Below are 137,638 nucleotides of genomic sequence, written 5' to 3'. Positions count from 1 at the left end.
ACTTTTCTTCCCCTGCCTGCTGTAAATAATCATTGTCCCCTGGGATTCTTTCTTGTTTGTTTTTTGGGTTTTTTCTTCTCCCTTTGTTTCCTTCATAGGCTTGACATTCCCTTCAGAATTCAGTCAAAACCGTGCAGCATAGAATATTAGAACTTCTACCATCTGAGCCCATTCTATGTTGAACTGAGTTCTGATTGTCTTTCCAGCTTTATCTCAGCCAACCCATGGTACAGAAAGTGACTACCTTGTAACCTAATGGGAACTTTCACAAAGTTTTGGGCTTTTTATATCTGTGTCTTTTCATGCCATTCCCTCAGCACAGGGACTTCAGAACTTCTGCAGCCCCCTGGTTCTAAGGATGGAGAAAGTTATCTATGTTAGGCCAACGAGATCACAACACCCTGACCACAGTGACTGGCTCAGGGAGAGGCAGGTGACTAACGGGAGGCCGGTTAGGGCCCAGAAAATTTGATTCCGGGACTTTGAGCCTTCAGGGAAGATGACTTCCTCTTCCAGTCTGCCTGTTAGGACAATTTGAGTCTTATGCTGTGGGAGCCACTATGAAGAGCCTGAGAGTGGAGTCCCCCCAGGAGAAGCAAACTGAGAGCTGGACCTGGGCAGTATCATTTGAGCCCAGGATCAAGCTATCACTGAACCTAGAGCTACTTCTAGACCTCTTCAGCTAACATGATCCGATAAGTTCTCTTTGTGTATAAACCAGTCTGATTTAATATTCTATAGAAGCCTAGAGACTGATAATGTGCTCAACAAATATTTGTCAAATGAGTGGAAACCATAAAATGGATAGAATAACTATCTCAGAGGGCTGGTCTGAGAAGTAAATGATTTACCAATCATTTACTTTTGCTAGGCCAAGCACAGTGCCTAGCAAAAAGCAGGTACATGAACGTTCATTACGTTTCTATGCCTCCAGCACTCTCCCTGTCACCACACAGCCACACAACATAGCTCAGAAACTGCTACCTGAACTTGATTATAAGTTCTAAGAAAACTCATATTCACAAAAATTTGACTTCTTCAGTCCTAGGTTTTTCCCCGTAAGTCTTTTCCTTCTATTAAAGACCACAAGTTAATATTTATTTATGTTTTTAAAGATCACAACTGTAAACATATTCATTTGTATAGCATCTGCTATAGTTTGAATATTTGTCCCCTTCAAAACTCATGTTGAACTTTAATCCCCAATGTGGCAGTATTGAGAGGTGAGGCCTTAATTTATTTTTTTTTAAATAAAGATAAAGTCTTGCTATGTTGTCCAGGCTAGTTTCAAACTCCCGGACTCAAGGGATCCTCTACCTCGGCCTCTCCAGTAGCTGTCCTACAGGCAAGACCCACTGTACCCAGCTTGGTGGGGCCTTTAAAAAGTTCTTGGGTCATAAGGGCAGAGCCCTTATGAATGGATTAATGAATTATGTGTTAACGGATTAATGGATTATCATGAGAGTGGGATTGGTGGTTTTATAAGAAAACGAAGAGACACCTAAGCGAGCAAGCATAACGCCCTTACCATGTGATGCCCTGTGCCACCGTGGGACTCTGCAGAGACCTCCCAGCAGCAAGAAGGCCCTCACCAGAAGTGTCCCCTCAGCCTTGCACTTCTCAGCCTCCATAACTGTGAGAAATCATTCCTTGTCTTTATAAATTCCCCATATTCAAATTTTCTGCTACAAGCAACAGAAAATGGACTAAGATAGCATCTTGCAAGGCTTCACTTACTATACATGCAAAAGCAAAATATTTAAAGTAAAAGATTGTTAGATCTGACTTCATAAATATTTAAAATTTCTGTATGTCAAAACAAGTCATTAAAAATGTAAAATAGGTTAAACTTGGAAATGTGTATAAACCAAGAATATCATAAAATTTTACAAATCACTAAGGACAAACACCATAATGAAAAAGAATGTATGTTGAGTATAGTCACTTTACAAAAGAATACCTACAAATGATCGTTAATTATATCTTTGATGTTCAATGGCATAGTCGAAGTCATGTGCATTAAGCCAATAAAATATAATCTTTTTTATCATCTTGGCAAGCTGGGGAAAGAAACAGAGAAAGATGCACATCTATGCTGTACTGGTTGAACTGTACGTTGTTAGGATGGGAATTTACAATTTGTATAAAAACCTTCAAAAATGTTTTAATCTTTGACTCAACAATTTCACTTCCAAAAATTAATATTTAGAAATTAATCATAGAAATGCACAAAAAGTTGTAACGATGATTTTATTTAATATTTTTTATAATGATAAAAAATTTTAAAGTGGGATAATAATATCTATCATCTATGTATTGAATTCTCACTTATTGGGTTTATTATGTGTCAATTACTGCATTTTCACATACATTGTCTCATTTATTCTTCATTTTATCAATTAAAAAATGAATTTAGAGATATTAAATATTCTGATCAAGATCATAAATCTACTAAATGGCAGATTCAGAATTTAAACCCAGTGATATTTTTTTCCAAAGCCTATGATCTGAATTACTATTTTTAGATTTTCTTGTCAAAATTTTTATCTAGCCATAGGATGATATATATGATACAGCTATTACAAGTAGTATGAAGAAATACATAACATAGGAAAATGTGTATGATAATGTGTTAATTGAAAAAATTATAAGATTAGAAAGCTTCATCTACAGAATGATTCTTTTAAGACAAAGTATGAGTCTCTGTTGAAAGAAAAAGATCTGTAATTAAGCATCCTCAAAAGAGAGTTATCTTAAGGTGGTAAAGTTATATCTTGGAAATATTTTTCTACTTTGTATACTTTTGTATTTTCTTAATGCACAGACTAATTCATAGTAGAAACTATTAATGTATTATTTTTGCAGCCAACAAGTTATCAAAACACTTCAACATGGCCAAAAGACTTTTTTCTTCTTGCGAAACTGGAAAAGTCAAAAGCCTCTTAAAAAAAAAAAAATTTTGAAATTTCTTTCCATTGGGTGCTCAAAAAAGTTTTTACAAGTCAATTCCAGGACTCATGACTATAATCCTGGCACTTTGGTAAGCCGAGGTGGTAGGATCATTTGAGGCCAGGAGATCAAGACCAGCCTGGGCAACACAGCAAGACCCCATCTCTACTAAAAATAAAAATAAAAAAAATTACCTGGGTGTAGTGATGCATATCTGTAGTCCAGCTATTCAGGAGGCTAAGGTAGAAGGATCCCTTGAGCCCCAGAGGTTGAGGCTGCAGTGAGCCGAGATCACGCCACTGCACATCAGCCTAGATGACAGAGTGTGCAGCAGGATAATTAAGGAATCAGAGAGATCGAGGGGTTGAGGAGGAATTATTTAATTATTTAGGTGCACAGACCCAGTCGGATTAACATCCAAACGACTGAGCCCCGAACAAAGAGTTAAGCCACCTTTTAAGCATTTTGTGGGGCAGGGGGAGATTTGTGCAGTGGGAAGCATATTACAGAAGTGAGAAACAAAGACAGTTATTCGATTAAGACATGCATTACATTATTTCTTACTTTTTAAGGAACAACATGTTTTATGACTTGAGATTATCTGTTTAGTGACCTTGCAGCTGCACAGCTAGAAGAGCAGTCTTCACAATGTCTGGGAAAGGGAGAGATAAGGCTCACTAGCCACAGAAAAACAGGCAGTCAATTTTTAAAGGACTTCAGCTCTTTCTCTTCCTCATGGGAAATTGGTTTTTCTTACATACAGCTGAGTTTTTGCTTAAACATTTTAAAATTTCTTTTAATTCCTGTTCCAAGTGAGATCCTGTCTCAAAAAAGTAAAAGATAAAAAATTTAATTTTTTAAAATTAAAAATAACATTTTTACAAATTGTATAAAGCTAAAGACTAAAACAATAATTTAGTGAGTTTAAAAGTAAAAGATAAACCAATGGAAAATAGAAAAACTCAGAGTGGATTAAAGAAAATTCTGTGGCCATCCCATTTTAAATGCTTCTCTACTCTTTATTCCAGTTTTGTGGCACTTTTACCTAAAGGAATAGCAGAGACACTTTTGTGTTATGCAGAGCTGAAGCCTCTCCCATTGACCTGCTCTCACAGGTATTTTATAAATACAGCAACACAGAAATAATTGTTTAAAATGTATTTATTTTTTATGTTTTGGGACAGAGTTTCACTCTTGTTGCCCAGGTTGGAGTGCAATGATGTGATCTCAGATCCACCTCCTGTGTTCAAGCGATTGTCCTGCCTCAGCCTCACGAGTAGCTGGGACCACGGGTGTATGCCAGCACGCCCGGCTAATTTTTTTGTATTTTTAATAGAGACAAGGTTTCACCATATTGGCCAGGCTGGTCTCGAACTTCTGACGTCAGGTGATCCACCCGCCTTGGCCTCCCAAAGTGCTGGGATTATAGGCATGAGCCACTGCATCTGGCCTGGTCTACATAATTTCATTACAGCATAAACCACTTTTAATTGAACCTTGTGTTCAGAGTATAGCCTTACTTAATCTTCCCCATAGCTTTAAGAGGTAGGTATAACTATGCCCATTTCATAAATAAGACCACTGATTCTCAGAGAGATTAAATAACTTGACAACTTTCTTAGATAGTAAGAGGTTAATTCTTTTTCATTTCAAAGCCCAGGATCTTTCCACTTTGTCTCACAGCATAACAAAATCAAAGGCTATGCATGTGCTCCCCAAAGAAAACTTAGGGTAAATATCCTGTCTGTGACTCAAGATATATTTTACAAGTGGCTAAGAGAAAAACAATCTTTAGACTGTTTGAAAATGAGTAGCATGGCTTTTAATATAGTGCTGGGGAGGATTTTTGCTTTAAAAGTAAAATTAAAGGTGAAATGATAATGAATATATAAATATCATTATAAAGGGTAATATTGTCTTATTTTTGGCTCTTTCAAAAGCAGACCAAGCAAAAACAAGGATTTTTAGTATAAGGATTTATCTGGGAGGTGATCCCAGAAAGTGTGATGAAGTGAAGCAAGGAAGGATGAAATGTCAATGCATTAATCAGTGGGTCACTGCTGTTGGGAGACCGGGGCTCAATTTCTCTGAGTAGCATCTAAGAGTTGACGGAACTGATGTAGAACACAGTGCAGAATTGCCCTTTCAATGGGTGAGGAGGCTGGAGTGTTTTTGTTCACCAAATCCCATCTACCATGAATTGATGGTTGTTTCTGGGACATTATGTCTCTGGCACTTCCAGCCTGCCCTACAAGTAGGCTGAGCACACTCCTGAGACCTGAAACCGTCCTTAGGTGGAGAGACACAGGGGCTTGAAGTAAGATGCCACTGCGTATAAAAAAAATTTTCTGCGAAGCTGTAGGTGACCTTGAGAATGGACTGAGGGAATCTAGGCAGGATATCAGCAGAATATGCCACAGGGATCAATAATAAGTAAATGCGTGTTTGTGTGTGTATGTGTGTGCAGCTTGAGTAGAATAAAATGCAATTTCATAAGTAGTTTCAAAAAGAGTAAAATGCAGAGAAAACTATGTTCTCTTACTGTTATAGACCCTCCTACCACTTGATGGCAGCATACCAAAGTTTAGGTGTTTGAAACTAAAAAATCAATCAATAAAAAATAATAATTACTTGATATGATGACAAATATTGACAATAGCTGCAAAACAACTTTCCCCAAATGTGCCCTTTTCCAGTTGATGGTGAAGCTACTGTTACTATATTGTGGGTTTTCAGAACGATTCTTTCAACACGTCGCTTCTCCTTCAAATCCTGCCCATCTTGACACCTATTCTAGATTCACGAAATCATTACTACAGAGCAGTGAAGCGCTTGAATTAATGCCTAAACCACTTTCTTACTTTGTCTATCTCTTTACTTTTCACTGCTACTGGGCCTGATTTGTCTCTTTTATATTGGCATTCCTTACAGAAACAGGAAGATCCTTTTTAAAAAACAAATTTTTAAAGAGAAGAGCTGTTTTCCTAATTCAAATGTTGACAAAAAGGATTATTAATGCTGATAACTATAACCATTCTTCTGTATTCACTTCTTCTACTATAGTCACATGTCTTCTTAAGCTAGTTAAAATGATTTATTTTAAAACCCTATGAACGAAATTTAATTGAAAGTTAATGTCAAATACCATTATTATCTTGAACTAAATGTAAAATTAAATATTGATAAATTTTCATTAATTCTAGAATGATTGATATTCTGTCAAAGTCCTCCTGTAATTCCTTTGATTTCCCCCAACTGATTTGGTTGTAACTATGTGGGCTCTTTTCTTCTTCTAGCTTCTTAAATGCTGGTATTCTCCAGGGTTCTCCCTTCAGATTTCCATCTTCCCACAACTTATTCTCTTTTCCTATGTAATCTCACCCATATCCAAAATTTAAGTTATCACCTACTTATTGATAATTCCTGGATTAATGTTTCTCACTCTGATCTATCTCTGAAACTCCAGTTTCATTTTGTGATTGCTACCAAACATCTCCACTGGGAGTCCCACAGGCACTGCAAATTCATCATGTCTACATGTTAATTTATATTCCTTCCCAAATTTGCTCCATCTCTGAAGGGAGAAGAGAGATCAGACTGTTACTGTGTCTATGTAGAAAGGGAAGACATAAGAAATTTCATTTTGACCTGTACCCTGAACAATTGCTTTGCCCTAAGATGTTGTTAATTTGTACCTTTGCCCCAGCCACTTTGCCCCAACTTTGAGCTCACAAGAGCATGTGTTGTATGGAATCAAGGTTTAAGGGATCTAGGGCTGTGCAGGACGTGCCTTATTAACAAAATGTTTACAAACAGTATGCTTGATAACAGTCACTGCTATTCTCTAGTCTCAATAAACCAGGGGCACAATGCACTGCGAAAAGCCACGGGGACCTCTGCCTTGGAAAGGCAGGTATTTTCCAAGGTTTCTCCCCATGTGATAGTTTGAAATATGGCTTCGTGGGATGAGAAAGACTTGACCGTCCCCCAGCCCGACACCCATAAAGAGTCTGTGCTGAGATGGATTAGTAAAAGAGAAAAGCCTCTTGCAGTTGAGATAGAGGAAGGCCACTGTCTCCTGCCTGCCCCTGGAAACTGAATGTCTCGGTATAAAATGTAATAATAGTACATTGGATACCTATTGCTTTGTTTACCCAACATCCTATTGTTACCGGTGGGTCTTTGTTCTTACAGCTCCCAAGATCGGGTGGGCCACTCCCAAGATGGCGGCAAGCCTTTTGTTCTCTGACCTGGGGTTCTTGGCCTCATGGATTCTAAGGAATTGAACCTTGAGCCACGCGGTGAGTGTTAACAGCTCTATTAGAAGCTGTGGGTCATGGAAGAGAACCATGGGATTCCAGCCACTAGTGTTCAGCTCCATTAGGATGAACCTGGGCACTTAGCTGCGCAGGAGCAATGGCAAGACTAGCCCAGTTGGGAGGGGCAATGGGTGCCTCACTGGATCAGAAACGCACTGGACACCCTGCCAGATCCAGAGGGGTAAAAGTCAGTGGTGGGTCTGCGACGATGGCGATCAGCAGTGGTGGATGGCGAGCGAAAGCTCAGCTGGAGCTGGAACAAACACAGATCAGAAGAGTGCGCAGTTGCAAGATTTAATAGAGTGAAAACAGAGCTCCCATACAACGGGAGGGGACCCAAAGGGGGTTGGTTGCCTCTTCCTGCTGGAATTCCTGGGTTTGTATCCAGATCATCATCCCTCCCCCCCGTGCTCTCAGGTGATAGATGATTTGACTATTTCTTTACCTCCTGCTTTTAGCCTAATTGGTATTTTAGTGAGCCCTCTTTACTACCTGATGGGTCGGGTGTGAGCTGAGTTACAAGCCCTGTGTTTAAAAGTGGGTGTGGTCACCTTCCACAGCTAGGCTTAGGAATTCTTAGTCGGCCAGGAAATCCAGGTAGTCCTGTCTCTCACTATCTTCTGAGAATTGTTTCTCACATTAAACTTTTGTGGTAGATTAAATGATTGGTGCCACCCTTCCCACTTCCCTGCCTCCCACTCTTGACAATAGCTTCACTGTGGGCAGAAGGTATTTCTTTCCCCTTGACTTAGTGTCCAGTCATGTGACTTTCGTTGACCAATGGCTTGGTCAGGCAGTAGCAGCAGAGTTAGGATGGCTCTGAGTCTAAACTTCAGAGGCTCTTATGTTCCCTGCCTAGCTTAGGGGCCCAGGAGGAGTGTGATCTGGGTTCGTAAGACCCACTATTCCACTAGAATGGAGTACAGCCACTCTAGTCATCACTGCCTGGCAGAGCTGCCCAAGTCCACCGTCAGATCCGTGAAAATGAATGATAGTGGTGTTAAACCACTAGTTGGGGCACTTTGATGTAGAACTTTGTAGTGATAATAACCTAACCAATATACCTCCCACCCAGGCCCACTCCCAGTCATAGGGTTCCCACATGATTTACCAGGTTCTTCTTATATGATCAAATCCTCTTTCCTGTCATCAGTTAGTCCAGAGGCTGAATGGGCCCCTGGGAGCTCTTCTTAGCGTTCTGTACTTGGAGGGGGAGCATTGGGCACTCTTTCTTGTGGCAGAAAGTCTGAAGTGTGAGACCTGGGAATTATTAGCCTTGTTAGCCACCCTGTGGGGAAAGCAGATTTGCAGTGAGAAAGAAGACAAGTCAGGAGGCAGAGGGTGACACCTAGGGGCTTTTTAGAGTCCCTAGCTGCAGTTATTCCACACTTCGGCTTGAACCTCCATGACCTGTCTCTGCTTCTCCATGGCTGTTAATCACATTTTGCTTATTTTATTCCCCGTTTTTTTCTGTTGTAATGTTTCTGAAGAACAGGACAGGGTCTTATTCACGTTTGTATTTCCCGAAGTACTCGATCAAGTGTCTTACGTGTTATAGACACTCAATAAATACTTGTGAAATTAAAGTGATTAGAGCTGCCCAAATCCCTGAGTTAGAGCTAGATCCTCCTCCTTTGTCTGAAGAAGTCCATATGTACTCTAAGCTACCTAATTTATACTGGAGGTTCATTTTTCAATCTTTTCCCGTAATTTGACTAAAACTAAATCTGTAAGTTGAAATTGGATGAATGACCCAGTAAGCTAGTTTTTTAAAGTTCAAAGTATTTGTTGTTGAAGAACCAATGGGTTGAATTTTATCATCCTTTAGCTTAAGGTCTATTTTAGCTCAAGATTCCATAGTTTTGTGGTATATGCTATGGTATATACAGTTAACTACTTTTCCAGTCATAAACACAAAAATGTTCTGGTAACCCTCTTAAGGATCGTTACTCGAAAAATTGCTTTGGTTCTGAGTTGCTTAGCTAAAAAGAAAAAGAAATGCCTTGGTTTATTTTTCCTGATGTCTTTACATAGGAATTATCTGGGCTCAATCCTAGAACTTCTTTCTTTTTCTATCTATAGTCTATATCTAATTTCTTGGTAATCCCATTAATGCTTGTGGCTTTAAATTTCATCTATATGTAGATGACACTCAAATTTCTATATCCAGCTTGGTCTTTCCTCTGAATTCCAGGTTCATATGACCCAACCAATTTAACATCTCTATCTGGATAACAGGCATTTCAAACTGTTTTTTGTTTTTTTTTTTACTTTAAGTTCCAGGATACATGTGCAGAATGTGCAGGTTCGTTACATGGGTATAGATTTGCCGTGGTGGTTTGCTGCAACTATCAACCTCTCATCTAGATTTTAAGCCCTGCATGCATTAGCTACTTGTCCTAATGCTCTCCCTCCCCTTGCCCCCCACCTTCTGACAGGCCCCGGTGTATGTTGTTCTGCTCCCTGTGTCCATGTGTTATTATTATACAACTCCTACTTATGAGTGAGAACATGCAGTGTTTGGTTTTCTGTTATTGTGTTAGTTAGCTGAAAATGATGGCTTCCAGATCCAACCATGTCCCCGCAAAGGACATGATCTCATTCTCTTCTATGTTTGCACATTCTGCACATGTATCCTGGAACTTAAAGTTAAAAAAAAAAAAAAAAGTTTGAAACGCCTGTTATCCAGATAGAGATGTTGAATCAGTTGGGTCACATGAACCTGGAATTCAGAGAACAGACCAAGCTGGATATAGAAATTTGAGTGTCATCTGCATATAGATGGAATTTAAAGTCACAAAGTATTACATGGTGTATATGTACCACATTTTCTTTATCCAGTCTATCACTGATGGGCATTTGGCTTGGTTCCATGTTTTGCTATTATAAATAGTGCTGCAATAAACATACATATGTGCACGTATCTTTATAGTAGAATGATTTATATTCCTATGGGTATTTACCCAGTAATGAGATGCTGGGTCAAATGGTATTTCTGGTTCTAGATCCTTGAGGAATCACCACACTGTCTTCCACAATGGTTGAACTAATTGACATTCTCACCAACAGTGTAAAAGCATTCCTATTTCTCCACAGCCTCACCAGCATCTATTGTTTCTTGACTTTTTAATGATTGCCATTCTGACTGGTGTGAGATGGTATCTCATTGTGGGTTTTTTTTTTTTTTTTTTTTTTTTTGTGAGATGGTATCTCATTGTTTTTTTTTTTTTTTTTTAATTTATTTATTATTATTATACTTTAAGTTGTAGGGTACATGTGCATAACGTGCAGGTTTGTTACATATGTATACTTGTGCCATGTTGCTATGCTGCACCCATCAACTTGTCATTTACATCAGGTATAACTCCCAATGCAATCCCTCCCCCCTCCCCCCTCCCCATGATAGGCCCCGGTGTGTGATGTTCCCCTTCCTGAGTCCGAGTGATCTCATTGTTCAGTTCCCACCTATGAGTGAGAACATGCGGTGTTTGGTTTTCTGTTCTTGTGATAGTTTGCTAAGAATGATGGATTCCAGCTGCATCCAAGTCCCTACAAAAGACTCATTGTGGTTTTGATTTGCATTTCTCTACTGATCAGTGATGATGTGCTTTTTTTCATGTTTTTTGGCCACATAAATGTCTTCTTTTGAGAAATGTCTGTTCATATGCTTTGACCACTTTTTGAGGGGGTTGTTTTTTTCTTGTAAATTTGTTTAAGTTCGTTGTAGATTCTGGATATTAGACCTTTGTCAGATGGGTAGCTTGCAAAAATTTTCTCCCATTCTGTAGGTTGCCTGTTCACTCTGATGCTAGTTTCTTTTGCCGTGCAGAAGATCTTTAGTTTAATTAGATCTCATTTTTCAATTTTGGCTTTTGTTGCAATTGCTTTTGGTGTTTTCATCATGAAGTCTTTACCCATGCCTATGTCCTGAAAGGTATTGCCTAGGTTTTCTTCTAGGGTTTTTATGATTTCAGGTTTTATATTTTAAGTCTTTAATCCATTTTGAGATAATTTTTGTATAAGATGTAAGGAAGGGGTCCAGTTTCAATTTTCTGCATATGGCTAGCCAGTTTTCCCAGCATCATTTATTCAATAGGGAATCCTTTCCACATTGCTTATTTTTTCACATTTGTCGAAGATCAGGTGGTTGTAGATGTGTGGTGTTGTTTCTGAGGTCTCTGTTCTGTTCCATTGGTCTATATGTCTGTTTTTGTAGCAGTAGCATGCTGTTTTGGTTACTGTAGCCTTGTAGTATAGTTTGAAGTCAGGTAGTGTGATGCCTCCAGCTTTGTTCTTTTTGCTTAGGATTGTCTTGGCTATATGGGCTCTTTTTTGGTTCCATACGAAATTTAAAGTAGTTTTTTTCTAATTCTGCAAAGAATGTCAATGGTAGTTTGATGAGAATAGCATTTAATCTATATATTACTTTGGGCAGTATGGTTATTTTCATGATATTGGTTCTTCCTATCCATGAGGATGGAATGTTTTTCCATTTGTTTGTGTCCTCTCTGATTTCCTTGAGCAGTGGTTTGCAGTTCTCCTTGAAGAGGTCCTTCATATCCCTTTTAAGCTACATTCCTAGGTATTTTATTACCTTTGCAGCACTTGTGAATGGGACTTCATTTATGATTTGGCTCTCGGCTTGTCTATTGTCGGTGTGTAGGAATGCTTGTGATTTTGATTGATTTTGTATCCTGAGACTGCTGAAGTTGGTTATCAGCTTAAGGAGTTTTTGGGCAGAGACGATGGGGTTTTCTAAATATACAAATATGTCATCTGCAAAGAGACAATTTGACTTCCTCTCTTCCTATTTGAATACCTTTATTTGTTTCTCTTGCCTGATTTCCCTGGCCAGAACTTCCAATACTATGTTGAATAGGAGTGGTAAGAGAGGGCATCTTTGTCTTGTACTGGTTTCTAAGGGAATGATTCCAGGTTTACTCATTCAGTATGGTATTGGCTATGGGTTGTCATAAATAGCTCTTATTACTTTGAGGTATTCCATCAATACCTAGTTTATTGAGAGTTTCTAACATGAAGGGATGTTGAATTTTATCAAAGGCCTTTTCTGCATCTATTGAGATAATCATATGGTTCTTTTCATTGGTTCTGTTTATGTGATGGATTAAATTTATTGATTTGTGTATATTGAACCAACCTAGCATCCCAGGGATGAAGCCAGCTTCATCGTGGTGGATAAGCTTTTTGATGTGCTGCTGGATTCAGTTTGCCAGTATTTAATTGAGGATTTTCGCATTGATGTTCATTAGGGATATTGGCCTGAGGTTTTCTTTTTTTTATTGTATCTCTGCCAGGTTTTGGTATCAGGATGATGCTGGCCTCATAAAGTAAGTTGGAGAGGAGTTCCTCCTTTTCAATTGTCTGGAACAGATTCAGAAGGAATGGTAGCAGCTCCTCTTTGTGCCTCTGGTAGAATTTGGCTGTGAATCCATCTGGTCCTGGACTTTTTTTGATTGCTAGCCTATTAGTTACTGCCTCAATTTTAGAACTTGTTGTTGGTCTATCCTAGGATTTAGCTTCTTCCTGGTTTAGTCTTTGGAGGTGTATGTGTCCAGGAACGTATCCATTTCTTCTAGATTTTCTAGTTTATTTGCATAGAGGTGTTTATAGTATTCTCTGATAGTAGTTTGTATTTCTGAGGGATCAGTGGTGATATCCCCTTTATCATTTTTTATTGTGTCTATTTGACTCTTCTTTCTTTTCTTCTTTATTACTCTGGCTAGCAGTCTATTTTGTTAATTTTTCAAAAAAAAAAACAGCTCCTGGATTCGATTTTTTGAAGGGTTTTTCATGTTTCTATCTCCTTCAGTTCTGCTCTGATCTTAGTTATTTCCTGTCTTCTGCTAGCTTTTGAATTTGTTTGCTCTTGCTTCTCTAGTTCTTTTAATTGTGATGTTAGGGTGATGATTTGAGATCTTTCCAGCTTTGTGATGTGGGCATTTAGTCCTGTAAATTTCCCTCTAAACACTGGTTTAGCTGTGTTCCAGAGATTCTGGTACATTGTCTCTCTGTTCTCACTGGGTTCGAAGAACTTCTTAATTTCTACCTTAATTTTGTTATTTACCCAGGAGTCATTCAGGAGCAGGTTGTTCAGTTTCCATGTAGTGTGAGTTTCTTAATCCTGAGTTCTAATTTGATTGCACTGTGGTCTGAGAGACTATTTATTATGATTTCAGTTCTTTTGCCTTGCTGAGGAGTGTTTTACTTCCAATTACGTGGTCTATTTTAGAATAAGTGTCATGTGGCACTGAGAAGAATGTATATTCTGTGGATTTGGGATGGAGAGTTCTTTAGATGTCTATTAGGTCCACTTGCTCTGGAGCTGAGTTCAACTCCTGAATATCCTTGTTACTTCTTTGTCTTGTCGATCTGGCTAATATTGACAGTGGGGTGTTAAAGTCTCCCAGTATTATTGTGTGGGAGTCTAAGTCGTTCTGTAAGTCTCTGAGAACTTGCTTTATGAATCTGGGTGCTCCTATATTGGGTGCATATATATTTAGGATAGTTAGCTCTTCTTGTTGTATTGATCCCTTTACCATTATGTAATGCCCTTCTTTGTCTTTTTTGATATTTGTTAGTTTAAAGTCTGTTTTATTAGAAACTAGGATTGCAAGTCCTGCTTTTTTTTTTTTTTTTTGAGACAGAGTCTCGCTGTGTCTCCCAGACTGGAGTGCAGTGGCGCGATCACAGCTCACTGCAAGCTCCACCTCCCGGGTTCACGCCATTCTCCTGCCTCAGCCTCCTGAGTAGCTGGGACTACAGACGCCCGCCACCACGCCCAGTTAATTTTTTGTGTTTTTAGTAGAGATGGGGTTTCACCGTGTTAGCCAGGATGGTCTCGATCTCCTGACCTCGTGATCCACCCGCCTCGGCCTCCCAAAGTGCTGGGATTACAGGCGTGAGCCACCACGTCCGGCCAAGTCCTGCTTTTTTTTTTTTTTTTTTTTTTTTCTTTCCATTTGCTTGGTAAATATTCCTCTGTCCCTTTATTTTGAGCCTATGTGTCTTTGCATGTGAGATGGGTCTCCTGAATACAGCACACTGATGGCTCTTGACTCTTTATCCAATTTACCAGTCTGTGTCTTTTAAGTGGGTCATTTAGCCCATTTACATTTAAGGTTAATATTGTTATGTGTGAATCTGATCCTGTCATCGTGATGCTAGCTGGTTATTTAGCAAATTAGTTGATGCAGTTTCTTTATAGTGTCATTGGTCTTTATATTTTAGTATGTTTTTGCAGTGGCTGGAACTGGTTTTTTTCTTTTCATATTCAGTGCTTCCTTCAGGAGCTCTTGTAGGCAGGCCTGGTGTTGATGAAGTTCCTTAGCATTTGCTTGTCTGGAAATGATTTTATTTCCCCTTTACTTATGAAGCTTAGTTTGGCTGGATATGAAATTCTGGGTTAAAAATTCTTTTCTTTTAGAATGTTGAATATTGGCTCCCACTCTCTCCTGACTTGTAGAGTTTCTGCTGAGAGATCTGCTGTGTCTGATGGGCTTCCCTTTGTAAGTGACCTGGCCTTTCTCTCTGGCTGCCCTTAACATTTTTTCCTTCATTTTGACCTTGGAGAATCCGATGATTATGTGTCTTGGGGTTGATCTTCTCATGGAGCATCTTAGTGGTGGTGTCTGTACTTCCTGAATGTGAATGTTGGCTTGTCTTGCTAGGTTGGGGAAGTTCTCCTGGATAACATCCTGAAATGTGTTTTCCAACTTGGTTCCATTTTCCCTGTCTCTTTCAGGTACTCCAATCAGTCATGGGTTTGGTCTTCTTACATAGTCCCATATTGTTTGGAGGCTTTGTTCATTCCCTTTCATTCTTTTTTCTCTAATCGTGTCTGCATGCCTTATTTCAGCAAGGTGGTCTTCGAACTCCGATATCCTTTCTTCCACTTGATTGATTCGGCTATTGATACTTGTGTATGCTTCATTAAGTTCTCATGCTGTGTTTTTCAGCTCCATCACATCATTTATGTTCCTCTCTAAACTGGTTATACTATTTAGCAGCTCCTGTGGCCTTTTATCAAGGTTCTTAGCTTCTTTACATTGGGTTAGAACATGCTCCTTTAGCTCAGCAGAGTTTGTTATTATCCACCTTCTAAAGCCTATATCTGTCAATTCATCCATCTCATGCTCTGTTCAGTTCTGCACCCTTACTGAAAAGGCATTGTGATCACTTGGAAGATAAGAGGCATTCTGGCTTTTGGAATATTCAGTGTTTTTGCACAGGTTTTTCCTCATCTTCATGGATTTGTCTACCTTTGATCTTTGAAGCTGATGACCTTTGGATGGGGTTTTTGTGGGGGTATCTTTTTTTGTTGATATTGTTATTGTTGTTGTTTTCTGTTTGTTAGATTTTCTTCTGACAGCAGGTCCCTCTTCTGTAGGTCTGCTGCAGTTTGCTGGAGGTCCACTCCAGACTCTGTTCTCCTGGGTATCACCAGAGGAGACAGTAGAACAGCAAAGATTGCTCCCTGTTCCTTCCTCTGGAAGCTTTGTCCCAGAGGGGCAATGGCCTGATGCCAGCCAGAGCTCTCCTGTATGAGGTGTCTGTCGACCCCCGTTGGGAGGTCTCTCTGAGTCAGGAGGCACAGGGGTCAGGGATTCACTTGAGGAGGCAGTCTGTCCCTTAGCAAAGCTGGTGCTCTGTGCTGGGAGAATCCCCTTTGTCAGGATCCGCCACTCTCTTCAGAGCCAGCAGACAGGAAAGATGAAGTCCGCTGAACCTGCGACTGCAGCTGCCCCCTCCTGCCAGGTGTTCTGTCCCAGGGAGAAGATGAGAGTTCTGTCTACAAGTCCCTGACTGGAGCTGCTGTATTTCCTGCAAAGATGCCCTGCCCAGTGAGGAGGAATCTAGAGAAGCAGTCTGGCCACAGTCACAGTGGCGGCTGCCCCTCCACGCACCAACTGATCATCCCAAGGCAGACTCCAGACTGTTGTACTGGCAGTGAGAATTTAAAGCCAGTGGTTCTTAGCTTGCTGGGCTCCATGGGAGTGCGACCTGCTGAGCAAGACCGATTGGCTCCCAGCCCCCTTCCCAGGGGAGTGGATGGTTCTCCTGTCTCACTGGCATTCCACGTGCTGCTGGAATATGAACAAACTCCTGCGGCTCAGTTCCTGCTCAAACAGCTGCCCGGTTTTGTGCCTGAAATCCAGGGCCCTGATGGTGTAGGCTCAGGAGGGAATCTCCTGATTTGTGGATTGCAAAAAATCCTTGGGAAAAGTGTAGTACCCCGGGTAGGTAGCACAGTCCCTTACTGCTTCACTTGGCTGGGGGAGGGAGGTCCCTCAGCTCCATGCACTTCCCAGGTAAAGCGACACCCCACCCTGCTTCTGTACTCTCTCCATGGGTGGCACGCACTGCATAACCAGTCCCAGTGAGATGAACTGGGTACCTCAGTTGGTAATGCAGAAATCACCTGCCTTCTGCATTGGTCTTATTGGTCTTGCTGGGAGCTGCAGACCAGAGCTGTTTCTATTTGGCCATCTTGCACCCCCACCCCCTGACCCCCTATTTCGAACTTAACATGTTCCAAAACAAATTCTTCATTTCCTTCCCCATTCCTCTGCAAAATATATTCCTTTTAAAGTTTTACCCATCTCAGTTAATGGCCACTTTACCCACCCTTTCTAGTTACTTTTGCCAGAATCTGTAGAATAAAATTGTTTTCACTTCCTGGCTTAGAACCCTTCAACAGCTTCCCATCTCAACCATCAAAAGAGCTTCCCTACACGACTGTCCACTATTCTTCACTGCAGTTACATGTCTGAACCTCATTTCCTTCTTTTTTCATCTGCTACTGTTCTCCTCTTGCTCTTGCCACACCGGCCTCCTTACTGATCCTTGAATGTAGCCCTGGGACTCTTTTTCTTACTCCTTGCCATCCCCTGTCTGTTTGAAATGCTCTTGTCCAAATTAACTCAGTGGCCTTCTTCCTTGCTTCTATTAGATCTTTGCTCAAATATTATATTTCAGAGTGACCTTCTCTGAGCATATGAAACTTGCTGTCTACCTTTCCCACTTAATTTTCTCCAAATCACCATCTAATACTGTATTTTACTTTCTCTCTTCTCAGACTAGAATGAAAGCTCCATGGGGACCAAACTTTTGTCTGTTTTGTTTACCCCTTTATCCTCAGTGCTAGAATAATTATTGGAACATAGTACACACTCAAGAAATATTTTCTGAGGCTGGGCGCGGTGGCTCATAACCGTAATCCCAGCACTTTTGGAGGCCAAGATGGGTGGATCAACTGAGGTCAGGAGTTTGAGACCAGCCTGGCCAACATGGTGAAACCCTGTCTCTACTAAAAATACAAAACTGGCTGGACATCATGGTGGGGGCCTGTAATCCCAGCTACCTGGGAGGCTGAGACAGGAGAATAGCTTGAACCCAGGAAGCTGAGGTTGCAGTGAGCCAAGATTGTGCCACTGCACTCCATCCTGGGCAACAGAGCAAGACTCCATCTCAAAAAAAAAAAAAAAAAAAAAGAAATATTTTTTGAGTGAATGAATGTTGTAAAGTGATGTAGGACAGGTGAGCCCCCAAACTGGGGCTTAACCCAGGAGCGTTCTTGGTTTCACCCAGGAGGGAATTCAAGGGTAAGCTGGAGGTGTTCACTAGAAACTTGTATTGAAGTAGCAGTGTACAGCAGCATCAGAGATACTGCTCCTTGTGGAGCAGGGCTACTCCATAGGCAATGTGCCCAGTGGCCATTTTGAACTTATATTTATACCAATTTTAATTATATGCAAATTAAGGGGAAGATTATGCAGAAATTTTTAGGAAAAGGGTGGCAACTTCACAGTCATCAGGTTGTTGCCATGAAAAGGGGTGGTAACTTCCAGGTGTAGCCATGGCAATGTTAAACTGACATGGCATGCTGGTATGCATGTCTTGTGGAAAGCTACTTTGCTTTGGCCCTGTTTTAGCTAGTCCTCAATTTGGTCTGGTGTCCAAGTCCTGCCTCTGGAATGAAGTACCATCTCCTACCTCAAAAGTAGATAAGTATTGATAAGGTTTGAATTTGTATCCCAACCTAAATCTCATGTCAAATTGGAGGAGGGGCCTGGTGGGAGAGGATTGGATCATGGGGCAAATTTTCCCTTTGGTGTTCTCCTGATAGTGAGTGAGTTCTCAGAAGATCTAATTGTTTAAAAGTGTGTGGCACTTTCCGCTGCTCTCCCTCTCTCCTGCCACCATGTGAAAAAGGTGCTTGTTCCCCTTCATCTTTCATCATGATTGTAAGTTTCCTGAGGCCTCCTAGTCATGCTTCCTGTTAAGCCTGCAGAACTGTGAGTCAATTAAACCTCTTTTCTTCATAAATTACCCAGTCTCAGGTAGTTCTTTATAACAGCGTGAGAACAAACTAATACAAGTATATAAGTCAGAACGAAGATGGATGGACCAAAATGATAAAGAATAATTCTCTTGCTGTGTGCAGTGGTGTGTGCTTGTGGTCTCTACTTGGGAGGCTGAGGCTGGAGGATCCCTTGAGGCCCGGAGTTTGAGGCTGCAGCAAGCTATGATAGTGCCTGTGATAGATGCTATGTAAACATTCTTATTTAATAGCCATATGCTTCTTTTAATGTGTATCAGAAAAAATAAAACAGCATATCACAAATGTAAGTTTCTGGATATGACTTATTAGGATAGGGCTAAAGCAGGTAGAGCTGTAGTAATCTGTACAACTCATTAATTACAGGAGAGGACTCAGACCTGCCCATGATTGTCATAAACCTGCAGGGACTGAATTTTCTCCTATAACTGTTCATAAGAATATATAACTTGGATGATGCTATTCACTAGGATGTTTTTAAATTTTTAATATTTATTTATTTATTTTTAAAAAATACAGACAAGGTTTCACCATGTTGCCCAGGCTGGTCTCAAATTCCTGGACTCAAGCAATCCATCCACCTTGACCTCCGAACATGTTGGGATTACAGGCATGAGCCACCGCGCCCAGCCTGGTATGTTCTTATGTACTGAATTTTTTATTCCTGCATTACTTTCAGCACTAAATTGAAATATGACTTTAAGAAGCTGACAATTGTTGAGTGCTGAAGTATTAAAATGATTGCCTTGAAAGCACAATCTAGTCACTGTTGTATGCTCCAGCAAAAAACAAAAACAGAAAATACCTGAGAATGCACTTGAAGTTTGGAGAGAAGTGTTTAAATGGTGCTTTTCAAATTGCCAGTTGAATTGTAAAACCACTGAAGACCACTGGCTTCCATGCAGACGGATCCACACTCTTTCATTTGAATAGATAGCACCCTAAATCTCTCTGGAGAAAATCCTCATGTTTTAGGATTTTTTGTATGAATAGATTTGCAAACTAGACTATCTTATTGATATCTTTGTTAATTTAGACAACTTAAAATCACTTTTACAATGCACACTTACATTATATGTGAAGGGTGAGTGAATGAGAAGATCTGCAAAACAGAATGATGGGTGTGCACCTTGATCATGTGAACTGTATTCTTTTTTGTTCCCCCTTTTTTTTTTAGAGACAAGGTCTTGCTCTGTCACCTAGGCTGGAGTGCAGTGGCATGATCATAGCTCACTGCAGCCTTTATCTCCTGGGTTCAAGCAATACTCCTGCCTCAGCCTCCTGAGTAGTTAAGACTACAGGTGTGTGCCACCATGCCCAGCTAGCAGAGCTCTATTCTTTATCTGAAAAATTCTCTGAAAGTATTTAGGACATTATGAAAGACTTCATAAGATTTTGTTCTTATTGATTGGCAAGATTGAATCAATAAAACTTTATCTTATCACCAGCTATTGTTTATAGCAATTGATACCAATTTTCCATCCAAACAATAATACTAATAAATAATAAAAATGTGTCACTGTTAACAATAATTATCATCATTGCATTTCTGATATGGCCTTTTTTACTTAGAGTCACTGAGGCTCTAGGTCAATTTTGAAGCAGACAGAACAAGCAGGAAGGGGAAGTTAATGAGATAAAATCCTTCTCTCCCCTTCTACTCATAGTTGAATTTGCCTAAATGAAATCTGTACCTCAGTAGGCCAGTCAATAATTCCCTGCAACTCTCTCATATTCTAGAATTGACTGGAAAGAGTCCTCTATTTACATTCCTTTCTTTGAAGTTTTTCTTGTCTTTAATGTATTCAGTATTTTAAAAATTATTTACAAATTATCACATATAATATACTCATCCTAAAAAATAGGAAGTTATGGAAAAGCAAAAGGAAGAAAAAAATCATAATTCCATAATCCATAGAAAACCACTATTGATAGTTTGGTGTATTTTTTTCTACATATAGTTTTTGTTTGGCTTATAAAGTTGAGCTTCAGTGCAGTGGTCTTCCAAATGTTTTCCTTGAGTCTTCTTAAAAGAAGATTTTTAAACTATGTACTCCCTTGCATATTTTACAACTAAAAAAATATATATATTTATATATTATATGAAATATAGTATATTAAAAAATATATTATTTATATATTACTCTCACTCTGTCACCAGGCTGGAGCGCTATGGTGCGATCTCAGCTCACTGCAACCTCTGAATCCCTGGTTCAAGAGATTCTGCCTCAGCCTCCCGAGAGCTGGGACTACAGACATGCGCCACCACGCCCGGTTAATTTTTGTATTTTTAGTAGAAATGGAGTTTCACCATGTTGGCCAGGATGGTCTTGATCTTCTGACCTTGTGATCTGCCCGCCTCGGCCTCCCAAAGTGCTGGGATTACAGGGGTGAGCGCCCAGCCCAAAATATTTTTAAAGCTCTAAATAAACTTACTTTCTTTTAAATATAATAGAGTGATTGAACATTTCAAAGATGAAAAAACTAAGACTAGGCTGTTATAGAAACAGATATGCCATGATATGATTTGATAAAATAGCTTTTTACTGTCTTATTGAATAAAGTTAACCAAATCTGAAAGAAATCAAGTAAAATTTTACATATAAATTTTATCCAATGTTTTAAAAAAAAAAAGTAATGGTTCATCAAAAATCCCATTTATGGCCTGGCATGGTGGTGGCTCACTCCTGTAATCCCAGCACTTTGGGAGGCCAAGGCGGACGGATCACAAAGTCAGGAGATCGAGACCATCCTGGCTAACACGGTGAAACCCGTCTCTACTAAAAATATAAAAAATTAGCTGGGCATGGTGGCACACGCCTGTAGTCCCAGCTACTCAGGAGGCTGAGGCAGGAGAATCGCTTGAACCCAGGAGGTGGAGTTTGCAGTGAGCCAAGATCGCACCACTGCACTCCAGCCTAGGAGACAGAGAGAAAAAAAAAATCCCATTTATGTTCAAGAGGATAGCCATAAGTCTCCCATATTCCTTCTGATATCCTATATTCAGAGTTCCAAAATGGGCCCAAATATCCCTGATTTGGCTAAAATTCAGAGTATCCCAGCATGGGCTGAAATAGAAGTATTTTAGTAAGCTTCACATATAGCTATATGACAGGAAAAGGCTTAAAGTCTTAGATGTTTAAAATGCCCTGCTTAATTATCCAAGAAGGCCTCCCTAAAACCAGTATTTCCATTTATCCATTTGTTTGATATTCTGGAGCTATTGACACCCAAGGCAATGCACTAAATGAGATTTGAGATGGAGGGATACTATTCACTATGAATCTAGAGAATGACTACTGTGAACCCAGGAAAGAGCACATATAGAATTTGAGAATCTGGAAACTGACCTCCTTAAAGGTGCACATGTAGTCTCCAAGAGCTAGAGTTGTATGTTGAAGGTTTTGAATTTACCTTCACTTACTGGCGTTGTAAAGTCTCTAAGAAGCTCTTAGGAAATAAGTCAACATTGGCTTTTAATACACACCTCACAGGAAGTGGTGATGATTCAATCTGTAGCACTCTTTCCAACAAAGCTGAATGAGCCATGAGGTGCTTGACACTGAGAAGAACAGAGCAGCTGCTGCAGATACCATCCTTTGGATGAGTCAAAAGATGAATGTGGCTGGGTGTGGTGACTCACACCTGTAATCCCAGCACCTTGGGAGGCCAAAGTGAGCAGATCACTTGAGGTCAGGAGTTTGAGACCAGCCTGGCCAACATGGTGAAACTCCATCTCTACAAAAAATACAGAAATTAGCCAGGTGTGGTGGCAGGTGGGTGTAGTCCCAGCTACTTGAGAGCTGAGGGAGGAAGATCACTTGAACCCGGGAGGCAGAGGTTGCAGTAAGCCAAGATCATGCCACTGCACTCCAGCCTGGGCCACAGAGCAAGACCCTGTCTCAAAGAAAAAAAAAAGAGAAATGTAATCCCCAGTGCTGGAGGTTAGGCCTAGTGGGAGGTGTTTGGATCATGTGGGCGGATCCTGCATGAATGGCTTAGTGCCATCCTCTTGGTGATGAGTGAGTTCTCATTCAGAGTTCAGGTAAGATCTGGTTGTTTAAAGTGTGTGGCACCTCCTCCTGGTCCTCTTGCTTCTGCTCTCTCCATGTGATCCACCTGCTCCTGCTTTGCCTTCTGCCATAATTGTAAACTTCCTGAGGCCTCACCAGAAGCCAAGCAGATGTTGGTGCCGTGCTTGTACCGGCTACAGAACTGTGAACCAATTAAGCCGCTTTTCGTTATAAATTACCAAGTCTCAGTTATTCCTGTATGGTAACACAAGAACAGTCTAATACACTCCTAGAATAAAACATAGGGAAAAACCTCTTTGACACTGGTCTAGGTAAAGATTTTTTTTTAGATATGACACTGAAAACACAAGCAACAAAAGCCAAAATAAATAAGTGGGACTATATCAAACTAAAAAGCTCAGCAAAGAAAACAACCAACAAAATAAAAAGACAATCTACAGAAGGGAAAAAAAAATTTGCAAATCATTTATCCGATAAAAGGCTAATATCCAAAATACATAAGGAACTCAAATGACTCAATAGCAAAAACAAAAACAATAAAGCTCAGAAAATCTGATTTAAAAATCAGCTCTTGGGCCGAGCGTGGTGGCTCACGCCTGTAATCCCAGCACTTTGGGAGGCTGAGATGGGCAGATCACTTGAGGTCAGGAGTTTGAGACCAGCCTGGCCAATATGGTGAAACCCTATCTCTACAACAAATACTAAAAACCAGACTGGGCACAGTGTCTCACACCTGTAATCCTAGCACTTTGGGAGGCCGAGGCAGTGGGATCACCTGAGGTCAGGAGTTCGAGACCAGCCTGGCCAACATGGTGAAACCATGTCTCTACTAAATACAAAAAAAAATTACCAAGGCATGGTGGTGCATGCCTGTAATCCCAGTTACTTGGGAGGCTGAGGCAGGAGAATCACTTGAATCGGGGAGACAGAAGTTGCAGTGAGCCGAGATTGCACCATTGCACTCCAGCCTGGGCAACAGAGCAAAACTCTGTCTCAAAATAAAATAAAATAAAATAAAATAAAATAAAATAAAATAAAATAAAACAAAATAAAACAAAAATCGCTCTTGATTTTCAATAGCCTCCTAACTGGGCTCTTCATCTTCAATCAATTCTCCGCACAGTGTTGGAGTCATGTGTTGCTTAATGACTGGGATACATTCTAAGAAATGTGTCGTCAGGTGATTCTGGACCTGAATAGATTTTTTTTTTTCAAGGAAGACGGACAAATGGCCATTAGGTACACGAAAAGGTACTCAACATTACTAACCATCAGATAAATACAAATCAAAACTACAGTGAGCTGGGCGTGGTGGCTCATGCCCCTAATCCCAGCACTTTGGGATGCCAAGACCGGCAGATCGTTTGAGTTCAGGAGTTCGAGACTAGTTTGGGCAACATGGTGAGAACCCGTCTCTACCAAAACTGCAAAAAAACTAGCTGAGTGTGATGGCATGTGCCTGTGGTGCCAGCTACTCAGGAAGCTGAAATGGGAGGATCACCTGAGCCCAGGAGGTGGAGGTTGCAGTGAGCTGTAATCACGCCACTGCACTCCAGCCTGGGTGACAGAGCAAGACTCTGTCTCAAAACAAAAACAAAAACAACAACATAAACCAAAAGACAAAACTACAATTAGATACCACCTCCCACCTTTTGGGGTACCTGGTATAAAAACACAAGATATAAGTATTGGTGAGGGTACAGAGAAAGGGCAGCCTTGTACACTGCTGTTGGGAATGTAAACTGGTACAGTTATCATGGAAAATGGTGGGAAATAAAAACAATTTTATTTAAAAAATTAAAATAGACCTACCTTAGGATACAGCAATCCCTTTTCTGGATCTATAGCCCCCCACAGAATGAAATCAGCACCATGGGAGATACCTGCATTCCCATGTTCATGAAGCGTTAGTCCAAATAGCGCAAACATGGAAATAACCTAAGTGCCTATCAATGGATTAGTTGGTAAAGAAACTGTGGGCTATACAGGAATATCATGCAGCCATAAAAAAAGAAGGAAATTCTGTCATTGTGGTAACATAGATGCAACTTGAGGGCGTTATGCTAACTGAAATTAGTCAGACAGAGAAAGACAAATGCTGTGTGATCTCACATACATGTAGAATCTAAAATAGTTGAACCCATAAAAACAGAAGATAGAATGGTGGTTACCAAGATTAGAGGGTGGTGGTGGGAAAAGAAGTCATTGGTCAAAGGGCATAAACTTGCAGTTATAAGATGAATAAGTTCAGGAGATCTAATATACAGTATAGTGATCATAGTTAACAATACTGAATTATACAGCATACTTGAAATTTGCTTAAATGTTCTCTCTGCAAAATAAAGAGTAACTAAATAGGATGAGAGATGTGTTAACTAACCTGATTGTATAATAATTTCACAAAATATGTGTGTATCAAATCATCACGTTGTTTACCATCAAATTGTAGAATTTTATTCATCAATTATACTTCAACAAAGCTGGAAAACTAAAAAAAGAAACAGGTGTATAATTAATAACAATGCTGGTTGCAAATTAAAACTAAGCACCGTATTTTTGGTGTCAAAATGTTTGACGTTTTTAAGAAAACATGTATAAGTGTTCTGCCTCTTGGATGAGACAATTTTAAATTAAGCTGTAAAAAAAAAAAAAAAAGTACTGACAAAACAGTTCACTTTCAGTAATCTGGGTTTTCCCAAGTAGTTACACGAGAGCCAGTCATTTCGAATTGGACAGTTTGAGTGCCTCTTCAAGAGTCTGAAATGTAGGTCAGGGCTCTGCTGACATTTCCATTGACCTCAGAGCTGAAAATCTAAAGTGATCACTGACAGTCAGGCAGTGAGGAAAGAAGACATGACACAGCCAACAAGGGTGGCAGCCTGGCTCTGAAGTGGAATTATGTCCTTCAAACAGGTTGAAAGGTAAATAGGCAGCGATCATTCAAATACTTAAAGACAGATATATTTCCTTTTGAAAATACATGGGCCAAGTTGTTTTCTCTTGCAAGTTTTCATGATATTCCATGCAGTGGTTACTGATGAAGAGGGAATCTATAATATTATATGGCATCACATCACTTTAAATAATAATTATTGTATATTTCCATCAGTTAACTTCTAACTAGGAACATTTTTAGGGCTTCTGCTTCTTCTGTGAAGAGAAGAATTACGATTGCTAACAAATTATGAAAGGGATCCCTATATTTCTGAGCCGGGGGACCCCAGTTTTTTTTAATGTTACTAGATATTTTATGCGATTTGATGAGCTGTGCATTGCGTTCTCTTGTTGTTTTACAGAAAAAGCTCAGGTTTTATTAAACAGATAAAATAACTGAATAATGTTGATTGTTGAGTAAATGAGTTAATTAATGTAACTGATTAATTGAATAATGTAACTCTAGTTGTCAACACAACAGTATTATTAGGAATTTCTATAATGTGTTCCTTTCGAGTTCTCTACAGATGAAAGCTTTTTTCCTCTTTTTTGGGGGGTGGGGGAACAAGGTCTCACTCTGTTGCCCAGGCCAGAGTGCAATAGTGTGATCATGGTTCACTGCAACCTTCACCTCCTGGGTAGCTGGGATGACAGTCACATGCCACCATGCTGGGCTAATTTTTAAATTTTTAGTAGGGACGGGGTTTCACCATGTTGCCCAGCCTGATCTCGAACTCCTGGGCTCAAGCAATCCACTGACCTCTGCCTCCCAAAGTGCTGGGATTACAGGCATGAACCACGACGCCTCCCCAGATGAAAGGCTTTTTACAGTCTAACTGGTGATAGCACATATTGCTTAATCTCACTTCACTTTTCTTCATTTTGAATCCATTTTCTCTGGGAATTCTGAAATTTTTGGCTCTTCCCAGGTTTAGCTCATCAAAGACTAGTATTTCTGGAGTGTGATAAGTACATAACTTTGGCAGGCAGAAGAATTCATCACCAGAAGTTAGCTCAGCCCAGGCACGGTGGTTCGTGCCTGTAATCCTAGCACTTTGGGAGGCTGAGTTGGGAGGACCGCTTGAGCCCAGGAGTTTGAGGTTATAGTGAGCTATGATAATGCCACTGCACTCCAGCCTGGGCTACAGAGCCCAGCCCTTGTCTCTAAAAAAGTTTAAAACATAAAATAAATAAAGAAGTTAACTCAGAGGAGGAGGTTTCTGATGATAAAGGCTAGATTAGGAGGAATTGTAATGAATCAAATGCCCTACTGAGTTAATTCATAGTCACTTTTGAAGAGTATAAAATTCCATTTGTTTGCTTTACTTCTCCATCTCTTGTTATATCTCCTAAATATACCAGTAACATTTCTTTGCTCTGTTTCCTTTCTTCCTTCCTTCCTTCCTTCCTCCCTCCCTTCCTTCCTTCTTCCTTCCTTCCTAATAAAAGGTTCCCATCAAATACAATAACTCTTAGGGAAAAATGTAATGCTTTTTATTATTTTACTAAAATACTACAATTTAAACATTTTTCATATTTTTTTCCAGAGGATAACGTCTTTTCCTGCTTCCAGACATGAATCAGGTCACTATTCAATGGGATGCTGTAATAGCCCTTTACATACTCTTCAGTTGGTGTCATGGAGGTATGGTGTTTTGTGTATCTACTGCTGTCTTTCATTCAACAAATGGAATATTGAGTGATTATTATTTTCTTAGTGTTATGTTAGAATCTCTGAAGAATACAAATATTTTTAGACCGGAAAAAATGTGTGCATAAAAATTACACAGAATGAAATAAAAATGGCCCAATCGTCCAAATGCAGGATTTCTTTCTCAAATTTCCCTTCTGAACAGCCCTCTTACTCACATGTGAATACTTCCACAAAGGAGCTTATTAGTTTGAGTTGGCATTTTCTATCTTCAAACTATTATAACTGTTATATAATAACCTGTCAAACATTTGAATGTAATTCTATTTCACAAACCACTTATCGATAGTTACTATGTGCTAGGCATAGTAACTATGTAACACATAGTAACTGTGTGGGCCATTGGCAAGAGTATGGTTTTATTCATTATATTCAAACTTTACTGAAAAAAGTAGGCTTTATCTAAAAAAGAACAAAAGATTGGTTGAGTAGCTAGAGAATGGGGTTCAGATTCTACAGTGCCCAGTGTTATTTCTAATCTTACCTTTGAAAAATACTGTAGCTTCATAATCTCTCAGTTCTCTAAAGTAGGAGAGCTAATTATATTTGCTCTTTAGACACTTAGAGAAGCTTCCAAGCTAACTCTAGTCTTGTGCCATGGTGCTGAACATCAACAAAAGCGTAACAGAGGCTGGACGAGGTGGCTAATGCCTGTAATCCCAGCACTTTGGGAGGCTGAGGTGGGTGGATCACCTGAGGTCAGGAATTTGAGATCAGTGTGAACAACATGGTGAAACCCCATATTAGCGGGGCGTGGTGGTGCTCACTTATAATCCCAGCTACTCCAGAGGCTGAGGCAGGAGAGTCGCTTGAACCTGGAAGGTGGATGTTTCAGTGAGCCGGCATTGCGACACTGCACCCCAGCCTGGGTGACAGAGCGGGACTGTCTCAAAAAAAAAAAAAGCCTAACAGACTAGTTTATGAAAGATACATCTAGTCCTAAAACAGTTTTCAATGGAATCATTTAATTAATAGAAATAATAAATTTAAAATGCAATAGTATGTTCTTCTGAATCTCTTGTTTTAATGTTTTACATGTAATTTATTATTTTTCCATTTATTTCTAGGAATTACAAATATAAACTGCTCTGGCCACATTTGGGTAGAACCAGCCACAATTTTTAAGATGGGTATGAATATCTCTATATATTGCCAAGCAGCAATTAAGAACTGCCAACCAAGGCAACTTCATTTTTATAAAAATGGCATCAAAGAAAGATTTGAAATCACAAGGATTAATAAAACAACAGCTCGGCTTTGGTATAAAAACTTTCTGGAACCACACGCTTCCATGTACTGCACTGCTGAATGTCCCAATCATTTTCAAGAGACACTGATATGTGGAAAAGACATTTCTTCTGGATGTAAGTGTTGGGGCACATTCAAAATGCAAACAAAAGCTAGTCTAACAATTACCTGGTCATTACCACACTAGTCTAAAAATAGGGACAAAATGATATAGTTCAGTTTTTAGATTAGTTTCATACAGGAGCTGCAAACTCAAATGTCTCCAGGGCCAGATCGGTGAACTATATGAATTGTAGAAGCTGATAGGAGCTATGCAGAGAAGAAAGTACACAGGTGGTCTCCTGGGGGGAGCCACTGCCCAGATCCAGTAATCACAGGGGCCCAGTATTCCTACATCTTTTGGCTCTTCAAAGGAAGGCAGAAATATAAAATTTTAATGTGTACTCTCTAAATTTTAAAATGTTGCCAATACATTCAAAAAACATTTTTTCACCTCTACCCTGAATGAACACTGCATATGTGAGGGCCAGCACGCTTAGATTTAAAATGTTGCTTTTTTAATCTTCTTGTTTTATTTTTCTAAACTAATATAATTAACCTTGAAGCAGATCCCATTGAGAAATTTTGAGGCCAAGGTTTAGGGGGAGTTGCAAAACTAGTTTTGTGCTCCCACTGTACTCCTAGTTTTGCGACCTTGGGCAAGTTGCTTAAGCCTCAATTCCTCGCCTGTAAAAGGAGGCTAATTTTACAGGCTGTGTTATGCACCTGATTTCAATAATTTATTTGGAAGCATATGATAAAATTTAAAGTACATCAGTACCCAAATCCTTAAAAATACATCCTTTTGATAAAACATAGGGAGAGTCTTCTACAATCCTCTGTTCCTAATCTCACTATTCCAATTTACAATCACTGTGTTTGTTACTGTAACTATTAATTTTTTTCTTTTTCTTAAAACCCACCTTGAAGGGAATAATTATTAATTTATTTAAAAGCTTAGTCAAGTTAATCTTAAAAATATATGTTAAATTCAATCTGTGCTCTGAGTGTCCTGGAAGTGTTTAAATCACTATAGTGATATGGGCTGGTTTATATAATTATATACCTAGTTTTGGTTCTACTATTATGAAGGGGGTAAATCAATAAGTTCAGCACTGTTTTAACTCAGATATTCATTCTCTATGGCACTTGAACTCATTTTCAGTAAAAAAATAAAGGAGTTTGTGTCTTTGCCATGTTCCCTTCCTCCATACTTTTGAGAATCAAACCTCAGTTCTTGCTGCTTCTTCACGTTTACAACTTAGCTGGGGGCAGACCCATATCACCACTACCACCTGACCCCATTGTGGCTGCTTGGAAAATAAGAGGCTTCCTTGCTCTATAATGAAGCCATTGTCCTACTTAACTCTGAGCAGCTGATCTTGCATGCTTTTCAAGAGAAGGAACTATAGAAAGTTGTAGAGGTGAGTTGAGGAAGGAAAGTCATAGGTTTTGGAGTCAAAGAATAAACCTACCTTAAACTAATGCCTTAAAGCTGCTAAACTTGCCCTAAATTGTGGCAATTAAACCACAGGCAGACATCTGATGTATGAAATCTCCTTAGCTTGTCCACATCCTCAGGAAACATAACCAAACCTCAATGCTTAAATACTTTACTATTTATCCTTTGGGGGTGGGAGTGGGGTAGAGAGACCATACAATTTCTTTGGAGGGCAAATAAGCAACTTTCACAGTTACAGGAAAAGGTTAGTTATTAATTTAAGCCAGAGGGAAAAAAGGAAGCAAAATAAACATTGTCTCTGTTAAAAAAACAAAATTTCAGCAAATTTAGTTTTTAGATCTGATAGGTTTTTGTTTGTGATTCATGAATCGGCAGCATCTCATTCTATAAGATTAATCTGAGTATCCTGGAGGTGTTTAAGTTACTATAGTGATATGGACTGGCTTGTATAATTATGTACTTAGTTTTGGTTCTACTATTTGTTTCTACTATTATAACAGAACAGATGGTTTTTGTAAGGTAGGAACAAGAAATGACATTTTTATAAAACCTACCAGATTGGTTAACATGGTTACTTTGGGTTATTTTCCTTGTATGATTAAAGCGGAGGGGGTTTCCTTATCATCCCCACTCAGGTTGACTGGGCTCTTTCTACGTGGTTGCTTTGAATTTTCTGTTTTCAGGAAAAACTAGTCTGTGGGAGTTTTACCTGCTTCCTTAAAGTTTCAGCTTGATTATATGTCACTTAACAGGAGTGACTTTGTTTTGATTTGGTATGTGGGGGCCTAGTGCAGGAGCTCAGTCCAAAACAATGGCCTCCTATACATTTTCTTTAACACCACCTTCCGTGTGTTGCAGTTTGTATCACTGATTACTCCCAAGAGCCCTCTCAGTGTTGGCTGAGGGGCCTCTGTCTCCAAACCTAACACCAGGCAATGTAGAAGGTAAGAGAATGGACTTTGTTCCTCTTCCAGGACAGTCTAATAGAAATACATTCTCTGCTGATGGCTGCTTAGAAAGAACATCACTCTTTCCACTTATTTAACTTGTGAGTTGTAACTCCTTACATAGGCCTCTGGTTATGAGTGTAAAAATGTAACTGCCAGGTGAGAATTTACTCAAACCCCTGGATTCAAGCTGAATGTCTTCTTGAGCTCTACATTCTTAGCAAACAAAACTTCCTATTTAAGTAGGTCAAAAAAAGGTTTTTGAGGGTTTTGCGGCATTCTAGAAATCACATTGCTTTCACTGGACAACTTTGATCACAGGATATTTGTCATGTGAGATTTACTATGTCAACTTATCATCATTGCTTTGAACAAAATGATTATATGTATTTTTTTAGACTAGAGACAAATTGTAAAAGACAAGATAAATGAGTCATTGCTTTCCTTGAAAAGCTATCCAAATATATTTTAAAGTGCTGTGCTTTAATGTATAATTTGTGAAATATAAACCATATTATCACAATTTCCATTTTTAGCCACAATCCTAAAAACTTCTTAGATTCTTATCTAAGATTAAATGCACACATATTATGGGAAATTTGTTGTAATCAGACCATACCAATCATCGGATAAAATACAAGATGTCTTTATTCATTTAAAAATATCAAATTAAACCGTGCACAAATAGTCACGTTTCCACTTAATCATTTGTTTAAAATTTTAAGTGTCTTTGACTTTTTAAATTTTAACTTTCTTTGGCCTTCATTTACAATGATGAAAGCACATTTGTTTTTCAATAAAAGCCTCTGAATATTTGTTTCTAGCATTGCCATTAAGTGTGATTACAGAACAATTAGGCTGGCCTGTGCCCTGCTTGAGTAAGAAATTGTAGAGTGATCTTTGCCAGAAGCATTGCATCTCTCTCCACTTTAATCCTTCTCGTTATTATCTTAATTGAGACAATCAATTCATGGAATAAACTTTATTGAGTGGTTACTATGCACCAAAAATGTGTTAAATGCTAGAAGTACAAAGAAGAAGAAATCACAGGCTGCTTTCAAGAAGCTCTCAGTAGAAAAGGATCCTTGGCTAGACTCTGAATTAACAAAAAACCTGGCCTGTGATTCCGGAGTATCCCAATAATAGGGGAAGGGTGGGATTGGCAGGAAAGAACAAAAACATAAGTCCCCTTTTGTACACCTCAGGGTGTTCTCTAGTATCTAGTTGTATAGCCAGGTTTTGTTCTTGGATATTGAATAACCTGGCAGTGAGGCCTAACAACAACTTGATGTTATTTTCATAACCATACTCACAGGCCCATCTTAAATTGCTTCATATTAACAAATACTTATTTGCGTGTGTGTGTGTATAGTCATCTTTTTGATCTTTTGCAAAGTTAATTAACTACCAGACATTTGTAACCCCAAGAATTCACTTCACGTAGGATGCTGTGGTGTAACACAGCCCAAACGATCTGATGGCCAAATCAATGACACTCTCTATCTGAAACCAGAGGGAAAAGTAACTTCAGCACCAATCATTGTAATCAATGAGGGATCACAACTGAATCTCCAAAATGATTTAAATTTATGTTTCCACACCTACTTCATTTAAGGCTCAATTAAAACAAAGATTTATTTTACCCTACTTGGAACCCAGTTACCATTGTAACTCAATGCTACAAGTCACCAAAACGTTGTGAAGTACTTTTTAGTGTGTTCTTAGTCTTTGAAAATAGCTTTTTTGAAAAGGATATTAGACCTTCGATATATGAAAAGAGTTTTTTAATTGTAAAATCAAATTGCATTCAATATAGAGAGTTTTTAAAATGTAGACCAGCAAAAAAGAAATACCTATCATTCCCATAATCCTATAACTTTACTAGTAACCATAATCCCTCTTTAATAATTTGGAATATGTCTTTGAAATTTCAGACCCTCTGTTTCTCAATCTCTCGCTTAAATGAAACCACTAATTGAACCATTTTGCAACCTGCTTTTTTCACTTTGCCATATGATCATTACTTCATTAAATATACTTTTAATTCCTTCCAAAGGCCAAGTACTTAAATTGTCTTCTACAACATTGCTTTTGGATGTGTTTAGGACTGGATTGTAGTTTATTTAACCTTACTTTGGAAAATTGAGCTTGTTTACAATTTTTTCATTGTTATGAACAATACTTTAAGGGCACGTCCTTTAAGCCAAATATTTTATATATCTATGAACATTTCATTAAGGATGCATTCTTAGATGTATAATTGCTGAGTTGCAAAATATTACACCTGCTTTTACAGATTGTGGTATGTAAAGTGCTCTCTATAAAGGCTGTACCAACTTGTACTTCCACCAGAAGCATGTTAGAGGACTTCCATGAGTCCACTCCAACACTGTGTACTGTCATTTTTCAAAATCCTTGCTAATTTGATAGGTTTAAAGACATCTAGTACTGCCTTGATTTGCAGTGAGAATAAAATTTTTAATATATTTGTTTATTACTTTACAAGCAAAATTTTTGGTAAGCAATTTGCAGGTGAAGTGAAAGCAATATGTACTTAAGATAAATCTTTGGATGGAACTTCAGATGCCTAAATGTCTGTATTTTTATTCTTTATGAGCCTCTATCCTTCCACTTGTCTTGTCATTCTCTGAGCAGTCAAGTGTCCCAGCAGTATTTCACATGTAGGGATGAACTAAGAGAGCCACACCTGAAAAGTGAATATTTAATAAACACTCAATATTTCTACATTTTAAAAAATCTTAATCTTATTCACTATTGAATGATATAACTGAAAATTTTGGGTGTCATTCGATAGTTGTTGGAGTTTCATAGGCGTTAGAGGCCCTAAAAAGTCAATGTCATCAGAACTCTCTCACCTTTTCCTGTCTGCTAGGTATTGTTTTCCCCTGTGTTGGCTTCGTTCTTACATAGACTAAAGACTGTGAAAAAGCCTGTTTCACAATGACAGCAAGATGGCCACCAGCAACTTACAGCTCACATGCTACTCAGAGATAGCAGTTTCAGGAGCACAGAGTGTGCTTCTTTTACAATGGTTTAGAAAAAGTGCCTTGGAGAATTCTGATTGGTTCATTATGAGTCATATGTTCATTCCCAAGGGAAATTCTCGTATTAGTCAGCCTACCTCAAAGGCACACTTCTGTGGAGAGCTTCTTGATTGACAGGCCTTGGGGTTGGGGTGGGGGTGAGATTGTAGTGAGGGGCTGGAGGGGATGTCAGTTCTCAAGAGGGAAAGATGCTAGCCAACGAAAAATAAAAATGTTCCCCATAATATGGCCACCTGGAGAAAGAGCTGGGCAGGAATAGGGGTGGGATGAGTTGAGTGGAGTGACAGGAAAAGAGCCTTGAAATAGAATTGTGTGAATACCAAACTTTCAAAAAACCTTGTTGTGGTGGTGGTAAAATACATAACATAAAATGTACCATTTTTACCATGGTTAAGTATACAGTTCAGTGGCACTAAGTACATTTACACTGTTGTACAACCATCACCACCATTTATCTCCAGAACCCTCTTATTGCAAGCTGAAACTCTGTATCCTTTAAACAAATATCCACTTCCTTCTCCTCTAAGCCACAGCAACTGCCATTCTACTTTCTACGAGCTTGACTATTCCGGATACCTTGTGTAAGGGGAATCGTGCAATATTTGTCCTTTAGGGTCTGGCTTACTTCGCTTAATATAATGTCTTCAAGTTTCATCTACATGGTAGCATGTGTTAAAGTTTCCTTCTTTTTTAAGGCTGAATAATATTTTATTGCATGTATGAACACTAAACTTTAAAAATGAGTAGTGGAAAATGTGCAAGAGAAGAAGATAGTCTGCCAGAGTAGTAGAAGAAAACTACAAAGAACCCATTTGCAAGAGCCAGAAGCAAAGAGGTTTCTTTTCTTGTTTTTGAGACAAGGTCTCACTGTGTCACCCAATCTGGAGTGCAGTGTGTTGATCATAGCTTACTGCAGCCTCAAACTCCTAAGCTCCAGGGATCCCTCCAGTCTCAGCCCCCCAGTTAGCTGAGACTACTGGGTGAGCCACCACACGCACCTTTAAAACAGACAGCTTTCAAGGAGGGAGTGAGCAAAATATGAAATGCTGCAGAGATTTTCTGTGGACTTTTATTTTAATTACAAAATAGATGAAAAGGAACAAATAGCCTTCTTCCTTATAAAAAATTTTCAGTGACAAATGACAAGAGATGGGGTCTGTTGAAGAGAAAGTCATCGAAGACCTTAGCAACAATGGTGGAATTGTGGAAGCTGAATCCTGATTGTTTTGGGTTCAAAAGCATATGGGAAATGAAGAATAATAGGCTCTTTAAAAGTGTTTAGCTGTTAAGAAAAAGAGAAAGATACAGGAGTAGCTGGGGGAGACTGAATTTAGAATAATATAGTCAAGTATAGGAAGAAGAGGAATGGATACTTGATGGTAAAGTGGGTTGCAAGGTAAGGTAGTAGGGATGGAATGAGGAGCAGGGAGGTGCTGAGTGCTAATTGACCTGATTTTCAAATAAAATTGTCAGTTTCTCAACTGACTACTTTATAGAGAACTTCATATTTCTTATGGCAGCTCCTAAGTGATATGTTTTGTTGCAGATCCGCCAGATGTTCCTGATGAGGTAACCTGTGTCATTTATGAATATTCAGGCAACATGACTTGCACCTGGAATGCTGGGAAGCTCACCTACGTAGACACAAAATACGTGGTGCATGTGAAGAGGTAGGTCCCTTCCTCACGGCTTCATATAAGCGGTTCCACCCTGGTTCAGCCAGAGCTCTGCCTCCACCAGAGATCCAAGAAATCACCCTCAAACATTAAATATGTACCCTGATTTATCCCTAATTTCCTACTTATGATCAGTGAACCTACCAATGCCGTTTTCGGGCCATTAATATTTTCACTCTGGCAGGAAAGTATTCTATGATCTTTCAACCCTTTTTATTCATTTGTAGGTAATTGGTAGCAGGGGCCTAATGGTGGTATAGCCCAGCACAGTTTTAAATCATTGCTTAGGATGGGCACAGTGGCTCACACCTGTAATCCCAACACTTTGGGAGGCCGAGGTGGGCGAATAACCTGAGGTCAAGAGTTTGAGACCAGCCTGGCCAACATGGTGAAACCTGGTTTCTACTAAAAATACAAAAATTAGCCTGGCATTGTGGCGGGCACCTGTAATTCCAGCTGCTCGGGAGGCTGAGGCAGGAGAATAGCTTGAACCTGGGAGGCAGAAGTTGCAGTGAGCCAAGACTGTGCCACTGCACTCCAGCCTGGGTGACAGAACAAGACTCCATCTCAAAAAATTAAATAAATAAAATAAAATAAAATAAAATAAAATAAAATAAAATAAATTATTGCTTAAATACCTGCTCTATTCTTCTTCTAGGGTTTCAACAACTTAATTTCCCCGAATTGCTATGATTTTTAATCTTTAAATGGGCCTAAAAATAAAACCTAAATACACAAGTTTGTTCTAATTCATTATGTAGAATTTGGCTTTTAAAGTGTGTATAATCATGCCACATTACCACTAAATTCATGGAAGCTATTAATTGTTAATCCTGACCCTCAAATCTTAAATTCAGTGTCTGTATAGCTGATCAACTTTCCTGTTTGTCTCATACTAAGGGGGTTTTCAGGACAAAGAATTTTCAGTTTTAAAACCTGGAAAGTTGTGGGCAAACCAGGACAAGTTGCTCACCTTATTCGTGTTTCTTGTTTTGTTTAGTTTATTAAAAAATTAAATTCCAGGCCAGGCACAATAGCTCATGCCTGTAATCCCAGCACTTTGGGAGACTAAGGCTGGTGGATCACCTGAAGTCAGGAGTTTGAGACCAGCCTGGCCAACATGGCGAAACTCCATCTCTACTAAAAATACAAAAATTAGCTGGGCATGGTGGTAGGTGCCTGTAATCCCAGTTACTCAGGAGGCTGAGGCAGGGAGAATTGCTTGAACCCAGGAGGCAGAGGTTGCAGTGAGCTGAGATCATGCCACTGCACTCCAGCCTGGGCAAAAGAGCGAGACTCTGTCTCAAAAATAGTAATAAATAAAATAATTTAAAATGCCAGCTGGGCGCGGTGGCTCATGCCTGTAATCCCAGCACTTTGGGAGGCTGAGGCGGGTGGATCACCTGAGATCAGGAATTCAAGACCAGCCTGACTAACATGGTGAAACACTGTCTCTGCTAAAAATGCAAAAATTAGCCGGGTGTGGTGGCACACACTTGTAATCCCAGCTACTCGGGAGGCTGAAACAGGAGAATCGCTTGAACCCGGGAGGTGGAGTTTGCAGTGACCCTAGATCGCGCCATTGCACTCCAGCCTGGGCAACAAGAGGGAAACTCCATCTCAAAATAAAATAAAATAAAATAAAATAAAATGCCTTCTGTGGTGTTTTTGAAGTACACTTTTTTTTCTGTCAGTAATTCTTAAACATTTCACAAACTATGTTTTAAAGCATTTATTGGACCCTTACTGTTTGCCAAGCACTGGGCCAAGAGCTTTATAAATGCTGCCTAATTTAATACCTGTACAACCATGTGAAGCACTGGGATCCTACAAATGCTTGTGTCCTCCTAAAATTCATATGTTGAAACAAACCCCCAATGCAAGAGTAACAGGAGTTGGGGCCTTTGAAGTGAGATTAGTTCATGAGGGTGAAGCCCTCATGGATGGAATTATTGCCCTTCCATAAGAGGCCTGAAAGAGAGCTTCTTTGCCCTTCTACCCTGTGAGGACACAGCCAGAAGGTGCTATCTATAAAGCAGAGAGTGAGCCCTCACCAGACACTGAATCTGCTGATGCCTTGATCTTGGACTTCCAAGCCTCCACAACTGTAAACAATAAATTTCTGTTGTTTATAAATTACCTAGTCTAAGGAATTTGTATAGCAGCTGAAAGAGACTAAGACAGATGCATGCAATTATTTTTCCCATTTGTATAGACAAGGGAACTGAGACTTAGTGAGGTCAGGTATGTATCCAGGACCACACAGTTGCAGAGAAGGAGAGGTGGAATTTGAACAGAGGTTGCCTGACTGTCTTCTTAACTTATTTTCTGCCGAAGGCATGTGGAGGTCCAGATCGCGGGGCATCTTTAAAATATTCTGTTCAGTTCTCATCATTATGGAACGGAATAACCTTCTTTTTAAAAAAGTAATCTTTTTATTTATTTATAGGGTGTTTGTTTTCTGTTTGTTTGTTTGTTTTGTTTTTGTTTTTTGAGTCAGGGTCTCTGTTACCCAGGCTGGAGTGCAGTGGTGCAATCTTAGCTCACTGTAACCTCTGCCTCCTGGGTTCAAACAATTCTCCCAGTCACCAAACCTGGTCTGTATTGAAGAGAATAACCTAATCTTGCTCTCTCTCTCTCTCCACCTGTTGGATACTCAGAATAATTTTGATTAAGTGAAACGTAAAAAGAAATACCTCTTCATTCAAGAAAGTGCATGTAGCAACTAGACAGATTTAATGAACACATTACTAGACCTGGAGTTACCAGCTGCATGCCATGGGCAAGAGGCATACACCTTTCATTCTGAACAGGAGTTAAACAGAGGCATATTCCAGTACCGAAGAGATGATGAAAACTCTGATATCAGGGATGAGTAGAGTTGGTGGATCAGATGCAATATGCTAAGTACTGTGCTCTGTACTTCATGTGCATGACATCTTCAATTCTCAACCTTGTGAGGGAACGATTGTTATTGTTCCCATCTTACAGATGGCTTGGGGAGCTCACATTACCTCTCCAAAGTCACTTGACTAAGAAGTAAAGGAGCAGGGATTTTCACAGGGATCTCTCTGGCTAAACCACTGGAGACTAAACCTCTACCCCTTGCCTGTAGGGTAAAGTAGGAAAGCCACCAGAGCGAGACAACTAGAGTCTCATTGCTAAGTCAACTTTAGGAATTTGAAGGTGAGGGCAGTATGGCAGCACCCTTGCACTTCAAGCTCACAGAAAAACCAGGCAGTGCCAGACTGACAGAGAGCCTAGTATCTTGAGGATATTCACTATCTCCCCGAACCTGGAAGGATCTCCTGAACTGCTGATCCGGGTTGTTTGGTTAATTCATTCTTCCTTTGTTTTTAATATAACACTTTATTAAGTGTAGTTCATCTACCATACAATTCTCCTTATTTAAAGTATATCATTCCTTGAGTTTTAGCACCCATCACTACAATCAATATTGAACATTTTCATCATGCCCAAAAAATCACATCCACCCATCACTACAATCAATATTAAACATTTTCATCACGCCAAAAAAAACACATCCATTAGCAGTTACTTCCTATTTCCCCTCAATCTTCCCAGTCCATGGCAACCACTATCTGCTTTCTGTCTCTGTGGATTTGCCTACACTGGACACTTCATATAAAAGGAATCATATAACATGTGGTCTTTTGTGACTGGCTTCTTTCATTTAGCATAATGTTTTCAAGGTTATCTATGGTGTAACATGTATCAGTACTTTATTCCTTTCTTTTTTTCTTTTTTTTTTTTTTTGAGATGAAGTCTTACTCTGTTGCCCAGGCTGGAGTGCAATGGTGTGATCTCGGCTCACTACAACCTCTGCCTCCTGGGTTTAAGTGATTCTCCTGTCTCAGCCTCCTGAGTAGCCGGGATTATAGGTGCACACCACCACTCTCGACTAATTTTTTTTGTATTTTAGTACAGACGGGATTTCACCATGTTGCCCAGACTGGTATGGAACTCCTGAGCTTAGGCAACCCTCCCGCCTTGGCCTCCCTTAAGTGCTAGGATTACAGGCGTGAGTCACCGCGCCTGGCCCTTTATTCCTTTTTTAAATAATGTTCTATTATTTGGAACACATTTTATTTATTTATTCCTTGGTTGATGAACTTTTTGGTTGTTTCCACTTTTCGACTATTATAAATTATGCTTCTATTAATATTTGTGTACAAGTTTTGTGTAGACATATTTTTATTTCTCTTGGGCATATATTTAGGAATAGAATTCCTGGGTCTCTTGGTAACTCTATGTTTAATCTTTTGTTCAACTGCTATAATGTTTTCCAAAGCAGTCACACATTTTACATTCCCACCAACAGTGTATAAGGGTTCCAGTATTTCCACATTCTTGCCAACCTTTGTTTTTATCTTGGTTATTGCCACCCTAGTGGGTGCGGGCTAATTCTTTCAAGCCTGACTTACCTGCATTCTGAGGTTCCTGATAGTAAAACTGCATTGCAAATTCCGGATAGATGAATCACAATTTGAAAAAATATATTTGTTTGATACAATTTTAAACTTGCTAACCCCCACCTAATTTCCTATTTAGTATCATAAAAATATTTTCTGAATATTTTATAAAACTATGTATTATATATTTCTTTTAAAATCCTTTAATGCATTCAAAATTATATATGTTTAAATTTATTTACACATGACGTTTGAGGAACACATTCACTTTATAAAGTAAGGAATATTTGTAGTAGTTATGAGTACTAAGATTGTTCTCAGTACTCAAAAAGTCACTCTGAAAGTATTAAGAATAAGTTTACTAAAGAGAATGCTTTCAGAAATATTCATTGCAAAGAGCATGAGCTTTAGAGTTTTAGATTTAATTTCCAGTTCTGAAACTTATCAGTCAGGTGTCTTTTATGATACAAATATCAGAAAACTCAAGTGCAGGCCAGGCACAGTGGCGCTTACTTGTAATCCTAGCACTTTGGGAGCCTGAGGCAGATGGATCACTTGAGGTCAAGAGTTCAAGACCAGCCTGGCCAATATGGTGAAACCCCATCTCTACTAAAAATACAAAAATTAGCAGAGCATGGTGGCATATGCCTGTAATCCCAGCTACTCAGGAGGCTAAGGCAGGAGAATCTCTTGAACCTGGGAGGTGAAGGTTGCAGTGAGCCAAGTTCATGCCATTGCACTCCAGCCTGGGCTACAGAGTGAGACTCCATCTCAAAACAAACAAAAAGAAACAAAAACAAAAAAACTACTCAAGTCCAGTCACTTAAATAGACATGGCCTTATTTATATCAGGTCACAATTACATGTAATAACAGGTGGCATGATAATTCAGTAATACCCCAGGGATCTAGGCTCTTTTCCTCTTTCTACTCTGCGATATGCAGCGTGTTGACCTTAATCTTCAGATGCTGTATCTCCAGGCTTCTCATCCAAGTTCCAGGCAGGAAAAGTGGTAAAGAGCAAAGGAGTTCCTCCTGTGGACTTCCACCTACATTGAGTTGACCACAACGGTGTCACATGTCTACTCTGTCTGGATGGGAACCTGGCAGAAGGGCATTGTAAATGGAATTTGGTACCGTCATCCAACAGTATTAGCCATAGTTGCTAGCTGTGTAATCTTAGAAAAGTTATTTAGCCTCGCTGAGCCTTAGCCTCCTGTGAAATGAAGATAATTAATACCACAAAGCTTATAAAAAAGCAAATTATAGGAAGTGACTTGCATATAGGAAACACTTACAATTAAGTACAACACAAAATGGTGTCTTAGTCCATTCAGGTGACTATAACAAAATACCTAGACTGGGTAGTTTGTAAACAACAGAAATTTATTGCTCACAGTTCTGGAGGCTAGGAAGTCCCAGATCAAGTGTCAACAGATTTTGAGGGTCTGTTCCTCTTAGATGGTGACTTCTATATGTTCTCACATAGTAGAAGGGGCCAGGCAGCTCCCTTCAACCTCTTTTATAGGGACATTAAATTGATTCATGAAGGTAGAGCCCTCATGACTTACCCACTTTCTAAAGGCCCTACCTCTTAGTACTATTACATTGGGGTTTAAGTTTCAACATGCAAATTTTGAGGGTACACTAATATTCAGACTTTAGCAAAGGATATTATAATATTATGGCCCAAGGGAAACCTGACTGATTTGATTGAGGGAAATATTAATGTAAAGCCATAAAAATTATTATTTATAGGATATTATAGATAATTTTATTCATATATTTTTAAGTAATACAATAATTTTGGAAAAATCTAGAAAGAGATGTTGCATGTGCTCTAATAAGAAAGACTTATCTTTTATATGTCAATAGTACATTTATTCATTCAAACTAGAATATAGGCTTAATGTGGGCAAGGATTTTTGTTTGATTTGTTCATTGCTGTATTGATTGAGCCTAGAATGGGGCCTGACACATAGTAAATGCTCAATAAATATTTGTTGAGTAATTATTCTAGTTGATAACTAGAAATAGACATTTCCTGCATCTCCCTCTCATTGTCTAGTTAAGTAATAATATAAGGTCATATATATTTTAAGAATTATTTCTCCCACCTTCTTTCTTAAAATCCAACAATAAACTATAGCCAAACTCTGATAAACCTAACCAAGTTCTGAATTGATGGAGGCCAGATTAATGGCATTTTATTACATTTTAAAGAGGACATAAAAGATATAAAAGGTTAGCATAAAAAGGACGTTCTCCTCTAGTAAAGTCAAAGGACTAACTTCCATAAATATAGACAGGTCAGAAAAGGAAACAGATACCTATTTATCTAATGATTAATTACAAACAAACTAATGAGTTGAAAAAAATTAGAGAAGAGGGCTGGGTGCAGTGGCTCATGCCTGTAATCCCAGCACTTTGGGAGGCTGAGGTAGGTGGATCACTTGAGCTCAGGAGTTTGAGACCAGCCTGGGCAACATGGTGAAAAATACAAAAAATACAAAAATTTCTACAAAAAGATAAAAAATTAGCCAGGTGTGGTGGCGGGTGCCTGGAGTCCAAACTACTTGGGAGGATGGCTTGAATCCAGGAGGCAGAGGTTGCAGTGAGCCACTGTATTCCAGTCTGGTTGGCTTAGCCAGACCCTGTCTCAAAAAAAAAACCCAAAAAAACAAAAAAAGAGACAGAGAGAGAGAGAGAGAGAGAAAGAAAGAAAGAAAGAAAGAAAGAAAGAAAGAAAGAAAGAAAGAAAGAAAGAAAGAAAGAGAGAGAGACAGAAAGAAAGAAAGAAAGAAAAGAAGGAAGGAAGAAAGAAAGAAAGAGAGAGAAAGAAAGAAAGAAAGAAAGAAAGAAAGAAAGAAAGAAAGAAAGAAAGAAAGAAAGAAAGAAAGGAGAAAAGAAAAGAAAAGAGCAAGTCAATTTCTCTAACTGCCAAAAAATCTTTCCCTCCAGGAGAAAGCTGACTTATAATGAATGTTGTGGTCGAGGTAGTATTAGGTTTAAAGGAGCTCTTCTAAATGTTCAGTTATTAGGGTATTTTCCACGTTGGCAACTAGGTAGAGATCAGCATGTGCAAGGTTTCACTTCTAACTCATGTGGTTCAGTTTTCCAGTAAAATCACATGTACAGAGAAGCTTTTTACCTGAGACCACCTACTCGTTTCTCCAGTTGCAGAAAGGCAGTGTTTCCCCTATGGCAACATAGGTGCCATCAGGGGCCTCCTCCTGTTGAGGTGAAGTTGTGAAGTAGAATTTTGTCTGTTTTGCTTCATCTTCCCAGCACCTTTGTGGTGGCATGTCCAGACAGAGCCTCGTCGCTGTTCACATATTTTCTTTTACCTCCTGTATTTTGCTGTTTCAAAGGGTAATGATAGGAAAAAAAATTAAAAATAACCTGTGCTAATAACCATCTCCCTACTGTAGTCCCACTATCTTCAGCAATTTCGTGTAAATATATTTTTTCTTTATCTTGGAAACACTGGTAATGTCTGTCTCAGTGCATTCTACTCCATAAATATTTGTTGAATAAAAATGCATGAATGACAGCCCTGCATTCTGTCCCATTCAAGTCATCTTAGCAAATATTTATTTAGCATTTGATGGTTTCCTGGAATTGTGTTAAACTCTAGATATTAAAAAAAAAAAAGGACATCATCTCTGTGCATGACAAGCTCATAAACAGTTTAGAATAACACCAATTTTGGGATTTTTCAGGCACCATGGAAGACCAATAAGGCAAATATTTTTAGATGTGATATCATTTTAGAGTCCTTAAATTCAGCGGCCTCCTCTGCCGATTCATAAGGCCTGTTTGTTTTTGCCACATCTTCTTCTCTACATGCGTATTTTTAATAACCAGAAAGAGTTCTTAGGTGTGATTCCAAATATTATTTTTAAGGCTATGTTAAGTTTCAGTAATTCCTTTAGGACTCAAAATGCAGTTTATATTTTAGAATTCATTTCCTCACTGATTTTGAGCCCAGAGAGCTAATTGCGGCTGGAGACAAACACAACCTTGCTGACTGATACTGCTTTATATTCATGACCACTAACCTCAGCTGAGCCGGGAGAGCCACACAGTAGTCCTACTACATTTCACTAGCCAAGTCACTGTCTTGCTAAGCCAGGTCATTACTTCATTACTTTTTCTCTCATCTCTCCTCTCCAGTATCTTCCCTTCCTCATTCTCTATTGAAGGCCTGCTTCCTATTTTCCTGAGAAAACAGAAGCAATGAGAAATACCACAACACATTGACTAATGCGTTGACATCTGTACCCGTATGCTTGATCTTTCCTGCTATTGCTATGGATGAATTACCATTGCCCTAAGGTCCACTCTCCTCTAGGGTACTAGATCGTATCCTGCCTGCCTACTGGAGGACACTGCTCCAAAACTTTCCTCTCTTCCTTCTGCATTGTCATTGTCTCTGTCTTTACTAGATCATTCCCATCAGCTTTTAAGCATGCTGTAGCCTTTGCCCTTTTGAAAAATATAACCCTCCCTTGGTCCCTGTCCTCTACCACCCAATTTCTGTTTGTTTTTTTTTTTTTTGCGAAAAAAATCAAAAAGTTGTCTGTACTGTCTGTCTGTATCTTCCCTCTTCTCTCTTTTATCCAGTTTAGTCATGTTTTGTGTCCTCACCACTCCACTGAAACAGCTCCTATCAGAGTCACTGATGATTTCCCCATTGCCAGATTGAATGGTTAATCTCAGTCTTTATCTTTCTTATCAGAAACATTTACTCTCCTAGCATTTAATGTAGCTCTTCACTTCCTTCTTTCGGCTTCCAGGACAGGACTCCCTTTTGCTGCTCCTCCCACCTTCCAGGAAGCTTTATCTCAGTCTCTTTTGCTGATTCCTCTTCATTTCAGATAAATTCGTAGTGACCCAGAGCTCTATATTTTGTCAGCCTAAAAAAAGACACTAGGGAAAATTATCTCCAAATATGTTGCATTTACCTGAGAATATAAATAAGGATTATAATACAGAATGCATGACATGGCAAGGCAGTAGTGCATTTGGTGAGGGAAAGGATAAAGGGAACCTTTTATTACCAAAAAGGGATATCTGTGAGCTGTTTAGAAACAGAGTTCATTGGTTGCAGAGGCTCAAAGCCAGAGTGATTGTCAGTTAATTAGTGGAGATGTTTTACTGGGTAAGCGGTCTTCCAAAAACGTCTTATCTGGATTACTGCAGTCCTAAAGAATGTCTAGTGATAAACCTTATCAAAGCAGGGGATGAATGAAAGGTTTTTAGAAAGTCCTTGGAAACAGTTCTTATCTCAGACATGTAAGCATGGGCCTCCTCTCCTTCAGGCCTTTCCTGCCCTATTTTGTCTGGGTCTGATAAAAGTGATTTCATCCTGGTATGTGCAACTTTCACACCTCAGACCTCTTATTATCTCTATCTACAGTCATTTCCTAAAGGATAGCCTTCAAATTTATGGTGTAAAACTCCCCAATGTATATCTCTGTCTGAATATCTCCACCGAATACAGCTGCCGTGTTTCTAACCTGTCATTCAAGGTATCTTGAAGTTAACATTTTCAAAACCAAACACCCAGTTTTCCTCTCTCCAGACTTGCATTTCCCATTTCAGTAAATGGCAACTCTATCGTTTGCATTATTCAGGTCAAAATCAGGTATGTCCTCCTGGATTCCTCTCTATTATGCCCGTCATCTAATTGATCAACAAAACCTTCTGGCTCTATCTTGTAAAATGACCTCACCACCTACACTGAAATCCAAGTCACATCATCGTTCACTTGGGAGTACAAGAACTTTCTAACTGGTCAACTCGCTTCCTCCAGAATCGCTTACTCATAAGTTTTCACAGTAATCCTTTTCACATGCACCTCAGGCCACGTCACCCTTCTGCTCAGAACCTCCCATTTCACTCAGAGATCAAAGCCAGAGCCCCTCAAGGACTCTTTGTGACCTTACAAGTCTTCTAAACTTTCCCCTCTTCCAGAACTCTCTGATTTCATCTTTAATCCCTTTCCTAGTAAAACCTCACTGACCTCTTTGCTGCTCTTTGAACAGGCCAAGCAATGTCCTACCTCAGGGCCTTTGCACGTTACCCAGAATGCTCTTCCTCCAGAGAGCCGCAGGGTTCTTTATTGCCTTAATGTCATCCTCTCAGATAAGACTTCCCTCATCTCTCTAAAAAACAAAAACCAAAAAACCCGCCCTTACTCTCAGAACTGCCTAACCTTTCTACTCCACTTTATTTTTCTTCTGAACATTTCTCACCATACATAGATCAGATTCTATATTTATTTGTTTCCACCAAAATGTGTGCTCCATGACAGTTGGGACTTTATTTGTTTTGTTCATTGTAGCCCCGATATCTAAAAATATACTTGGAATATAGTCAATATTAAGTAAATATTTATTGAATGAGTGATCAAATGAATGAAAGACACTATTTACCGTTATCAAGATAAATCTGTAATGTTTATTGAAAATCTGTAAATTACAACTACATCTAGGTGCTCAGGGAACATCAGAAAAATATGCATTATACTAACTCCCTTCAACAAATCATCTGTCATGTATTAGCCCATGAAAAAAAGAAATAGAAATAAGATATTTAAAAACTTTGTAATATACAGTTCTGTAAACGAGGAAAAACCAAAGTGTTTTTCTCCTTTCTACTCTCAACAGCACTTCTGACACCAGATGTGGGAAGATTTTCCCCACACACCAATCATTTCTCCTGCAGACATCAGCTAGATGTCCTCTAATTTAATTCAATTCTGACTCTATCTACCTGGAGGTAGCATCAGATCCCACAGGCTAAAGGCTTAGTCCCACAAGAGTCAACCCTATCTTAAATGCCAATCACAAGCCCTGGGTCATGACCTGTGCATTTGACCAACTGGCTAAAAATCGGGATTTCCACGATACACTCCTCAGGTTTGATTAACTTGCTAGAGTGTTTCATAGAACTCAGGAAAACACTTTACTTATATTTATCAATTTATTATAAAGGATATTACAAAGGCTACAGATGAACAGCCAGATGCAGGAGATGCATGGGGCAAGGCATGCGGGCACGCCACCCTGCAGGCATCCTCATGTGTTCAGATATCTGGAAGCTCCCTGAACCCAGTCCTTTTGGGTTCTTATGGAGGTTTCATTACATAAGCATGACTTATCATATCATTGGCCATTGGTGATCTACTCAACATTCAGCTCTTCTCTCTTCCGAGGATATGGGGGTGGGTGAAAGGGTGAGGGGGTTGGGGGGACTGAAAGTTTCAATCTTCTCATCACATTGTTGGTTCCCCTGGCAACCAGCCCCTACCCTGAGCCTCTCCAGGAGCCCCCAGCCATCAGTCATCTCATTAGCACTTTGGAGATTCCGAGGGTTTTAGGAGCTGTGTGCTGGGAACCAGACAGAGACCAAATATATATTTCTTATTATGTCACAATATCACAAGTTCTATATAAAAATAACCCTAAGGTGTAATTAGTCATTATTATTGGATTCTTCAATTAAAACAGTGCTTTGTGGTCTAGGTGCTAATATGGGGTAGACTTTAAGAGCAGAATTAAATTACTTAGTAACTATGGTTACTGTCAGTTTGAAAATACATTTCCATTTTGACTTGTGGTCTCAGTATGTGTGGTAAAAGAATTAGCCACAAACCAATGAAGAACATACAATGTGGTTTTCTCTAACTGGAAAATATTCAAAGATGTCCTACTTACTACTTACACAGAGTTGCCATTTCCTTGTTTTCACATTTGAATTCTGACTTAGCATGAGGTTAACATACCTTATAACAAGTTCTCTGTTAAGGTATTTACATTTCATCTTATTTCAGAAAGAATGTAAAGTAACTATGTAAACGTCTTGATTTAATGGCATAAGTTAACTTAAGATACAGTGATACAAGAGAAATTTCACTGATAAGAAATATAGCAATTTTAAAAGTTTCATTTGTATTCTTTAGAATGTGTCAAAGTCACATATCATACATATCTTTTTTTTTTTTTTTAAAAAAAAAAAAAAGGAGACATAGTCTCACTCTGTCATCCAGACTGGAGTGCAGTGGTGCAATGTCAGCCCACTACAGCCTCCATCTCCTGGGCTCAAGCAATCCTCAGCCTCCTGAATAGCTGGGAGGACGGGTACGCGCCACCGTGCCTGGCTAATTTTTGTATTTTCAGTAGAGACAGGGTTTCACCACATTGGCCAGGCTGGTCTCAAACTCCTGACCTCAAGTGATCTGCCCGCCTCGGCCCCCCAAAGTGCTAGGGTTACAGGTGTGAGCCACCACGCCTGGCCTCAGCCAGTATCTCTTCATTCAGAATAATTGTTTAATGAGTCCTTCATTATGTGGGAAGCCATCTACTCTGTTTCTTATTTCATTTACTCATGATAGCAACAACGTTACTCCTATACTGAGGATGAGTAACCTGAACTGTATACACCTTCAGTAACTTGCTCTAAGTCTTACAGCTTATCAAGGGGCAGAGCTGGGATTTGAAGGTAGGTCTGTCTCTAAAACCCAACCCCTGTGATTTTAGTCGCCATGACATATCCTTCTAGTCCTCTCATGGTGTTCATAGTGATCTCACGCTGGTATGAGGAAAGGGGCAACATAGAAAAAATACACTGGAACTGAAAAACCTGAGCTGAACAGGAGGAGTTGCTCCTCAGCCCTCCAATGACTATCAGCCTTAGAGAGATTCCTTGACCACTTGCGGAGGTTGTCTTGTTCTGGTAGTAGCAATAAGTTTATATAAATTATATAAAATATAGAATTTCTATAGTACTTAGACATGTGCTTACTACTTGGTATTAATAGCATAAGGCCGGTTCCTTTTTTCTGTGTCTCAGCAAGCGTATTTCTTGGATTCCAAAAGACGTAAGTGGCTGGCAGGTTTAATCCTGGTGGGATATTTTGGGGCTGGAAAAATTTAGGAGCTGCTGAAAAGATATATGGTAGTAACAGGACTGGGTGGAGCCGCAGGGAGGGACAGTGATTTTTAAGCTCCATCGTCTGCACAAATCCAGTCAAGGCTGTCCCTGAGAGAGAGGACTGTTGATGGTATTATATTTAAAAAATCAGGTTAGAGTCTGCCTCAACGGCACAGACACTATAATTGGAGCAGGACAAAGAAGATGGCATGACTCCTGATCAAGGACGGCATGCAAATGTGTGAAGTATTTCCATCTGATGAAAATAAGAATGTATAAGGCTGAGCACAGTGGCTCATGCATGTAATCCTCATGTGGGAAGATCCCTTGAGGCCAAGAGTTTGAGACCAGCCTGGGCAACATAGCGAGGCTGCATCTCTTAAAAAAAAAATTATTTTAAATAAAAAAACTAGTTGGGCCTGGTGGCACATGCTTGCAGTCCCAGCTACTCAGGAGGCTGAGGTGGGAGGATCACTTGAGCCCAGGAAGTCAAGGCTGCAGTGAGCTATGACTGTGCCACTGCACTCAAACCTGGGTGACAGAGTGAGACCCTGTCTCTAAAAAATAGAATAAAACAAGAATGTAGGCTACTTGGCTTTCCAGCATTGTTCAGATTTCAAGGTTATTTTCCTTCTAAAGTAGTATATCTGTATCAAGTTAAGTTTCACGATGTAATGCAATTAACTTAGGAGTCTGAAAGTAATATACCACACAGGTAATAAAGACCTAGAGCGTTGCCTTAGCTATCAAAACAGGGAAAAAAGATAAAGTAAGAAAATAATATTTTAATGCTTAAAAAATGCTTAACCTTTTTTTTATTTTTTATTTATTTATTTTTTTGAGACGGAGTCTCGCTCTGTCGTGTAGGCTGGAGTGCAGTGGCCAGATCTCAGCTCACTGCAAGCTCCGCCTCCCGGGTTCCCGCCATTCTCCTGCCTCAGCCTCCTGAGTAGCTGGGACTACAGGCGCCCGCCACCTCGCCCGGCTAGTTTTTTGTATTTTTTAGTAGAGACAGGGTTTCACCGTGTTAGCCAGGAAAAATGCTTAACCTTCTTTAGTAATTGGTTGGCTCTTAAAGGTGACGAAGAGAAAGTTGTTAAAAATGGCAGATTGAGAAAGGAGGACAGCATGCCTTTGACAACAATGAAGATACTGGCAAGAAGGGCTGATTTGCATGGAAAGATAATTTAGTTGTCAATTTTCTATAGTTCTGTTTCCAGTCAGACATCCAAATGAAGCTCCCAGTGAGGGCACAGGTATGTGGGAGACACACATGTGAAATAGCAAGTGAGCCCAGAAAAAAGGGGTCACGGAAAAGGCAAGCGCCAGGACTGACCTTCAATGTGAGTGGACTCAGAGAAACCCAGATGGAAGACTGGAGGGGCACATGTCACTAAGCAGGTGTGCCAGAGGGAGGCCCTCTAACCCAGAAAACAGGCTTTGGGTAGCAAGGGAAGTAAGAATTATAACCAATCAAGAGGGATAAATGCTTAAATGAGGATTCAGAGGACTTCACCTTGCAAAGGACACCATTTTAAAAGAGCCATTTCAAGGAAAAGTAAAGGCAAACATCACAATAAAAGGACTAAAGACCAAATGGGAATAAGTTGAATACAGTTACCAAGGAGGCAGAAAATCTGAGAAACTTAAGAACATGAAATAATGGAGTAGGTAGTTCAAAGGGCTCAAGAAATGGGAACTGAGGAAAGTCTAGTGAAAACACTTCCATGTCACAAATGAATCTGATTACAGATTACGTTGTGTTTTGGAGTCTGAGGGGGGCCTATTTGTCTCTGCAGAAGCATGAGTGAACGAGGAGGGGGACAAGAGGTTAGGAGATTTGAGGACACTCCTGCGTTAGTCCATTCTTGACTTGCTATAAAGAAATATCTAGATCAGGTGTGGTGGCTCACACCTGTAATCCCTGAACTTTGGGAGGCCAAGGCAAGAGGATCACTTGAGCTCAGAGCTCGAGACCAGCCTGGGCAATGTGGCAAAACCCTGTCTCTACAAAAAATTAGCTGAGAGTGGTGGTGCGTGCCTGTAGTCCCAGCCACTCAAGAGGCTGAGGTGGGAGGATATCCTGAGCCTGGGAGGTCGAGGCTGCATTGAGCTGTGCCCACACCATTGCACTCCAGCCTGGGTGACAGAGTGTGACCAAGGAAGGAAGGAAGGAAAGAAGGAAGGAAGGAAAGAAGGAAGGAAGGAAGGAAGGAAGGAAGGAAGGAAGGAAGGAAGGAAGGAAGGAGGGGAGAGAGAGAGGGGAAGGAAGGAAGGAAGGAAGGAAGGAAGGAAGGAAGGAAGGGAGGGAAGAGAAAAGAGAAGAGAAGGGAAGGGAAGGGAAGGGAAGCGAAGAAAAATACCTGAGGCTTGGTAATTTATGAAGAAAAGAATTTTATTTCAGCTCACAGTTCTGCAGGCTGTACAGGAAGATGGTGAACAAGACAGAGGGAGGGGGGAAGTGCCACACTCTCTAAAATAACCAGATCTGCCTGAACTCAGAGCGAGAACTCCCTCATTACTGCCAGGAGGGCAGCGAGCCATTCATGAAGGGTCTGCCCCCCAGGCCTCACCGCCAACACTGGTGATTACATTTCAACATGAGATTTGGAGAGGATAAGGGTGGAAACAATATCAAATCTCTTTGCAGAAATCAGAGGAGCAAAGAAACACTCTCCAGCACTCCTTTCACCACTGCCTCCAACTCTCGTCCACTAAAAACACCGTGTGATTATTTGGGGGTAGAGATTTAAAAACAGAGACTCAAAGTTTCTGTCCACAGTCAATGAATACAATTTGAAATTTTGGCATTAACATATATCATTTGAAATTCTACCATATTGGGCTTCTTGGAGATTCTCATTCAATTATAAAAACTTAGATAAATATGCTTGGAAATGATACTTAATAGCCCTCTCTATTCCCCTGTTCTAAACTAGATCTTTCTTCTTTATCTTTTCCATCCTCTTCCACAGTGCATGACTCCCTTTCCCCTCATCAAACCTGTCATTAGGTCCAGTCAGTTCTACACTCAAAATCCTTCATGGGCTGGGCGAGGTGGCTTATGCCTGTAATCCCAGCACTTTGGGAGGCCAAGGCGGGCAGATTGCTTGAGATCAGGAGTTAGAGACTAGCATGGGTATCATGGGAAAACCCCATCTGTACAAAATACAAAACTTAATTGGGCATAGTAGTACATGCCTGTGGTCCCGGCTACTCAGGAGGCTGGGGTGGGAGGATCGCTTGAGCCCAGGAGGTCAAGGTTGCAGTGAGCCACGATGGCCCCACTGCACGCCAGCCTGGTGACAGAGCCAGACCCTGTCTCAAAATCCTTCATATCCACCCCCACTGGCTTCTGCCTACTTCAGACTAATAATCCAATTCCGGATTGTTGTATAGCCTTTTGATTTTTCTACTACCACCACTTTCATTTCCCATCAATCCTCTGTAAAGGTGCCAGACAGCCCCAGAGACCCTCAAAATGGTGTGAATCTCACTATATGCACCCTCTTTCTATCACTTACATGATATGTGCTGATCCATCAGTAGCTCATGGAAGGTCTTCTGACAGGCCTGTTCCGCTACAAGTGTCTTCTTGCATTTTCAGGATCCAGGCTATTGCACTTGTTGAACCTTCTCAGAAATGTCATGTAGTTTCATGTATTTGTTTCAGAACATGCTGGTTGTCTCTGTCTAGGAGGTTGGCCTTCCCTTACGCTATCATGATCTCTCACCCCATCCTGACTCTTCCCCACCACTCCATCCTCACCCTATATCCTGATAGAAATGTCTGACTTCACAGTCCTTGCACTGAACCAAAATGCAGTACTCCTTTCCAAAGGTAGCTATTCTGGCTATTCCAAACTATGTCCAGTGCTGACTTCACTAATATGCACAGTAGGCACGGTGGCTAGGGCCCACAATAATTTTAGGAGTCCATGAAAATATTTAATTTTACTTAAAGTCAGAAGAGAGAAATAACTGTTATGTTCATGTATATGCATGCATATGTATACATCTATGTATATGTGTGTATATTTATGTGTATTTTATATATTTATATAATATATATACGCTCTTTTTTTTTTTAAATGGAGGAAAGGGTCCATGAAGGCAGAATTGTTCAGGGTCCACTTAAGTCATACTGTGGCCCTTGTCAGATTTGAATTTACTTTTTAAAATTCTGAAAATAAAATCAATTTTGAAATATTTTTCAGTAAAGGGTTGCATGTTTGAAAGCAGGCTTAAAAAGGTAGCATTTTTGTCCAGGCAGAGTGGCTCATGCCTGTAATCCTACCACTTTGGAAGGCCAAGATGCATGGATTGCTTGAGCCCAGGAGTTTGAGACCAGCCTGAGCAACATAGCAAGACCCTGTCTCTATTGTTTAAGAAATTAAATTTTAATATTTTTTAAAAAAGGTAACATTTTAAAATTCTAGAATAATTAATTCAAAAAAAAATTTTTTTTTTGAGATGGAGTCTCACTCTGTCTCCCAGGCTGGAGTGCAATGGCGTGACCTTGGCTCACTGTAGCCTCCACCTCCCGGGTTCCAGTGATTCTCCTGCCTCAGCCTCCCAAGCAACTGGGATTACAGACACATGCCACCAATTTTTGTATTTTTTTTTAGTAGAGACAGGGTTTCATCATGTTGGCCAGGCTAGTCTCGAACTCCTGACTTCAGGTGATCTACCTGTCTTGGCCTCCCAAAGTGCTAGGATTACAGGTGTGAGCCACCATGCTCAGCCAATTAATGCAAACTAAATACAATTTATGATTATCTTTTTTTGTTTAAGTTTAGAGACAGAAGAAGAGCAACAGTATCTCACCTCAAGCTATATTAACATCTCCACTGATTCATTACAAGGTGGCAAGAAGTACTTGGTTTGGGTCCAAGCAGAAAATGCACTAGGCATGGAAGAGTCAAAACAACTGCAAATTCACCTGGACGATATAGGTAAAGAATAAGAAATTCTGTAATGTCTTTAATAATAACCAGTTTGCGGTGATCTAGTCAAATGAGGTCTAGATCTGAAAAAAGTTCCCCTAAAGTTCCTGCAGAGCATGATAAAGGAAACAGAAATTACCCGTAATTCTATCTGCCCAAGACAACTTAGAGATGAGTAGTGCTGCTGCCATTTTGTCGTATATCCTTCCAGTCTTATTTCTAAATTGCTGTATGTGGCCGGGCCCAGTGGCTCACGCCTGTAATCCCAGCATTTTGGGAGGTCGAGGTGGGTGATCACTTGAGGTCAGGAGTTCGAGACCAGCCTGGTCAACATGGTGAAACCCTGTCTTTACTAAAAATACAAAAAAAAAAAAAAGAAAAAAACATAGCCGGGCATGGTGGCAGGCACCTGCAGTCCCAGCTACTCAGGAGGCTGAGGCAGGAGAATTTCTTGAACCTGGGAGGCAGAGGTTGCAGTGAGCCAAGATTGTGCCACTGCATTCCAGCCTGGGTAACAGAGCAAAACTCCATCTAAAAAAAAAAAAAAAGATGTATGTGTTTTTACAAATATTTATTGGAAACTTCTTGTTTCTAAGCATTGTTCTAAAGGCTAGAGTGAATAAGATAGACAAGGTACCGGCCCTGAAATAACTTACCATCTACTAGGGAAGGCAAAAACAAAAAAAAACAAAAACAAAAAACACACAAGAAAACCCCACAATTATCATGATAAAGTTTGTTGAGTCTTATGTTGTGAAACGTACAGCATGCTAAAGTCATACTCTATCCACTACTTGGGGACTTATGTAAGATTTGTTTGTTTGTTTGTTTTTATTTTGAAAAGTTTTACAAAATACATAGAAAACTGCAGAGAATTATGTAGACCTCTCTGTTCATCGGCCAGATTTAACAAACATTAATTGTTTTTGTTTCAGATATTTTTATACCCTACCTTTTTATACTTACATATTAGTAATAAACAATTTCTATTAATTTAATCTATAGTTTTATTTTTAATGTTGTCTGAATATATAGCAGTTTAATCCCTATTGTTGGAGATTAACACCGTTTTCAGTTTTGAACCATATAAACTATATTGCCATGAACAACTTTGTGGCTAAATTTTAGCATAGTTTTTGATTGTTTCCTTAAGATAAATTCCAAAAAGTAATTACCCTTGAGCCTTTACAACTACATCCAAGTCCTAAAACCACAATTCAGCCAAATGACACCAAGTCTGATTCATCCTCTCTTTGGAGATCCCAGTAACAATGATTCCTATTGTTATAATTAAAGATTATTTCAATAAGCTAACATTTATTGAGCACTTTCTTACGTAGTAACTACTTTTTTTTTTTTGAGGCAGAGTCTCACTCTGTCACACAGGCTGGAGTGCAGTTGCATGATCTCGGCTCACTGCAACTTCTGCCTCCTGGCTTCAAGCAATTCTCATACCTCAGCCTCCCTAGTAACTGGGACTACAGGTGTGTGCCACCACGGCTGGCTGATTTTTGTATTTTTAGTAGAGATGGGGTTTTGCTATGTTGGCCAGGCTGGTCTCAGACTCCTGAGTTCAGGCAATCAACCCACCTCAGCCTCCCAAAGTGCTAGGATTACAGGCGTGAGCAGCTGTGCCCAGCCAGCTAACAGCTTTTCACATACATTATTTAACCCTCATATCAACCCTATTTTATATGAGATTATAATTTATATATTAGAAAACAGGTTTGATGGCATTAAAAAAATTTGAGATCACAGAGGTAGGGAACATTTAATTCCAATATTTTTGACTCTGATCCTCAGTCTTTATGAGAAAAATAAAAGCACATTGCACTGTATCTGACAACTTTTCTGCTGATTAATGTTCTAGGGGATATGAAGCCTTCACTATGGGTACCCTTCTGGGATCACTGAAGTCTTCTATTGCAACTAATGATCTCTACTTTTCAACTAACCTCAACTATCTCAACTAATGGTATTGGTGTAAAAATCTGTTCTTATGCTCTGAATATATATATACACACACACATATATATGCACATATATACATACATACATATATACACACATGTATACATACATACACACACATGTATACATACATATACACACATATGTATACATACACACACATATATGTATACATACATACACACACATATGCATATATATGTACACACACGTATGCATATATATGTGCATACACACGTATGCATATATATGTGCATATACATGTATGCATATATATGTGCATATATATGTGCATATATATACACACACACACACATATATTTTTTTTTATAGAGAGAGAGGGGGTCTCACTCTGTCATCCAGGCTGGAATGCGGTGACACGATCACAGCCCACTGCAACCTTGCCTGGGTTCAGGGGATCCTCCTGCCTTAGCCTCTCAAGTAGCTGGGATGACAGGCCACATGCCACAGTGCCTGGCTAATTTTTTTAAATCTCTTTTAGAGACAGAGTCTCATTTTGTTGCCCAGGCTTGTCTCGAACTCTGGCTCAAGTGATCCTCCTGCCTTGGCGTCACAAAATGCTGGGATTTCAGGCATGAGCCACCATGCCCAGCCTGAATATTAGATTTGAAAACATACTCTGTTGAATATGATGATGGACAATTACTCCGTTTTATTGTATATCCTTGGAGTTACAGTTCTCTTGACTATGCTCCATATATTTTTATAAATTTACATTTGCAGGTAGAATGCAGTAATATACCCTATTCTTATAATAGATGCCCCTCAATGAATTAATGATGTTTAAAGGCTACCATGACCAGTATCATTTTAGGCTGGGCGCGGTGGCTCAAGCCTGTAATCCCAGCACTTTGGGAGGCCGAGACGGGCGGATCACGAGGCCAGGAGATCGAGAGACGATCCCGGCTAACACGGTGAAACCCCGTCTCTACTAAAAAATACAAAACAAAAAACAAAAAAAAAAAAAACTAGCCGGGCGAGGTGGCGGGCGCCTGTAGTCCCAGCTACTCGGGAGGCTGAGGCAGGAGAACGGCGTAAACCCGGGAGGCGGAGCTTGCAGTGAGCTGAGATCCGGCCACTGCACTCCAGCCTGGGTGACAGAGCAAGACTCCGTCTCAAAAAAAAAAAAAAAGACTAAACAGATTTTTGCTTTCTCCTCAGAATAATTCTTTTGCCAAAAGAGTCCTAGAATGCTTGTGCGGCTATAACAGTGGCCAAGCCGAACTCAGGGGCGGGAGACAGGTGGAGGTGGGTGACAGGAGGAGGTGGGAAATTTATGACTTTGAGGGTGCTTACATAGTCCTAAGCAATTTCAGAGCCCCAGGGGTCCACGCCCTTGACTCTAGAATCTCTGAACACTGATTTTTTTTTTTTCGGGGTGGCGGTTAGGCAGAGTCTTGCTCTGTCACCCAGCCTGGAGTGCAGTGGCATGATCTCAGCTTACTGCAACCTCTGCTTCTTGGATTCAAGCGATTCTTGTGCTTCAGCCTCCCAAGTAGCTGGGATTACAGGTGTCTGCCACCACACCCGGCTAAGTTTTGTATTTTTAATAGAGACAAGGGTTTCACTATGTTGGCCAGGCTGATCTTGAACTCCTGACCTCAAATGATCTGCCCACCTCGGCCTCCCCAAAGTGTTGGGATTACAGGCGTGAGCCACTGCATCCAGCCTGAATACTGATTCTTATTACAAGAAGCTTGCACTAGTAAAAGGAAATCAGCTATGGAATTCAGATGATAAAAGTTGAGTACAGTAAGCTTGTTAACTAAATTAAAGCTGCTGTTACTTCTACACCAGGTTTAGCCCCAAAATTTTATTATAGGACTGTGCTACTAGACAGCAAATCCTTAATTTTTATTTTTCTCTGTAAATCATCTACCTTTGCACATAATTTTAGATAATGATAGTATAATAGTCATTGTAGTAAAACAATACTTTTCTTAAAGCTTTATAAACTTAGAATAAATGAAAATAAACTAATTCATAGAGAATATTAACCTGTAATAGTGGTTTCTAAAAACATGCCTACAGGCCCTTGAGTTCTTTGTTAAATAATACATCTAGCCAAGTCAAAGGTTTTCATTGTTCCTTAGGGGAGAAATGGAAAGTGTTAATGATTCTATTCTGTTCAGACAAAACAAACTTAGAACTATTTACACAGTTTAGAAACATAGAGATTCCAACTATATACCTCCTACTCTAACAAAACAACTAATAAAATAATCAGTCAGAATTTCAGTTCCCGCTTTGAAGGTTATTATTATAGAACATGCCAACAATTTATAAAACCTTAGAGTCTTATGAGACTTGCTTTCTTCAAGTCAAAGTTTCAAGGAAGGGCAGATTTATTGTAATGGAGAACAAAACAAGTTAACAATAGATATAAATATTCGTATGTTTCCCTAATACACAAGAGAAGGAGAAAATTATTGTGGTAAAACATCTCAATTGAACATCTTTTTTCTTTCTTCTTTCTTTCTTTTTTCTTTTCTTTCTTTTTCTCTTTCTTCCTTCCTTTCTTCTTTCTTTCTTTTCTTTCTTTCTTTCTTTCTTTCTTTCTTTCTTTCTTTCTTTCTTTCTTTCTTTCTTTCTTTCTTTCTTTCTTTCCTTCTTTCTTTCTCTTTCTCTCCTTCCTTCCTTCCTTCCTTCCTTCCTTCCTTCCTTCCTTCCTTCCTTCCTTCCTTCCTTCCTTCCTTCCCTCCCTCCCCCCTCTCTCTCTTTCTGTTTCTCTCTTTCTCTCTTTCTTTTCTTCTTTTTTGACAGAGTCTCGCTCTGTCACCCAGGCTGGAGTGCAGTGGCATGATCTCAGCTCACTGTAACCTCTGCTTCCTGGGTTCAAGTGATCCTCCTGCCTCAGCCTCCTGAGTAGCTGGGATTGGCACGTACCATCACGCCTGGCTAATTTTTTTCTATTTTTAGTAGAGACAGCATTTTGCCATGATGGCCAGGCTGGGTCTCAAACTCCTGACCTTAAGTGATCTGCCCGCCTTGGTCTCCTAAAATGCTGGAATTACAGACATGAGCCACTATGCCCAGCCTTTCTTTCTTTCTTTTTTTTAAGACAAGCTCTCATTCTGTTGTCCAGGGTGGAGTACAGTTGCACCATCATGGCTCACTGCAATCTTGAACTCCTGGGCTCAAGTGATCCTCCCATCTCAGCCTCCTAAGCAGTTGGAATTTAGGCACACATCACCACACCTGGCTCAATTTAACATCTTATCAAATCTGATCATCTGAACTAAATTTGGGTGCATATCATCTCTTCGTCAACAGATGCAGGGAAGAGGAGATAGCTCCTTTATCTCATTTTTGTACTCTTTTGTTAACAAGGCTAGGCTCTGGAATTTTATTAGTTAGGATTATAAGGGAGTGGAAGGTCAGGGAAAGACAGGACTATTAGAGTTCAGTTTTTTAAAATGGGGAATGGGTTGAATAGAATTGTCCTTAACAGCAGTTTTCTTCTACATTACAAATTAGTGAATAAGAAAATGTTCATTAATTGTTCATTAGATCATGAATTTTATTTTATTTTTTTACTTTGAGCTTTCACATGTCTAGATATTGATGAAAAGATGACAGTTTCTCTCTAGGCAAGTTTTAAACAGCCAGGTCCTTTTTTTTTTTTTTTTTTTTTTTCCTAGTGATACCTTCTGCATCCATCATTTCCAGGGCTGAGACTATAAATGCTACAGTGCCCAAGACCATAATTTATTGGGACAGTCAAACAACAATTGAAAAGGTTTCCTGTGAAATGAGATACAAGGCTACAACAAACCAAACTTGGAATGTAAGCTCAACTTTCATTATTCTTTAGCATGTGAATGAATGATTTAAAAGCCAACCATCAGTGACTACAGTGGACTTATTATGTCTATTTTACATGTTTTTAATCTGATTGTTTGCATGATATTGAAGCCACTTTAGTTTTTGTTTTATAAAATAATTTCAACTTTTATTTTAGATTCAGGGGCACATGTGCAGGTTTGTTACCTGGATATATTGCATGACACTAAGGTTTGGGGTATGATTCCTGTCACCCAGGTGCTGAGCCTAATTACCAATAAATAGTTTTTCAACCCTTGCCCTCCTACCTTCCTCTGCACTCTAGTAGTCCCCAGTGTCTATTGTTGCCATCTTTATGTCCATGAGTACCTGATACGGTTTGGCTGTGCCCCACCAAATCTCAACTTGAATTGTATCTCCCAGAATTCCCACGTGTTGTGGGAGGGACCCAGTAGAAGGTAATGGAATCATGGAGGCCAGTCTTTCCCATGCTATTCTCGTGATAGTGAATAAGTCTCACAAGATCTGATGGGTTTATCAGGGGTTTCTGGTTTTGCTTCTGCCTCATTTTCTCTTGCCACCACTATGTAAGAAGAGCCTTTTGCCTCCCACCATGATTCTGAGGCCTTCTCAGCCATGTGGAACTGTAAGTCCAATTAAACCTCTTTTTCTTCCCAGTCTTGGATATGTCTTTATCATTAGCATGAAAATGGATTAATACAGTATACTGGTACCAGTAGAGTGGGGCATTGCTTAAAAGATACCCGAAAATGTGGAAGCAACTTTGGAACTGGGTAATAGGCAGAGACTGGAACAGTTTGGAGAGCTCAGAAGAAGACAGGAAAATGTGGGAAATTTGGAACTTCCTAGAGACTTGTTGAAAGGTTTTGCCCAAAATGCTGATAGCGATATAGACAATAAAATCTAGGCTGAGGTGGTCTCAGATGGAGATGAGGAACTTGTTAAGAACTAGAGGAAAGGTGACTCTTGTTATGTTTTAGCAAAGAGACTGGCAGCATCTTGCCCCTGCCCTAGAGATTTGTGGAACTTTGAACTCGAAAGAGATGATTTAGGGTATCTGGTAAAAGAAATTTCTAAGCAACAAAGCATTCAAGAGGTGATTTGGATGCTGTTAAAGGCATTCAGTTTTAAAAGTGAAACAGAACATAAAAGTTCAGAAAATTTGCAGCCTGACTATGCAATAAAGAAGAAAAACCCATTTTCTGGGGAGAAATTCAAGCCAGCTGCAGAAGTTTGCATAAGTAGCAAGGAGCCTAATGTTAATCCCCAAGGCCACAGGGAAAATGTCTCCACACCATATCAGAGACCTTCACAGCAGCCCCTCCCATCACAGGCTTGGAGGCCCAGGAGGAAAAAGTGGTTTCATGTGCTGGGCCCAGGGTCACTGTGCTGTGTGCAGCTTAGGGACTTGGTGCCCTGTGTCCCAGCTGCTCCAACCATGGCTGAAAGGGGCCAACATCCAGCTTGGGCTGTGGCTTCAGAATGTGGAACCCCCAAGCTTTGGCAGCTTCCACATGGTGTTGAATCTGTGGGTGCACAGAAGGCAAGAATTGAGGTTTGGGAACTTCCACCTAGATTTCAGAAGATGTATGGAAACGCCTGGATGCTGAGACAAAAGTTTGCTACAGGAATGGGGCCCTCATGGAGAACCTCTGGTAGGGCAGTTCAGAAGTGAAATGTGGGATCTGAGCCTCCACACAGAGTCCCTAGTAGGACACTGCCTAGCGGAGCTGTGAGAAGAGGGCCACCATCCTCCAGACTCCAGAATGGTAGATCCACCAACAGCTTGAACCATGCACCTGGAAAAGCTGCAGACACTCAATGCCAGCCCATAAAAGCAGCTGGGAGGGAGATTGTACCCTGCAAAGTCACAGGGGTGGAGCTGCCCAAGACCATGGGAACCCACCTCTTTTATCAGCATAACCTGGATAAGAGACATGGAATAAAAGAAGATCATTTGGGAGCTTTAAAGTTGCCCTGCTGGATTTCAGAATTGTATGGGCCCTATAACCCCTTTGTTTTGGCCAATTTCTCCCATTTGGAATGGCTGTATTTACCCAATACCTGTACCCTCATTGTATCTAGGAAGTAACTAACTTGCTTTTGATTTTATAGGCTCACAGGTGGAAGGGACTTGCCTTGTTTCAGATGAGACTTTGGACTGTGGACTTTTGGGTTAATGCTGAAATGAGTTATGACTTTGGGGGACTATTGGGAAGGCATAGTTGGTTTTGGAATGTGAGGACATGAATTTGGAAGGGTCAGGGGTGGAATGACATGGTTTGGCTGTGCCTCCACCAAATCTCAACTTGAATTGCATCTCCCAGAATTCCCATGTGTAGTGGGAGGGACCCAGGGGGAGGTAACTGAATCATGGGGGCCAGTCTTTCCATGCTTTTCTCATGATAGTGAATAAGTCTCATGAGATCTGATGCATTTATCTGGGGTTTCCGCTTTTGCTTTTTCCTCATTTCCTCTTGCTGCTGCCATGTAAGAAATGCCTTTCACCTCCCGCCATGGTTCTGAGGCCTCCCCAGCCATATGGAACTCTAAGTCCAATTAAACCTCTTTTTCTTCCCAGTCTCCAGTGTGTCTTTATCAACAGCATGGAAACAGACTAATGCAGTACCCAGTGTTTAGCTCCCACTCGTAAGTGAGAACATGTGGTATTTATTTTCTGTTCCTGTGTTAATTCGCTTAGGAAAACCACTCTAGCTTTAATAATGATTATTGTATGCTTGCAAACAGAGAGCTGTTTCCTGAAACAATCCACTTGCCTTTTATGAGTTGCTAAATAGACAAATCTTCAACTAAGAGGAATCTATCTGATTAGCTATTTGTAATTCAGTTTCTCCTAGGTTGAAATTTATATCAATGATCATGGATAAAAAATTTAAGTATTCCGTGCTGAAATTTGACAGGCATCCAGGGAAACAAATATTCTTCAGAAAGGAGAACTAAGATTTATGAATGTTTCTTTTTAAGTGAAAAGTGTACAGTTCAGAGTGTAATATTTATTACCAGTATAGGCCTGAGTCTTAGGTGAGCTTAAAGGTGACGATAATCTGAGTAAAGATGAGTTTTAAAAAGTGGATGTCTAGAGAAATAAACGAACCATCCTTAAATGCCAAGGATAAATTATCTAGTGTCTTAAGAAAGGCATAGCTGCAAGGTTCATTAATAAAGTCATATGAGATAACAGCACCTGGAAACAATGTAATAAAAACTCAGTAATTTCTACTGTGGAGGAACATTAGCCTGATTTAGGAGGAAGTTTCAATTTTGATATATTTTAAAAGAAATGCCATTTTATTATTTTTAAGTGTAACAAACTGCCATTTAGTCCAAATAATTAAGAAATAGTTTCTGGCCTTTTTTTTTTTTTTTTTTTCTTCAGATACTTTTTTTTTTTTATTTTTTTTTATTTTTATTTATTTTTTTTTTTTGAGACGGAGTCTCGCTCTGTCGCCCAGGCTGGAGTGCACTGGCCGGATCTCAGCTCACTGCAAGCTCCGCCTCCCGGGTTTACGCCATTCTCCTGCCTCAGCCTCCCGAGTAGCTGGGACTACAGGCGCCCGCCACCTCGCCCGGCTAAGTTTTTGTATTTTTTTTAGTAGAGACGGGGTTTCACCGTGTCAGCCAGGATGGTCTCGATCTCCTGACCTCGTGATCCGCCCGTCTCGGCCTCCCAAAGTGCTGGGATTACAGGCTTGAGCCACCGCGCCCGGCCTCTTCAGATACTTTTTTAAGGTTTCTTTTTTAGAGATAGGCTCTCACTTCATCACCCAGGCTGAAGTTCGGTGGTGCAATTATAGCTCACTGCAGCCACAAACTCTTGGGCTCAAGTGCTCCTGCCACCTTAGCCTCCCAAGTAGCTGGGACTACAGTCACTCACCACTATGCCTGGCTAATTTACTTTTATTTTTATTTTTTGTAGGGTCTTGCCATGTTGCCCAGGCTGGTCTTGAACTAGCCTCAAATAATCTTCCCCCTAGCTTTCTCATCAGCCTCCCGAAGTGCTAGGATTACAGGCATGAGCCACAGCACCTAGCCTGGCTTTTCTTAATTAACAGTTATGTATCAGCTGTGAAATTACCAGTTTTCAGAGAGTTAAATAAAATTATGTATATTTAACACTAAAACATACATTAAACATAACTTAATTTTTCTTTGGTGCTAAGCATGATCCCAAATCCTTTTACTGTTTAAGACTGATTCTGCATATCAGTTTTGCTATAGAGTAATATATCTTAAAAGTATCAAGAAGATGGGGGTAAAACTATACTAATTTTATTATATACCCTAAAAATTACTCATTAAAAATAAATTCCTTATGTCAACTTGTTTACCTGTGTTCATTCAAATCATAAATGTGAACTTTCTGGTAGTTTGCATTCCACTTAAATGGGATCCATGTTCTGCATCATTTGATCCATAATCAAGTGAAGATCCTGCTGAATTCCTTTTGCAATATGCAGAATTTAGATACATTTCAAAACAACACAAATAAAATTCTCAAGTCTTAAATTCTGAACTAATGGGGTTTTATCCTAATAAGACACCTGGGGTCCTTGTATAGTATCACAGTCATAGAATGATATTAAAGAATACCAAGTTTCTTAGGCTGGGTGCAGTGGCTCATGCCTGTAATTCCAGCGCTTCGGGAGGCCAAGGCAGGCAGATCACCTGAGCTCAGGGATTGAAGACCAGACTGGCCATGATAGCAAAACCCCGTCTCTACTGAAAACACAAAAAATTTAGCCGAGTGTGGTGGTGCGTTCCTGTAATCCCAGCTACTCAGGAGGCTGAGGCAGGAGAATCGCTTGAATCTGGGAGGTGGAGGTTGCAGCAAGCCAAGATGGAGCCACTGTACTCCAGCCTGGGTGACAGAGTGAGACTGTCTCCAAAAAAAAAAAAAAAGATACCAAATACTCTTACTTCATGTAAATAGGAGTAGGTAATAGAGTAGAAAAAATGTTTAGAAAATAGAAAGTAACTGTATTATCAATGTCTCTGAATAAGTTTTCAGAAGCCAACTGTTTTCTGGTTGAAAATTCTTGTTCTCTGCTCCCCCTGGTGGTGCTACATAGACCATCTTGGTAACAGGTACATTTGAGCTCACTTTTCTAAATCTTCTCTTTGTCAGAAGTGGCAAATAGAGCAGAAAGAATATGTGTTATTTCATCTGCTCTTCATAACAATCCTTCGTGATAGGTAGTATTAGCTCGATTATATAAATAGGGAAATAGAGTTTGAAAGAGGTCAAGCCAGATTTTTTTGAACTTATACCATCAGTAACTAAGTGTCTCTCACAGACTCTACATCACTTCAAAGACCAAATAAATATTTACAAAATGAAAAGATAGGTTTCAATCCAAAGCCAGGTTCTCTCTCCTCCATCATTATTTTTTTTTTTAAGTTTTTTTAAACTCATGACTCCCTCAGTCAATCTACCACGTTTCCATTAAACACAACCGCTAACACAGAAAAAGTGAATTACCATTTCTATCCAGATCACTGAAGCCAAGGCACTGTAGCAGAATGAAGCTTTGTTTACATTTGCTACTATCAATTTCATCTGGGTCATGCATGAAGTGTTGTCTCTGCATTTCTGTAGGAAGACAGGAAAGGCAGAGTCAAGAGGAGTGAGAGGATACCAAAGATTACAGGTCTCTTCTACCACTTCAACCTCCATTAGATACTGCTGGAGGTGGGAGGTTTACTTCAAAGCGACAGGAAAGCCTTGTGGCCAAGAGCACAGGCTCTAGAGTTCAAAGCCTGGCTCTGCTACTTTCTAGTCATGCAATCTATTTTTTTTTCCCCCTTTTGAGACAGGGTCTTGTTCTACTGCCCAGGCTGGAGCACAGTGGCACAATCTCAGCTCACTGCAGCCTTGACCTTCTGGACTCAAGCAATCCTCCTGCCTCAGCCTCCTGAGTAGCTGACCACAGGAGAATGCCATCATGCCCAGCTAAATTTAAAAAATTATTTTGTAGAGACAGGGTTGTGTCATGTTGCCCAGGCTAGTGTCAAGGTCTCTAACTCCTGAGCTCAAGCAACCGTCCCGCCTCGGCCTCCCAAAGTGCTAGTATTACAGACATGAACCACTGCTCCTAGCTGAGTCATGCAATCTTTTTTTTTTTTCTTTTTAGACAGAGTCTCACTGTGTTGCCCAGGCTAGAGTGCGGTGGTGTGATCTTGGCTCACTGCGACCTCCGCTTCCTGGGTTCAAGCAATTCTCCTGACTCAGCCTCCCTAGTAGCTGGGATTACATGCGCCAGCCCCCACGTCTGGCTACTTTTTGTATTTTTAGTACAGACAGGGTTTCACCATGTTGGCCGGGCTGATCCCAAGTGATCTGCCCCCCTCGGCCTCCCAAAGTGCTGAGATTACAGGAGTGAGCCCCTGCGCCCGGCCTAGTCATGCAATCTTGAGCAAGTTTCTTATCTTCTCTGTGCCTCATTATTCCCACACATAACATGGGGATAAGATAAGCACTTACCTCATCTGTTTGTTGGGGGAAAGGGGATCCAATGATGTAAAAAGTTAGCTACAAGCCTGGAATAGAGTAATTGTTCACTAAATGCTAGCTAGTAATGTTACTCTCTAGCCTCTAGGGGAGCCATGCAGCAGGGATAGTAGAGCAAAGGAATCCACCTGAAAGTCACAGTATTGAGGGTGCTTTTCAGCCCCTTTAGCTAAGGTACATACAGACTGTGAAGTATCTAAGGGAATTAGGTGATGAGGCAAGGAGAATATGTGCCACGCAGCAGTCCATGTTTCAGGCAATGATGGATGGCATATATGATGGTGGTCCCATAAGCTTATCATGCAGCTGAAAAATTTCTGTCACCTAGTGATTTATATTACAATTGCCTGCAGGATTCAGTACAGTAACATGCTTTATATGTTTGTAGCCTAGAAGCAATAGGCTGTACCATATAGCCTAGGTGTGTGGTAGGCTATACCACCTGTGTAATTACAATCTGTGATGTCCGTACAATGATGAAATCGCCCCATTGTTAAGTGACACATGACTGTAGTTATCTCTTGAGAGATGGTTCCAGGTCAAAGCTTCAGATTTTGTCTCTGGAGACACAACTGCCTCTGGGAGAACATTTACAAACATCTTGCTCTAACCTCATTCACCTCTCTCCCTTCTGAATTCCCTAGCAGTCTAGCTTGGACCACCAGGTTGGAACAGATACAGATTTTAGTAAAGGCTCAGAGATAGCAAGAAGAAAATAAATCTCAGTTGGCGGGGGGAGGCACAAGGCTATATTCAGCTACCTGAGAGACTGAGCCAGGAAGATCACTTGAGCCAGAGGTTTGAGGCTGTAGTGCACTATGATCTCACCTGGAATAGCCACTGCACTGCAGCCTGGGCAATATAGTGAGACCTCTATCTCTATAAAAAGAAAGAAAATAAACATCTCAGAGAAAAACCACCTACTATGTAGTCTTGATTACAAAATATAACTAGCTTTTCAAAGTTGGTTTGAAACCTGTCTTTTCATTTTCTGATAATCTATCGAGTCCCTAAAGTGATGTAGAGTCTGTGAGAGACACTTAGTTACTGATGGTATAAGTTCAAAAAAATCTGGCTTGACCTCTTTCAAACTCTATTTCCCTATTTATATAATGGAGCTAATACTACCTGTCACAAAGGATTGTTATGAAGAGCAGATGAGATAACACATATTCTTTCTGTTCCATTTGCCACTTCTGACAAAGAGAAGGTTTTGAAAAGTGAGCTCAAATGTACCTGTTACCAAGATGGCCTATGTAACACCACCAGGGGGAGCAGAGAATAAGAGTTTCAACTAGAAAACAGTTGGCTTCTGAAAACTTTTATTCAGAAACACTGGTGATATAATTCCTTTCTATTTTCTAAACATTTTTCTAGTTTATTACATACTCCTATTTACATGAAATAAGAGGGATTGGTATATCGGCTATCTACTGCTACAATAATGTGTAACAAACTGCCGCAAAAACTGGAGTGACATATAGCAATAAACTTTTATTTCTCACTGTCAGTGGGGCCCAGCTGGTCTAAATTGAGCTTGCTGGGATTGGGCATGTGTTTACAGCTCAGCTGGCTCACTCCTATGTCTTTCATGAGCTCTCCTCTACATGTCTCCCGGTCTTCTTTCTGCATCAACAGGCTAGCCTGGGCATTCCTTATGGTGATGGCAGAGGGCAAGAGCACCTACACCCAATCTCTCCAGTGTCTTTCAATCCTCTGCTTGTATCAGGCTCACCAATGTCTGCTGGCTCAAAGTAAGCCACATGGGCAGACCAGAGCCAGAATGGGAGAATGTTCAAAGCTACATAGTAAAGGGACAGGATATATGGCAGGGAAATTACCAGGGCTATTGCAATCCACCTCAAAATGTCATCAGGCTCTCCACCTGCTGCTGGAACCAGTTCGTGCGAGGAGAGGAAGATGGTAGCATTTTTCCAAACAACAAAGACCAAGAACCTTGGCAGTCTTCATCCTACTCTAGCATTTGACACTGTTGACCACCTTGTCCTGAAAATGTCTCTCCTCTTGGTTTTCCCATTTCCAGAATGTGTTAGTCTTCTATCAGTATTTCTGGATGCTCTTTCCTTTGTAAATTATTTTTCCTGCCAGTTCCCTAAACATTGGCATTCCCTTCATACCTACCATCTCACTGTTTCCTCTCTTTCTTACTCCTTTCACCTACTGCCAAGGCCTCAGCTACACCTGTATGTAGGCTAGAACTTGGAGCCCTCCCAACTCTCATGAAAGTCAGACCTACATTTCTAGCTATTTGTTGGTATCTTTATGGGCTGTCTCCTAGGCCCCTCAAATTCATGTCAAAAATTGAGCTCCCCGTTGGAAACAGCAATCCACACCCACTTCCATATACTCTATTTCAGGGGCGTTTGCCACATTGTGTATACTTGCCTGTTTACACTTCTGTTTCTCTACTCTTTAACTATGAACTCATGGAAGGCAGGGATGTGCCATGATCATTTTTTGCATCTCTATTGATTTTTATAATGTCAAGTTCATGTAGCATTAGCTACATGAAACATTTCATTGAAACATTAGCTATTACTATTATTATTATTATTATTTGTCTTTAATGGTGTCCAATTTTAGTGACAGAGGCAGAGAAATCTTAGCTATGTGTTCAAGTAAGTGGATTATTGGTGACTCATTTCTCTAATTAAGCTACACCAGGGTCTCAGCAAACTTTTTACTCGAGGGCCAAATGGTAAATATTTTAGGCTTTGCAGAACATAAGATTTCTGTCTCAACTACTCAACTCTGTGTTTGTAGCGTGAAAGCAGTCTTAGACAATTATGTAAATGAATGGGCATAGTCTGTTCCAATAAAATTTCATTTTTGGACACTGAAATTTGGATTTCACATAATTTCCATGCACCATGAAGTAGTCTTTTAAAAATATTTTCTTTCGACCATTTAAAAATGAGAAAACCATTCTTAACTTAGGCCGCACAAAACCAAGTATTTATTCTTTTCTTGGAAGGGCTGATAGAACAGCATACAGATAGCAAAGAGAAATCCTTGGCTTTGGCATTTCCAAGTCTAAAAGTTGGTATAAGACAGAAAATGTGGAAGAACATATGATTAGTCACAAATAAGTTTCCCCATCACCACCCCATTTCCCTCCTCTTCCAAACACTAGATAAAAATTACCTGGGCAGAAAGAGGAGGAGATTGTAGGGTAAAGGGAGAAACCAAGGGTTTAGACACTGGTGGGTTACCAAGGACCCTCTGATCCTGTGCCATGTCCCACATTGATAGTTGGGAAAGGTAGAGGGATTATAGAACTCTAACTGTATTGGAGACTTTTCTTCCCTCCACCCAAGGATGTTCCCAGGAACTTATATTTAACCTAAGAAAAGAGAGATCTCAAACTGATGAACATTAAGTTTCAATGACCCCCAACCTTCAGAGTTGAGGCTCTAAGTAGAAATTGACTTATTTCAAAATTTCTTGCACTCTTTAAATTGTATTATTTACAGAGGTGTTCAATTAAGTCCAGCTTTTTCAATATTCGTTTTAGCCTCCAAAGATATCATCCTGAGGTATCATGTTGTACTTACAGGGCCCTAAGCAGCCACCTGGTTTGTCTCATGGTTTAAACAACTGATAACAGTTCCGTAACATTCTTCTTACTATTTCGGAATTCTGGCTATACTTTAGGGTATTTCTTTCCTTCGAGAGGACTTATCTATAAATGTAATGGTAAGAAGCATATTGGAGAATAACAGTTTCCTTACAAGAGACACTAATATGAAGCAGAGTGCATTTGAAAGTCAAATCTTTGGCACAGTAGGTAAAATTTCTCTAGATCCCAGGAGACCTCAGACACTCTCCAGTTATATTAACATTGCAGAAAATTTCCAGGGCCATGAATAGAGACATGGCTTATGGAAACTCTGAATGATATCTTTCATGCAGAATTTGAAAAATATCATTCAGAATTTCCATAAGCCATCTCTCAATAGACAAAACTATTCTAGGGCAGATGACATCCCCAAACAAATACTTCCATGAATTTTACATTTTCAGAGCATTGCAGGTTTTAAGGATTAATGCTAAGGTTGGGTTTTAAATGGAAGTATCCCTGAGAGAGGTTGATACCTCATTCTTCTTTTTTTTTTAAATCTCAATCGTTCTAACTTTCTCTTTCATGAGTATCTGATAACTGCTTTCACCTAGTTGTTGCATAAATGCATTTCTAGGCATATTGACATATTTTATGTCTGCCTTTCAATCATGCTTCACTTTTCCCGGTAAATCAGTTTCTAGAACATACTGAAGATGCTGTACAAATGCCTTGGTTTCTTTCTGCCAACTGAAACAGCTTGTTTGGGGCTCATTTTTCATTATGTTTTATAGCAGGGTGTAGTGCTCCAGGGAAAAAAAGATTTTTGTGTTTATCCCTCAGCTATTTTCTTTATCCTCCATTGGATTTCTCAGTTCAACATTCTTAATATTTTAATTTTTCTCTGACACATACACATATATATATACACACACATATATAGATATATACATATATGTGTGTGTGTGTGTGTATATTATCGGGCCTTATAGAATCTGCAATAACCTGCAATGAGGACCAATTTACAGCTTAGCTTATAGGTATTTTTTTCTAAAAGTCACCATTAGCGAGTAAAATTATTTCATCATTCAGGAAGAATTATTGATCTAAATATCCAGCTGCAGGGGAGAGGGAAATTCAAACAGGTGCTATCAGCTACCATTTCTCCACCCCATTAAAAGAATATATTCCAAAATTAAGAATATATTCCAAAATTAAGACTGGGCATGATGGCTCACTCCTGTAATCTCAACACTTTGGGAGGCCAAAGCAGAGGATGACTTGTGTCCAGGAGACCAGCCTGGGCAATATAATGAGACCTTGTCTTTACAAAAAAAATAAAAAATTATCCAGTCATGGTAGTGCATGCTTGAAGTCTCAGCTACTTGGGAGGCTGAGGCAGGAGGATCACTTCAGCCCAGGAGGAGGTGGAGATTGCAGTGAGCTGTGATTGAGCCACTGCACTCCACAGTCCAGCCTGGGCAACAGAGTGGGACCCTATCAAAAAAAAAAAAAATATATATATATATACACACACACACACACAAATAAATATATATATATATACACATATAAATATATATATAATATTATATTTGGACTTTCTCAAGATTTGAGACAGTTGTCAAACATAAAGCAGTGTGGGCTGGGCACGGTGGCTCACACTTGTAATCCCAGCACTTTGGGAGGCCAAGACAGGCGAATCACTTGAGGTCAAAAATTCAAGACCAGCCTGGCCAACATGATGAAACCTGATCTTTACTAAAAATACAAAAAATCAGCCAGGTGTTGTAGTGCACGCCTGTAGTCCCAGTTACTTGGGAGGCTGAGGCAGAAGAACCGCTTGAACCCAGGAGGCAGAGGTTACAGTGAGCCGAGATTAAACCACTGCACTCCAGCCTGGGCAACAGAGCGAGACTCCATCTCAAGGAAAGTAGTGTGTATTTCAGTTTTAATGTTTGAGACAGTATTTGGTTATGTATGGTCATGTTTTATATAAAGAACACTTTGTTTTCCTAGAGTCTAGAAGAGAGCTTGGAACATAATAGGTGTTCCATACATTTTCGCTAAATAAAATAACTGTTTTAAAAGCACACCATATTTTATTCTTGTTATCCGTCCATTTTAGGTTAAAGAATTTGACACCAATTTTACATATGTGCAACAGTCAGAATTCTACTTGGAGCCAAACATCAAGTACATATTTCAAGTGAGATGTCAAGAAACAGGCAAAAGGTACTGGCAGGCTTGGAGTTCACCATTTTTTCATAAAACACCTGAAACAGGTGAGTGCACTTATATATTTTATTCTCTTGGACTTTTCTTTATGTATCTTTTCTGCTGAGCTCAGTGGCTCACACCTCTAATCCCAGCACTTCGAGAGGCCAAGGCAGGAAGATTGCTTGAGCCTAGGAGTTCGAAATGAGCCTGGGCAATGTAGTGAGACCCTAGTCTGTACAAAAAAATAATTATTATTATTAGCCTGGGTGGTAGAATGCATTTGTAGTCCCAGCTACTTGGGAAGCTGAGGTGGTAGGATTGCCTGAGCCCAGGAGTTTGATGCTGCAGTGAGCTGTGATCATCCCACTGCTTTCTAGCCTGGAGGACAGACCAAGACTGTGTTTCCTAAAAGAGTTTAAAACAGCCAGGTGCAGGGGCTTATGTCTGTAATCCCAGCACTCTGGGAGGCCGACGTGGGTGCATTACCTTAGGTCAGGACTTCAAGACCTCCTTGGCCGACATGGGGCAACCCTGTCTCTACTTAAAATACGAAAATTAGCTGGGCATGGTGGCGGGTGCCTGTAATTCCAGCAACTCGGAAAGCTGAAGCAGGAGAATCGCTTGAACCCGAGAAGTGGAGGTTGCAGTGAACTGAGATTGTACCACTGCACTCCAGCCTGGGCAAGAGAGCGAGACTTGGTCTCAATAATAATAATAATAATAATAATAATAATAATATAAATAAGTTTAAAACAAAAACAAAATAAACTACAAAATATTTTTTTCTCTTTAACTTCGACCAAAATTGACAAAACTATTCTAGGGCAGATGGTAACATTTAAATTGTTATTTTGATTTGATTTTCTTAAGGCTTACTGTAATTTGTATAATGGTTCTCAAACATTCCTGGGCATAAAAACCACCTGAGAGGCTGGGTGCAGTGGTTTACACCTGTAATCCCAGCACTTTGGGAGGCCAAGGCAGAAAGATTGCTTGAGCCCAGGAGTTCAAAACCAGACTGGGCAAGATAGAGAGACCCCATCTGTACCAAAAATACAACTAAAATTACCCGGGCATGGTGGCCCACGCCCATAGTCCCAGCTGCTTTGGGACTACAGGAAGAATTATTTATCTAAACAGGCTCTGATCATAGCTCACTGAAGCCTCTACCTCCTGGGCTCAAGCAATCCTCCTGCCTCAGCTTCCCAAGTGGCTGAGACTACAGATGCAGTCTACCATGCTAGCTGAGGCAGGAGGGTCACTTGAACCTGGGAGGTCAAGACTGCTGTGAGCCATGTTCACACCACTGAACTCCAACCTGGGTGACATCCTGGGCAATTGTGAGCCATACAATAAGCTAAGAACATGTATTGATAAATATAATCTGGGTGTGGTGGCTCATGCCTGTAATCCCAGCACTTTCAGAGGTGGAGGCAGTTGGATCACTTAAGCCCAGGAGTTTGAGACCAGCCAGGCCAACATGGCAAAATCCCATCTCTACTGAAAATACAAAAATTAGCTGGGCACGGTGGTACATGTCTGTAATCCCAGCTATTCAGGAAGCTGAGGCAGGAGATAGAGGTTTCTGTGAGCCGAGATCACACCACTGCACTCCAGCCGGGCCAACAGAGTGAGACTCCATCTCAGAAAATATTATTCAGAACATATTCTCCTAAAGGAGACACCAAACAATCATACCAATAAACGTTATCTACTATATGCAAAGCAAAGCACTCTTAAACACAGAATTCTCTTCTCATCAACAGGATTTAGCTGATTTATTATCTTTAGATATTTTCCTACTCCTAATATTATTAGCTTATATTCATTTACTGATGCCATTCAATAACATCTTAGCCAAATAGACTTCAGTTGAAGCGAATAATAAAATGAATCTATTGTAATTGTAGTAGTACTAATGGCCCCACTAACCTAAAGATGTCTCCCTACTGTAGGTACCTTATACACTAGATTCAACATTTTCTTTTCAGAAATGAAGGACTTTATTATAATCACAGCATTATTATAACATTCTGGAATTGTGTTATATGTTTTCAAGGCACTTTGATATACATTATAAATATTGATGGCTGCCAAATTAGTAGAGGGAGCAAAGAGCATGACTAGCTGCAAAGCTCTTCTGGTACCTCCTACTGCCCAAATCTTAGAAATACTTTGGCCAGGTGCAGTGTCTCATGCCTGTAATCCCAGCACATTGGGAAATGGAGGCAGGTGGATTGCTTGAGCCTAGGAGTTCAAACCCAGCCTGGGAAATATAGTGACACTCTGCTTCTATTTAAAAAAAATAAAAATAAACAGAAATTAAATTTAAAAATGTTAAAGAAACAATTTATTAGGAAATTCTTTTCTTTCTTTCCTCTTTCCTTCCTTCCTTCCTTTCTTCCTTCCTTCCCTTCTCCTTCCTTCCTTCCTTCGTTCCTTCCTTCTTTCCTTTCTTCCTTTCCTTTCCTTTCCTTTCCTTTCCTTTCCTTTCCTTTCCTTTCCTTTCCTTTCCTTTCCTTTCCTTTCCTTTCCTTTCTTTTTCTTTCTTTCCAGAGTCTTGCTCTTTTTCCTAGGCTGGAATGCAGCGGTGTGATCTCGCTCACTGCAACCTCTGCCTCCCTGGTTCAAGAGATTCTCATGCCTCAGCCTACCAAGTAGCGAGGATTACAGGCACGCACCACTATGCCTGGCTAATCTTACAGACGGGGTTTCACCATATTGGGCAGGCTGGTCTCGAACTCATGACCTCAGGTAATCCACCCATCTTGGCCTCCCAAAGTGTTGGGATTACAGGGGTGAGCCGTGGCACCCAGCCAGGGAATTATTTTCAGTACTCAGTATCAGTTCTCTTTTTTAAAAGTTAGTTTTTAATTGAAGGTGTTCTGTCAAGTTGATACTGTTAACAATTCATAGGACTTTAGATGCCGTTTTATAATAGTCAGAATTTAGTTGATAAGCCAATTATTTTTTAATGAACTCTATAACTGCCTAGCAAGATTATGCAAATTGATAACTACCTACAAAGTACTACTGTATATAAGCTTGTTTGATTATGATGTCAACCACATTTGGTAGTGTAATTAGCGCTACTTTACAAAAGCAGAAACTGGGCACGACCTGCTAAATAGCACATTGCTAGTGGGTAATGACACCTAAACTATAACAAAAGTTTTCTTATTCAAAATATTGAACTGCCTGGCTAGCTCAGTTGGTAGATTATAAGGCTCTTAATCCCAGTGTCAAAAATACTGTGCATTTTCCCCACCATCCCTTAGCAATTTCATTCTTTAATTTCAGGGAAGCAGAGGAGCAGCTTACTTAAGTGTTCTAAGTATAGGACTACAAATATTCTTCTTTAAACATAAAAGTCTTGGCCGGGTGTGGTGGCTCATGCCTGTAATCCCAGCACTTTGAGAGGCCAAGGCGGGCGGATCACCTGAGGTCAGGAGTTTGAGACCGCCCTGGCCAACATGGCGAAACCCCATCTCTACTAAAAATACATAAATTAGCCGGGCATGGTGGCAGGTGCCTGTAATCCTAGCTACTTGGGAGGCTGAGGCAGGAGAATCTCTTGAACTCGAGAGGTGGAGGTTGCAGTGAGCCAAGATCGTGCCACTGCACTCCAGCCTGGGCGACAGAAAGAGACTCTGTCTCTAAATAAATAAATAAATAAATAAAACAAAGATAAAAGTCTTAAGCTTCAGGTAGAAGGGAATAGGAACACCCAGTTTAAATTTAAAGTCTGTTTCCTAAGGAGAAAAATCACTTAAGAGACAAAATTACCAATTAAAATTAAGTACCCCTGAAAACTTGGATTTATCAAAGTTTAACATGTTAGCTAAGAGAAATCATAGACTATTCTCTTGGTATAAATTCCTTTCTAAGACACGTTACATGAGAAACAGTAAAGGTATGTTAGGAAAAGTGCTCATATTAAATCTCTTTGGAAATGTACCTTTTTTTCTGTGTGTAAAAGCAATGTAAGTTTATCGTAGTGTGCAACCTAAAAATACCCACTATTTACATTTATTTAATTTAATACTAGTTTTTCCTATGCATTTTTTCAATGGGTGGGGCTATGGTGTATATGCTATTTTATATCCTGGTTTTCTTACTTAATCTACCCTGCTAAGTTTTTGAAAACTGATTTCATGGCTGCACAGCATTCCTGTTTATGTATGTACTATAATTTATTTAGGCATTTCCCTGCTTAAATAACATCTAGGTCATTTCCATTTTATCTATTATCAATAAACTTCTTTGCATAGCTTTGTATATAAATGGTCTTTATTCCTTTAGTTCTAAAGAGGAATTATTGCATCAAGAGTTAGGCACATTTTAAGATGCTGATGTATGTTTTCAAACTGCTTTTTAGCGAATCTTTAATATTGATTGCTTTTTAAAAAGGGATCTCTGAAAAGACAGTCATTCACAAAATACTCATTTAGCCTCTACCATGTGCTAGGCATTTTTAGATCCTTGCAGAACCTCAGTGAGCAAAGGAAACAAAATTCCCTGTCTTGGAGAAGTTTCCTTCTGGAGAAGACACACAGTAAAAATCAAGCATAATAATTATGTAAATTACATTGCATCATACATAAAGATATAAATGAAAGCAGTAAGAATCAGACTTCACAGCTGAAGAGTGAATTGCCTCACAATTGAAAAAATAAAATGATATCATTTCTGTAATTCATTATTTAACCAACTTGTTTGATAATGAGGTTTTTTGGCCAGCCAGACTCTTCCAGTACTTAAAGGTTTATTTATGAAGAAACACAGCCCAGGCAATAATGCCTCTTCCAAGCAGGACTTTCCTGAGTTAGTCTCTAAAATTCTGACATGTGTATTACTGAATTGATTCATCTCAATACAATGTGTTTGCAAAATTCTGCCTACAGCTAAGACCAGAGGACAAATCCTAAAGTGGGTATGGCTTGTCCTGCAGCCTCAGCATTCTTATTCTTTTGCATGGCTTTCCCTCTGAATAGTGCCTGGCTTGGCCATTAAAAACCTGGTCTCAGAAATGAACCAAACCAACTCACTTATAATCAAGTTTAATGACTTATTCTGGTTTTTTTTTTTTTGTTTGTTTGTTTGTTTGTTTTACTTAGAGTATTTGGACTTTAATAGGACAAACAGAGCCTTATGCTGAAAAAGAAAATCAATCCTCCAGAATACCCATTTATTCTATCTGGTATAATAGCAAGAGACCAATTAACAGACTGAATCCCAGGGTGACTTCAGGATAATAATTAAAAATAGCTAACATTTATTGGATGCTTACTAGGTGTTGGGCATTTTGATAAGCATTTTACATATGAATTGTTCTTTCTTTATCACTGCAGCTCTATAAAAGGAGTATAATGATTATCCCAGTTGCACAGATGAAGACCATATGGCCCAAGCAGTTTTGCCAAACATTACAAGGCTGGTAAACGGTAGAGCCAGGGTCTAACTCAGGCTATGGGATTCCAGCACCCATGTTATTTATAGCTCTGCTAGTCTCCTTCCTAAGAGACTTAGTAGGGTCCTGCATCTGCCCGCCAAACAAAATCGTTCACTGCACATTAGCTAGTAATAAAACTATGCCAACAGAGCTTCATTTCTAATGCAGTGTTTGTTATGGAAATGCAAATGCATGAGAAAAGAACCAGAAGATGCTATTGACTACTGCTACTTTGGCGTGAATACAAGATGTGGAAGCAGATTTGGGGTAGGTGATGAGAATGAAACCATAGTACTATAGGAGGTTTTGGATAGGATAGGTAAGAAAGGGGCAGTCTGAGATGAGGATAAACGATAGGTAAAAAAGGTGGTCTTAGCCAAGACAGGACCATCACGGGCAATTCATCATGTGCTTTACCAGCTAGTTATGGGCCGTCTAGAAAGCACTGTTTCTCATAGGAGGGTCTGTGGACAATCTACATTAAGAATGCTTAGGCACTTTTTTTTTGTTTTTGTTTTTTCTTGAGACAGTCTTGCTCTGTCACCCAGACTAGAGCGTAGTGCACCATCTCAGCTCACTGCAACCTCCGCCTTCTGGATTCAAGCAATTCTCCTGCCTCAGCCTCTTGAGTAGCTGGCACTACAGACATGTGCCACCACACCTGGCTAATTTTTTTTTGTATTTTTAGTAGAGACAAGGTTTCGTCATGTTGGCCAGGCTGGTCTCGAACTCCTGACCTCAAATGATCCCCCTGCCTTGGTCTCCCAAAGTGCTGGGATTACAGGCATGAACCACTGTGCCTGGCCTGAATGCTTGGGCACTTCTTGAAGTACAGATTCTTGAGCCCTTTGCCAAGTGATACATCTGCAGTGACGTGTAAGAACCATTGCTGTAGAGGTCAGACACTCTTTAAGAGGGAAGTGTCATAAAAGACAACATAGGGAATGGGCAGAAAATGTGGACAGAAAGGCAGTGTGGATATGATTGCCCAAGTCATCGAAATGGGAGAGTTCCCTGACCCCTGTCGCATATTATGTGGCTCATCTGTTTGGCCAAGGCACCTGCTCACGTCCCTTATGGGAGGGGGAGCACACAAACGGGCAGGTGTAGGAGCTGGGGCGAGCACCTTGGGGCTTCAGCCCCACAGTAGCATCTAGGGGTGGATGTCTGCGACTCCCAAAGCCCAAATGGAAATGTGTTACAGTGCACTATTTTAGCTTTGCTGTCCGTAGACAGCTTAACTGTTAACCAGCTCAGTGCCCTCTTGGTATCCAGGTCCTTGTCCAGTGTCCAGGAAGAATCGGGTCACACACCGATTTGAAGGATGAATGTGGGGGTTTTATTGAGTGGTGGAGGTGGCTCTCAGAGGGATGGATAGGGAACGGGAAGGGGGATAGAGTGGGAAGATGACCTTCCCCTGGAGTTTGGCTGTCCAGTGGCTGATCTCCTCTCCGAATGTCCCCAACCGAACTTCTCTTGGCATTCAGATTCTCGTTTTCTTCTCTCCTTCTCTGCCGAGCCATTCTGTCATTCTTCTGCTCTTCTGTTTATCTCTCTGTCTGCTTCTGGAACCTGGGGTCTGGAGTTTATATGGTTACAGGATAGCGGGGCATAGTGGGCCAAAAGGCAACTTTTGGGCATGAAAACAAGAATGCCTGCTTCTATTTAGGGCTGTGGGTGTCCAGGCTTGAGGGTGGGACCTCTGCCAGGGAACCACCCTCATTTACTCAGTATTTTCCTGTTTCCTGTCTGTATCACCATAGCCTTAGTAGTAGTGGTTTGGGGGACAGAAAAGGGTGGGCATGTGAGAATCTTAGGCCATTATCTCTAGTACTATCTGGTCCCCTCTCTGTTTCCTGTTTCTCCTGAGTCACTGGCCACCCCAGTCCACCTGGGTGTTACAGGAACCCCGCAAAGCACAGGATACAGGACTGTTGTCGTAATTAACCATCACATCACACATGACCCTCTTCTGCCTAGAACGCACCCTGTCTCTGGATGTGAGGTTTCAGCTGAGATCATGAGAACCACTGAGAGCTGCTGAAGTTAGAGCTTCTGATCCACCAATCTTGATAGCCACTGTTATACTGGGGTTTTTCAGCATTGCAGAAAGAGCCCCAAAGGGGAAAAGACAATTTGTCAGTGTAGAAAACCAACACTGAAAATGTATAAGTCAGTCATCTACATTTGCTACTACTGACTTTAGAAAGGTGAAAAAACAATGGCTAGCCAGGTATCTTTTTCAATTCTGCATTGTAATATAGGTCCCTTTTTAACGAAGAAAAGATACAGGTTCTATAATCCCTTTAATAACAGGTTAGAGGCCTGAGGGAAGGGCAGTCACATTTCACGATGACTAATTAACTTGCTTGAATTGCTACTTGCCATAGAAAAGTTTCCCAGATAAATCATATTGCTCTTTTTTTTCTTTGACAGTTTTCCAGAGGAAGGCAAGTGTGAGCAAGATATTAAACATTTTGCTTTACTCTCACAAAACAGTATTAGTTGTTGCACTGCCAGTGGCTCCTTAAAGATGCTCATTAATTTTTCAGGTTTTTAAGTGGCTAAAAGGGAAAAAGCAAATATTATGTCAATGGAACTAAATATTGGTGCTATTAAATATAATGCAAATTAGATGATGCCACACAGAATGTATTTTTCAAACATTTTATTATTTGTAATTAGAGATTTGTGAATTGTCCACATAGAGATGGGTTCTGAACTTATAGACTCTTTGTTACTAACCCATGTTAAACAGACACAGTGTTTCTTGAAATACTAATCACTTTACACTTTTCATTTGGATTTATTTAACCTTCTTCAGGTCCTGCCTCTAATAAACCACCTAGTTCCTGCAGAATAGGAAACAATTCAGAAGAGTTCTGTAATTTCCCTGAAGTTTGCAACCTATTAGTACAGAAAAAAGAACCTTCCTTCCTTCCTTCCTTCCTTCCTTCCTTCCTTCCTTCCTTCCTTCCTTCCTTCCTTCCTTCCTTCCTTCCTTCCTTCCTTGCTTCCTTCCTTTTTAGACAGGGTCTCTCTCTGTCACCCAGGCTGGAGTGCAGTGGTATGATCTCAGCTCACGAGATCTGGGCTCAAACAATCCTCTCACCTTGGCCTTTCAAGTAGCTGGAACTACAGGCATGCACCACCATGACCAGCTAATTATTTTTCTTTCTTTTTTTTTTCTTTTTCTTTGTAGAGACAGGGTTTCACCATGTTTGCCAAATTGGTCTTGAACTCCTGGACTCGAGCAATCTGCCCACCTTGGCCTCCCAATGTGCTGGACTCACAGGCAGGAGCCACCATGCCTAGCCTATGATTATGCTTCTTCTTGAAGTCATCATCTTCTGTATTAGTTTCCTATTACTACTGTCACAAATCATCACAAACTTGATAGCTTAAAACAACACGAATTTATTATCTTATAGTTCTGGAGGTGAGAAATCTAAAATCACAATCACCGGACTGAAATCAGGGTGTCAATAGGGTTATGCTCCTTCTGGAGGCTGCAGGACAGAATCAGTTTCATTGCCTTTTCTAGATTCTAGAGGCTACCTACATTCCTCAGCTTATGGCTCCATCCTCCATTTTCAAAGCCAGAAGCATAGCATCTTCCAATCTCTTTCTCTGACTCTCACCCTTCTCCCTTCTGCTTATAAGAACTCTTGTGATTTTACTGGATCAACCCATATCATCTAGGATAGCCACTCCCTCTCAATTCCCTTTTACCTTATAAGGTAACTGACTAGAAAGAACAAACTCAATTTCTCCTGCTGTACAGTACTTTTACAACACAGGTCACTTCTGTGACCTCTGGTTACCAACATGTGTGTGGGGATTTCTCCCCCTCAGCAACAAATTCTCTAGCAGATTCTTTGAGCGACACCAGCTGGTTGTCCTCTAAGTTAATTCACTCTGGCACTACCTGCCTAGACATAGTGTCAGATCCTACAACTCCCACCTCAGATGCCAGTCTCAAGTAATAGGTGGTTACCTATACTTCCATCTGATTGGCTATAGGGTTTGTTTGTTAGGGTTTGTTTCCATGACCTTTTTTTCTGATTTGATCAGTTTGCTAGGATGTCCCACAGAACTTGGGAAAACACTTATAATTACTGGTTTATGATAAACAGCATTACAAAGGATACAATCGAACAGCCAGATGGAAGAGATGCAGAGGGCAAGGCATGTGGGGAGGGGTATGGAGCTTCCATAGGCTTTCCAGGTGCATCACCTGCCAGGAACCTCCAGGTGTTCAGCTCTCCTGAAGCTCCTAGAACTTAAGCCTTTGGGTTTTTCTGGAGGCTTCATTACATAAGCATGATTTATTAAACCACTGGCCATTGGTGATCAACTTAACCTTCAGCCCCTCTCCCCTCTTGGAGGTTGGGGATGGGTTGAAAAACCCCAACCTTCTAATCATGCCTTGATCTTTCCTCTGAATAGCCCCCATCCTGAAGCTACATAGGGGCTGCCAGCCACTAATCAACTCATTAGCATACAAAATAACAGTTATCACTTTGGGCATTCTGAGGATTTTAGAACTTGTATGCCAGAAAAGCAGGATGAAGACAAAGTATGTACTTCATAATATTATAGTAACCTATTCACAGATTCCAGAGATTAGGTCACGGACATCTTTATGACGCCATCATTTGTCCTGCTACATTTCCCTACCTCCCCAACCACTACCACCAATTGCAGTTTTTACTAGTCAGGGTGCTTAGGTGTAAGCAAAAGAAATCAAGCCTGGTTATCTTAAGCAGAAAGAGAATGATTAGAAAGGTAGCTGAAAATCTGTAGAAAGCCTGGCAGAATTGGCATGAGCAGGATCCAAGTGAGAGCAGGAGCCAGAACCACAGCCAAAATCACAGCCTAGGAAAAGTCTGGCGAGGACCCTGCAGCTGACACTGATCACTGCCACTGCCTGCCCTGGTGCCACTGTCACTGTATCCTGGATACAGCTATGGTGCCCACATTGGATTCTAAGTGGTTTCCTGAAGCCCTGTGTCACCCCGTCCACATTCACAGCCTGGGTGTTAGGGGAGGGGCATCTGGTTGGCGAGGTTTAGGCCATTTGCTTGTAGCCCTACTGCCTCTCGGCTTTTTTAGGATGCCCACAAAGAAGTATATCCTAGTGCTGGGCAAATAAAAGATGGCAAATGTCCACTGGACTATTCAGATTGGAGCATGCTATGCCTGGAGAGCAAGGGTGTACTTCTGAGGAATCTGTTGACCACTGTGTAGACTTGGAAGCTGTCCATTCTTTCATATAGAGTTTTGCTACACTTTGACATCAGACCTTCTCTGTATGGTCCTTGTCATTTAGAAAAAAATCCTGGGTGGCTACTGCTTTTTGCCTTTTCCTCCTCTTTTTCTTTCTTTTTAACAATGTAACTGCCATATGTAGATTTCTTACCTTCTCGCTACATACCAAGTACCTACAGCCTAGGAATATAGGAAGGAAGATAAACCCTTGAATATGTCTATGTGTACCCCGCTACCCTTATATACACCGCTGACACTGTAATCCACTAAATGATTCATTGCTTGACTTGTTTTTCAAGGTGTGGTAATGAATTTGTTCTGACACATCGTTTTCCCTGCCCTGGGCTTCTGGTGCCTATTTGATATGTTGGCATTAGTTTTGCCTTGCTAATTGACATACTCAACTCTTTACCCTTGGCCCGATAATGTTGAATTCTGACCACAGAGCTAAACTGGCCTGGCTTGGAGAAATGGCATTTAAATGCTGTGAAACAGTTGAATTATTAAAAGGAGATTCGAAAGAGAGAAACCAAAAGAAGGTATTTGTGTTTTGAGAAAAATAGGAGGGAGGGTGGGGGTGAATCTTCAATGATTTAAAAAAAAAAATCCTTTGTCTCCTTTAATATGACTCCTCTTTCTTGAGTATCTAGAACCTCCTGAAAGGTCCAGAAAAGTTCACGTGTCTGCTCTAATCAAAGCCTTTATGATGCAGGTCTTGGTTAGTGTGGTTTCAACATCAAGATTGGCAAGCGCAAAAGTAAATCAAGAAACCTCAGAGATGTCTACACCCTTTGGCTCAGTAATTCCTCTTATAGAGATCTGGCCTTAAGAAACAATCTGTGGAAAGGAAATTTATGTACAATGATATACATCCAAAACCTAATTATAATAGTAGGAATTTGGAACCAGTCTAAAAGTTCAACAATAGCAATAATTAATGCTGATTAAGGTTTTATTTGTGTAAAATATGGTACTAAGTGCTTGATATGAACTGTCTCATCAAAACTCATGACCTCACTGCTTTTATCTAATTTTACAAATGAAGAAACTGAGTCACTGAGAGGTTAAACAACTTGCCCAGGGCCGTGGAACTCCATCTGGTAGGGCCGGGACTTGGACTGAGTTTTGTTTGAGTGTGCAGTTGGTGTTTGAAACCACTGAGCTATACAGTTTCTCTGTAGGGGTATGATTGAATAAATACAGTAAAACATGATGAAATATTAACTAGCCATAGCATCATAGCATGATGTTTTGAACAATTTTTAATACAATGAGGAAATTTTTATTAAATAATATTGAATAAGGCCAGGTGTGGTGGCTTATGCCTGTAATTCTAGCACTTTGGGAGGCTGAGGCAGGCAGATCACCTGAGGTCAGGAGTTTCAGACCAGCCTAGCCAACATGGCAAGACCTCATCTCTACTAAATGTACAAAAATTAGCTGGGCGTGGTAGCGTGCACCTGTAATTCCAGCTACTCAGGAGGCTGAGCCTGGAGGATAGCTTGAGCCCAGGGGATAGAGATTACAGTGAGCTAAGACCACACCACTGTACTCTAGCCTGGGTGATGGTGTGAGACTCTGTCTCAAAAAAAAAAAAAAAATTGAATACAAAAGGCAAGACAAAACATTTACTAAAGAGTATGATCTCCACTAGGCTACCGATATACACAAAAGACTGTTAACATATTTTTTTAAAATAATAGTTTCTAGTTGGCAAACAAATATAAAATTGTGTTATCTTCTCCATACCCTTCAATACTTTTCAAGCATCCTGTAATTAGCATGTATTACTTGTGTAATAAAGGAAAGTAGTCGGTTTTAAGAAGAAAATAACTCTACGCTAGAAGATTTAAAGCATCAGTGCTAAATGGGTTAGCACAGTAGGGCTTGTGGGGTTGAGAGCCTCACAAGGCCAGGCAGCCGCAACACACCATGGCGAGCCCTCAGTGGAGCAATGCTAAGTCTCATCCTGGGAGAGGCTGTTTGCAGGGCTGACTCTGCTGCCCACCCTGAGCCATCCTGCTGTGGAAGTGAGTTATTAATTTAATGAGATCAGCACAGACTACCTGTCAGAACTGGATGGGAATTTCCACTCTTCACTCTCTACCTATGTAACTCTGAGCAAGTTATTTATCCATTCTACTCTTTTGTTTCCTTATCCGTGTGATGAGGACAATAATATTGTCTGTGTGATTGGGTTGTTGTGAGTATTACATGAGAGAAAACATGTAAAGTTTAGCATGTTACCTGAGATATAATTAATACTCTTTAAACGGTCACTTTAAAAGGATGACAAAACACACTTTGCCCCATGGTCAATGATATGGTTTGGCTGTGTCTCCACCCAAATCTCATCTTGAATTGTAGCTCCCATAATCCCCGTGAGTTGTGGGAGGTAATTGAATCGTGGGGGCAGTTACACTCATGTTGTTCTTGTGATAGTAAGTTCTCATGAGATACGATGGTTTTATAAGGGGCTTTTCCCCCTTTGCTCCACACTTCTCTGGCCTGTCATCATATAAGACATGCCTGTTTCTCCAATCGCCATGATTATAAGTTTCCTGAGGCCTCCCCAGACATGTGGAACTGCGAATCAATTAAAACCTCTTTTCTTTATAAATTTCCCAGTTTTGGCCAGGTGTGGTGCCTCACGCCTGTAATCCCAGCACTTTGGGAGGCTGAAGCAGGTGGATCACCTGAGGTCAGGAGTCCGAGACCAGCCTGACCAATATGGTGAAATCCTGTCTCTACTAAAAACACCAAAAAAATAGCCAGGTGTGGTGGCATGCGCCTGTAATCCCAGCTGCTTAGTAGGCTGAGACAGGAGAATTGCTAGAACCCAGGAGGCAGAAGTTACAGTGAGCCAAGATCATGCCACTGCACTCCAGCATGGGCAACAGAGGGAGATTCTGTCTTAAAAAAAAAATCCAGTTTTGATTATGTCTTCATAGCAGTTATGAAAACAGACTAGTATGGTTGATGTAGAAAGAAGAGCTGAGGTGATGATTTGGCATCATCCTTAAGATACAGATAGAATATATTATTACTAAAACCAGGTCCCTCTGAGTGGATTTGATTAAACTAGCCTGGTGTTTTGGTAGGCCAAAAAATATAGTTGTAATGCTTTAAATTTTGTCCAATAATAAGAAACCATATTTCTTGTTTGCAATCACTCTAAATTCCCACAGGCACATTGTCTTCTTGTAAGACTAAAGTTTGATGCCAGTGTGTATAAGTTTTATAAAAAATTCTTCCCAAATTAAAGATAATTTGGATTTTTTTATTATATTTAAGTATGTCCTGTGAGATTAATAGGCGTAAGTTAATATTCTGTTGCAAGGACGGAACTGTCTCATTATGGATGTAACACTATAAACACTAAATACAATAAGATATCATGAAGTTTTTTTTTTTTTTAGCAAATTAGGCAATGCACTGATGACAGAACTGATATAAACAACAGTTTCCAGTCATAAAGGCTCTGTGCGTGTGTGTGTATGCACGTGTGTGTGTGTGAGATTCTGTGCTTGTGAATGCTTTTGTATGTTAAAATACTTGCAAATACCATAAAACACTAATAGCAGGTGGATTAAAAGGGTGGGATTAGGGATGGTTCTTTTTTTCTCCTTTTTATTTCTCCTGTTGAAAATTTTTCTGTACTTTAATTACCACTTTTACAAAGATGTTAAGTATAATTTAAAAAGAAATGACGTAGCCACGTGGTGGCAGTATTCCATGAAGAATGTAATCTACATAGCTTCGTTTCAGTCCTGTGCCTAACATTGGCTTGATTTCTTCTCCGACAATTGTGTTTATAAATTGTCTTATTTTAGATAACTGATTCCTTGTGAAATTTCCCTCTGAGAATTAAGCACCTCTTATGAATGACTTTAATTTAATGCACCTGGTTAATTTGGAACTATGATAACAAATAGATTCTAAAGGAAGATTGTATTTATTCCCTGTTTGGGCTAATAAAATCCTAGTCAGATATGAACATTGTTTTTATATGATGCAAATTAATAACTGAATGAGGTTTCATTGCCAAATAACCACCTGTAGTTTATACAACAGAATTACATTAACCTGTATTAAAAGCCAACACCATATATTACTTCTAAATTAAAAATGCTAATTTTAAAATAATAAAAGTGAAAACAAAAATACTACAGCAGCATATGCTATAAGCCCATGATCTTGCTAAATTGAAAATTGTGTTGCCTTTTAATGTAGTATTTTTACTCTTTTTTTTTTGGAGATGGAGTCTTGTTCTGATGCCCAGGCTGGAGTGCAGTGGCGTGATCTCAGTTCACTGCAACCTCTGCCTCCTGGGTTCAAGTGATTCTCCTGCCTCAGCCTCCCAAGTAGCTGGGATTACAGGCACCTGCCACCACACCCAGCTGATTTTTGTATTTTTAGTCGAGACCGGGTTTCACCATATTGGCCAGGCTAGTCTCGAACTCTTGACCTTGTGATCCACCTCCCCCCCCCACTCGTCATCCCAAAGCGCTGGGATTACAGGCATGAGCCACTGCAACTGGCCAGTATTTTTATTCTTAAAATTTCAAAATAATGGAGATTCAGACTCCTGCCTGAGTTCCCTGCCAATGAATGTTGGCCTGTAAAGATACCACTTTAGATGAATAAACCTGACTGTTGGCCATCAGGCATAACCTTGTTCCCTCAGAGTTTGGTGGAAACATATACCCACGGAGCAAAAGAGACTTAGTGAGACATTGAGAAGCCAAAAAAATTTCTGATTTGTCACAATTCCCGGTGAAACATTTTCCTCTTGCTGTAGAGAAGCCAGAATTAAAAAAAAAAAAAAAAAAACCCACAGGAAATAACTTTTGGCTTTTCTGATGTTTTCATCTCCTAAAATTCCTCAACCATTGTTCTCAGAAAACTACCCTCCTCACACTTATGCCTGCACCCCGAACAGCTTTTTTTTTTTTTTTTTTGAAATGGAGTCTCCCTCTGCCACCCAGGCTGGACTGCAATGGCGCAATCTAGGCTCACTGCAGCCTCCACCTCCCGGGTTCAAGTGATTCTCCTTTCTCAGATGCCCAAGTAGCTGGTATTACAGGCATGCACTACCACACCCGGCTAATTTTTGTATTTTTAGTAGAAACAGGGTTTCACCATGTTGCCCAGGCTGGTCTCAACTCCTGGCCTCAAGTGATCCACCTGCCTCGGCCTCCCAAAGTGCTGGGATTACAGGCATGAGCCATTGCGTCTGGCCAGACCAGCCTTTTTCAAAAATTTCTGAAGCCCCATAGGAACCTTTTCATTGGAAATGTAGGATCCTTTTCTCAAAGACAGTCACATGAGTCACATTGCTCCTTATACAAGCCTGTGATATCTCAGCCTCAAGTTGTGATTTCTCCCTGCCTCCAAAAGTAATTTTTTTAAAAGAAAAATTTGAGCACTGAAATCAGAATGACAGAATACACAGGGCTTGAATCAGTCTCAGGGATCCAAGGCTTAGAGCCATCTTCAGAAATGTCTTCTGCCAGTTGGGAGAATTGTGACCTTGAAGTCATTTCTGTCAGCTTTTAATTATCAGGAAGGGGAAGACCGGCAAGGCTGCACCAGGACCCCTTTGAGTTCAGACTGAAAGTAAGGTGCCAGGATTATTCACTCTGCCTTGGTCAGAAGCATTCATTAGCAGTGTCCTGACAGCCTTTATAACTAGACCAGGCTGCCAGGATCTTTGCCAGCGGGAAGAGAGCAGAGAGAAGTCATTGGTGACATCCCACGCCGGTGTTACACCAAAGTGCCTGCTAACCAAAATTAGGTTTCTTATGAGGAGCCAGGAGAAGGTGAACAGCATCTCAAAGATTGTGCAAAGGCAAAAGTGACACATCTTGGAGACCTTCAAGGAAATCTGAACCTTATTGCACCATCAATTGCAAGGAATCAAATAGAGATCAGTTATCGTGCATTTTTTCTGGCTCAGTAAAATAAAACTCCTTGGTATTTGCCACCTAGAAGCCTCATGAAATTAGTGGACACACCTTGAAGTTTTACAACCTAGGTAGATTATAATTTTCCTTGCAGTGTTTTCTCCTTTGAGATTTACCCAATTAAATAAAAGGAAGAAAAGACACACACTCGAAGGCCATTGCTTTTATACCACCCTTCAAGTCCATTAAAGTTATTGGTTTACTTTAGTCCTCTCTAAACAAGAGAAGAAACTCTGTTGGGAAATTTGGCAAGCGGAGTGCAAAATGTAAGAAACTGATGCTCTTTCCTTTTGGTTTAAGTTCCCCAGGTCACATCAAAATCATCCCAACACAACACATGGAATTCTGGGCTAACAGTTGCTTCCATCTCCACAGGACACCTTACTTCTGGTAAGAAAATACCACTTAGACTTTTCGAGTAGTCTTTTAGTAATTGCCCATTTTAACCCATCATACTGAAAAAATCACATCAGGTGTTAAGTTTCTGGACAATAAGATATGCCTTATGCCCTCCATAGGAAAATGTAGACAAAGTACAAAGATCTGCTTAAAACTGAATGTAAGAAGTGGCTTAGGTGGATTTTGCCAGATTTTGCAATAGATTGTACACATTTAAAAAATTTATTTATTTATTTTATTTTATTTTTTGAGACAGAGCCTTGCTCTGTCACCCACGCTGGAGTGCAATGGTACGATCTCGGCTCACTGCAACCTCCGCCTCCCAGGTTCAAGCAATTCTGCTGCCTCAGCCTTCTGAGCAGCTGGGATTACAGGCATCCACCATCATGCCCAGCTCATTTTCGCATTTTTGTAGAGATGGGGTTTCACCATGGTAGCCAGGCTGGTCTTGAACTCCTGACCTCATGTGATCCACCCACCTCAGCCTCCCAAAGTGCTGGGATTACAGGTGTGAGCCACCGCACCCGGCCACATTTTTAATAGCTGCTAGGGCTCAAGACCCAAAAACTTCTTTCAAAACAAATTAGTTACCTATCTTGTGCTAGGACTTCTTGAGACATCTTCTTCAATCTTCAAAACAACCCATGAGATAAGTGTTATGCATCTATTTTATAATGAGGAAACTGAAACTTAGGAAAATTTCATGAGCAGTAGGTTTTGAAGAATGATGACAAATTTCACACATTCTATCTCACACAAAAAGTTAAAAAAAATCAGTATGATTGTGACCAGCTTTAGACATTGTTACAGCAGTCGGGAATTCTCACCTGTGTCAGACAAGCCAAATGAAGTTCACCACTAAGAATTTACATGAAATTTGCATGCACAAGCTGACCACATTTGCTAGATGCACTTCTAAAAACCCACTGACATCAGATACATGTAGCCCAACTTTCTCAAACAAAAAGTTGTTTCCTGGGGTAGTTGTGCACTCTGGAAAAACAGTCACTTTGTGGCCCAAGGTGAAGGTTAATGTTGCTTCCCCCTACCCTTTCTCCTTTGAGACCTTTGCTTTGAGCAGAGTAGACAGAATCGTAATTCTGGTATCACGTGAACACTAATACTTGGTTAAAATTATTTTTCTTTCCTTTCATTAGACAACAGAGAAGACATTGGACTTTTATTGGGAATGATCGTCTTTGCTGTTATGTTGTCAATTCTTTCTCTGATTGGGATATTTAACAGATCACTCCGAACTGGGTAGGTTTTTGCAGAATTTCTGTTTTCTGACTTAGACTACATGTATATGTGTCACCAAAATTTAGTCATTTCAGTTGTTTACTAGAAAAATCTGTTAACATTTTTATTCAGATAAAGGAAAATAAAAGGAACAATGTTTAATAAGTACTTACCCATGCCAAACTCTTTACAGATTTCTTTCCTTTAATCCTCAAAACGACCCTGCCAGAAAAGCTTCCTGATCTATTTTGCAGATGACTTAAATGAGGCTTAAAGAGGCTAAGTCCTCAGCCCAGGATCACTGAACACTAAGCCCTGAGGCCAAACACAGCTGATATTAAAGCCCATTTCTCTCCTTTACTACACGGCCTTTTCCATTGTGCCTCAAATTTACCTACAGTGCCTGGATTTTTGAGAGTGGTGAAGTCACAAATTGCCTTGTTTTAAAAGAAAAACTTCAGTCAAATTAAATTTAAAGGAGTTTAATTGAGCAATGAATGTGTGAATTGAGCAGCCCCCAGAATTACAGCAGATTCAGAGAGACTCCAGGGATGCCTTGTGGTCAGAGCAAATGTACAGACAAAAAAAAAAAAAAAAAAAAAGAGAAGTGACATACAGAAATCGGCAGTGGAGTACAGAAACAGCTGGATAGGTTATGGGTTGGTGTTTGCCTTATTTGAACACAGTTTGAACACTTAGCAGTCTATGAGTGGTTGAAGTATGGCTGCTGGGATTGGCCAAGACTCAGCTATTGTTACAGACACATACTACTAAGTTAGGTTTTCAATCTTGTCTGCCTATTAGGCTAGGTTACAGTTCATCCACAAGGACTCAAATATAGAAGTATGGAGTTCTTCTCAGATCATATTCAGTTTGCCTTCATAATTCCCCCCTTTTGATGATTTTCTCAATTTTGAGAGACTGACCAAAACTTTAGTCATTGATGTCACTATCACCATTGTAAATGTACTTACATGGTCTTGAAACCCACTGGGAAACAGTAGAACAGTGGGTTCTGTAAGGTGAGAACAAGGACTGAGTAGAAGGTACCTTCTTATGCTGAAACATCCTGTTTATAGGAGAAAAACAAAACCTGGTCTGTTCTAGGATCTATGTGTTTCCTTAAAGTCTTAGCTTGATTATGTCGTATTTAGCATGAGCAACTCCATTTTGTTTTGGTTTGGTCTGTTGGAGTCTAGTGCATGAGCTCAGTCCAAAACAATGGCCTCCCATAATTTTGTTTTAAAAAAAAATCCCCGTTTTTGGTCAGGTTCTCACTTAGGTGAGAGTATGACCAAAACTTAGGGCCTCAGTGCCACTCTCAGTTACCATCATTTTGGGTTTCTGGTCTCAGTGTGTAATTCATAGGTTACGGTGTCCTGATGGTCACACATTTCTTTTAGCTCTTGTTATTCCAGTTGAAGAGAGACCATTTGACATTCTAGAGATAGCTGCTTGTAAACATTTAAAATCTTTGAGAGAATACAGTGTACCATGGAGATTACTATTAGGACTATTGGGAGAATAATACTAAGAGTCTGGAGCATGTTCTTTACCCAGGGTCCTCACAAGCCAAACCAACCATCTAAAATCAAATACATGAAAGAATGAGCTAGACGAAGAGTCTACTCACTTAACTAAGTGATTTTTTTCATTAATCCCCTACAACTGAATCACTATAAATACCCGATGTTTTCTCCATAGGCCATAAGTGTCAGCAGCTGTTTAGCCAATACTTTTCTGTTTGGCCAATTATACTATTTCACGTAACTTTCACAAGAGAATTTAAAGTTTGTTGTGTAACCATAGCCTTTACAGTAGAATCTGCTATAGAACCTATCATGAGGGATACATTTCTAATCAGTGCCTCTTTTACCTCAAAGTATAGAAAAAAAGACCTAACAAATGATGTCCTTCTAGAAGAGTGAAGGCCTCCTGGCAATGTTCTCTTTAGCCCATGATGTGGGTTAAGAGGAATGAATCAATGTTCTGTTTCTGACTGATTATGAACTCTTAAAATTTCTCAGCTGCATTGGGCCTTCATCTTTTATCCACCAAAGTATAACGTTATCCATGTATAAGGCTGGCTGCAAAATCCTTCACAAATAAACATATACCCCATAATACACACATAACGGAACTCCTTTTCACTTCTACTGTTCATAGAGGCATAAGCAAGAAAAAAAAATATTCAAAGGTAAGAGTCTCATGATAGCAGAGAAGTCTGAATCCATGATTTTGGGATAAGCTGCTCACATTAAGCACGCTGTCATCTGGGGAGAAACTGTCCTGGTTAGCTTTACCTTAAGGGTTGCAATGGGTGTGGAAGGACCCTTCTCAGTTGTGAGATTATGAAAGTTGTGGGACCTCTGAAACTGAAGTTCAAGGTCCCAAAGTTTTGCTGTAGTGTGGATGGCAAGGACAGTCTTTCTCTAATGTTCTCAGAAGATTCATTCTTTGGGTTCTAGATTGTAAAGGGGTGGATTGTCCTCAGTGAACCATAAACAGCTTTTTTTAACCATGTAAAAATATACTGTAGCATAACAATCTACTATTATAACATCAGTCTTCTTGCATGGGAAAGCTTTCATACAACCAGAAAATACGCATTGAAAGTGACAATTGAGTGAAATCTCTTACAAATATTTAAATGTCTCATCAAGTAGCCAAATGTACTTGAAGCTTTGATTGTTTTCCCAGGAATATGGGTTTGACAAACCAAACATTGTTTATAAGCATTTTAGTAGTTTATAAGTCACCACGCAAACATATTTAATTTGGATCATTTTATCTTTTCCATTACGAGTCGCGGAATGCAGAACTTTTAATAATAAAAGCCTGAAGGACTCTGGAAGGACAAAGTGACCATCTTGGTTCTCCATAAGTCCATGCTTAAAAATGGGTTTATGTCCTCTTGAATACCAGTTGTTTCTCCAATTTAGGTGCATAGCACTGATAACTGATGAGTTATCATAGGTAATTTGACGTAGATCATGGAGTTTATTCAAATTGTATATCTAAACAATTTTAGTATTAGCTGATTTAGCATGCTGATTTCTGTTTTTTTTTTTTTTTCTTATACTTTAAGTACTGGAGTACATGTGCAGAACGTGCAGATTTGTTACATAGCTATACATGTGCCATGGTGGTTTGCTGCACCCATCAACCCATCAAGGACATAACCCATGCAAAGGACATTAACTCATCCTTTTTATGGCTGCATAGTATTCAATGATGTATGTGTGCCACATTTTCTTTATCCAATCTATCATTGATGTGCATTTGGGTTTGTTCCAAGGCTTTGCTATTGTGAACAGTGCTGCAATAAACATACACGTGCATGTGTCTTTATAGTAGAATGATTTATAATCCTTTGGGTTATACCCAGTGATGGGATTGCTGGGTCAAATGGTATTTCTGGTTCTAGATCCTTGAGGAATTGCCACACTGTCTTCCACAATGGTTGAACTAATTTACACTCCCACCAACAGTGTAAAAGTGTTCCTATTTCTCCACAGCCTTGCCAGCATCTCTTGTTTCCTGACTTTTTAATGATTGCCATTCTAACTGGCATGAGATGGTATCTCATTGTGGTCTTGATTTGCATTTCTCTAATGACCAGTGATGATGAGCTTTTTTTCATATGTTTGTTTGCCACATAAATATCTTCTTTTGAGAAGTGTCTGTTCACATCCTTCACCCACTTTTTGATGGGGTTGTTTTTTTCTTGTAAATTTGTTTAAGTTCCTTGTAGATTCTGGATATTAGCCCTTTGTTGGATGGGTAGATTGCAAAAATGTTCTCCCATTCTGTAGGTTGCCTATTCACTGTGATGATAGTTTATTTTGCTGTGCAGAAGCTCTTCAGTTTAATTAGATCCCATTTGTCAATCTTGGCTTTTGTTGCCATTGCTTTTGGTGTTTTCATCATGAAGTCTTTGCCCTTGCCTATGTCCTGAATGGTATTGTCTAGGTATTCTTCTAGGGTTTTTATGGTTTTAGCTCTTATGTTTAAATATTTAATCCATTTGAGTTAATTTTTGCATAAGGTGGAAGGAAGGGATGCACTTTCAGCCTTACGCATATGGCTAGCCTGTTTTCCTAACACCGTTTATTAAATAGGGAATCCTTTCCCCATTGTTTGTTTTTGTCAGGTTTGTCAAATATCAGATGGTTGTAGATGTGTGGTGTTATTTCTGAGGTCTCTGTTCTGTTCCATTGATCTATATATCTGTTTTGGTATCAGTACCATGCTGTTTTTGTTACTGTAGCTTTGTAGTATAGTTTGAAGTCAGGTAGTGTGATGCCTCCAGGTTTGTTCTTTTTGCTTAGAATTGTCTTGGCTATGTGGGCTCTTTTTTTGGTTCCATATGAAATTTAAAGTATTTTTTTCCAATTCTGTGAAGAAAGTCACTGGTAGCTTGATGGGGATAGCATTGAATCTATAAATTACTTTGGGCAATATGGCCATTTTCACGATATTGATTCTTCCTATCCATTAGCATGGATTTCCATTTGTTTGTGTCCTCTCTTAATTCCTTGAGCAGTGGTTTGTAGTTCTTTTTGAAGAAGTCCTTCACATCCCTTGTAAGTTGTATTCCTAGGTTTTTTATTCTCTTTGTAGCAATCGTTAATGGGAGGTCACTCATGATTGGCTCACTGTTTGCCTGTTATTGGTGTATGGGAATGCTTGTGGGTTTTTGTGCATCAATTTTGTATCCTGAGAGTTTGCTGAAGTTGCTTATCAGTGTAAGGAGTTTTGGGGCTGAGACGATGGGGTTTTCTAAATATACAATCATGTCATCTGCAGAGACAATTTGACTTCCTCTTTTCCTAATTGAATACCCTTTATTTCTTTCTCTTGCCTATTGCCCTGGCCAGAATTTCCAATACTGTGTTGAAAAGGAGTGGTGAGAGAGGGCATCTTTGTCTTGTGCCAGTTTTCAGAGGGAATGCTTCCAGTTTTTGTCCATTCAGTATTTTATTTGCTGTGGGTTTGTCATAAATAGTTCTTATTATTTTGAGATACATTCCATCAATACCTAGTTTATTGAGAGTTTTTAGCACTAAGGGCTGTTGAATTTTGTCAAAGGCCTTTTCTGCATCTATTCAGGTTATCATGTAGTTTGCATCTTTAGTTCTGTTTATGTGATGGATTACATTTATTGATTTGCCTATGTTGAACCAGCCTTGAATACCAGGGATAAAGCTGACTTGATTGTGGTGCATAAGTTTTTTGATGTGCTGCTGGATTCCGTTCACCAGTATTTTATTGAGGATTTTCGCATCGATGTTTATCAGGGATATTGGCCTAAAATTTGCTTTTTTTGTTGTGTTTCTGCCAGGTTTTGGTATCAGAATGATGCTGGCCTCATAAAATCAGTTAGGGAGTATTCCCTCTTTTTCTACTGTTTGGAATAGTTTCAGAAGGAATAGTACCAGCTCCTCTTTATACCTCTGGTAGAATTTGGCTGTGACTCCGTCTGGTCCTGGACTTTTTTTGGTTGGTAGGCTATTAATTACTGCCTCAATTTCAGAACTTGTTATTGGTCTGTTCAGGGATTTGACTTCTTCCTGGTTTGGTCTTGGGAGGATGTATGTGTCCAGGAATTTATCCATTTCTTCTAGATTTTCTGGTTTATTTGCGTATAGGTGTTTATAGTATTCTCTGATGATAGTTTATATTTCTGTGGGATTGGTGGTGATATCCCCTTTATCATTTTCTATTGTGTCTATTTGATTCTTCTCTTTTCTTCTTTATTAGTCTTACTAGTGGTCTATCTATTTTGTTGATCTTTTCAAAAAATCAGCTCCTGGATTCATTGATTTTTTGAAGGGTTTTTCATATCTCTATCGCCTTCAGTTCTGCTCTGATCTTAGTTACTTCTTGTCTTCTGCTAGCTTTTGAATTTCTTTGCTCTTGCTTCTCTAATTCTTTTAATTGTGATGTTAGGGTGTTGATTTTAGATCTTTCCAGCTTTGTGATGTGGGCATTTAGTGCTATAAATTTCCCTCTACACACTGCTATAAATGTGTCCCAGAGATTGTGGTATGTTATGTCTTTGTTCTCACTGGTTTCAAAGAACATCTTTATTTCTGCCTTCATTTTGTTATTTACCCAGTAGTCATTCAGGAGCAGGTTGTTCAGTTTCCATGTAGTTGTGTGGTTTTGAGTGAGTTTCTTAATCCTGAGTTCTAATTTGATTGCACTGTGGTCTGAGAGACAGTTTGTTATGATTTCCATTCTTTTGCATTTGCTGAGGAGTGTTTTACTTCCAATTATGTGGTCAATTTTAGAATAAGTGTGATGTAGTGCTGAGAAGAATGTATATTCTGTTGATTTGGAGTGGAGAGTTCTGTAGATGTCTATAGGTCCTGCTTGGTCCAAAGCTGAGTTCAAGTCCTGGATATCCTTGTTAATTGTCTGTCTCACTGATCTGTCTAATGTTCACAGTGGGGTGTTAAAGTCTCCCACTATTATTGTGTAGGAGTCTAAGTCTCTTTGTAGGTCTCTAAGAACTGACTTTATGAATCTGGGTGCTCCTATATTGGGTGTGTATATATTTAGGATAGTTAGCTCTTCTTGTTACATTACTCCTTTTATCATTATGTAATGCCCTTCTTTGTCTCTTTTTATCTTCGTTGGTTTAAAGTCTGTTTTATCAGAGACTAGGATTGCAACCCCTGCTTTTTTTTTTTTCTTTCCATTTGCTTGGTAAATCTTCCTTCATCCCTTTATTTTGTGTGTGTCTTTACATGTAAGATGGGTCTTCTGAATACAGCACACCAATGGGTCTTGATTCTTTATCCAATTTGCCAGTCTGTGTCTTTTAATTGGGGCATTTAGCCCATTTACATTTTTTTTTTTTTTTTTTTTTTTTTTTTTTTTTGAGACGGAGTTTCACTCTTGGTGCCCAGACTGGAGTGCAATGGCGCAATCTTGGCTCACTGCAACCTTCACCTCCCAGGTTCAAGCAATTCTCCTGCCTCAGCCTCCCTAGTAGCTGGGATTACAGGCATGTGCCACCACACCCAGCTAATTTTGTATTTTCAGTAGAGATGGAGTTTCTCCATGTTGGTCAGGCTGGTTGCAAACTCCTGACCTCAGGTGATCTGCCCGCCTAGGCCTCCCAAAGTGCTGGGATTACAGACATGAGCCACCACACCTGGCCTAGCCCATTTACTTTTAAGGTTAATATTGTTATATATGAATTTGATACTGTCATTATGATGTTAGCTGGTTATTTTGCCCGTTAGTTGATGCAGTTTCTTCATACCATCAATGGTCTTTACAATTTGGTATGTTTTTGCAGTGGCTGGTACTGGTTTTCCTTTCCATGTTTAGTGCTTCCTTCAGGAGCTCTTGTAAGACAGACCTGGTGGTGACAAAATCTCTCAGCATATGCTTGTGTGGAAAGGATTTTATTTCTCCTTCGCTTATGAAGCTTAGTTTGGCTGTATATGAAATACCAGGTTGAAAATTCTTTTCTTTAACAATGTTGAATATTGGCCGCCACTCTCTTCTGGTTTATAGTGTTTCTGCTGAGAAATCCACTGTTAGTCTGATGGGCTTCCCTTTGTGGGTAACCAGACCTTTTCCTCTGGCTGCCCTTAACATTTTTTCCTTCATTTCAACCTTGGTGAATCTGATGATTTGTGTCTTGGGGTTCCTGTTCTCGAGGAATGTCTTTGCGGTGTTCTCTGTATTTCCTGAATTTGAATGTTGGCCTGTCTTACTAGGTTGGGGAAGTTCTCCTGGATAATATCCTGAAATGTGTTTTCCAACTGGGTTCCATTTTCCTTGTCACTTTCAGATACACCATTCAAATGTAGATTTGGTCTTTTCACATAGTCCCATATTTCTTGGAGGTTTTGTTTATTTCTTTTCATTCTTTTTTCTCTGATCTTGTCTTCTTGCTTTATTTCATTGAGTTGATCTTTAATCTCTGATATTCTTTCTTCTGCTTGATTGACTTGGCTATTGATACTTGTGTATGCTTCACAAAGTTCTTGTGCTGTGTTTTTCAGCTCCATCAGGTTATTTATGTTCTTCTCTACACTGGTTATTCTAGCTAGCAATTTGTCTTTTCTTCAAGGTTCTTAGCTTTCTTGCATTGGATTAGAACATGCTGTTTTAGCTCAGAAGAGTTTATTACCCACTTTCTGAAGCCTACTTCTGTCAATTCATCAAACTCATTCTCCATCCAGTTTTGTTCCCTTGCTGGCGAGGAATTGTGATCCTTTGGGGGGGAAGAGGCATTCTGGTTTTTGGAAATTTCAGCTTTTTTGTGCTAGTTTCTCCCAATCAAGCCAGTGGATATTAGCTTGCTGGGCTCCATGAGGGTGGGACCCACTGAGTCAGGCACCAGAAGGAATCTCCTGATCTGCTGATTGTGAAGACTGTGGAAAAAGTGCAGTATCTGGGCTAGAGTGTACCATTCCTCCCAGTACAGTCTCTCATAGCTTCCTTTGACTAGGAAAGGGAAATCCCCCGACCCCTTGTGCTTCCCGGGTGAGGTGACACCCCACCTTTCTTAGGCTCACCCTCCATAGACTGCACCCACTATCCAACCAATCCCCATGAGATTAACTTAGTATCTCAGTTGGAAATGCAGAAATCACCGCCTTCTTCGTCGATCTCTCTGAGAGCTGCAGACAGGACCTGTTCCTATTCAGCCATCTTGCTAGCTCTCTAGCATGCTGATTTTTCATGCTGGTTTAGCATGAAAATCTGGCAGAGTATTTTCATGGTATTTAATTAATTTTTGTTCTACTTCAGTTAGCAGTTTTATAAACTAGTTAGTCTTTTTATTAAAGTTTTAGGGATTCTTACCCAGTCTAAATGATATGAATTTAAAGTTATTAGGAACCTGTATTCAAGAGTGCTTTTTAGGGTCCTTTTTATCCTTTCATGAACTTTCTGAAAGATACCATATTCTAGGATTTTGCGTGTTTGTGAAGCTTTCAGAAATTGCATTAGCATTAAGTAATTAACTTAATGTAATGACTTCAAATAGTGATAGTTAAAAACACAGTTCACAAGGAAATATGGTTATCTCTGTGGTCTATGATAACTTAACATAATAACCTTAACTATGATTGAAAGGATATATTGAGACAATAGAATTTTAGAAATCCTATACAATTTTGGAACATATATTAATGTTATTCATTAAAATATAACCTGAAGAAGATTAAACATTGTTTTTATTTTGACAATCCCATGTAACTAAACATATCAGATAATTCTGTTTACCTCTCCTTTGGATGCTTCAAGGTCCCTCTGTAGCATCCAAAAGTATGGGGTTAGAAAGATAATTTTGAAGCTGAAATTTCATTTTGGGAAGCCTATAAAATACATTAAAGGTTTAAAATACTTGATATTATGCTTAACCAGTTTTGACCATGAGGTGAGATTCTTGTAAACATTTTATAACCCTTTACATATTTTTGTCAAAAAGCAGATCAGTGCTCTAAGAAAAACCTGTTGTGCTTTTATTTCAATTTTAATTTACAGAAAAACTTAACAATACTCATTTATCTTTAGCCAATGTCTGCACAGAATTTCTTTTTATTAGATTAACTTTTCACAAACCTTCCACAATGTATTCAAACCTTTAGCTTTATTTTAATTTGAAACAATCTTTTCACCCTCTAACCTAGACAAAAATTTACATTCCTGTGCCTTATAACCTTCTAGCAAAAATGCATTTTAGTTTCCTTATACACCTTGCATGTAAATCTATTTTCAGTAGTCATGACTACATGTTGTAATGGTAACTGTTAGCAACTTTTAATTTGGTTGCATAAATTTCCTTTCATGTATCCTTTCATGATTTATACAGACCATCTGTGACATGCTTAGACTTTCTGAATTGTCCTAATCATCTCTCTTTTTAGGCAACCAGTTTACTTTAGGACAAGAATTTACTATACAATATCCTTTCTTATATAAAATCTATTTTCTTTATAACCTATTTTGCATAGCTAGGGGAGCATGGCTAATTCCACATATCCCCAGGCCTTATTGAGAATCTAATGTCTCCAAGGTAGGTAAATTGAACAGTTTTCAAAAGTTAAAGCAGTTTATGACCTTAAAGCATTAATCAACCTAATATCTGACCTGTCTAATTTAGACAAAATGCCTTTATTTTACCAATAATCTTTAAAGCTGTTTTTATTTCCCAAATATTACTAAAGTTACATGAACTAAGACATTACAATTTTAATTTTTTCTTCCAAAATGTTTTATCTAAGCCCTTATTTTTCTTTAAGCCAATTACTTAGAGCTCTTTTATATAAACATCATACACACAACATGTATATAACTACACAGAGAACAAGATCCAGTAGTTGTAGGATTTTTCATTTGCCAGTTTCTTCATTGGATTACTGAACTTGGAGTGGAGCCCATCAAGAAATGGCTAGGAAAACATGCAGTTTCTGGGGTCTAATAAGCAGGCACAGCTGGAAGTCAAAACGGATTTTGAGAGAGATCTATTTGCTTTTAATTCTTGGGGTTCCATGAGGAAAACAGAGGGTTTTTTTTTCCAAAACAGGGTCAGTTCACCTTCATTATTTTTCCCAAGGAGTCCTAGGCTATCAGAAGCTATCTTAGGGCCTCTCATGTGTGCCTTAAGAGTGACAAGACAAAATGGAGAAAAATAATTCAGTCAACTGAGAAGAAAAAAACCTTTTTCAGCAAAACAAGATCCACAAAAAGAAAAGATACAAAGGCAGCCAGGTGCCATGGCTCACACCTGTAATCCCAGCACTTTGGGAGGCCAACGCGGGCGGATCACAAGGTCAGCAGATCAAGACCATCCTGGCTAACACGGTGAAACCCCATCTCTACTAAAAATACAAAAAATTAGCTGGGCATGGTGGTGGGCACCTGTAGTCCCAGCTACTTGGGAGGCTGAGGCAGGAGAATGGCATGAACCCAGGAGGTGGAGTTTGCAGTGAGCCGAGATTGTGCCTCTGCACTCCAACCTGGGCAACAGAGCGAGATTCTGTCTCAAAAAAAGAAAAGAAAAGAAAAGAAAAGAAAAGAAAAGAAAAGAAAAGACATAAAGGCCTTTTAAATATACCTATAACTTGACTATCCACTTTTAATTAAGCTGACTCTTAAATATAGTGCGCTTTAAAAAATCCTTTTAAAGTTCTTGTTACCCAACTTTAGCCATGCCAAGTGGCCAATATTTCTGGCTTTTGAACTTTACCTCCCAGGTGCTCAGAGAAAGGAAAATTCCAGACAATTCATGGAAGGGAAGAGAATCAACAAATGGTAAAGTTCATGCAGGTATCAAATCAGAAAGGACTCATTCCTTAACCCAGGAATCGAACCCAGGCCACCACTGTGAAAGTAAAAAACTTTTGCTACTGAGCTACAGTACTGGGCAGTCTCCATTGTGCTTCCCAGAAGGACTCCAGAGTAGTTAATTTTGAACTTGCAAAGACTTTTAACTACTCAACATAATTTTTAGAGCTAACTGTGACATGAACCCTGAAATTCCTGTTCCCTTGAAGGCAGAGACCAAGAGAAAGTACCACCATGTGGCTACAAAGTCAAGCTCCCAAGGATGTAAAACACGATGGAGACCTCATCCAGTTTTTTGTTTTTTGTTTTTAAATGTACTTCAGTGTGTTGTTGTTCGTTTGGAATGATCCATTGTAAGTTATCTTTAGTAAGATTTTGTGATTTCTGTAAGACTATGCTGCCTCCCAAACCTAATGTATAAACTGGAAAGAACTCTGCTTTTCAGAAATTAAGGATCTCATTTTTACCTAAAATATTGGCTTTGCTTTCAGGTTCCCTTGATAAACTTAGCCAATGACTTTTCCTACCTAAATGTGCAAGAAAAATGAAACAAAGGTGTAGAAAACAAAAATCCCTGTGAATTTCCAAATGCCAAATTTTACAACCCCTGCAATAGTACCATTTACTGCCAGTTTCTTTCTGACCTAGTCAAATCTAAGAGGCCTCTAACTGGATCCAATCCAGTTAATTACTGATCAAATCCCATCCTGGACCCAGTTCAGTTTCTGTTGTGACTTCTGAACCCAGTTTGGAACAGAAATTTGCTCAAAGAAACTTGGAGAGTTCAAAACACAAATCTGTGGAGCTCTGAAATTCAAGAGAGAAGTTACCATGATCCCCAGCTACTCTGAGAGATCAAAGGACACAAGTAGGCCCAACAGGTTCCTTGCTTGTTCCCTCAGTGCTCCTAGGAGTCATTAGAAGGTCTAATTCATATCCCACTTCTGACACCATCTAGTAAAAGAAAAACTTCACCAGTTTAAAGGAATTTAATTGAGCAATGAACAATTTGCAAATTGGGCAGCCCCAGGATCACAGCAGATTCAGACAGACTCTAGCGATGCCTTGTGGTCAGAACAAATTTATAGACAAAAAAAAAAAAAAAAAAAAGAGAGAGAGAAGTGACATACAGAAATTGGCAGTGATGTACAGAAACAGCTGGTTGGTTACAGGTTGGCATTTGTCTTATTTGAACGCAGTTTGAACACTTAGCAGTCTATAAGTGGTTGAAGTATGGTCCACTGGGATCGGCCAAGACTCAGTTATTGTTACAGGCACATACTCCTAAGTCAGGTTTTTGCTCTTGTCTGCCTGTTAAGCTAGGTTATAGTTCATCCACAGGGATGCAAATACAGAGGTATGAAGTCCTTCTCAGGCCATATTTAGTTTGCTTTGACACTTGAATTCCACCCAAACAAATCAGCTTGAATCAGTGTGAAGAGAATTGTGGCAACTTTTAAATTTGTCAATTCCTTACCAATTGTGTTGGTGTTTTAGCATTCAGCCCGAAAGTTCCTTACTCTTGGCCCCCTTCAGTTTTTTCCCTCCTGTGATGGTATTAATAAAGATCTATGCTTAGTTATTTAAAATGAGACTTTGAGAAAAGCAAGACACTTAGATTTCTAAATTTTACTGATGCATTGAGTATTTCCTTTTTTTTTTTTTTTTTTTTTGAGATGGATTCTCGCTTTGTCACCCAGGCTGGAGTGCAGTGGCCGGATCTCAGCTCACTGTGAGCTCCGCCTCCCGGGTTTACGCCATTCTCCTGCCTCAGCCTCCCGAGTAGCTGGGACTACAGGCACCCGCCACCTCGCCTGGCTAGTTTGTTGTGTTTTTTTAGTAGAGACGGGGTTTCACCGCGTTAGTCAGGATGGTTTCGATCTCCTGACCTCATGATCCGCCCGTCTCAGCCTCCCAAAGTGCTGGGATTACAGACTTGAGCCACCGCACCTGGCCGCATTGAGTATTTCTAAGCTGCTGATTGACTAGAGTTGTTTGGTGTGGCAGTTCCCCAGTATGTCCAGTTGCTCACAAATTTTGACTTGAATGTTCTTTGCCAAATTGGCACTGAGTTTCTCCTTCTTGCCATCATTTGCTTCATGAAATAATCTTTCTTTCATTTACATTTGTAATCAAATGCCGTAGAAATATTTTGAATGAGCTATTCTAAATAAAGTCTACTAATGATTTCTTATCTAGATAGGTTTTTCACTCAGAACTTAATATTTCAAAATTTAAATTACACATTAATAAACATATCCCTAATACCCTTGTGAGGAGGGCAAACTAATATGGAATTTTATTTGAGGCTATTTTAAAATATACTTGATTATAAAGTCCCTTGAAATATTTTAATGTTCAAATTAATACCCCCCAAAAAATCAATATTTGTGTTATTATTTAAACATGTCCTAGTGTAAAAGTTTAAGTAACACTAAGTTCATAACTAAGAATAACTTAAAAACTAATTTTCAATTCGTGACAACAAAGGAGGAAAGAGGGCAATTCTTTGCTCATTTAATTATTTAAATAAGTACTCTTTTTAAAAAGATGAAACATGAGATAATTTCAATATATTTATTTTACATTTGAACAGATACTTTTATTTAATACAACTATTATCTATAAAAGCCTTAGTTCAGAAACAGAAGTAAGCAAGAGAAAGCAAAACATTTTATTTATTTATTTATTATTATTACTATTTTTTTTTGAGACAGAGTCTCACTCTATTATCCATGCTGGAGTGCAGTGGTGCGATCTCGGCTCACTGCAACTTCCACCTCCTGGGTTCAAGTGATTCTCGTGCCTCAGCCTCCCAAGTAGCTGGGAATACAGGCACACACCACCATGCCCAACTAATTTTTGTGTTTTTTGGTAGAGATGGGATTTCATCATGTTGGCCAGGTTGCTCTCGAACACCTGGCCTCAAGTGATCTGCCCGCCTTGGCCTCCCAAAATGTTGGGATTACAGGTGTGAGCCAACGTGCCCAGCCCAAAACATTTTAAACATAATAAAATCAAAAGTAGGTAAATATATATATATAATATATATTTATTATATTATATATTATATATTATATATATTATGTATTATATAATATATATTATTATATATTATATATTCCTTATATATTATAATATATTATATATTATATAGTCCTGGGTTAAGGAATGAATCCTTTCTGGTTTGATACCTGCATGAACTTTACCATTTGTTGATTCTCTTCCCTTCCATGAATTGTCTTGAATCTTCCTTTACCTCTGGGAGGTAAAGTTCAAAAGCCAGAAATATTGGCCACTTGGCATGGCAGGAGTTGGGTAACAAGAGCTTTAAAAGGATTTTGTAATATATATTATATAATATATATATTCTCACTGTATCAGTGTGCTGTATAAAAAATTACTCTAATAGCATGAATTTGCTAATTTGGTCTAATTTTAAATACAGAGGAAAGTGTGAATTAGTAAACAAAACAAAAAAGAACGGAGTCATAAGACATTGTATAAAGATGGGTAAAGAAATAATTTTTACCCTGAAGTCCAAGGTCAAATTGGGCTAGCAAAGTTCACTTAGCCATTTTGGTTGTTATTTAGTACGGATTCTTAAAGAACCTATGTAAACAAATAAGTTTGATCTGTTGCTAACAGATCCATTGTTAATATGTAAAAAGTTGTCTGAGATCAGTTTAGTCTCTTCTAAGTTCTTGGTACAACATTTTTGCCCAAACCAATTTGTGCTGTCAATGCAGAGAGTGTTTTTAAACACAGTGGCAGTGCTAATAGATAGCTTGGGGGAAGAAGTGGGATGTTTATGGCTTCTCCCTTTTCCTTCCAAAGCCCCACCCCACTGATCCTTAATAAGCACACAGTCTAGGTAGAAACCAGTTCTCACTATGCCACACAACTGCAAGACATGTTCCCCAGCCTCCTTCTCCATCCACATCAAGAAAGTTTGGAGCTATCACCATCATTACTACCCTATTTGAAATAATTACAAAATCTAGAATTAGAAGAGCTTAAATTTTAGAGCTTTGTTATGTAACATTCTCTTTTTAAATATTCGGTAGTTATGGTCACCTTGGAAAGTTCTACAAAATATCCCTTAAGTTTTTCAGACTTTCCCACATGGGTATCTTCTGGTTATAGTAGTTTGCTCTATTTAATATGTGTACAGTTTCACTGCTAGGATGGTTCTCCCACTTATCTTGAATCTAGTGTGAGTGTTTTGAAATGTTTTTGCTCATTAAAAGAAGCAGAGCAATAGAGATGAGAGGAAAATCTGAAAAGATAATGACACAATTTCCCACTTAATTTTCATTAAGTAAGAGATGAAAACTTTAGCTTCTGCATCAGGAAGTTTGATTTTTTTAATTAATTTTTTCTTTGAGTAAGGGTCTCACTCTGTTGCCCAGAGTGAGTGTAGTGGCATGGTCAAAGCTCACTGCAGCCTTGACCTCCCAGGCTCAAGCGATCTTTCCACCTCAGCCTCCCAAGTAGCTGGGACCACAGGCACGCACCACCACACCCAGCTAATTTTTTAATATTCTGTAGAGACAGGGTCTGGCTATGTTGCCCAGGCTGGTCTCAAACTCCTGGACTCAAGCAATCCTCCCACCTCAGCCTCCCAAAGTGCTGGGATTATAGGCATGAGCCACTGTGTCCGACCTAGGAAATTTGATTTTTAATATACATTTTATTGTAGTTGACTTCCTAATCTCCTATATGATTGCCTGCTTCTTCTAATGTGTCATTTTTGTTTTTTAGGATTAAAAGAAGGATATTATTGTTAATACCAAAATGGCTTTATGAAGATATTCCTAATATGAAAAACAGCAATGTTGTGAAAATGCTGCAGGTAACCTAACATCATCCAACAAAAACTGAGTGGCAATTGAGACCAAGAGTGCAGTCTAATAATTAGGATAGAATTTCCATTCAAATAAATAAATGTGCACACATATTAACATAATTATATAGACATATGTAAAAACAAAATTGTACCTGTTTCAAACCATACATAAAAGAGATGAGACAATAGAGTTGGGGGAAAGAAAGCGGAAGAAATAAAGAAACAAAACTGTTCAAAAGAGAAACGTGAAGTGGAAGATTGTGGGCCTCATGCACGAGTCACCTGGTGACCAAGCAATTGGTAGATGTCTTCAGGAACAAAGGGAGTAGGGAAGAAAAGCTCAATGAAATGAGCCTCAAAGACTCAAAGGGCTTCTGTTTCACATGAGATGGAGAGCCAGGTGGAGCCCAAGAAGGACATCATTTTACTCTTTAAACCCGGTGGAATTTGAGAAAAGCAGTATGAGAGAACTGTGAACAATAGTGTCACGTGGGTGGGCTAGGTTTCCATTCTGGCGAAGAGAAGGCCACACACCAGGAAGCCCCTGAGGGTACAGGGACTTCACTGATTATAAAGGAGGGAAGGAGCAAGCTAAAGCTATGTGTGTTACTGATAACCCCTGGCCCTCGGGCTTGGCTGTCAAGGGGCTCAAAACCCAATCCAAGGGACAGACACATCATCCAAGGCTCACAATGCGGTGATGTAAGTGCAATGATAGAAATGAGCCCAAACATGTGATGGGAGTGGAGAGAAGTCACTGAAAGGTGAGGAGTTGCTCAGGAGAAACAGAGGAAATTCAAAGTCAGGGGGACACCTGGGAGTTAGAACAGCATGTTGGGTAAGAAGATGAGGTATTTGTAAAACAAATAGAAGTGACTCTGTTTCAAGCCCTGGTGAGCCTATTAGCTAACTCTTTCCCCAACCTCATGTCATCTGAACAAAGGGTTTCTAGGCTAAAAATAAAATACTTTTTAAAAGTTCAAAGACAACTGGTCAACAGAATAGAGTCTGAGTTCTGTAACACAAGACTTCTGTGATCTGATCCACTCACCATCCAGCTTTTACTACAGCCACTCCTCACGTCAAGCTTTTTGTTGAAGCAACACCCATTGTGCTGTTCTTGCCAAGACCTGGCAAGCTCCCTAAGGAGGTTGGGCCCAAAGAACATTGGAATGACATTTCATGTCTCTTTATTCAAGAACTCCCTCTTTGCTACATTCCCCTTCTATTCTGGGCTCCTGGAATTAGAGGCAAACCTTAGGGTTTCCCTCAGATAAGGTTTTGTTTTCTGCCCAAGAGACTAAGGAATGGTGTCTTGGTCTGCTTGGGTGGTTTAAACAACAAATATTTATTTGTCACAGTGCTAGAGGCTGGGAAGTCCATGATGAGGGAGCCAGTCAATTCACTTGCTAGTGACGGCTCTCTTGTGGACAGCTGACTTCTCACATGGCAGAGGAAGAAATCGTTTCTCTCCTGTCTCTTCTTCACTAATCCCATTCATGAAGGCTCCACCCTAGTGACCTAATTACCACCCAAAGGCTCCACTTTCAAATAACATCACGTTGGTTTCAACATGGGGGGGCTGGGGAGAGAGTACACAAACATTCAGCCCATAACAGGGAGCTATAATATTATAATTGTGTTGGGTAACAGTTGGCCCAGGAAGGCCAGCCATCTGTTGGAAGGCCTCAAGTCCATTTATTGCCCAGAAAAGTCATTAGGTTAAAAAACCTTCACCCACCCTCCTGATCATCACAAATATGTCTGAATTGTGAGTAGCTTTATTGATTTATTTATTTACTTATTTGTTGTTTTTTGTTTTGAGACAGAGTCTTGCTCTGTCACCCAGGCTAGAGTGCAGTGGCATGATCTCAGCTCGCTGTAACCTCTGCCTCCTGGGCTCAAGCAGTTCTCCTGCCTCAGCTTCCCGAGTAGCTGGAATTATAGGCTTGCGCTACCATGCCTGGCTAATTTTTGTATTGTTAGTAGAGATAGGGTTTCACCATGTTGGCCAGGCTGGTCTCAAACTCCTGGTCTCAAGTGATCTGCCTGCCTTGACCTCAAAGTCCTGGGATTACAGGCCTGAGCCACTGCTCCCAGCCACTATACACCTTGAGAACCTCAGTACCAAGCGTTTGTCACATGCTCATTCTCAGTATGTGAGCAAAATAGGATTCTCCCCAACCTTTTTTATTTAAGCAACAAAATATTTTCTTGTAACAAGAAATATTAATATTAATATTCTTGCCTCAGAAGACCAATTTTTAAAAGGCCCTAAAATTAAGTAATAAGTTAATATGTAAGACTCAACTTTTCTCTTTAAAACTTTTAAACTGAGAAATGTGCTTAAGAAATGGATTATTTTTACTATTGCTTTTCTCCAGTCTTCTCATGTAGAATTTAATAAAGATTTGGAAGCAAGCAGGATAACAAAAGACAAAAGGAGGAAATCGTATGGGAAGATAAACAATGTGAGAAAAGGGAGGGAGAAAGCAAAGTTGAAAGAAAGCAAAATTCCAGTCCTCATTCAATTATCTGGTTGGTTCCTTTAAATGTCTTTTGTAAAACAAAACAATGTCTTTTTTTCCTAGGAAAATAATGAACTTATGAATAATAATTCCAGTGAGCAGGTCCTATATGTTGATCCCACGATTACAGAGATAAAAGAAATCTTTATCCCAGAACACAAGCCTACAGACTACAAGAAGGAGAATACAGGACCCCTGGAGACAAGAGACTACCTGCAAAACTCGCTATTTGACAATACTACGGTTGTGTATATTCCTGATCTCAACACTGGATATAAACCCCAAATTTCAAATTTTCTGCCTGGGAGAAGCCGTCTCAGCAATAATGATGAAATCACTTCCTTAACACTTAAACCACCAGTTGACTCCTTAGACTCAGGAAATAATCCCAGGTCACAAAAGCATCCTAATTTTGCTTTTTCTGTTTCAAGCGTGAATTCACCAAGCAGCACACTATTTCTTGGAGAATTAAGCCTCATATTAAATCAAGGAGAATGCAGTTCTCCTGACATACAAAACTCAGTAGAGGAGGAAACCACCATGCTTTTGGAAAACGATTCACCCAGTGAAACTATTCCAGAACAGACCCTGCTTCCTGATGAATTTGTCTCCTGTTTGGGGATCATGAACGAGGAGTTGCCATCTATTAATTCTTATTTTCCACAAAGTATTTTGGAAAGCCACTTCAAAAGGATTTCACTCTTGGAAAAGTAGAGCTGTGTGATCAAAATCAACATGAGAAAGCTGCCTTGCAATCTGAACTTGGGTTTACCCTGCAATAGAAATTGAATTCTGCCTCTTTTTGAAAAAATGTATCCACATACATATCTTCATGTGGACACGTTTTCATTCCCTTGGATAAATACTTAGGTAGGGGATTCCTGGGCCGTATGATAAGCATATGTTTCAGTTCTACCAATCTTATTTCCAGAGTAGTGACATTCTGTGCTCCTACCATTACCACGTGAGAATTCCAGGAGCTCCATGCCCTTTTAATTTTAGCCATTCTTCTGCCTCATTTCTTAAAATTAGAGAGATTCCGAAGGTGGAACATGCTTCATGGTCACACATACAGGCACAAAAACAGCATTATTTGGATATTTTTTATGAAGTGTCAACTATTTCCTCTGTCTTTTCCCTCATTGAAAGATGCAAAACAGCTCTCTATTGTATACAGAAAGGGTAAATAATGCAAAATACCTGGTAGTAAAATAAATACTGAAAATTTTCCTTTAAAATAGAGTCATTAGGCTGGGCATGGTGGCTCATGCCTGTAATCCCAGCACCTTGGGAAGCCGAGGCAGGTGGATCACCTGAGGTCAGGAGTTCGAGTCCAACCTGGCCAACATGCTGAAACCCTGTCTCTACTAAAATTACAAAAATTAGCCGGGCATGGTGGCAGGTGCTTGTAATCCCAGCTACTCGGGAGGCTGAGGCGGGAGACTCGCTTGAACCAGGAAGGCGGAGGTTGCACTGAGCTGAGATTATGCCACTGCACTCCAGCCTGGGCGACAAGAGCGAAAAAAAAAAACAAAAAACAACAACAACAGAAAAACAAAAAACAAAAAACAAAAAAAACAAGAATAACTAATGTTTGCTTGCAAAGGGAGAGGCAAGTTTAATTTTCGTTTTATCACTTAAAGTTCTCTTGAGTAGATAAAAATGTAGCCCCAAATAACAAAATAAGTGAAGAATAGAAACAGAAGAGAAGTTAATTAGTCTTTGTTGTATTATTTTTCTCCCCTACTCTCCATTCAGGTATCAGGGATTTGATCTTAGTGTGATTTGGGAGTAACAGAGCTATGAAACAATGATGTGTGGAATCATGGGTTGCTGTCTTCATTTAAATCAAGAGTGATGGTCTTGTTCTCCTGTGGCATAGTTGGGATATTATTTACACTATAGTAGAATCTATGAGAGGTAACAGATGCAGGATCAGCAAGATGTAACTTTTTGGTTACAAACCAGATATATGCTAGAAAATTATTGTTAAAACAGGTATTTGTTCAGTACCTGTTTTGACAGCAAATACTTGCTGAACCTTCCATTGCCCCATATCCCATGTCTCCTGCAGATATCACTAGTCAATCAGAACACGCCTTTCTGCTGAGCTGTACAAGTAGCCTCAGAAGCCTCCCAAGCAGTGCTCCTTATGGCCACAATCCATAAGGACTGGGGTGGGAGATTAAATCCGTCTACCAATGAGGTCAGTATGGAAAAGTAGTTGATCTTTAAAATGTGAAATGCATATTTTAAGCTGAGAAATGTTACCCAGCAGACTATTGTGATTAATATTTATGGACAAGGACAACTTTTTCGAATGACCGGAACAGTTTAAAATAGAGTAGAGCAGGGCATGTAAATTCATGCCTATAGTCCTAGCTACTCTGGAGGCTGAGGCAGAAGGAACACTTGGGCCCAAGAGTTAGATACTGCAGTGCCCCATGATTGATGATCATTTGCCAGAGCAGCAGAGCGAGACCCCATCTCTAAAAAATAAATAAATAAACATTCATTCATTCATTCATTCATTCATTCATTAAAATAGGTAGATTACCAACTGAATTTCTTTTATCTCCTCTAACAGTTGTCAATTTATACTCATATTTAGTCATTTAATTTTATTATGAAAAATCAAGCAGTTAACTTAAAAAAGACTCATTACTTACTATGTCCTTAGCAAAGGAGCAGACTATTTTGTTTTACTTTTTTTTTTCTTGACAAAAATCTAAAAGCAATTTTATGGTCATTAAATATCCCTGAAATGAGGTTGAGTATATATCCCAGTTTGCCCTGGTTTCTGTCCATTGTCCCAGTGTTAATTATGACCAGTAACTGCCTTCATTCACTCTCAGAAGCATCCCTTATTTGGATAATAAATCATATGGTCATTCAAGACTTCTTAATGTCCAGCATATAAGTAATCAGAATTTATCTTTTTTTTTTTGCACTGACAATCCTCTTTATTTTGCTTTTTATCATTTACTAAGGCCATTTTGCTCCAAAAGGGATATTACTATTCATTGTGTTAAAAAAAAAAAAAGTATCCCCTGATGTAAAACTCTATTCTGTTTATCGTAAAATATGTATGTATTTTTTGTACTTTGCATATTCTGAAAGGAATATATTTTAAATCACTAATGAAATGCTAATCTTAAATATCTTGACTTGTAAATTGTCATATGCCTTTGCTTGATTCTTTTGCAAAAGGAGGATCATAAAGAAGCCAAGAAGGAGGTAGTATTTGAGTTCGAAATAACGAAAGACTAAGATAAATCTTTAATGTTTGCAAACCTGATGAAGACATCTGGTAACATGTGAAGAATATTTTTATAGTACATTTCACTATAATTGTAATCTATCACACATGAAAAAAAGCTTTTATCAAGCTTAAAGGATTACAGCATTATTTGATCTTCTGCAAATGTTTCCACTGCAGCGAGTGCCTCCTTCTCGCCCCCTAGAGTGGGAAGGAAGCTGCTTTCTCATTCTGTGGTGTCTTAACCCACATCACTATTCAGCACAAAAGATACACTTCTGATTCTATCTTTGCCATTAGCCCTTGTTGGTCCCAATGGACTAGAAATTGAGGCTATACCTGCAATGGGAACAATGTACCTGCCTTTGTCCCAACTCGGGGGAAAAATTTAAGCTGCTTTATCACAATGCAACCTTCGCAGGGGAGAAAAGATTTCGTTCTATAAATCTTTTATTAAAGAAGGATTCGTTGAACTATTGAATGCCCTCACTGTTATATGTGCAACACCCTTTGAAGGATATGGATTTAACAAAACAAGTCAATCCCTGCAGTCTTGGGGCTTATATTCTAGGGGGAAGAGACAGACAGTAAATTAGGACAAGTCATTGCCCCCAAGGAGCTTACATTTTAGTGGGGAAGAGGCCAGAGGTAGGGGGTGGAGAGAGGCAGAAAAAAAGAGGAAAATGTCAGATAATAAGTGCTGTGTAGAGAGGTAAAATGGGAAAATGTGGTGGATAGCAACTCGGTGGCCACTTTACACCAGGTGGTCAGGAAAGATCATTCCCAAGAAGTGATACTGACGTTCATCTGAGTCCCAGGTAGGAGCCAGCTTGCCACTGACAAATCCTTCTATAGAGAAAGTCTTGAGTGGCTAATATCTTTACTTCTTTGCCTCCTGTACAACTTGCCCATGATTATCTCCCACCCTAACCACACCCCACCTCCCATCTTTACTTTCTTAAGCCAGAATTTTCTGCAGATTCTGAGGACAAGTGCATACCTTTTCATCTTTCTAGCTAGCTCTTGGGCCTATTATTAACTTTCTTTCTCTGAGTCTCACAATCTTTTAAGTCGCTGATTCCTAAAGGGGCATGTCCTGCTTCTTGGTATGGGTAAAGGGGAAGGAAGAAGAGAGAAAAAGCCTCTCAAGTTACCAATCAGAGGGAAGAAGGGAAGAGAAATACAAAGAAAGTCAGGTTAATACCTAAGAATGCTGAAGCAAAATGGAGTGCCATAGTTCTGGACAACACTAATGCTGATTAAGGAATATCGTTTCCTCCTGTTCTAGTATCTTTCTCTCCCTCTCCCTCCCTTTTCTAACATAAAAACAATAGGAGGAGGTGCAAGTCAAGTACAGTTTAGGGGTGTTTGCTTTGTGTGCGTGCAGGTGTGTGTGTGTTTAATTAGAATTTCTTTCATTTTTTTTTTTAAACAGGGTATTGCTCTGTCACTCACGCTGGTGCACTATCATGACTCATTGCAGCCTCAACCTCCCAGGCCCAAGCGATTCTCCTATCCCAGCCTCCTGGGTAGCAAGTGCACACCACCATACCCAGCTATATTTTAAATTTTTTGTAGAGACAGAGTCTCACCGTTTTGCCCAGGCCTGGACTCAAACTCTTGGGCTCAAGCAATCCTCCCGCCTTGGCCTCTCAAAGTACTGGGAATTATAGGTATGAACCACTGCACCCAGACTAAAATTAGGATTTCTTTTTAGTTATAAACAGTATTGAAGAGAGGCTTATGAGTTTTTAAGATGTGGTTCTCAGGTAATGTGGGTTGCTGTTTGGCCTTCCAGTATGTTCCCTTGAGTGGCTAGTTCTTACATATTTAGTCATTCTCCCTTTCACAAAGAGACAGCACATGACTATGGCATTGAGCAAAGGTTTTCAAAAATAAATTTTAACAATTGTCTTTCTCCAAATGCAATCTGTTGGCTAGGCGCAGTGGCTCACGCCTGTAATTCCAACACTTTGGAAGTCTGAGGCAGGCAGATCACTTGAGGTCGCGAGTTCGAGAGCCGCCTGGCCAACATGGTGAAACCCAATCTCGACTAAAAATACAAAGATTAGCTGGGCATGGCAGTGCCTGCCTGTAATCCCAGCTACTCAGGAAACTGAGGCAGGAGAATTGCTTGAACCTGGAAGATGGAGGTTGCAGTGAGCCAAGATTGTGCCACTGCACTCCAGCCTAGGTGACAGAGAGAGACTCCATCTCAAAAAAAAAAAAAAAAAAAAAAAGCAATCTGTTCTAGAATCCTCAAATGTAAAATGGATGAAAGCAAATCTCCTGTTGAAACACACCTTGGAGGTCATACCTGCACCCTCTGCCTCTCCCTCTCTCTTCTCCACACTTGCCTCTGAAGTAACATGAAAAGCTGAGGCTAGGAGCTCTGTTCTTCTGTACTTAGGAGACTGGGGTCCTGGACAAACCTTGAGAAGCCAGTACTTTAGGACTGAACCTTACTCTGCACTTCAGCCACAGGCTGTTAATGCAGGCTCAGGGGACCAGAACCAAACCTTCCTATACTCAGATTAATGACTGCAAAAAGGGCTTTGTCTCAGGGGCTGCTAATAGAGGCAGTTCTATATGCAATAATTAACTTGATTTTCCCAATTACTTTACCATAAATGTCTGGGCTTTGTTCAAGTTTATGTTCTTTTTAAGATCACTAAGAATAAAATATTGTGTTGTGAACATAATTAGATTTTATAAACCCAAAGACTGTGGAATTATGCTGTGGTTTATCTCTTTATGAAGCAATTATATCAATTATAGAAGATAATGTTTTAATGGGAAATATTACCCAGTTGGCAGACACTATTGGTTTAAAATCAAAGAAGTGATTAAAAACAAGTTATGAATGTCTCTTGGGTAAAAGAATGAAAACAATATAAAATAAATGGATTCTGATTCATAAAATGAATTGTACACAACTTTCTTCGATGCTATAGTTAAGACAAAATTACAAGGAAGGCTAACAAAGATTTGATAGAATGTTATTATGTGTCTTTCCCACTGCTAAGATTACATCATTAAACCCCAATTAATGTTTTATGTTAAGGCTTTCTTAGCCATTTTGCTATTTTCACTTTTCAATTTAAGATAACCACACTGCATCTTTTATATCCAGAATTCCCATCAATTTCCCGAAGACGCTTTCCCATTATGCTTATTTTCAGGAATACAAGTTATTATCTAATTCTCATAATTAGCGTTTAACAACAAATTAGGAACCTATTCTTAAATGGTCCATTTTTGTCTGGGGTAGTAAAAGCATTCTGGGCTAGTTTTATGAGATGGGGGCCAAAAAAAAAACCCCTAAACGACAGTGTTACGGAAGCATAGCTCTTTCCTGAGATTGTTGGCTTAAAAACTCAAACAAAACAAAAAGCTGTTTCTAACCATAAAGGCATACCTAAAATTAGAGACTGTCAGAGCACAGGAAGGAAATCATAAATAGCCAAACACTGGAACCCAAGTGTGAGGTACGGAAGTCAGTAAAAGTTACTGTTTTCTTTCTGTCACATCCTGCCTGAGAATTTTATTAGAGGAGAGCAAGAGAGAAAGAATACAATAGTAAAATAAAGGGAAAGCATTTATATTTCTAAACTACACAGTGATTCATGAAAACACATTTTTTAAAAATCAAAGTAATACCAATGTAAAGGGAGTGAAAAGTGACGGTTCCTATTCACCCACCTTTTTTCCCACTTCTATCCCATCATCAAAGGTAATGACTCTCAACAAGTTATGGGGCTTTTCCCACTATTTTTATTTAAATGGTGAAATATGATATTGTCCTATGGCATGTTATTTTTAACATGACAATATGTTTCAGAAATCTTCATATATCATTATACATAGCTTTACCTTATTCTTTTAAACAATTGCCCTAATAATCTATAGAATAAATTTCAATAATATATTTACTAAATCTATTAATGAACATTTAGGTTATTTCCAATTTTTCACTAGTATACCTATTCCTTTAATAATTTCTCTTGTACATATGCTTATACACATATAAGAATTTTATGTGTTGGGTTGTCAGGGACAGATACCTAAATGTGGAATTGCTGGGTCAAGAGAAAGAAAGGAAGATAAAGTCACTTACATTTTGCAGCCAGGTGTGGTGGTGTGCTCCTGTGATCCCAGCTACTTGGGAGGCTGAAGTGGGAGGACTGCTTGAGCCCGGGAGTCCTGTCTCAAAAAAAAAAAAAAAAAAAAAAAAATTAGATTTTGGTAAGTATAACAAATTATTTCTCTAAAAAGAGTATGCCAATATTATTAGTATGTAAAATGTTTGCCAACCTGATGGGCATCTTGTTTGCATTTTTTCAGAAGATGAGGTTGAATATTTTATTTGTTTATTGCTTTTTTATAATTCTTATTTTTTGGTTCACCTTTGTTATATTCTTTGGTCATTTTTCTACTGAGTTGTTGGTTATAGTCTTAGTCATTTGCAGGAGTGCTTAACATAAATCTTTTCTGTTATATATGTTCTAAATACGTTTTCCCAGCCTGTGTGTTATCTTTTTATCTCCATGTTTTCCTTTGCCAAACAAAAGTTTTAAAGTTGTATGTAGTCAATCTGTTGCCATTTTTCTCTATGACTTCAAGACTGGGTATCATGTTTAGTGTCAAAAGACAAAATCACAACAAATTTAGTTTTAAGATCTTATTTGGGGCCAAGTGCTGTGGCTTACACCTGTAGTTCCAGCACTTTGGGAGGCTGAGGCAGGTGGATCACCTGAGGTCAGGAGTTCGAGACCAGCCTGGCCAACATGCTGAAACCCTGTCTCTACTAAAAATACAAAAATTAGCTGGGAATGGTGGCATGTGCCTGTAATCCCAGCTACTCAGGAGGCTGAGGCAGGAGAATCGCTTGAACCTAGGAGGCGGAGGTTGCATTAGACCAATATCGCACCATTGCACTCCAGCTGGGGCGACAGAGTGAGAGTCCATCTCAAAAAACAAAACCAACAACAAAAACAAAAGATCTTAATTGAGGTCAGGTGCCGTGGCTCATGCCTATAATTCTAAAACTTTGGGAGACTGACGTGGGAGGATTGCTTGAGCTTGGGAGTTCGAGACCAGCCTGGGCAATATAGTGAGACCCTATCACTATTAAAAAGAATAAAGAATTTAAAAAAATATTTTTAAAAAATTTTAATTGGCTTTTATTTGCAATTCTAGAATCGGGCAACACCTCATACTATAAAACAGAATGAGTGTTCTGATGAGCTGAGCAGAGGAGGTTGATTTAAGGAACTTTCTTATCATCCTGGCGAAAACTGGCCTGTTTAGGGATTTGGCTGTTATCTCTGTGTCCTGGTTTGTTGAAAGGTCAGATAAAGATCCTAGTTTCGGCAGGTTGGTGTAGAACTTCAGCATGACTGACTCCACTTTGGTTTTGTCTGTTGGGCCTAGTACAGGAGCTCAGTCCAAACCAATGATCTATTATACATTTGATTTAACATTAGCAAAATATATATTTACACTAGAACATGAAGTGGTGTAATGTAGTCTGAATGTTGTCCCCACCAAATGTCGTGTTGAATTGTAATCCCCAGTATTGGGTGGAGGTGGGGCCTGGTGGGAGGTGACTGGATCACAGGGGCAGATCTCTCAGGAATGACTTTGCACCATCTCTTTGGTAGTAAGTGAGTTCTCAAGAGAGCTGGTTGTTTAAGAGTGTGTGGCACCTTTCCCTTCTCTCTCTCTCTCTCTTGCTTCCGCTCTCCCTGCGTAAGATGCCTGCGCCCGCGTCACCTTCCACCATGATTGTAAGCAGCCCAAAGCTTCACCAGAAGCAAAGCAGCTACCAGTGCCATGCCTCATGTACACCCTGCAGAACTGTGAGCCAATTAAACCTCCTTTCTTTATAAATTACCCAGCCTGAGGTATTTCTTTTTTTTCTTTTCAAAACATTTTTTTTTTCAATTTCATGGAAAAGAGGTTTTTCATTTTTCCAAAAATCATACCAAGGTAAAGCAAAGTTCTAGTTGATGCAGGTGCGTTGTATAGGCATTAGCAGTACCGCCCTCATTATGCACTCATTAGACAGTAGTGCAACCCCAAGAAAAGGATGGTTAGGTATTTCTTTATAGCAATGCAAGAACAGCCTAGCACATGATGATATTAAGCAATGGGAGAACAGTGGGCATTAGAAGACACAGATCAGATTAGAATCTACCTCTGTGGCTGGATGCGGTAGCTCACACCTGTAATCCCAGTACTTTGGGAGGCTGAGGCAGGCAGGTCACCTGAGGTGAGGAGTTTGAGAACAGTCTGGCCAACATGGTGAAACCCTGTCTCTACTAAAAATACAAAAAATTAGCTGGGTGTGGTGACGCACACCTGTAATCCCAGATACTTGGGAGGATGAGGCAGGAGAATAGCTTGAACTGGGGAGGTGGAGGTTGCTGTGAGCTGAGATCACACCATTGCACTCCAGCCTGAGCGACAGAGCAAAACTCCATCTCAAAAATAAATAAATAAATAAATATAAATAAATAAATAAGTAAAAAGAATCCACCTTTCTCAGATCCTGGCAATGTGGTTTCCAGCAAACCCTTAACCAGGAGGATTCAGTTTCTTTTTCCTTAAAAAGGATCCTATTAATATCTTCCTCTGGCCATTCGTTGAGAACATTAAATTAAATAACATTTGAAAACACTGGCAGGCTGGTCACGGTGGCTCATGCCTATAATCCCAACAGTGTGGGAGGCCAAGGCCAGTGGGTCACTTGAGCTCAGTACAGTGAGACAGGCCTGGGCAACATGGTGAAACCCAGTCTCTACAAAATATTAGCCGGGTGTAGTGGTGTGTGCCTATAGTCCCAGCTACTCAGGAGGCTGAGGTAGGAGAACTGCTTCAGCCTGGGAGGCAGAGGTTGCAGTGAGCTGAGATTGGACCATTGCACTCCAGCCTGGGCAACAAAGCAAGATCCTGTGTCAAGAAAAAGAAAAAGAAAAGAAAGCACTGGCAGAGTGCTTAGCATGAAGAATTTTGATACAGTAAGAATAGGAATACTAGGTACCTGAGAGGAGAGGCAGAAAATGTCAGTGGACTAAGTGGAGTGAAAAAGAGATGAGGAAACAGGACGAGAAAACTCTAAAAGCATGCACACTTAGGTAGTGCAGAACTGTTTTTGTCCAACTATTAAACAGCACAACCCTAAATTCCTCTCACACTCCTGATCTTTTGTTTTAGTGTTCAGGATCTCATAGTAAATATGCAAAATTTTATATTCATTTGATATTGGTTGCTGTGATACTTATTGCAGATCTCTTCTTGTCTATATTTTCAAAATGTATTTTTTGTAGCGATGGGGTTTCTCCATGTTGGCCAGGTCAGTCTCAAACTCTTAGACTCAAGAGATCCTCCTACCTCAGCCTCACAAAGTGCTGAGATTACAGGCATGAGCCACTGCACCCGGTCTTACCTGCATTTAAACAAAGTTTAGTGTTTATTTTACTTTGTGGTTCAATATAGAAGATTTATTTTATTTCAGTTGCTGAAATTGGAAATCACTTGTATTTCACCAAATGAAGAGATTAGGATTTTAAGAAACTGCCGGCTTCCAAGTATTTGAGATTCATTCTTTTTTCAGTATTCGTTGCACATCCCATTCAATGTGTTACTTTGAAGATTCCATTTGATTGAACAGAGGCAGCCCATGCAGAACCCTTTGAAGAACAGGAGGGAGACCGCTGAAGCGCAGAGCAATGAAGAAAAGCAATTCTAATGCCAGAAAAACAAAGAACAAAAAAACAGAAGCACTTTGCAAACACAATAAATGATATTAATAGATTCAACCCATCTTCAGTGCTTTAATGAAATGATAATTTTTGAGGCACTTATTAAAACTCTTACATTGTCTTTTCCATTTTGTTGCTTTTGGTTTACTAAGAAGTAGAAATCTTCGGTTAGAAAAAAAATCAGAAAAGCATGTAGAACTACAAATGTCACCAATATTACAAATAGGTAGACTAAACTTTCTTTTACTTTTTCCTTTTAAGAGCTTGGATTAAGGTCAAACAATCGGAGGGGGTTTTTAGGGCTTTTTTGTTTTATTTTGTTTTGTTTTGTTTTAGAGGCAGGGTCATGCTCTGTCACCCAGGCTGGAGTGCAGTGGTGCAATCATGGCTCACTGCATCCTTGAACTCTTGGGCTCAAGTGATCTTCTTGCCTCAGCCTCCTAAATAACTAAGACTATAGGTGCACACACCATGCCTGGCTAACTTTTTTGTTTTTTTGTAGAGACATTACCTCACTAAGTTATCCAGGCTGGTCTTGATCTCCTAGCTTCAAGCAATCCTCCTGCCTTGATCTCCCAAAGTGTTGGGATTACAGGTGTCAGCCACCATGCCTAGCCACAATCTGGGTTTTTGAATTTCAAATTTACTTTTTGAATTTCAAATTTACTGCATGCCAAGTATGTGATATTGGGCAGTCACTGGAGTTTCATGTTCTCTCCTTGTCCTACTTTCTGGGACAGGGATACTGATCTTGGTGTACCTTGCTTGAGAAAATTTGAGTTGACTCTCTCTTCCTTGAAATACTTTCTTCCTCCAAGGACACCACACACCCCTGACCCCTTACTCTGACAACTCATTTTCAGTCTACTTCTCTGGTTTCTTCTAGTCTCTGCCACCTAAATATTGAAGGCCCCACAGTGAAGGCCTTGGTTTCTCCTTTGGTGATCTTGTCCATTCTTGTGGCTTTAAACACGATCTACATGTTATAAGAACAGGCTAACCCGATATCTATTTTGAACTCAAGACTCAACTCCAGATTCAACTGTCTACTTAGCATCTTCATTTATCTATCATCAAGGTGTTTAAGACCCAAGCTTCCTCTTCTCACAGATGTCCCATCTTAGTAAATAGTGTTGCCATTTTTCTAGTTGCCCAAAAATCTCGGTGCCATCCTTGAATTTTTTCTTTCATTCCTCACATCTACTTCATCAGGAAACCCTATCCATCCTACCTTCAAAATATATTCAGAAATTGAATCACGTCTTACCACCTCAACTCAACCGCCTAGCTCAAACTACAGTCATCGCTTGCCTGAGTTATTACAAAAGCCTCCCAAAGGTCTGTCTTCATAGCCAGATGATCCTGCTACAACTATACTTGTCTGCTCCAAATCTACCAGTGGCTTTCCATCCCACACACAACAGGAGTCTGAGTCACTATAATGACCTAGGAGGCCCCACCTGATTTACCTCTTCTGTCCCAGTATCCTCCCCACTAATCACTCAGCTCCAGACACTGGAAACCTCATAAGCACCCCAGGATCTTTGCTCCTGCTGTTCCCTTCTGAATTGTTCATTAGCACGATACCTCTCAGAATTCCTATTGCCTCCTATTCGGCCCTCCCCAGCCATTCCATGTAAATGACAAACCTCCTCCAGCCCCATGCATTCTAGTCTCCTCTGATTTGCCTTTCTTCACAACACTCACCATGAACATACTGCACATCTTACTTATTAATCTTGTTCATTGTCTGTCAGTCACTACAATATAAGATCCAGAAGGACAGGAATGGTGTCTACTCTGTTCCCTATAAACCTTTAATGCTTAGAACAGTGCCTGGCACATAGTAGGTGCTCAATAAATATTTGTTGACTGAATGAATGAACAATAGATAATGGCCCAATCTATTCATTCCATCTGCTTCTCATGAGAGAGAAAACAGTAATTCATGAAGGCAAAGAGCTTTCAGATCTCATTGTGGTTTCTGAGGCTCTTCCTCAACACTCCATTATTTAGTCGTCACCATTGTTGTTTTTCTCTAAACTGCCACTCTATAATTGACAAGAAAGCAATGACATAATGTAAAATTATGTGTTTTTATTTTCATCTATGCAGCTTTGTTTTATTTTCTAGGACCACTCCAACAGTCATTGGAGTCATTGAAAAGACAGTCATTTTCAACCATCTTCTTTGCTTTTGACTGAAACCCTTTCTTCAAATACTTTCATGTGGCAGAGTTAATAACACCTCAGTGGGCGAACACTATCCTTCATTTCTCTGGGGGTAAGTATTTTTAGCCACCACACTAATTAGATAGCTCTCTGGCTGATAATGGGGCAGACTAAGGGTGTAGCATGTTAAAGAAAATGAGCAAACAAACAGGTGCAATCAACTTACAGAATATTAATTAAATGTCTTTTTTTTTTTTTTTGAGATAGAGTCTCACTCTGCTGCCCAGGCTGGAGAGCAGTGGCATGATCTCGGCTCACTGTAGACTTGACTTCCTCCACTTCCCAAGCTCAGGTAAGGTAATCCTCCTGCCTCAGTACCCCCCAAGCAGCTGGGACTACAGGCGTATGCCACCATGCCTGGCTAATTTTTTGTAGAGATGAGGTTTCAGCATGTTGTCCAGACTGACCTTGAACTCCAGGGCTCAAGTGATCTGCCCACCTTGGGCTCCCAAAGTGCCAGGATTACGCGCATGAGCCACTATGCCCAGCCAAATATCTTTATAATAATACTAATAAACTGCCAGTAGGAAGTTTGGCATAATGTGTCACTTCAATTATAAATCACAGATGGTTTTACTTGATATAGTCAGCTAGAGATAATCCACAGGGGGAAATTTTATTTATTATTATTTTAAATGCTATTAAATTTTGTTTTTATCTAGCCTGCTAATTTTCTGAATGAAGCTGTAGTTGGCATTTCATTGATTTGGCTGTGTCCACACCCAAATCTCATCTTGAATTCTCACGTGTTGTGGGAGGAACCCAGTGGGAGGTAATTGAATCATGGGGGCAGGTCTTTCCCACGCAGTTCACATAATAATAAGTCTCACAAGATCTGGTGGTTTTAAAAAAGGGACTTTCCCTGCATGAGCTCTCTCTGTTTGCCTGCTCCCATCCATGTAAGATGTGACTTGCCCCTCCTTGCCTTCCACCATGATTGTGAGGCTTCCCCAACCATGTGGAGCTGTAAGTCCATTAAACCTCTTTCTTTTGTAAATTGCCCAGTCTTGGGTGTGTCTTTATCAGCTGCGCAAAAATGGACTAATACAGCATTTACCACAGTGTCTGACTTATATAACTGTGGCAGAGCCTAGTAATTGTCTGTTCAACTTCCATTCTCAAATTCTTACTTCCTAACAGAACCCGTACATCATTGATGATAGCAATTCTACCAGTAAAAAGATACATTTCCAGCCTCCCTTGCAGCTAGGTGTGGTCATGTGACTGAATTCTGTCCAATGAGATATACACAGAAACTGGTACAGGTATTTCCAAGCTGTCTTATTAAAAAGTGGGGACAGACAAATGGAGAATATTTTCCTCCCTCTTCCTCCTTCCTGCTGACTGAGAAGTGAGCATGACATCTAGAGCTCCAGCTCCTATCTGAAACCATAAGGTGACCTGGAAGATAGAAGTTGTGCACTGAGTATGGTGAGCAGAAGACAGAAGAGCCCACATATCTGATGATTTTGAGGAGCTGCCTTGGATCACTTTCCTCAACTTCTTTTACCTGAGAGTCATGTTCTAATATCACTGTTCTTGCAGGTTCTGCTATTTGTGTTTGAATTGATCCTAATGGATGTAATAGGTAATCAGAAAATATTTTTTTCAGAGAATGGATGGAGTACATGCCTATGGTGGTTATAGTAGTCTGCTCAGGCTGCCATAACAAAATACCACAGACTGGGTGGCTTAAACAATAGAAATTTATTTTCTCACAGTTTTGGAGGCTAGGAGTCTAAAATAAAGGTGCTGGTAGGGTTGGTGTCTGGTGAGACCTCTCTTTCTGGCTTGTAGATGACCATCTTCTTGCCATGTCTTCACATAGCCTTCCCTTAGGCTCATGCAGAGAGAAGGAGAGAGAAACATTTCTGCTATCTCATTCTCTTTGTATAAGGACATTGATCCTATTGAATTAGGTCCTCACCCTTATAACCTCACTTAATCTTAGTTACTTCCCTTAAGTCCCTATCACCAACACAGTCACATTGGGACTTAAGGCTTCAACATATGGATTTTGGGGGACACAATTCTGTCCATAACAGCAGTCATCTATTGTCTCACCAGTTCTCCTCTTCTAGGACCTGCTCTTTTCCTCCTATCCACATGTTCCTTCAGTATCACTCTGATTAGCTAGCAGCAGTTGATTGGTGTGAAGTATACACCTGATCCAAGCTGGACCAATCAAAGATTTTCACTAGGAATTTTACAATTAGGCCTGAGAAAGAGACAGACTCCCTCCAGTGACAGAATGTTGGGTGGCAAGTTCAGAAGCTGTCAGTCTTGTTTTTCTCCATGTGACCAGAATAAAAGGAAGATGGCCCATAGACACAGAATAAGGAGAATAATAAACAGATCCACAGAAAAGGACAGAGAAATGATGGAATGAGACCTGAATGCATTAGAATCCCTTGCTTTAATTGTTAACGGGGTTCATATTCATGACTCATGACCCATGACAAACTTTATAATACAGCCTTCTTTTTTCCTTAGCTCCTTAGAGTTGGGCTTCTATTATTTTCAATTTAGAGCCCTAGCTAATACAACTCTCCAAATTAAAAAAAAAAAAAAAAGAAAGAAAGAAAAGAAAAGCTTTGTATTTTTAGGCTCTTAGAACTTACATTATTGTCTTTTAATAATGGTTAGCAACAACCAATGGTGTTTGTTTTATCTTGTAAGCTAAATTATCTGAAATTAGGTAGGTACTAAAGTGGAAATAAATATTTGATGTTATTTTCAGTAAATTGTTACTGGAGTTAAACCTCATGCTATCCTGACAGTTCCTCCCTACATCACCCTCTTTGCAATTGCAGATTGAAGAACTGGCAATAAATGCAATTCAGCTTGACGAAAACACCCTGAATATTAGAAACCTGTGAAGAACCACTGGATTGCCTTATAAATTCATTGTGCACCCTATTTGGAAGTCTAAAATAGAACTAAAATTCTAATACTTTTACTTGTATAAATGCTTATAATTGTCATCTTTCCATCTCAGCGATTATTCCTGGATAAATATACTGCAAATCATCTAAGAAGAGAAAAACCCCTCTGAATTACATGACTGAGTTTCAGAATGTGAGTAAAGTATGGCTAACCAAAATGTTCAAGCAAACTGATGCAAATTTTCTTTCCTATGACTGTGTAAGCAAAAATCTTTTGCACGATACTAAGTTTGATGTGGTGTAGCATGTAAAAGAGAAAGCACCTTTATCTGTGTTTGAGTGGAAACCAGGTAACCTTGTCATAAACTGGGGAAGAAATGACTTAAGTGTCAGCTCCCACATCTCCTACTGTGAATAGTTTTTAGGGGTATTAGGTGTCATAACCACGAACACACAAACTCAACAGAAACTAAATCTCAGTGCACAAAGAAAATGTATCTGCTATGAATTCATATTGGGCTCTTCCCACACATTATTTAATTTAATCTTCCAAACAACCTGTGAGGTAGATATTATTATCACCATTTTACACTGAGGAAATTGAGTCAGAGTGATGCTTTTTCTTGCCCCGCACCACTTACGTCATAAGTGGTGGAGCTGGTTTTGAATGTATTCACTTCACTCGCACCCCATGTGTCTGTGCTGTACTATGAATTCCTCAAGGGATGGGGACTGGTATTTAACTTGTGTCTTTAAATTGTCATGAAGGACTGGAGGCTTCTTCTTGGTAGTAAGTAATAACGTGTACAATACCAAGAATATAGCGGTTGTACTCAAGAGTATATTAAAGTCAGCAGGTGTGTGTAATAGAGGAGTTACAAAAGACATATCCATGAAACATGCTCAGATTCAGCAGTAATAAATTGTTTAAAAACTAGGCTTGAGAAAATGATAAGGCTATTTATGACAAACCGATAGCCAATATCATAATGAATGGGCAAAAGCTGGAAGCATTCCCTTTGAAAACCAGCACAAGACAAGGATGCCCTCTCTCTCCACTCCTATTAAACATAGTATTGGAAGTTCTGGCCGGGGCAATCAAGCAAGAGAAAGAAATAAAAGTGTATTCAAATAGGAAGAGAGGATGTCAAATTGTCTCTGATTGCAGACGCCATGATTGTATATTTAGAAAACCCCATCATCTCAGCCCAAAAACTCTTTATGCTGATAAGCAACTTCAACAAACTCTCAGGATAGAAAAATCAATGTGCAAAAATCACAAGCATTCCTATACACCAATGATAGACAACCAGAAAGCCAAATCATGAGTGAACTCCTATTCACAAACTACAAAGACAATAAAATATGTAGGAATATGATTTACAAGGGATGTGAAGTACCTCTTCAAGAACTACAAACCACTGCTAAAGGAAATCAGAGAGGACACAAACGAACGGAAAAACATTCCATGCTCACGGATAGGAAGAATCAATATTGTGAAAGTGGCCATACTGCCCAAAGTAATTTATAGATTCAATGCTATTCCCATCAAGCTACCAGTGACTTTCTTCACTGAATTAGAAAAAGCTACTTTAAATTTCATATGGAACCAAAAAAGAGCCTAAATAGCCCAGACAATTCTAAGCAAAAAGAACAAAGCTGGAACCATCATGCTACCTGACTTCAAACTATACTACAAGGCTACAGTAACAAAAACAGCATGGTACTGGTACAAAAACAGATACATAGACCAATGGAACAGAACAAAGACCTCAGAAATAACACCACACATCTACAACCATCTGATCTTTGACAACCTTGACAAAAAAAGCAATGGGGAAAGGACTCGCTGTTTAACAAATGGTGCTGGGAAAACTGGCTAGCCATAGGCAGAAAACTGAAACTGGATCCCTTCCTTACACCTTATACAAAAATTAACTCAAGATGGATTAAAGACTTAAATGTAAAACTCAAAAGCATAAAACCCTAGAAGAAAACCTAGACAATACCATTCAGGTATGTGCAAAGACTTCATAATGAAAACATCAAAAGCAATGGCAACAAAAGCCCAAATTGACAAATGGAATCTAATCAAACTAAAGAGCTTCTGCACAGCAAAATAAACTATCATCAGAGTGAATAGGCAACCTACAGAATGGGAGAACATTTTTGCAATCTACCCATCTGACAAAGGTCTAATATCCAGAATCTACAAGGAATTAAACAAATTTACAAGGAAAAACAAACAACCCCATCAAAAAGTGGGTAAAGGATATGAACAGACACTTCTCAAAAGAAGACATTTATGTGGCCAACAAACATATGAAAAGAAGCTCATCATCACTGGTCATTAGAGAAATGCAAATCAAAACCACAATGAGATACCATCTCACACCAGTTAGAATGGTGATCATTAAAAAGTCAGGAAATGAGATGCTGGTGAGGCTGTGGAGAAATAGGAACGCTTTTACACTGTTGGTAGGAGTGTAAATTAGTTCAACCATTATGGAAGACAGTGTGGCGATTCCTCAAGGATCTAGAACCAGAAATACCATTTGACCCAGCCATCCCATTACCGGGTATATACCCAAAGGATTATAAATCATTCTACTATAAAGACATCTGTACATGTATGTTTATTGCTATTTACAATAGCAGAGACTTGGAACCAACCCAAATACCCGTCAATGATAGACTGGATAAAGAAAATGTGGCACACACATACCATGCAATACCATGCAGCCATTAAAAAGAATGAGTTAATGTCCTTTGCAGGGACATGGATGAATCTGGAAGCCATCATTCTCAGCAAACTAACACAGGAACAGAAAACCAAACACTGCATGTTCTCACTCATAAGTGGGAATTGAACAATGAGAACACATGGACACAGGAAGGGGAACATCACACACCGAGGCCTGTCAGGGGGTCAGGGGCAAGGGGAGGAAGAGCACAGGTTGATAGGTGCAGCAAACCACCATGGCATATGTATATATATGTAACGAACATGCATGTTCTGCACGTGTATCCCGGAAATTAAAGTAAAATTTAAAAATTTTTAAAAATTAAAAAATAAAAATAAATTTAAAAAAAATAGGCTTGAGAGGAAAGTGTGAGTAGTCACCACCACCAGCACAGCAGTGTCAGAGCCGAGAGGCGATACTGGCCACTGCCCCTGCCTCCCGCCTGCCTTCAGCTGCCTCCATCCTCAGACCTGTTCCAGCAATCTCTTAAAATTATGGGTTAGGCTGAGCACGGCAGCTCATGCCTGTAATCCCAGCATTTTGGGAGGCCAAGACAGGTGGATCACCTGAGGTCAGGAGTTCAAGACCAGCCTGGCCAACGTGCTGAAACCCCGTCTCTAGCAAAAATATAAAAATTAGCCAGGCATAGTGGTGCAGGCCTGTAATCCCAGCTGCTTAGGAGGCTGAGACAGAAGAATGTCTTGAACCCCAGAGGCAGAGGTCACAGTGAGCCAAGATGGTGCCACTGCACTCCAGCCTGGATGACAGAACGAGACTCTGTCTCAAACAAACAAACAAAATCATGGTGGATTACTATGAAGCTCTAGGAGTGCGGAGACAGGCCTCACCCGAGGATATTAAAAAGGCACACCAGAGACTGGCACTGAAGTGGCACCTAGATGAAAATCCTGAGAATAAAGAAGAAGCAGAGAGAAAATTCAGACAAGTAGCTGAGGTGTGTGAGGTGTTGTCAGATGCTAAAAAACAGGACATCTATGACAAATATGGCAAAGAAGGATTAAATGGTGAAGGAGGAGGTGGAAGTCATTTTGACAGTCCGTTTGAGTTTGGTTTCACATTCTGTAACCCAGATGATGTTTTCAGGGAATTTTTTGGTGGAAGGGACCCATTTTCATTTGACTTCTTTGACGACTCTTTTGAGGACTTGTTTCAGAATCAAAGGGGTTCCCGTGGAAGCAGAAGCCAAGGGTTGGGGTAGTTTTTCTCCACATTCAGTGGATTTCCATCTTTTGGATGTGGATTATCTTCTTTTGATACAGGAGTTATTAATACTTCATTTGGGTCACTAGGTCACGGGGGCCTCGCTTCATTTTCTTCCACATCATTTGGTGGTAGTGGGATTGGCAACTTCAAATCGATAACACTTCTGCTAAAATGGTTAATGGCAGAAAAATCACTACAAAGGGAATTGTCAAGAATGGTCAAGAAAGAGTAGAAATTGAAGAAGATGGCCAGTTAATGTCTTTAACAACAAATGTTAAGGAGCAGCTGCTGCACTTGGATAACAAGTAATTCAAGGCATCCACTTAACAGAAATGTGAAACTATAACAAGAACCATCTGAGGATTAACAGAAACTTTTTCTGTAGATTTCAAGGTAACTTGCCTTTCAGAATAATTGCACCTAAAGTATTTATAAACAGCTAATCGGAACCTCTATTTGTCATAGACTTTTGAGTTTATTGTTGGGACCCTTAATAGGACTTTTTTTTTTTTGTCTTTAAAATTATTGTAGGCCAGGTGCAGTGGCTCACACATGTAATCCCAGCACTTTGGGAGGCCAAGGCAGGTGGATCAAGTGAGGTCTGGAGTTCAAAACCAGCCTGGCCAACATGGTGAAACTCCGTCTCTACTAAAAATACAAAAAACTAGCCAGGTGTGGTGGCAGGCGCCTGTAATCCCAGCTACTTGGGAGGCTGAGGCAGAAGAATTGCTTGAACCTGGGAGGCGGAGGCTACAGTGAGCCAAGATCACACCATTGCACTCCAGCCTAGGTGACAGAGCAAGACTCCGTCTCAAAAAAATATATATTATTGTAAATATCTGTATGCTTTTTGCTTTTTTATTAAATGTACTCCAAGGTGAGCCTTGACTCTTTAGTGTAGGACAAGATTGTGCACTAACACCAGCATGGATCTGCTTTTCCATTGTGTCTGAAATGTGAGCCACATAGTGTTGGCCCGCTGTGAGGTCAACATTGCCAGGGCGAATCTTCTACAGAACTAAATTCGTTTTTTTTCAGTATGTAGTAGTAAAATATATTAGTAGTAAAATATATTAATGCATTAATGGTAAAACATTTCTGGTTTAATATAAATTAAGGGTGTTTTCTAGCTGAGTCTGAATCCTGGCAACTTAGTCTTGACAATTGTTTAAATATGTGACGTTAAGCTTAGGTTTATAAAAGGAAAAATGGTAAACTGGGTCTTTGACATTTGCTTTTTTTTAAAAGAAAATAAATGCAAATGTGTTTGGTGCAAATAAATAAACAAATAAAAACTATGTTTGACCACTGAACACAATGTATAATCCAGGACTGACTCCTATGCTGAGGGTGAATGTGATGAGAGATTCTCTCTCAGGGATACTATTGAGGCATTCAACAAAATTTGAATATGGACTATAGATTATAAAAAGAAATTTGGTATCAATGTGAAATTTTCTGCATTTGATATCTCTGCTATGGATATTTTGAAGCATATTTTTATTAATATGAAAACACACTGAAGTATTATAGCAAAAGGGTCATTATATATTCAAGCAACCTCTCTTGGATGGTTTAGGGAAAAAAATTATATCTCTAAACAGAGAGAATGAGAGAGAGAATAAAACAAATGTGGTCAGGCGTGGTGGCTCATGCCTGTAATCCCAGCACTTTGGGAGGCCAAGATGGGAGGATCGCTTGAGGACAGGAGTTCAAGACCAGCCTGGTCAATACAGCAAAACCTTGTCTCTATTTAGAAGAAAAGAAAAGAAAATGTGGCAAAATGTTAAAAATCGCTAATCGGGTAAAAAGTATAGGAGAATTATTTGTGTGTATTGTTTTCAGTTTTTCTGGAAGTTTAAATTATTACAAAAGATAAGGTTCATTAGAAAGACCACTATCCTTAGACTCAGGAGTCCTGGTTTCAGGTTCAGATTTCCCATTATCCATCTGAGTGACATTTGTCATTTTACAGAATTTCTCTGGACCATGCCCCTCTTTGGTAAAATACGAAAGTTATTTGTTTTAACTGTGGATTGGCATTCCATTATAGAAACAAATAGCTCACTCATTCCTCTAAACTGAGTGGTTTCTACTTCTTCCCTGTTATGAGTCGTGCTGCAGTGAACGGCTGTATTCATGGTTCCCTGTGCTCACGTACAGGTGTGTGTCCCAGGGCACAGCCATGTTGATCCATGTGGGTAAAATAAAAAACGTAATATCGAGTGAAAAAAAGCACACTGAAAATATATTTAATATGATTCCATTTATGTAAATTTTCAGACACTAACATACATCATAAAAGTACAAAAACATGCATCAGATTGATATACGCCGGCATCTCCTTAGAGCTTATCTCTGGGCAGAAAGGGAGGAAGAAGGAAGGAGTAGAGTGGGCTGTAGTTACATCTATAATGTTTTTTCTTCTTGAGAGAGTGAGAGATTGATCTACGGTAAGGGTGGGTTCAGCTAATGACTCTTGGTGTCTTCCAGCGCTAGTGATCTATAATCAAGTTAATTTGTAACCTTAAAATACTTTATAGCCTTTACCCTGCTTGCAAGTGTGTGTAGATTTAACAGAATTCAACAAGCATGTACTGAGAAAATTCTTTACCCAGGGCATTGAGCTACCTACAGTGAAGTCAGAGGGAAATAAAACATGGTTTGGAATACTTTGTGGGAAAGAGGACTCTGATGTGGTGTTAAAGATAAGCTTGGTTAATCATTTCCTTGAGATAATGGCACATAAGCTACAATTAAAGGAGAAAATGGACATATGAGGGAGGGAGGACTTTGTTAGAGCTATGCTTTTAGGCATATATTCCTTATATGAACATTTATTCTTAGCTTTGTTGGCTCGGGGAACGGCCTAGGAAAGTTACATTCCAGAAGGAAACATGTTATAACACATGAGAATTGATTGGTCCTCCATGAGTACAATTGAATTCTATGTATTAAAACAGCGGAAAAACACACACAAATAGAAAATAGTTTTAATCAAGGACTAGTATCCAAAGCAAAACAAAGTGGAAATTTGGTAATTATCCTGTGAATTTCTGCAATTTAACAACCAAACTGTATAATTCGAGCAAGGAGTTCATATATTGTTGTGCACACACCCTTATAGCAAAACATATCTCTCTACCTCTGAGAGTCATCTTAGGCAAATGTGAACAGAAGGATGTATCCATCAGGGCTCTTTTAGTACCAAAAAGCAGAAAACCTGACTCCAATGAACTTAAATGAAACTAAAAGGTCCAAGGATAGATTTTTAACTTCAAGTACACCTTGATCCAGGAGCTCAGGCAATGGCATTATAAAGGAGCCTAAAGACCCCCTCTACCCATCTTTGGGGTTTTGGGTTTTTGATTTTTGTTGTTGTTGATTTGTTTTGTTTTTTTGAGATGAGGTCTCGCTCTGTCACCCAAGCTAGAGTACAGTGGCGCGATCTCAGCTCACAGCTCTCCTCTGTCTCCTGGGTTCAAGCGATTCTCCTGCCTCAGCCTCATGAGTAGCTGGGATTACAGGCACACACCGTTACACCCAACTAATTTTTGTATTTTTAGCAGAGACAGGGTTTTACCACGTTGGCCAGGCTGATCTTGAACTCCTGACTTCAAGTGATACCCCTGCCTCGGCCTCCCAAAGTGCTAGGATTACAGACGTGAGCCACTGCACCTGGCCCATCTTTGTTTTTAAGTGGAATCTTCTGCTGGGTCTAGGAGCTGTTACTGAACCAAACTTGGGTGGCACAGCAAAGCCAAACACTGACATCAGGATTTTCAGCTGGAGAAAATGAGGCATTTATTGCAGGGCACCAAGCAAGGAGAAGTGGCAGCTTATGCTTAAGATCAGAACTCCCTAATGGCTTAGAGGTAAGAGTTTTTAAAGATGGGGAGGCAGGCTGGGCACAGTGGCTCATGCCCGTAATCCCAGCACTTTGGGAGGCTGAGGTGGGAGGATTGTCTGAGCCCAGGAGTTCAAGACCAGCCTGGGCAACATGGCAAGAACCTGTCTCTATTAAAAATATAAATAAATAACTTAAAAAAAAAAAGATGGGGATGCAGAGGTTACAAGCAAAATCATAAATCACTACATGGAGGTTGTATATTAATCTGACCTAAAAAGGCAGGACGTCTCAAAGTGGGGTGTGGGATGGGGGTGGCCCACAGGTCATAGGTGGATTCAAAAAGATTCTCTGATATGTGATTTGTTAGGGAAGCAAAGCTTTGTCTAAAAACTTGGCATCAGCAGGAAGAAATGTTGAGCTCTGGCCTGTGGGCATGACTTCCTTCAGGACCCTCAGGAAGAAATTTAGGACAAAGAATGGGGATCAGAGTTCAGTCCTCAGTGCCCCCTTATCTGAGGTCTATGTGCCAGCAGATGACATTTTCCACTGGGTAACGGTCCAGATTTCTGAAAAACAACTTGGGGACTGAGATGTTATCTTTAGTTTCTACATGGAGCCAAACATTTTGGGACTTTAACTTCCCTGGCTATTGTTTTAAGCTGTTATTACCTTCTTGTTTATCAGGTTGCTCATGTACTTCTCAAGGCTAGCTAGGTGCCTGGAATTTCCCTTGAAGGAACTAAAGATTTTCCTTTATTTCCTGTTTGAAGGAAGTCCCCAGGCTCCATCTCAACCAAATTGATACAAGATAGCTTAATAGGACAAAAGCATACAGGTCTTATTAATTTTACATATACATGGGGATCCTCACAAGAGAGGGAAGACCCAAAGAAATGGCCAAAGTAGAAAACTTTTATACCTTTCAGGCAAAGAATGACACATTTTGGGAAGAAATGACAAGACTGGGTCTGGGCTAGGGGCAGTAAATTCTAGGGTAATCACTAAGAGATATAGGGAGGGCTGTAAGGCTAGTGAAAGACGAGAATTATTTTAGTAAGCTTATTTATTCAGATCCATTGCAGCATCACTTCTCAGTCACGGCTAATAAGGGTTATCTTCTCATGCTAGGACAGGCAAGGCACCTTCCTTCTCTTTCTTCCTTCCTTCCTTCCTTCCTTCCTTCCTTCCTTCCTTCCTTCCTTCCTTCCTTCCTTCCTTTCTTTCTTTCTTTCTTTCTTTCTTTCTTTCTTTCTTTCTTTCTTTCTTTCTTTCTTTCTTTTTCTTTCTTTCTTTTCTTTCCTCCCTCCCTCCCTTCCTTCCTTCCTTCTTTCCTTCTTTCTTTCCTTCTTTCTTTCCTTCCTTCCTTCCTTCCTTCCTTCCTTCCTTCTTTCTTTCTTTCTTTCTTTCTTTCTTTCTTTCTTTCTTTCTTTCTTTTTTTTCTTTCTTTCTTTCTTTCTTTCTTTCTTTCTTTCTTTCTTGTTCTTTCTTTCTTTTCTTTCCTCCCTCCCTCCCTTCCTTCCTTCCTTCTTTCCTTCTTTCTTTCCTTCCTTCCTTCCTTCCTTCCTTCCTCCCTCCCTCCCTCCCTCCCTCCTTTCTTTCTTTCTTTCTTTCTTTCTTTCTTTCTTTCTTTCTTTCTTTCTTTCTTTCTTTCTTTCTTTCTTTCCTTCCTTTCTTTCTTTCTTTCTTTCTTTCTTTCTTTCTTTCTTTCTTTCTTTCTTTCTTTCTTTCTTTCTTTCTTTCTTTCTTTCTTTCTTTCTTTCTTTCCTTACTTTAAGTTCTGGGGTACATGTGCAGAACGTGCAGGTTTGTTACATAGGTATACAGGTGCCATGGTGGTTTGCTGCACCTATCAACCCATCATCTAGGTTTTAAGCCCCACATCTATTAGGAATTTGTCCTAATGTTCTCCCTCCCCTTGTTCCCCACCCCCTGACAGGGCCTGGTGTGTGATGTTCCCCTCCCTGTGTCCATGTGTTCTCATTGTTTACCTCCTACTTATGAGTGAGAACATGCGATGTTTGGTTTTCTGTTCTTGTGTTAATTTGCTGAGAATGATGGCTTCCAGCTTCATCTATGTCCCTGAAAAGGACATGAGCTCATTCTTTTTTATGGCTGCACCTTTCTTTATTTTTTTAAGAGATGAGATGTTACTCTGTTACTTAGGCTGGAGTGGAGTGGTGTGATCATAGCTCACTGCAGCCTTGAACTCCTGGGCTCAAGCAATCCTCCTGCCTCAGCCTCCCAAGTAGCTGGGACTACAGGTGTACACCACCACACCTGACTTGAAGGCAACTTTCTCACAGAAATTTTTATGGCTTGCTATAGGTAAGAAAGGGCAGTTCAGATGGTGCTTTCTGCAACTGCTGCTTCTCAAGTGCTTTCAGCTAGAAATAATCAAAGTGCAAGCTAAGCATTTTGGAGTGTTATATCCTTAACTTCTTAGCATTAAGACTGTTTCTCCCCATTTCTTGCCTTGTCTTTTTGCAATGTTGGCATCATTTCTAGGCTTACACATATAACTCCAGACTCAAGTCATCCTTACTGTTACAGTCCTGGAAAAACAAGACAGCCTCAGCTCAGTAGTTCCTATACAAATTCCAATGTTTAGGTTGCTTGGCATAATTGGAGTCACATGCTTATCCCTGAACTAAGTAATCATTGTTGCCAGGAAATATGGTATTCTCATTGGCCAGATCAAGTCACGTGCTTACCAGAGAAGTGATGGGGAACTAGCTCCACTTTGTGTATATTGGGGAGGAGGTGTTCTCAGTCAGCACTTCTCAAACTTGAATGTGCCTTCAAATTGCCAGGGGAGCTGTTAAAATGCAGATTCTTCCTAGTACTTTGGGATGCCAAGGTGGGCAGATTACTTGAGTTCAGGAGTTTAAGACCAGCCTAGCCAAAATGGTGAAACCCCGTCTCTTCTAAAAATACAAAAATTAGCTGGGCGTGGTGGTGTGCGCTTATAGTCCCAGCTACTGGGAGGCTGAGACAGGAGAATCGCTTGAACCTGGGAGGTGGGAGTTGCAGTGAGCTGAGATTGCACCACTGCACTCCAGCCTGGGTGGCAGAGCAAGACCCTGTCTCAAAAAAATTAATTAATTAAAATAAAAAATAAAATGCAGATTCTGATTCAGCAGTTCTGGAATAGGCCCAGAGAGCCTGCATTTCCAATGGCCCTTTTCAGATCAGACTCCCAAAGTGCATATTAATCTGCTAAGGATTACGAGTGTAGTTAGTTGAACTAACTACAGTAGTAGTAGCAGTAGTAGTAGTACAGTAGTTAGTTTGCAGTAGGCCCGTAATATGAGGGGCCTAGTGCAAAATGAGAATGTGGGGCCCATCATTCAACACTTATTAAGAATTTTAAGAAAGTGATAACAAAGCACTTAACAAAACACAGAACTATTCTACTGTTGAAGCATGTGCAACTTCACAGGTCACATGCCCATGGAGCCGGCTTTGATTGTAGCCTTCTGTTTTGATGAGTTTGAGTTGGGACCAGAGAAGGATTGCTGTAAACAGTAGGGGAGAGGCAGAGGCAGAGCCTGTGGTCCTTCTCTGCTCTCCTCCAAACAGATTTGGCCTCACTGTTGAATGAATGTTGAACATTTGAAAACCAACCACCTTTCTGCAGGAGCACTAGTTATCCGCCTGTTTGTGGAGCCCATGTATCTCCATCCAGTTCTCATCAGGAGAGCCATGAAATGCTTACCTTTTATCCTTAATTGCCACTGACTTTGCCTCCATGTTAGGCTAGATGTTCTTGCTCTGTGTCTCCAAAGGCCTTTACACTTTCACAACCTAACCCTTCGCATGTATTATTTCCATTAACTAGTTTGGTCGTCTGTCTTTCCTCCTGGACTATAAGTTCAAGGAGGGGTAGAGACAGTGTCTGTCTTGTTTATCTTTGTGGCCCCTTTCTTTAGCATGTGCCTGGAGTAATACTTCTAAATATACATTAACTGAGTTGACAATGAGAGTAATAGTTAACATATCTGTCATTGTCAGATGTTTTAATTTTAGCCATTTTGGTGGGTGAGAAGTGGTATCCTATTGTGGTTTTAATTTGCATATCCCAGATGACTAATAAGGTTGAGCACCATCTCATGTACTTATTGACTTTGAATACCCTCTGTATTCGTGTGCTAGGGTTGTCATAACAAGGTACCACCGACTGGGTGACTCAAACAACGGAAATTTATTTTCTCACAATTTTGGAGACTAGAAGTCTAGAAGATTAAGGTGCTGGCAGGTTTGCTTTCTTCTGAGGACTCTCTCCTTGACGTGTAGAGGGCTGTGTTCTCCCTGTGTCTTCACATGCTCTTCCCCTGTTTGTGTGTGTCCTAATCTCCCCTTTATAAGGACAGCAGTCGTATTGAATTGGGGCCCACCCTAGTGACCTCATTTTAATTTAATTACTTCTTTAAAGATGGTATCTCCAAATGCAGTCATATTCTGAGGTACTGG

At 39.8% G+C, this 137,638-nt stretch overlaps 1 protein-coding gene, 1 non-coding gene and 1 pseudogene across 2 annotated transcripts; 2 read left to right on the top strand and 1 right to left on the bottom strand.

Annotated features, from left to right (window-relative positions):
- The first annotated feature begins 25,484 nt into the window (after positions 1–25,484).
- IL23R (interleukin 23 receptor) lies at positions 25,485–112,266 on the top strand. The gene is made up of 11 exons (XM_005543084.4): positions 25,485–25,582; positions 27,143–27,240; positions 28,374–28,670; positions 35,614–35,737; positions 53,910–54,070; positions 59,695–59,840; positions 72,095–72,251; positions 89,176–89,265; positions 90,432–90,534; positions 106,597–106,687; positions 109,273–112,266. Exons 2-11 carry the CDS (start codon positions 27,171–27,173, stop codon positions 109,921–109,923), a joined length of 1,890 nt encoding a protein of 629 aa, XP_005543141.3. The 5' UTR covers positions 25,485–25,582; positions 27,143–27,170; the 3' UTR covers positions 109,924–112,266.
- Positions 112,267–118,438: 6,172 nt separating this feature from the next.
- LOC123571179 (U4atac minor spliceosomal RNA) lies at positions 118,439–118,564 on the bottom strand. The gene has a single exon (XR_006695354.1). It is a non-coding gene; the product is annotated as a U4atac minor spliceosomal RNA (small nuclear RNA).
- A 10,200-nt stretch (positions 118,565–128,764) lies between these two features.
- LOC102132830 (dnaJ homolog subfamily B member 6-like) lies at positions 128,765–129,678 on the top strand (annotated as a pseudogene).
- Positions 129,679–137,638: the final 7,960 nt, after the last annotated feature.

Source organism: Macaca fascicularis, chromosome 1, assembly GCF_037993035.2.
Source record: "Macaca fascicularis isolate 582-1 chromosome 1, T2T-MFA8v1.1".
Taxonomy (NCBI): Eukaryota; Metazoa; Chordata; class Mammalia; order Primates; family Cercopithecidae; genus Macaca; species Macaca fascicularis.
This window is presented reverse-complemented; position numbering and strand designations above follow the sequence as displayed.

What these genes read in the sequence shown, in the direction of transcription:
- IL23R (XM_005543084.4), top strand. Translation starts at nt 27,171, where the DNA reads ATGAATCAGGTCACTATTCAATGGGATGCTGTAATAGCCCTTTACATA. An exon ending in TACGTGGTGCATGTGAAGAG is followed by an intron (nt 35,738 to 53,909) that starts GTAGGTCCCTTC and finishes TTTTTGTTTAAG; the next exon opens with TTTAGAGACAGAAGAAGAGC. An exon ending in ATGTTGTGAAAATGCTGCAG is followed by an intron (nt 106,688 to 109,272) that starts GTAACCTAACAT and finishes TTTTTTTCCTAG; the next exon opens with GAAAATAATGAACTTATGAA.